The sequence below is a fragment of the Corvus cornix genome, chromosome 10 (assembly GCF_000738735.6).
Source record: "Corvus cornix cornix isolate S_Up_H32 chromosome 10, ASM73873v5, whole genome shotgun sequence".
In the NCBI taxonomy this organism is placed as follows: domain Eukaryota; kingdom Metazoa; phylum Chordata; class Aves; order Passeriformes; family Corvidae; genus Corvus; species Corvus cornix.
In genome coordinates, this window is record NC_046340.1 from 12,392,281 (window position 1) to 12,528,302 (window position 136,022).

The 136,022-nt window shown below is 48.3% G+C and overlaps 5 protein-coding genes and 2 long non-coding RNA genes across 8 annotated transcripts; 3 read left to right on the forward strand and 4 right to left on the reverse strand.

Annotated features, from left to right (window-relative positions):
• Positions 1–4,560: 4,560 nt before the first annotated feature.
• CIAO2A (cytosolic iron-sulfur assembly component 2A) lies at positions 4,561–7,951 on the reverse strand. The gene is made up of 5 exons (XM_039557992.1): positions 7,771–7,951; positions 7,269–7,433; positions 6,109–6,158; positions 5,725–5,770; positions 4,561–5,003 (listed from the first exon to the last, which is right to left on the reverse strand). Exons 1-5 carry the CDS (start codon positions 7,892–7,894, stop codon positions 4,906–4,908), a joined length of 483 nt encoding a protein of 160 aa, XP_039413926.1. The 5' UTR covers positions 7,895–7,951; the 3' UTR covers positions 4,561–4,905.
• A 535-nt stretch (positions 7,952–8,486) lies between these two features.
• SPG11 (SPG11 vesicle trafficking associated, spatacsin) lies at positions 8,487–36,687 on the forward strand. Its single transcript, XM_039557512.1, has 40 exons — positions 8,487–8,832; positions 9,847–10,031; positions 10,800–11,027; positions 11,591–11,777; positions 12,336–12,473; positions 13,047–13,513; positions 13,736–13,881; positions 14,561–14,693; positions 14,797–14,952; positions 15,418–15,596; positions 15,743–15,919; positions 16,346–16,417; positions 16,838–16,965; positions 17,598–17,776; positions 18,494–18,701; positions 19,196–19,399; positions 20,080–20,186; positions 20,929–21,074; positions 21,404–21,565; positions 21,921–21,987; positions 22,417–22,582; positions 23,612–23,817; positions 24,366–24,474; positions 24,784–24,943; positions 25,704–25,940; positions 26,141–26,341; positions 26,670–26,777; positions 27,344–27,506; positions 27,620–27,834; positions 28,243–28,981; positions 29,773–29,915; positions 30,585–30,783; positions 31,375–31,512; positions 32,058–32,191; positions 32,566–32,673; positions 33,211–33,379; positions 34,061–34,149; positions 34,623–34,778; positions 35,287–35,438; positions 36,024–36,687. Exons 1-40 carry the CDS (start codon positions 8,600–8,602, stop codon positions 36,202–36,204), a joined length of 7,275 nt encoding a protein of 2,424 aa, XP_039413446.1. The 5' UTR covers positions 8,487–8,599; the 3' UTR covers positions 36,205–36,687.
• A 161-nt stretch (positions 36,688–36,848) lies between these two features.
• On the reverse strand, positions 36,849–44,963 carry EIF3J (eukaryotic translation initiation factor 3 subunit J). Its single transcript, XM_039557513.1, has 8 exons — positions 44,898–44,963; positions 44,709–44,809; positions 41,094–41,151; positions 40,741–40,832; positions 40,225–40,339; positions 39,213–39,371; positions 38,169–38,242; positions 36,849–37,854 (listed from the first exon to the last, which is right to left on the reverse strand). Exons 1-8 carry the CDS (start codon positions 44,923–44,925, stop codon positions 37,726–37,728), a joined length of 756 nt encoding a protein of 251 aa, XP_039413447.1. The 5' UTR covers positions 44,926–44,963; the 3' UTR covers positions 36,849–37,725.
• A 477-nt stretch (positions 44,964–45,440) lies between these two features.
• On the forward strand, positions 45,441–47,855 carry LOC104683862. Its single transcript, XR_750860.4, has 2 exons — positions 45,441–46,188; positions 47,305–47,855. It is a non-coding gene; the product is annotated as an uncharacterized LOC104683862 (long non-coding RNA).
• CTDSPL2 (CTD small phosphatase like 2) lies at positions 47,749–79,319 on the reverse strand. Its single transcript, XM_039557440.1, has 13 exons — positions 79,279–79,319; positions 62,074–62,282; positions 58,646–58,784; positions 56,862–57,011; positions 56,198–56,410; positions 55,403–55,481; positions 55,030–55,141; positions 54,110–54,196; positions 52,895–52,957; positions 52,721–52,800; positions 50,570–50,696; positions 50,211–50,306; positions 47,749–49,759 (listed from the first exon to the last, which is right to left on the reverse strand). The coding sequence occupies exons 2-13, from the start codon at positions 62,263–62,265 to the stop codon at positions 49,694–49,696; spliced, it is 1,404 nt and encodes a 467-aa protein (XP_039413374.1). The 5' UTR covers positions 62,266–62,282; positions 79,279–79,319; the 3' UTR covers positions 47,749–49,693.
• Positions 79,320–79,356: 37 nt separating this feature from the next.
• LOC120410529 lies at positions 79,357–83,020 on the forward strand. Its single transcript, XR_005602736.1, has 2 exons — positions 79,357–79,707; positions 80,137–83,020. It is a non-coding gene; the product is annotated as an uncharacterized LOC120410529 (long non-coding RNA).
• Positions 83,021–84,207: 1,187 nt separating this feature from the next.
• On the reverse strand, positions 84,208–102,866 carry GOLM2 (golgi membrane protein 2). Of its 2 annotated transcripts, XM_039557441.1 has the most exons (10): positions 102,435–102,866; positions 96,627–96,681; positions 95,547–95,649; positions 94,417–94,507; positions 93,413–93,557; positions 93,107–93,187; positions 92,667–92,765; positions 91,879–92,052; positions 88,884–89,051; positions 84,208–85,430 (listed from the first exon to the last, which is right to left on the reverse strand). In XM_039557441.1, exons 1-10 carry the CDS (start codon positions 102,759–102,761, stop codon positions 85,357–85,359), a joined length of 1,317 nt encoding a protein of 438 aa, XP_039413375.1. In that variant the 5' UTR covers positions 102,762–102,866; the 3' UTR covers positions 84,208–85,356. The 2 variants fall into 2 exon arrangements, with proteins under 2 accessions (XP_039413375.1, XP_039413376.1); XM_039557442.1 differs by lacking the exon at positions 88,884–89,051 and having other exon boundaries at positions 102,435–102,865.
• Between the last annotated feature and the right edge of the window lie 33,156 nt (positions 102,867–136,022).

The window sequence follows — 136,022 nt, forward strand, 5'->3', positions numbered from 1 at the left end:
GAGTGTGGTGGCCCCAGCCCTGCTGTGACCTTCAGCTGTCACAACAGAGCCCTGGGTCGGGGTGTCCCTCTGGGAAGGGCTGAGCCAAGCCCATTCCCAAGCACCTGGGCTAGGAGCTGCAGGATTTACTGCAAACCCAAATCACAGCAGCCCCCGAGCCCAGCAGTGCCTGAGGGGTGTGTGGACACTGAGGCTGGAGAAGGTTGGATCACAGTGTGGGAATTTCTGTATGAAGGGCAATTCATCTGATTTTTAGCCACACAACAAGCCAGGCCTCCCACCAGCACAGAAACTGCATTATCAGTGACAGGAGCACACATCTGGCTAAAGTATCTGCAATATTTTCTTGCAGTGAGACACCTCCAGTGAGTGTCTCTGGAAGGAGGCTCTTCACAAGGGCCTGGAGAGGGGGAATGGTTTCCCACTGACAGAGGGCAGGGTTGGATGAGATATAGAAATGCCTTTTTTCTTCTTCTAAAGATGCTTTTATTGTCTCAACACAAGCAGGATGTTAGTCAGACAGAGCTGCTGCAGTGGGGCAAAAGGGAAGGAGGAAAGGGCTCATGGATCAAAAGATGTTTGAAATAGGATCATGGAATGGTTTGGGTGGGAAGGGAGCTTGAAGCCCACCCAGTTCCTCCCCATGGAAGGGGGTGGAACTGGATGGGCTTTAAGCTCCCTTCCCACCCAAACCATTCCGTGATTCCATGATCTCCTGGAAGACTCTCTGAGAGAGTCTTAGGCTTCAGATCGGAAATCAGACCTTTGTGACTCCCTTGGTCACCTCCAGACATTTCCATACTGGAGACAGGAAGGAAGAGGAGCTTGTTAACTGGGAAGCAGCAGCTGCTTTTGCAGGAGCTTGTTTGTGTCTCAGATCCACGGGAACACTCCAAGCACTTCCGCAGCCCCAGGAGCCGCCAGCTCTGCTGGCAGAGCACCTGTGGTTTGCAGCTCTCAGACCTCACCAAGGGCCTCTGTCCAGCCCAGATGATCTCAGCTGGAGCATTTTAATTCCCAAGGAGTCAGAGGGGTCATCAGTGCATCATCAGCTGCATGGACTGGGGAGGGGCACTGTCCCAACCCGGGCAGGAGAGGAGGCAGTGAATTCAGTGGAACCGGGAACAGCTCAACTCCCACCTGTCCTCTCCAGATAATAATAAAAGATTTATTTTCTCTTGTTCTTAAAACCTCCTTGAGCTACACAGAAAGGGTTCACAGGCACAGCACAGAGGGGCAGCAAAGCCAGGACAGCAAGGGAAGGATTTGAAAAATTCCACTGGTTTATCTTTTTGTTTGGATTTTAATTGGCAGCTGATCCCTGCCAACTGCTCCGGTGAGGAACAGCCTTCATCCACCCACCTCGGAGTGCTGCTCCAGCAGCTCATCCTGGGAGTGCCTGTTGCAGAGACAGGACATTCCCGGTGGGAAGTAAAGCACAGAAAACGGGAGGAGGGGAGGGGAGGGAGGGAAAGGAGCTGCCCTGCTCCTCAGCTGGTACCAAGGCACGGTGTGTTTGCTCACCCAGAGCAACCATTTGGTTGGGAAATTCACCAAAGCTGTTCCACATGTGCTGTGGGAGGGGAGGGAGGCTCCCCAGAGCCGGGGCAGGGCTGCCACAAAGCCACAGCCCCCGGCCCCCGAGCTGCACTGAGGGAAGGCTCAGCCGCGTGTAAACATTTAGAAACATCTACCTGCTAAAAATAGCTCTGTCTCTTCACGCAACTGCTCCGCTGCCATGTGTGGTGAGTAATAGTTACCTCCCGAGTAAAGTGTGTGCAAACACGAGCCCTTTACGCGGCCCTGGGGCCGGCGGGGCAGCAGAACAGCCCCCGTCCCTCTTCCTCCGCGCTTACTCCTCTTTGCAAGGACCCTCAGCCTGGGGGTCTGGCATGGAAACGGGATTTCAGACCTGGAAACGCCAGCTGGAAGTCCAGAGGCTGCTGTAAATCCCTTTGCATGTCAGGGGTCTGGCAAAGGGGCAGAAGGATGATGCTGGCTCTGTCTGGGGGGAGTGAAGGTGGGGAATGGTCTCTGTGCTCTGCTGAGGTTTGAGGCAAGCCAGGAGCTAAACCTGGGCTCGGGGTGCTCCCTCCTCCTTGGAGTGCAATTTGATGGGAAGGAAGGTACCCGCCAGCAGCTGCCCTGGCTGAATTCCCCGCAGCTCCGAGTGCTGGGGGTTTGCTGTGCTCTCTGCTCCTCTCCCGCCCCTGCAGGCACCTGCCGGGCTGCTCTGAGCCTCTGGAGAGGTGTAACCCCGGGAACGCACCCTCCTGCCGGGATACCTGGGGCCCCCGTGGCGGGGAGAGAGTCAAGCCTCTTCCAGCTCCAAGTATTCCGTGATTTACCACAGAAAACAGCACCGAAAGGACAGAACCGCCACAGCTCAGCTCAAACCCTGCACTGTCCGTTCCTCCACCTCCCAGCTTGTCCAGAGCTTCTCCAGCAAGCACACCTGGATGGCTCTGCAGCCGCAGGGGTGCTGCTGGTGACGGGCACCGGGGGAGCCCGCTCGGTTCCCGGGATGGCCCCGGAGCCAGGCGGGTGGGGATGCTCCTCCCGACACAGCAGAGCCGTGGGTTGCTGGTGCCCTCTGCAGTTGTCTTTCCCTGCTGTAAATGCAAAGGATTCCTAATCCGAAGGAACAATTTTAGTACTTGGAGATCCAGGTGAGGGCGGTGACCCGTGTGTGTCTTCCCGGCTTTGGAGAAACATCCCGTGTTCTTCCAGGAACATCCCGTGTTCCTCCAGCACCTCAAATGTTGCCCGATGGGATCCCCCTGGAGCTGTTCTCCCCGGTGTCTCCTGCTCCCTGGCTATTCCTCTGTCACCCCCACGGTGTCCCCAAAGCCCGATGGCAGCAAAGCCTCTACTCAGCCCTGTCTGTGGGGCAGCAGCGACGGGGATGGACAAAGAGCTCAAGCCCAGTTAAAATGGAAATGCTGGAAACTGCAGCAGTTCCTGGGGAGTGCACCCAGCACCTCCCAGTGCCCCAGCAATCATCCACTCCCTGAGGAGCTGGGAATATTCCTGGTTTCAGAGGCCTGGTTTTGGAATCTGACCCATTTCCCCAAATGTTTGCTCTGGAGAACTTTTAACCTCTGTGCCTCAGCACAAACCCCTCAGGGCTAAGGATCCCAGGGCACTGCAGAAGCAAGGAGAGTCATGGTCACCAGAGCATCCTATTCCCTGTCCTCCAAGCTTTTGTAAGAGCTGGGAATGCCATTCTGGTGGTGCCACCGAGCTGTGCAAGGGCAGTGGGGACAGAGAGCCCCCAGGAGCTCATCCAAGGAGAGGAGCCGCTATCTTGTGGCTACAGGATCGACAGAACCTCCTTGCTGGCAGAGATATCTGCATTCTGAAAAGAAAATATCAACCCCCCTGCTGGAGAGAGAAAAAAAAAATGCAAATTCCAGGAAAGAAGCCAACAGATAATGGCAGCTCAGACTCCCTGGAGCGTTTGATCCATCCCTGCAGGAGTTACCTGCCTGGATCCTTCCCAGCAGTGGGCTGGAATGCAGGACATGTGTCCCCCCGTGCTGGCACATTTGTCCATGGGGGCGCAAAGGAGCTTGAAATTTAATTAAAATTTAATTGAAGCTGAGTAACTGAAGTTAAGAGAAGTATTTCTTCTTATGTGCAGGAACTGTTCTCTCCCCCACCTTTCTACAAGTCCCCCCCCCCCCCCAAATTAATTTTTTCAGCTAACTTGGCACTTGAGGAGAGGGGCCTTGCTGTGCCATGGAGCAGTTCACTGGTTTACCAAGGAGAACGTTCCCCCTGTTCGTAACACTGGAGTCCATTCCATCGTTCCATGCCCTCAGGAAAGCTTTATGGGGATTATTAAAATGGCTACAAATCCCTGAAATCACAACAGATGTTTGCACTGCGCTCCAAGGATCTCTCACCATGGAACCAGCCACAAGCCACTGGAGTACTCCAGGGAGGAGCAGCACCTTAAATCCCTCAGGAGCCACTAGAGCAGATCCTGAACACCACTGCACTGGGAGGAGGAGCTGGGAGGGAACTGCCTAATTCTCAGGCAAAGGTAAATCCATGCTCAGATCCACAGCTGCAATGGAACCCTGGGGAATGTCTCCAGTGAGAAACGCGGGGCAGCTGGAAATGTTCTGGATGCTCCAGGTAAGCTTAGTCAGGGAGCAGTGACAGGGAACAGGGGAGTGGGAGCCAGCAGAAGGAGGGGCTGTGGGATGCTCTCACCTCCAACTCTGCAGGAAAGTCGGAAGGAAAAGCAGGATCAAACTGGCAAGATCTTGTCCATATGGAACCATCACCCTCAGGGTGGCTATAAAGCAAAGCTTCCAGAATCAGAAATGTGTAACATCAACAGGGAAAAGAGCACAAATATTTAGCAGGAATTGTGTCCCAGTAAAAATCTCCTTGTTCTAGTCCAGTCCCTCAGCTCCAAATTCTTTTGTGAATTAATTTCAGCTTTAATGTTTATCAACACCAAAGAAGCTGAATGAAATTAATTTCTCTAATAGAAATCTAAACTTAATCCTTAAGAAAAAAACCAGATTCATGACCCAGAAAGCAGCATTTCAGTACAAGAATCTGTTTTATTTTTACACTGCAGTGATTGAAACAATGTAGAAATTTAACTTGCAAAACTGAATTTATATCACAATGTCTCTCAGAAGGCAATGCAGATGTGTTGCTTTGAATCACAAAATATTCCTCTGGACACCAAAAATTACAAACTCTTAGCACTATACACTGGACTTTCTTTAGAGACTGATTCCTCATAATTTAAATCTATCTTATAAACAATTTGTCTTTAAAAAACATGTGGGAAAGTAAAAAGAACTCAAGTATTAAACTCAAGGCCTTGATTATTATAATTTTCCTCAGTCTGCAGCAGGGCTGTCCCCAGGAGCAGTGTCCCTAGTCGGGTTCAGTCACGCACTGCTCCACGATCTCCCGCAGGTTCGGGTTCTCCATCGCCGCTGCCACCCTCTCCTTGTCATTGATCTGCTTGTTGACTGCAAAACACCCGGGAGAGGGGGGATCAGGGGCTTCCAGGGACAGCCGAGGGCGTGGGGATGCTCAGGGGAAAAGGACATTACAAGGAGGATTACTGGGAAATGAAAGCTCAGTCACAACAAAACAACCACTGGACATCAGTAATTCTTGTCACTTTTCTAGTTTAGGAAAAGCATGTAAGGTGATCCAATGACATGTCCCAAAATCAAGAGTGAAATTAATGATAAATTAGTAGCCCAGGTTCTCCAGGTTCAGTTTCTAGCTATTTAACCAAAACAACCTATTTTTGCCAGACACTGAATGCTCAAGCCCAGGGCACTGCCTGGACTCCACGGCTGCTTAAGGCAGTGCCTGACTCTGGCTGTGCAGAACATCCATGTCCTGCAAGCTTTACATCAAAAACTGACTGAGAAACATCAATTTTTGTTGTGCAGGTTTTAGGACAGCGAGATCAATGGGTGAGGCACCTCTTCATGTTAATTATTCAGCAGCACCTCCTTTTGTTCCAAACACAACGCCTGCAAGAACGGAGGGAGTTTTGTTATAAAACCAAACCAGCAACAAGCAGGTGGTCACAGAGTCACCACAGCTTTGGAAACACCTCGATGCTGTTTGGTTTTCAAGCTTTCACAGGGTATTAATTTCTGGGAAGGCAGGGGAGGAGAGCACCCCACAGAGCACAAAGAGGCTGAAGCAGCAGCATGCACAGGCTCTACTCACTGTCCTCCTCAGTGGAATGTGTGCCCTCAGAAATGTAGATTTCCAGCTAGAGAGAGATCAGCAGTGTTAGGAGCACCACAACAGTGGAATATATTCCTTCCTGAAGGTAAAACACTGTCCCCCCCAAACATAGTGCCTGTCCCCTCTGCTGCTACAGGAGGGGACTGGTGGATAGAGCTCCCTTTACACTCTTCAGCTGGGAGGAGGGAGCTCTAAAAACAAAACAACCACCCAAAAATCAACAGCAGAAATCCTCAGGTAGTTAATTTATTCTTCAAATTGTTTTGGTCAAGTCTCTAAAGGTCTGTAAATCGCTGTGTTTAATTTAGGGAGGTTGCCATTCATTCATGCAGTTTAAAATAGGCTTCAAACCAGGCACTTTACCTTATGTCTAAAAGGCAAACATCTCTGAAGTTTTATTCTTAAACAAAGGCCTGTTAAAACAGAACACAAAAGAGATTTTCCTGTAAAATTCGAGGTTTGAGGTGCATATTCAGAGAATCCATATTTAACAATCAGTGTAACTGACAATGTCCTTTTGTATTCGGAGCAGCACAAGCCACAGAGCGACTAAATAATTCTTAGTTTGACCCTTTGGGTGCAGCTTCTCAGGTAAGTTCTGACCTGCCTTACAAGGTTGGGAGGTCTCTGCTCTCTAAACACCTCCTACAAACACCAAATAGAGACAAATTCCTGTATTCTCAGCTTTCTTTGGTATTTTTCATACAGCCTCCCAACCATCCTGTGGCTGCGTCGGTACTCAGGGGAGTGCCTGGGTTGTTCTTTAATATTTATTAAAAAACCCAACATAAATTATTTGGGCATAAGTACAGTAATTTCCTCACTGAATTAAATACTTGATCTCTAATCTTAAAACACACTGAGAAATCTTAGTATTGATATTTTGAGTTTCTAACATTGGCACATTTAAACAAATCATGTCAGAGCTCTCAGATGTGACATTTTCAGATGAAATCTCACCACAAATCATAAAAAAAAAAATAAAAAGGAAAAATAAGCCAGTGTAAATTCTCATTCAACTTAATTCCTTTCCAACTCCTGATGGATCAAGACTTTTTGGGGATTCTTGGATAGCATGTGGGGATTTTTGGGCATGTGTGAGAATGAAGAACAGCCCACAGGGGAGGGAAAGGGGACAAGCAGAAAGTTGCAGGGTTTTTTTTGTTTTTTCTTTTTTTTGAACTAAGAGCTGAGAAATTGTCAATTAATAACATTAATGAAGTAACTTGGAGAATACAAAGGACTTTTGTACCACTTTCCAGCAGAGTTTTGAGAGGTTCTCTTTGAAGAGATTCCCTAACATGACACAAACAGATGGATGTCCTCATTTCTCTGGATTTGGGGTTTTTTTGCTTGGTTTGGTTTTTGGTTTGGTTACACTGATAATTGGAGTCTCAAGATGCAGTTCCTGGTCAGACCAACAGAGCCAGGCAACACTGAATCTGAACTGGGACTGATGGTATCCAGACAACCTCCAATTAAGCTTGTGCTCTTTGTTTCTCATTTAATTAAACAAATCTCACCGATGAGAGTGGCCAAGGAACAATGAGGTACTGTTGGTGTAAACCTGATGATGACCAGATATTCATCCTCCCCTATCTCCTGCACTTCCACACAGTTTTCTGTCACCACTTCCAGTTCTTCCAAAGTGTTCGGCTTCTCCGGGTCCCGGATAGTCCGGATTATATCTGAGGCACGAGACAAGTGAGCAACAATAAGGTATCTTCCCTGGATTTAATAAAAGGTATTTTTATGAGCACCCACCTTCCCGGCACTGTTGATGTTGCTCCTCTTTGGAAGCCACAACAAACGAGCCAAATAAGCCAAACACGGCCCCTTCTCCCTGCCCCACATGGAGCACCTCCAGCCCCTCGGGGCCCCCTCACCGCTCTGAGCCCCTCAGGACCGGCGTGGTTCCCCCACCTCAGCCGCCCAATGGCAAATCTGGAACAGCCCCAGGGCTTCCCCCCGGCCCCTCACAGCCCCCGCCCCACGGCCCTCGCGCCCTCCAGCCCCAGCAGTCACCGTAGACCTCGATGGCCCTGTCGTGCTCCATGGCGCGGCTCGGGGGGGCATGGCGGGCCCTACTCGCGGGGCTCCGCCACACCCGGCTCAGCGCCTGCGAGAGCAGCGCCAGCACCAGCGACATGACCCCGCTCCGCCATGGGCCCGCGGGCCGCGGCACTTCCGCGTGGGGCGGGGCGGGGCCGGGCAATGGCGGGCGGGGCGGGGCCTGGGGAAGGAGCAATGGGCGCGGAGGTCCTGCGGCGGAGCCCCGCCCAGGGGCGGGCCCGGGGCGGGGCCGTTCCCCGTCCTCGCTGTCGCCGCGCGGAGCCGCGGCCTGGGGGGCGGCCGCGGGCGGGTCACGGGCCGCAGGGAGCCACGGACGCGGCGTTGCCGTGTTTTAGGAACGCTCTAAGCACGGACAGAGTCAGGCTGAGAAAGGAGACGTTCTTTATTCTGCGCACGGTGCATGGGGGAGGTGTTTCACAAATCACGCACGGCAGGGAGTAAAAATCGGGAGAATTTATACACTGAAGTTTACATGAACCCGCCTATCTGCCTGAGAACATCTATTTGCGTTTAAAAGAGGGGCTGAAGGTGAAAATGGTGCCATGGGGGTCCATCTGCAAGAGAGATCAGAGGAAGGGACAGGGGCAGAGAAAAGATACAGAGACTTCAGCTTAAAGAACATTTTGCTTAAAGACGCGAGCGGCAGTCGCGGTGCCTGCTGGGAGTTGTAGTCGCGGCTCGGCGCCGTCCAGCTGACCGGAACGAGGGGCGGCCCCGCCAAGATGGCGGCGGCCCGGGGCAGGGGTGTCGGGCGGCTCTGAGAAGGAGGAGGAGGAGGAGGATGGCGGCAGCGGCGGAGGCCGGGGTCCCGGTCCGGCGGGAGCTGCGTGTGCTCCTGGTGCCCCGCTCGGGGGAGCCGCGGGGATGCCCGCGGGACGCGGCGCGGGTGCGGCTGAGCAGAGCCCAGGACGCTCTGGGCACCCTCCTGGTCCCCGGCGGGATCTACCTGGAGTCGCTGTCGCCGGGCGGGGCCGGCCGGGCCCGGGGCAGCGTCCTGCCGGGAGCCTGGGCTGAGTAAGTGCGGGGCGAGCAGGGCGAGGGGCGGCCCCTGTGCTCGGGGCTGCGGGGCTGCAGACCCCGCCTCGGAACAGGGAGCTCTCCCTAAAGCTGCGGGGCTGCTGTGTCATATCTGCCTGTTTAGCTGGGCGTGTTCACGGCAGTCGATCCAAAAGGCAAAGCAAACAAAAAGGGATTGTCTGCCAGACTGTTGGCTTCACACCCCTGTGCCCTGTGTCCCCGCGGGTTGCGCCTCCCCCGCTGCCAGCCCGGGTGACACTCGGCAATCACATGATGGCTTTAACATCTGCTGCAGCAACTTTCGTGCTGAGTCAAAACCACGGTCACGTTTTAGATCTGGGCATCTGCAGTGTCCAGCAACACCAACACTGTTCAGAGACTCACAGAATCCCAGACTGGTTCGGGCTGGGAGGGACCTTAAAGCCCGTCCCGTTCCACCTTTGCCATGGGCAGGGACACCTTCCACTATCCCAGCTTGCTCCAAGCCCCGTCCAGCCTGGCCTGGGACATTCCGGGGATGGGGAGTGTTTCAGGGCTGTTACAGGGCTCTGCTCTCTGGTTTGCTCTGCCCCATCCTGAGCTGCTTCCTCTCTGCCGCCTCCCCGTCACCACGGAGCAGGTGTGACACACCTGGAGAGTTTCAGCCCAAACAACAGGGAAAAATCTGAAAATGGACGATGTGTTCTGCTCTCCCTTGCTGGCAGAGCTGGTGTTCCCCCTCCTGGAAATCCTGAAGCAGAGCATCCCTCATGTCCTGGGTGACTAAAGGGAAAAACACACGAGGATGGAAACCCCTTTATCTTAGAGAGGAGGAGGAGCTGGGATTCCTCAGGCTCTGTCCTGCCGAGGATGAAACAGTTCCGGTGCTGGGAGGGACGGGGTGGCAGCAGAGTCTTCACAGCTGAAGTGAAAGCGGTGCTGTCCATCAGCAGTGCATGTCCAGAACTGTTCGGTGTGGGAAATGGGGAAAGGAAATAAAGCTAATAACCCTCCTGAATGTTGTGTCTTCAGCTTCATGTGGGACAGCACAGAAGATGATGGTTTGCAATCAAACAAGACAAAACTCCTGGCTCTTGGTCAAGGTCATGAACTGTTTGTCTATGAATTCAGTGTAGAAGATGGAAAACACAACCCAAATTCCCTGCACAGTTGTAAGGAAGAGACGCTTAAAAAGCTTCTTGAAGCTAAAAACATGAGTGAGTAACTTTCAGCGTGTTCCATGTGTGAAATTATTGCAGGTCTGGTTCTGCTGCTCCTGGTGGGATGAATCAGGCAGTGGGACTGAGCACTAGGGAAGTGTCAGGTGCCTCCACACTGATGCAATGCGATCGGCAGGATTCATGGGCTTGAAAAATAATGGGGACTTTTCCGTATTCCAAGGTGACACTGTTAGAGATAATTAAACTCTTGTAGGGTCACATTTCAGTGATATAAAGTTAAAAATAAATTTTAATAAAATATATACAACCCTGCTCTCTCAAATTTTAACTTTAATATTGGAACTGATGGAAAGAGAACAGAGACAGGGCACCTCAATAACCCTGCAAAGACTAATTAAACATTTAACCTTGTATTTTATGATTAGCAAACATAGTGTGCAGTTAGAATGAGCCTTTGGTGTTTTACATGTTCTTAAACAGTCTGACTTCCTAAAGTATTTTATTTCCAAAGTCTGTAGCTTTTCTTCTCAGTGCTGACTTACTATTTTGTGCTGATTTTTTATGTTCTTCATAGTATTGTCCACAGAAAAAGCCACATAAAAGTTTTAGGAAATTGTTCTAGAATTAGTGCCCCTGGCACAGAAAGTGAGATTTAAAACCAACCACCCCAACTCACAATCCCAACTTCTGTTAGGATGGTAACTGGGGCAATGAATTTGAGCTGTTGTTTTCTTGGGATTCTTTCTACAAATCAGAAGTCCCAGCTGGCTGTAATCCGACATTTAAATATCTTTAAATTTTCAGACCTGCCTTCAGTTTTCTCTGTGAAGATTTTGTCTTTTGGAAACAAGAAGTGCAAACTTCTGCTCAACCAGTTTATCCTTGTGCACCTGACCTTTCCTGGGAAAGACTCATCCCCAGAGACCTGTGACTGCTTCACCCTGGCTCTGCCTCCAGAAGCTGTGGGGAGAATAACAGATTCCCAGTTCTGCAGGGGCATCCTGTTCCTGTTGGACAGTGCTGGCTGGATTTGTATCCTTTGCAGGAGAGATGAGCTCTCAGGGAAAATCATCTGGAAGAACAAAGTTGCTTCTCTTTGCTGCCAGGGCTGAGCAGAAATTTCTTCAGAGACATTTAAGTGAGATGCCTGCAAAGACGGTTGTGTAGCCAAATCCTGGTTTTTGTGGTGGAAGTGCTGTAGTTGTGTATCAGGTGTTTCCCAGTACTCCACTGGAGATCTGTTTCCCACTGGATTAATGGGTCATTAATGGGTTTGATTCATGGGTCTGTGTATAACAGGCTGACATCTACTGTCACCTAATTTCTTAAGTGAAATAGAAATGATCTGCAGGTACACAGGGAATCAGAGTTCGGGAGGCAGATTTGTGTGTTGGGATGAGCAGGGGCTCAGACCTGTCAGTTCCACCAGGTGCTGGATTTAACCTCTTCCTGGTCATCTTCTCTGACACATTAAAGTACGACAAGGTCAGGTACCTTTCCCTTCTCTTACTGCCAAAATTCACCACCTTTCCCTCCTGTGTAACTTCTCTGTTGGGCACTCCAGGGCCTGGGTTTTTCCTTGATGCTATTTACAGACATATTCGACTGCTCTGATGGTGCCATCTTAGGGAAGGTCAGTGTAGCCCTGGGAGCTGGGCAGGGGGAGGGCTCAGCCCCCGTGTCCCCCCTGGCTGCCCTGGCAGTGTCCCCTGACCTCAGCATGGCCGTGGTGACCAACACCTCCCACGGTGCTCTCGCTGTGCAGCTCAACACCTACTTCAGGTACAGGGGAAGGCTTTGGGCTGAACTGACCTTCACAGGTCCCTAATCTTGGGCCTGTACTCATCGGGGTGCTGGCAGCTTTTCATTCTGAGTTCTGTGCTAGACCAGAAATTACTTCTTTGTTGAAAGATTGTCCTTTCATTATTTGCTCCTATTTACACTCTGTCACTCTAACAGAGGAAAATGTATCTATAACATCTCTTTATTTTAATCTATCTGTTAACAAATAGATAAACTTTGTCTTGCACTTTGTATTTTTTCCAGGAAGATTAGGTCCTCTCAGTGCCAGGGGTGGGTGGTAGCACCTTTTAGAAATGCCGTGGGGTATGGAATTATCCAACTCTACTGGTACAGCTGTGCTGATTTAGCTTGCTAAATTAGGGCCAGGTGGTAATTAAGAAGTGGTGTGCACCTCAAAGGAAAGAGCATCAGGTTTTGATGGTTTAGCTGTTACCCTGAGAGAACACTGCTTCACTGAGAGCTCTTGGAGGAGTTAAATATGAAAAAACATCTTAAATCATCTGAGCAAGGTGAAATTTCATATTTATTTCTTTATAGACAGTTCCCTGAACATTTGCTCTGTAAGAGAGATCCTGAAAATCTTCCAGTGAAGCCTCCTGAGGGACTGGATGAGGATGACCTGGCCAGTTCTGACCACAGCATGGAGCTCTTGTCGTCGCCTTTCCGCACAGACAGGTACAGAAGGGAAAAACCTCCTGGCACAGGCTGGGCCTCGCCTCCTTTGGAACATTGATAATAAACTGCTGATTTGTTCCTTTCAATTGTAGTTGTGACAGGTAAAATCAGCCCATTCTGCTGTAAATCTTTTGAATTTAGGATGGGCCGAGACAACTTCATGTACAGCACTGAACAACTTCCAAAGAGTAATTGCTGCTTAGGGGTTACCTTTAGGTCTTAGAGTATTGATATTAATAAAACATGTGAATTGTAACTTGATGTAAGAAAGACTCAGTTCTGGAATTAATTCAGTTCTACTATTTTTTAATTGATGGGCCACTTTCTGTGAGGAACAGGAAACTTTTTACTAAAAATGCTAAACATGGACCTTGTCAGCTAATGCAGCTGTGATCAGTCAGCTTGGCTGCAGAGAGTATTTAAATGCAAATAAAGAGGCCATGGTAAGGTTAAAATGCAGGATGCTGTATGGATTTTATAAGCTTAAGTGCATTTTATTTAACTGAGGGAGCTTTATCTGCCTTGTTCTTGGAGCAATACCTGGTGTTACAGGTGACTCTGTCCCCTCCCCAGGTCCTGGAAGGCACACTTATCCTCACTGTGGGACAGAGTAAGGAGAAGAAGGACACCAGGTTCTCCAGATTTGGTGAACGACTTGAATTTGCCTTGGTATCAGTTTTTTACCCATCTTGAAGGTCACGATCCTGAGCTTTGTGAGGATCCAGAGAAGATGGTGGCCTTTGTTCCCCGGGCTGCTACGTGGGCGGCTTCCCGAGTGCTCCAAAGCCAGGGTGCAGCCTGTGGGGCTGCAGGACAGCAGTGGACACAAATCCCCGTGGGAGCACCTCAGCAAGTGGTGAAACTGGAGTGTAAGCTGGTGACTGGAGCTAAAGCTGTGTTCGTGGTGCTGGCACAGGACACGGGGCTGTCGCTGGTGCTCTGGGATTTTGAGTCCCAGGATGTGACGTGTTCCCAGTTCGGCAGAAGCAGTGCTTATGTGGAGTGCAGTGCAGAGGTGCCGCTGTGTCTGCTGCTGACAGGTGAGGGGTCCTAAACTGCCTTGAGACAGCTGCTGCAGCAGTTTTTAGGGTTCTACCTGCTTGCCTGGCTGCTGTGGGGTAACTTCCATTGCATTCCTGCTCGGGTGAAATCCAAACAGAGCTGCTGCAGCTTTGCTCTTTCGGAAGCAGCAGTGGATAGAAGTGCTGCTGCCTAGCACGTGGCTGCTCTATCTTTAATTATGGCTTGGTTCTGTCATTCAGAGCGTGGTCTGTCCCTGGTCCTGTTTGGTTTAACTCAAGAGGAGTTTCTGACCAGGCTGATGATGTTCGGCAGCGCCGGAGTTGTGGATTCCGTGTGTCACCTCAATGGGTGGGAGAGGTGCTCCATTCCCATCCATGCCCTCGAGGTAAGGAGAGCTGGTTCATGTCTTGCAAATAACAAACTGCCGCTTTCAAGTATTGAATGCAGTTTAGCAATGTTAGTGTGGGTTTAGACACAATTAAAAGTATGCCTCAAACCTAGGGGCAAAAGGAAGTGGTTTAATTATTAAATAAACAATAAAACCCCAAACAGATGAGTAACCCAAAGAAAGAAATACAGCAACAAAGTGAATGCACATTAATAAAATAAAACAGAATAAAGCAGTGCTCAAAATTCCCTCTTAATTGAACCCAAAAGCAATTTTGCCAATTTCTGCAGCAGTTTTTGTCCCCTTGCAAAATGTTAAATATCAAAAGAAATCCTTGGAACTAGGTTTTTGGATTTATTATGCCATTCTTATAAAATTGCTGTACGCTTATTCAGAGTCCTGATTCTCATAGTATTTAGTTTATATTGCTGCAATAACTTTTTGTGTGTGAAGATACAGGGCAGGGTTTGAGCAGAGCCTGTCAAAGGAGCCTGGCAGGGACTGAGCAGGTCACCTTGTTATTTCAGGCTGCAGGTGTTGCACACAGAGTTTAAATTCCTTCTGTTTTTCTGCATGTGTAGTTTGTCACTAAGTATGGGGTGAGAATCCCAGCAGTAAGTGCACAAGGTATGGTTTTAGAATCCATGCTTAATTGCTCTGTTTCATGTTTGTCTAGGCAGGTTTGGAAAATCGCCAGCTGGACACAGTGGACTTGTTTTTAAAAAGCAAAGAAAGTGTTTTCAGTCTCCCTGCACCCTGCCCTGGGCCTGAGCACTCTGGGGATGGTGCCTCCCAGTCTTACCTGAGAAGTGAGTGAAGTACCTGCAGCTGCACAGGGGTTTATTTAATTACCTTTCTCCCTATGGCTGTGTGTAGAATGCAGATTTTGAACTGTTTCTGGAACCATTGCAGATTTGGAGGAGCTCAGGCCAGCTTTAAACTTGCTCTGCTCAGCAATCCAAGACAATGATATGGAGCCTCACAGCAAACACTTCTCTGAGCAGCTCCTGACCCTCACACTGACTTTCCTTACCAAGCAGCTGGAGGAAATCTTTGTGCACACAGAGGGTAATGTCACTCCTGCTGGGTCATATCTAGTAATGTGTCATCATTTAAATAAGTAAGAACAGCTACTTATTTTAATTAAAAGCTCAAATTTGCCTAGAATTAACATAAAATACTAGAGTTAAGTGAATGAAAGATGTTCATCCCTGCGTTTTAGATTGGATTTACATGACTGATAATTGATTGGATTAACACAAAATTTTAGTTCTCATTTGCTGGTCCCTAGGAAGGAAAACCCCTCAGTGAGGGCAGGGAGCTCTGGTGGGGTTGTGGCTGTGTCCTGTATCCTGACAGGGTGCTGGGAGTGCTGAGCTGTGGCACTGCCTGTGCAGGGGAAAGAGCTGATGTGCTCTTCCCTCTGAGGGGTTTCTGTTTATTAATCAGGACATTTATTAATTCAACATTGCTAGACGTTATAATCCTGTCCGTTCATTCCCATTTAACTGGTGCCTTGGATGTTCTTGGCAGAACCTGATGAATTCCTGCAGAAGGCTGCAGATATTTTAACTGACTACATTATTAAACTGAGAAAATTCCTGAGGAAATATCCTCGACCACCAGTAACTCCAGGGCACGTGGGAGCTGACATGGACGAAGACCTGCCTGAGATAGAAGAGAGCCACGAGTGGGAAAAACTGACACCAGAGGTGAAAATGAGTAACCCAGGTTTTACTACTGTTATGAAGTTGATTTAAGGAGATCATTAATGTAGAAATACCTTAAAGTACTGGGGAAGAAAATCAACGTAGGGATTACAAAGGTAGATCAGTTTGTTCCGTGTTTTTCCCTTCAGGAAGTCATTGCTGAGGCCATCCTAAGCAATAAAATACCAGAGGCCCAGATCTTCTTCCGAAGGCACCAACATCCTGCTGAGAGTCTCCAGGAATTCATCCAGATAGGTTTGAACCTGGTCTATGACTGTCTGCTGAAGGGCAACACCAGGCAGGCCTCCGAGCTGCTGAGAAATATGGTGAGAGGTGTTCAGTGGATCTTCACACTGGTTTGTTACTAAGGAAATGCAGGAGCTTGGGGAGCCTTTTGGGGCCTTATGGATATACTGATTCCACCAGGAACAGGTAGAATTGCAGTGAAAATTCACTTGTTTGAAGAGCTGCTGAGGGAGCCTGTGTGTGGCTGTGTGTTGGCTGAAGTGCTGATCAGCAGAGTGAGGGTGGCTCTGGCTGGGGAGGTGTCACGGGGGGCAGGGTTTGTACCCAGGTGCTGGGGACATCAGGCACATCCCTGTAGGAGCTGGTGCAGGGACTGTCACAAGCCTGTTTGTAAGGGTTGTGTGCTTTGGAAGGAAAGCAGGTGTGTATTCTTTATTTGATCGTTTTAGTGTCTTCTGTGGGCACATTTTACAGTTTGCATGCAGCGAGTGTGTTCTTTGTGGCAGGGCTTCAATGTGAAGGAGGAACTGCACAAGATCTGCTTTCACACAGAGGACAAACACGTACGGGATCTCTTGGTGAGTGCAGCAAAGGCTGTTTCAGTCCAGCTCTCAAGCCTGAAGCCTTGTGTGTGTTTGTGCTGAGGGAAACCCCTGTATTGAACTGACTTTCAGAGCAGACAGCCAGGGCTTGTCCCTGCATCCTTCCAGTGTAGTTCCTGGAACATCCCTGTTCCTTTGTCTTTGCAGTTAAAGTACAGAGGTGTTAAAATGTCATTTCTTTGTCCTGCCTCTGATCTAGTTCTCTCACACGGTCTGGAGTCCTCTTGTCACTTTAGTGTGTGGCCCTCTGCTTCCAGCATTTTTTTCCTACAGTTGGTTAATTGTTGCACTTGCAGGATCATTTACAACTTGAATATATTAAAGATAGATGAAAATTGGAGGTAATTGGAGGTAATACTTGAACAACTGGAGCTAATACTTTAATTTGAATTAAAGGTGAAAGTGTTACGAGAAGAAAATTATTTTTCTGAAAAAGAGAAGAAAATGATAGATTTTGTGCATCAGGTTGAAAGCTTTTACTCGGAATCCTTCCAGGAAAATAAAGAGACTGAGTCTCTTTCCAGGTAATGTGGGTTATTAATTTTAATTATTAATTATTAACATTAATAGGACTTAAAATGTGCTGGGTTCTACATTCTGTGTGATTTACTGCACTAACAAGTACAGTCTTTAATTTCATTAATTTCACACTGGTCTTCGTTTGCAGAAATCAGAGTCAGTGTGGGGACTGAGTCATTTTCTCGTTAATGTAACGGTTGCTGTCATGTTCTCTCATGACAAACTATTGTGTGAGTCATGACAAACTATTGTGAGGGTGGCAGCTCTTCTGCTTGAAACGAAGCATTTTTAATAATAATATTAGAATTACTACTCAATTATTCGTGTTCAGATGTTTGCTCTATTTTTGATCTATGATGTCTGTCATACAGCAAACTAAATAACCTAGAAAAATCATTTTACAGTTAAATAATTGTAAAACTGTTATGATACTCACAATTTGTTATGTCAGCTTTGGAAAAATGAAGTAATTCTTTAGTTCTCAAACCTGGAGCTCAAGTCCATCCCTCTGGCACTTCCAGAGCTCTTCAAAATGGACTGGGAACTTTGCTGAGCCTTCCTCAGCTCCTGTTTGTTAGACTGGGGACTGTTCATCACAGGAGCAGTAAAGCCCACGCTGATCCCACCCCCATTGCAGTTTCAGCAGCTGGAGAAGGGAGCAGGACCTTTCCCGACACCAGGCAGTGCTGGGCTTGGAGCTGGGCCGGGCCGGGCCCGGGGCTCACAGCGGGAGGCTCAGGGTGATGTTTAACTGGGCTCACTGGTGGGATGAGCTGGTGCAGGAGATGATTGTGCTGCCCAGGAAACCACGCCAAGGCAAGTATTGTGGGACTGAGGGCTTAAACTGGGAATGAAAATCTCTTTGGCACAGCAGGCAGGCACTGTGTGGGAGTGGCACAGACACAGTTAAAAGCCTGTGCTACCACCGAGGTCCCTTACGTTTGTCAGTGGAAGTGGGTAATGATGGGTTTCATCCTGTTGCATCCTGGATCTCGGCTGTTCCTGTAGAGAGGAGTTTGGAAGTAGCTGGGGGGGACTTGCCTAAGGCACGGCCACGTGTAAATGCCACCCTCTGCCGCCTTCTGTCCCACTCCCTGCACTGGGGAATCACTTCCAGCTCTGCCAACATGAAGCTCCAAAAGCTGGCACAATATCCTTGATCTCAGCATCATATTTGCAGCTGTTCATTAGAAATAGGTACCTGGAAGGACAGGACAAGGGGAAGGGCTTCCCGCTGCCAGAGGGCAGGGTTAAATGGAATATTGGGAAGGAATTGTTCCCTGTGAGGGTGATGTGGCCCTGGCACAGGGTGCCCAGAGAAGCTGTGGCTGCCCCTGGATCCCTGGAAGTGCCCAAGGTTGGATGGAGCTTGGAGCAGGCTGGGATAGTGGAAGGTGTCCCTGCCCAAGGAACTGGATGGTCTTTAAGGTCCCAGCCCAAACCATTCCACGATTCTGTGTAAGAAACTACCAGTATTTCCCCCAGAAGTGTTTGTGTGTGCTGGTTTCATCCATTTGCCTTTTTGAAATGCAGAACTCAAGACCTGCAGTCCTGAGGTTCTTTGGATGCACTTGACGGCCGAGCATGATTGGTTTAGTATTTGTTCCTGGATTGAGGAGTCAGAGCCCAGCCAGGCTCCCTGCAGCCAAGCTGCCTGGCCCCCCCTGAGCCCTGACATCGTTGACAGGAACACACTGTGCAGCACCTACATGAGACAGGACATCCTGAACAAGCTGGCCAGGTAGGGCCCCCAAAGCTTTACACTCTCTCTCCTTCTTACGTGAAGCCAAAATCAGAGCAATAAAATCTTTGATACATGATAATTTTTATATTGCTCTTTTTGGAAACAGCATGAGCCCATTGGTAAATGTAATTTTAGTCTTGTACTTCCAGTTGTCTAAAAGCATAAGAACCATGTGAGAAGAGCAGTCCTCCCTCAGCCCTTGGATGTTTCCCAGTGGTTATGTTCCTGATGCTGACTTTAATGCAGGGGAGAAAATTCTGGGCACACTCTGAACATTTCACTGCTCACACCTCGTTCTCTGCAGTGACCTGGAGTAACCACAGTGTTGTTTGTGCACAGGCACATGGATTTTGGCATGTTGTGTTTGCTTCAGTAGGGAATTAATCCCTGAGAGGGAAAGGTCTGCTCTAAATTTGAGTTGAAAACACCCATCAGAACTTGTCAAAGAGAGCTGTGTGATCAGTGTCTGTGCTTTTTCTCTTTTCTGACAGAAAGGGAATTTTTGTTCGTTCTGAGCTGGAGGATTTCGAGCTCCTGCTCCAGAGGGTGTTGTGCCTCGGGGGAGTCCTGCAGAATCCTCACCCTGTTCCAAAATACAGCACTGCCAGTGGCCTGGACTTCCATGCTCAGTTTGTCCTCCACTGCCTAGAGCACAGCCTGCAGTACCTGCTGTACACTTACCTGGACTATTACAGGTAGGAATGCTTTCCATCCCTCAAATCCCGTGAGGGATCCCGGTTTTAAAGAAGGAAACACAATTTCAACAGTTGGTGGGGAGAGTTTTCCTCAGCCCTAGCAGTGTCATTTAACAGAAACTCTGGGGCAGCATGTGAGATTTTAAGATGTATTTTGAAGCTTTATTCAGCTTGTGTTAATATTAATTTGTATGTCAGTTATGAAAGGAAACAATTACAATTGTAATGAGTGTAATGCTATAAACAGTACAATCCTAAATGAGCCAAGCCAAGTTGCTCTTCAGAAACTCAGAATTTACAGAATTCAAAAACTCCATTGAGCACAAGTGCAAGTTGACCCTTGATATGTTCACAAATAAGGAAATTGCTGGTTTCCACCTAAAGTAGGATTAGTTGGGATTTGAAGGTGGTACCAATATTAGGTATTGGAGCTGTATGAATAATTTCCACTTAATGGATACTTGGCAATTAAAATTTCTGAGCTATAACTCCAGTCTAACACTGGAATTATCAAGAAGGTAGAAATGGACCAGAAAAAAAGCCAGTACATCATTTTCTAATTGTTTGTCTAAGCATTTGTAGTTGGCATTACACCCATGAGATGCCCCAAATCTTTAATGCTGTGTTACATCAGTGGTTACAAGTCCTGTATTTTCACTGTGCTGTTCATTTATTTCCAGTTTAACCCCTTCAAACTGCCCTATTCTGAATAACAAGGTGTTGCACGAAGCACATCCCTGGTTTGAGTTCCTTGTGCAGTGTCGAGGGGTTGCCAGCAATCCCCGAGGTAGGAATCTCACTCCAGAGGGGGGGCTGATGTTTCTGCTCTAGCAGAATTAAACCTCTGCTCTGCTGCCATGGCCTATCACTTTCCTGTCCCTCACTTCCTCATCTCTTAAGTCTGGATTGTAATCCCTACTTGAACTGTACTTACAGATCTGGAGACTGCACGTAAGTGGGAATCATTTTGTGTAGGATCATCGTTACCTCCAGTTCAGTTACATTCCCAACAGGTTGGATGAAAGGAGAATTCATAAGAAAATACACATCCCATTAAAATTAAACCTTCCTCTAGTCCCTGTGGTGCATTTTGATTTCTCTGCCCTTGGATTACGTGTTTGCTTCACTGCAAACCAGTAGAACTTGTGCCCTTAACTCACTTGCACTTTTTAAGGTTTTCATTTTCTGCAGAGTCACACATTAACAAAAGATAAAAATAATCCCAAGTTAAGCGTTTTTTTAGAAAGTGTGATCAGTGTAGGATAAAGAATTGAACCACTACAGTGCTAAACTGTGGGGCTCAACCCCAGTCAATCTGTGTAGACAAAGCTGTAGTTTGAAACTGGGGAAGGCTTGGTAAACCTTAGCTCATCTTATCTGTGTTTATAGGTAAATTGAGAAAAACCAATATTGACAACAAAAAGTAGAAAATTCAGCATTTTTCACAGTCAGAGGACAGTTGTAATGTGTGATTGATGATTTAATACTGATTTTGCATGGAATTAAATGTCACTTCTTTTTCTTTTAAGATCCCAAGATGATTTTCCAGGCGAGTCTGGCCAATGCTCAGATCCTGATTCCCAGCAGCCAGGGGGGTGTGAGCAGCATCCTGCTGGAGGGCAGGACCCTGCTGGCCCTGGCCACCACGGTGTATGGCCCTGGGGGCATCGACCAGGTACTGCCTGGGCACCTGATCCCGCCCTCTCCTCCTGCTCCCCTGCCCTGCCCTCGTGGCTTTGTTAGGAAAATGTTCTCATCCCCTCTGTTCCAACACGTGGCTCAGGGGGCAGAGTGTCTTGATCCTCAGCACAGTCACCTGGAACATCAGGTGCTGGGGAAGACCTGTCTGATACAACTTAAAAGCATTTTACAGGAAAAAAATTACACTTTCTGTGTTGTCACTTCATGTCAAATTCCCATGAGGTAGATTGGCACATCCCAAAATTGTTTTATTGCTATTTAATGCAGTTTCCTCCTAATTAATTTTGCTTCCTTGCAATGTAGGTCCTTCAGAATGAAGATACAGAAAAACCTCTAAAGAAAGTTGATCCACAGCTCTTAAAAATGGCCTTGACCCCTTACCCCAAGCTCAAGGCTGCTCTCTTTCCCTCCTGCACTGCTCATGGAATTTTGCCTCCTGACATCTCTCTCTACCATCTTCTTCAGGTACACAAAGTGCTTTTGACAGGACACAGGGAAAGGGAAGCTTGTCTGCAGCTAAAGCCTGGGTGTGGGGGCCATGGGTTGTTTCTTTGAGATCCTTAATGTGGAGCTGGAGTTCACAGCTTCATCCTGAACTGCTTTTTCAAATGGTCTTTACACCCTGTGAGTTTGCAGTGCTGGAATATCAGAGAGGGATATTCTTGCAGTGTTTAGTGGGCAAGGTGTTTGATATTGCAGAAATTACAATAGTCAAATTTTAAAATGTTTGTAATGGTAAGAGAATTAGAAATTGAGAGTTACAGGACAGTGACGTGAAGTTGTTAAGCTGCCTCAATATATTTTGTTTCTAATCTTTCAGTCATTAATGCCCTTTGATCCCACGAAATTATTTGGCTGGCAGTCAACAAACACTCTTGCTGTGTCAGGTATGTCGCTTGCCAAGGTTTACATGCTTTCCTAGCCTGAGCACCTAAAATGAAATACATTCCAGGGGAATTATTTGGCAGATAAATTTACTCAAAAGGCCATTTCTTTCACAAGAAAAATAATCTAATTTACTAAAATTGTGTTTTTAACCAGAATTCTAGATTTTTGTGTTAAAAAAATCCTCGCAGACAGAATTTCTAAATACAAGATAGAAAAGCAATGTTTTCTTTTAAAAGCAAGCTGAGGTGATGCAGAGCTCTTATTTTCCAGTGAGAGGTGGAATTTCAGTGGGGTTTGGATACGCCAAGATCTGAATTAGCACCAGAGGAGCCATATTTGATTGTCACGTCACATTTTGTAGCTCAAGGCCGCTTCTGATGCTGAATTCAGCTGTTCCTCAGCTGACAGTGCTGATCTGTTGTTCCCAGATGCCTGGAGTGAGCTCCCTCACTTCTCGTGGCCCGAGCTGGTGAGCAGGCACGCCGTGGTGGAGAGGCTGGATTTCCTGTACTACCTGCTGCACGGCCGCCCCGCCTTCGCCTTCGGGACCTTCCTGGTCCAGCAGCTGGTGAAGAGCAAAACCCCCAGGCAGCTGTGAGTGTCCTCAGCAGGGCCAGGCAGAGTTCTGCAGGAGGCAGAACTGAGCACAGGGAGGGAATTAATCCTCCCCACAAGTGCTGAGCATCGGAACTGTGGGTGTCCTAAAGGTTAGAAGTCAAATATCACCTGAGAAGAGGTGAGCTTTATTTGGAACTACCTAAATAAAATCTGCACAAGGGGAGCAAGGAAAATATTCCAGTCATATCAAGCATGTGTGGGCTCTTCTTTTAGGAACCTGAGCCTCTAGATCACTTTGTAGGAGAATGATGCCCCTTTTCTTTGACATTTCCTAATGGTGACACTTCTTTAGTTAAATTAGTAAGGCAAAAAATGTACTGGAGGTTGATGGAATTAAATGTTCTGGCTGAAGCTTCAAAATCAGATGTTCAAAAGGGTGCAGTCAAATGACACATCTTGCTTGAATACATGAAATTCACTACTTAGTGTAGGAATTAGAACAAATCACTTTGTTTCCAGAATGTCTGGTTTGCGTGTTAGTCACTGTTTGTTTCTGTCCATCGTTTCTACACAGATCAGTTTCTCTTGTGTAAACAGGTAAAACTGGGGCAAAAAGGAGAACATCTGTTAATGTAGAGTGAAATCATGGTTTAACAGACAGTCAGGGATACAGGGTTTTTTCAGTGACTTCTGTGGAGAAACCCTTTGGGTACATTTTTCTCTTAGCACCATCTGCAGGTCAGAGTCAGGTTCCTGGTGCTGCAGTGGATTGTGAACTCTGCGAAGGCACTTTCTGTGCTCAGCTGCTGAGGGGGTGTTTCATTAATTATAAAACCAATTCCACTACCTTTCGTTTTTGATAAGTGTATTAAATTGCGAACTCTGCTTATCATGTGTGAGCCTTTATTCTCATGCCCACATTTTTTATAAATACGAAACTTTTGGCTCATAATTATCTTTGATGCTGATGAATCGGAGAGTTCAGTAAACCTTGTAGGTGCTTGTTTGCCTGGGGAATACTCGTGTTGGAAATGGGTTAAAAACTGTGTGTGTTCCCTGTTGCAGGATCCAGCAGGCAGGACAGGAGGCCCAGGTTTTAGCTCTGTCCTCCTTCAGTGTCCCCTCAGTGGCAGCAGCCTGTGTGTGTTTCCTGGAGCTGCTGGGCCTCGACAGCCTCCGGCTCCGCGTGGATGTGAGAGTCGCAAAGATGATTTTCAGTCACAGGACGAGGAATGAGGCCTCTCATCACAACCAGATCAGAGACGCTTTGGGTAACGTTGTCTTTGTCTGCTTTGGAATAGGTGCTGTGGATTTCTGGGAAGAGAAGCAGAGGGATGCAAAGATGCTGCCTGGTGGCTCAGCAATGCAGTAAAAGCACCTAAGAACTTTGTTATTCTTTTATTCCTGTTTTTTTTTACTAATTTTGAAGGTGCATTTTGATCCTGTCATGTCAACTAAGGCAGGAAGACTGATATAACCTGTATCAGGATCTAACAGGCACTGTTCAGCAGCTGCCCAAGACTGATATTAGTGAGGTTCAGCCTAATGTTGTAATAATACTACAGAGAGTTAAACAAAGTCCATTGCCAAATCTCCTCTCTCCTTCCTATTTGAAAACTGTCTTCCAGCTGCAGGGAGATCAGGTGTTCAAAGCTGTAGGGAAATTAAATTTATCCTAGAAATAACTTCAGAAAGTTGAATTTCTAACTCTAGGACCACAGGTGTCTGCTTTCCCAACTAGGAAGCTACTGGTACTTTTGGAAGTGCTGTCCTGACTCAGATCCCAAGTAGCATCTCAGGAATGTGTTCTTTTAAACAGTTGAGAAGTTAACAAAGTTGGCTGACGGTGAGAAGGCAGCAGCAGCAGCAATTCTTACCTCCTTGGAAGAAGCCTTCTGGGATGCAATTGAGCACCAAGGAATAAAGAGGTGAGAACAGCCTGGTTTGAGGGATTGTCTGGGAAATGCAGACTGGGCACTGACTTTTGTTATTTGTGTATCAGATAATACTAAAGAGGTCAGGATAGGACAGTGTGCCTGCCTAGGTAGGTGGGAGCATCCAGAGGGTGCAGTGTGGAAGCTCCCAAGGGGATGTGACCTCATTGTGGTGAAGCCCCTGCCAGCGCTGTGTTGCTGTTTACAGACAGTGGATCTGGGGTCACAGGGTCACTTCATACCTGAACATCTGGTGTAAATATTGCAGTTCATTACAGCTGAAGCTCTCTAAATTCCGTGCAGGACGTCCAGTGACTCCAGAAGGCAGTGGTCCTTGGTCATGCAGTTCTGCAAACTCCATAACCTCGAGCTGAGCACATCCTTCCTGAGGGAATGTGCCAAATCCAATGAGTGGCTGCAGTTCCTCATCCAGACCCAGCTCTACAGCCACCAGCCAGCCCAGGTGAGCTGTCTGTGCATTAAATAGAGTCTTGTAGCAAGAGAATATCCCAGCGTGGAGACAACAGGAGCCTCACCAGTTCCTGGCTTTTGGTTGCCTCGAGATGTCAATACCCTTGGACTGTGGTAGCCCTTCCCTTGCAGCCACACTTGTAAAGTTAATTTAAACTCATGTAGTTACTGCTTTTTTTATTGGAGAGTTGCTAGATTGTTCAGTGCAAGTTTTGATAAAGCCACCCATCTTTCCTTTCAAAACTCCAATTGATTTTTTGCTAAAGATACTTAAACTTTAGAGAATCCAAATCTTCCACCTTTGGTTTTGGATGTGATTTAGAAATTAATAAAATACTGCCAATACATAAAAGCTGTTGGGAAAAGTCATGTGAGGAAGCTAACTGGATAATTCCAGGTAAGATGATGCTTAGCAGGCCTAGGATTTTAACTTGGGTCTCCTTGTTGTTTTGAAGAATCTGTAATCCCACAAAAGCACCTGAGTAGACCCCTCTCATGCTCTGTTGCTGCACTACAAGAGAGAACAGAACTGAGGCTCTCTAGGAGGCATTTGAGCATCATGGAAAAGGATGAGCTTCAATCTTTCATTAGAATAATTCACACCTACAGAACCCTTTTTCCTCTCTAGGTCTCCAAAGTTTTTCTAAAAACCGACTTTGAAGAGCGTTTTATTTGTCTTTGTGTGTTCAGTGCTTCCATCCTCCTGCCCTCTCCTCTCTGGACCTCACAAGGTGTTGGTGCTGTTTCCCCAGGTCATTCCCCTCCTGCAGGATTTCCCTCCTGTGGTACAGGATCACCTCGTGCTGGCACTGGGGAAGTTCCTGTGTCCTGAGCGCGGTGCTGCCGGCAGGGCCTGGGGCGGCCGTGCGGGGAGTCTGTTCCAGATCCTGCTGCAGTGCCAGGAGAATCCCAGCCCCTCCTGCTTCCTCCTGGCTGAAGGACTCAGGGAACACGCCCCCATCCTCAGTGTGCTGGCAGCCTGCTGCCCTGTGAGTCTGGGAGTTGTTTTCTTTTGGGGAAATAAGTAACGACATCTGATGGTTGTGCCTAGTTCTGTTAAATGGTTGATCTGGAGTTGTGTTAAAAGCTGGTTTGGTCAGTTCCTGTGGTAGTTGTGCACAGTGTGACCTGTTTCACCAAGAGCTATACAACGGGGTGATGTATAAACCCATCCTTTTGGCGTTTCCAGGATGCAAACCTCATTTCCTGCCTCTGTGTTTGGATCATTACCTCTGTGGATGATGCCACCAGGGCTGAGGCAACCACCCACACCCAGAGCTGGGCAGAGAGCCCCCAGTGGGACCTGCAGGACCTCGCCGTTATCTGGAAAGTCTTCTTGAGGAAGCAAAAAAGTAAAACACTTCTAAATGGCTTCCAGCTGTTTTTAAAGGTGAGGGAATGTGGTTTCAGTGGTATATTTGAGTGTGTCTCAAACGTTCTGGGCCTGTAAATCCTCCTCTCTCTTGCTTTGTGCCAAGGATAACCTGGCTGTCCACTGAAATTCCCTGTCAAATTGGAAGTTCTTCCAATTGTCCCAGATTGGTAGATTCTACATCAACCTTGCATGCAATTTTAATAAATTAGAACTTCATTGTTCTACTGCTGAGGAAGACAAATTCAACTTTTATTGAATGAAATAATGTATGATTTTTTAAAGTATGATTTATTTATTGAGGTACTTTTGGGAATTTATTATAACCTGGTTTTGCATCTTAAAGGGTTCCCCTTTGCTGCACATCCTGGAGATGTATGAACTGTGTATGAACTGTAAAAAGTACAACGAGGCTAGAACGAAACTGGATGAATTTCAGGAAAGCCTTGCAAAAGTAAGGAAATTCATTTTCTCTGGATGTCGTTGTGGGGATTTAGCAGTTGGGCTAAGAGGACCAGAGTGTCTTCACACACTGCTCCTTGTCTCTGAATGCAGATGTTTTAACAGTTCTTTCCTTTCCACCCCAGTTTTCTGGTTCCCTGGGTATGCTGCTAACTAGCATTCCCTGCCTTTAGTGGTTTTCCTTCCTAGACTTCAGGCTCAGGCAGCTCAGTTTCCTTTCCCTTCATGAGGAGATGTGCTTGGGAAGGATCCAGCAGTGTCAGGGACTGTTTGTCTAACAATTAATTCTATCTGGCCATTACTGAACCTACTCATATCTCTTACCTCCTCCTTGGTTATCAGCAGTAGCTGGTGGTCACCCTGCTGTAAAATGTTCCACTTTCAGGTCCGACACACACCAGTGATGGCTCAGTGCTCCCTTGGGAGTGGCAGGTCATTGATCCCTGGAGAGGGACAGATCTGGTGCTCCTTCCACTCCTGGTGCCATTCCCACCCAAATGCACAACATCTCTGCAAGAAAAGAGAAGCCCTAACCCTTAACCCCCTTCATTGCCACAGCTGAGAGCTGCAGGAGGAGCAGCAGCCACCGAGCTGCCGGTGCCGTGGTTGGAATCGCAGGCGTTGTTCATCCTGGAGCTGATGCTGCAGCAGTGCCGGACAGAATATGAGCTGGGAAAGCTCCTGCAGCTCTTTGCTGCAGCAGAGAACCTCCTGCTGGATGGTAAGGACAGGATGAATCCCAGGCCCTCTGGCAGGGCTGAATCCTGAGGGAAGTTCAGACTTCCCTGGGGTTCAGACCCCGCTTTCATGAGCTGTTTGTCTTCTTTAACCCAGGCCCTTATGTGAAGAAACTCTGTGCCCTCAGTGAGGCCCTGAAGGACTCCTCCATACCAATCAATCGCTCCATCCTGACCTCCTACAGCCTGGAGGCCTTCCAGGGGGAGTGCAGGTCCATTCTGGAGCAGCTGCAGGAGAAGGGAATGTTCAGCCTGGCTCGGGAGGTGGCGGCACTGGCTGAGCTGCCTGTGGACAGTGTTGTCACACACGAGGTACAGTGCAGTTAGTGACAGTCACCTCTTCTTCTGTTGCTGCCAGGATTGAGGATGCACATTCAGCCTTCCTGAAACATTAATTTGTCTTTAAATGATTTTTTATTTTAAATGCATGTGCACCAGGCACACTGGCTGCGTGGAGCTGCAGAGGATGGGACAACTCTCCTTATTCTCTTACTGTTTTTACTTGTATGCAGCTTTATTTGGGGAGAAGACCAGATGGATTTGTCCCTCAGGGGGTGGAACAAGATGATCTTTAATGTCCCTTCCAACCCAAACCAATTCTGTGACTTGTTGCATCTTGGGGCACTTACCTAAACCCGGTGTTTCAGTGCTGGCCACCCTGTGTGAGTTGGAGTTTTCTTTCTTGGAAAGATAATTGTGATAAACCTCTGAATTTTGCAGGTTCTGAGAGATCTACATCATTTAAGAGACACTGGACAGTGGCATCAAACCCAGACAAGAGCTGAGTTCTGGAAAAAGTGCAATGACACCTTCACTAAACATTCCATCTGCAGCCGAGCTGCAGCAGGGTTCTTCCTCGATCAGGCCAACCATGTTTGGGAATCCTCAGGGCAGGAGAAGACAACCAGCATTATGGAGAGACAGCTGCTGCTCACCCTGGCTGGGCACTGGCTGGCCAAGGACACCGAGGTGGCCGTGCAGGAGCTGGAGGAGGTGGAGAAGCAGATCTGGCTGTGCCGCATCGCTCAGCGAGTGCTGGCAGCCGAGGCCTGGGGGCAGTGCCCGTGTCCCGGCCCCACCGGGCTGGGCAGGGACCTGTCCTTTGCCAGCCTGGCCCAGCAGTTCTCCTTTGCCAAGCTGCCAGCCCTGAACACGGCCAGGCACTGCAGGCTGGAGGCTCTGGCTCCCGGGGAGCCCCGGCAGGCGCTGGGGGACGCAGAGCAGGCGGCGCTGGGGACGCTGGTGGGGGCCCTGCTGGACGAGGGCAGCGTGCACGAGGCCACCCGGGTGTGCCACTACTTCCACCTGTGCCACAGGGACGTGTCCCTGGTGCTGCACTGCAGAGCCCTGGCCTCCGGGGAGGCTGGGCTGGAGCAGCTGCAGCCCGAGGTGCGGGCCCTGCTGGCAGCCGGAGCGGGGACGCCTGAGGGCAGCGCGGCCTCGAGCAGAGCCCCTGGCAGTGAGTAACTCATGGATTCACCTGACACCTGCACTGGCTTTCCTCCCTCATTGCATTGCCCCAAAACCTCTGCAGAAATGAACCTCTTTCTGACACTCTCCTTGGTTCATAAATGCTCTTGTGAAAGGAGTTTGAAGCCTTGCAAGGCACATTGCCCCTGTGTGCTCCAGGCAGGGTGTGCTGTGTACCATTTCCATAGATCCTGAACCTTTCGTTTTTTATAGCTCTCAATTCTGGCCCAGTAAAGCAGCACTGGGCCTCTTCCTGCTTTTAGAAAACACACTCTAAATTTTTTTTTTCTGTAGCAGAAGGAAAGAAATGCTTTAATTTATTTTTCTGACATCTTTGTGCATTATAAAGGGTTTAGTGTTTCTTGTTTAATAGCAAGGCTAGGGCTGAGAATGTTCATCAGTAGCGTTCTCTGCATGTCTGTGAAGTCTGAGTGACTAAGTTTCAGCTGGAACATCCCTTTCTAATACTGATGTGTAAAGCTGAATAGACACAGAAGAGCATAAATGAATCCTAAGCCATCAGCAAAGCTGCTCAATCCTTACTCAACTTTATGCTTAGAGATTTTGTATCTGAGATATTATTGAGGATATTTATGTTCTGTTACATTGTTTGTACCCTGAAAGAAATGTAAAATTTAAAAAAATCACAGGGTGTCAAGAGCTCAGTTTTTAAAGACTGAGAAAGTATTATGGAATTGCTGCAGATTTTGGGAGCCTTGCCCAGGTGTAAGGGTGTTGTCTGCCTTTATGAGATAGGAATTGATGGTTTTTTGTTTCCAGCATCCAGCCTGGAGGACTGGACCCCTCTGGGGGCTCTGTGTGAGGATGATCCGGTGGTGGCGGCGCTGAAGGCTCTGGCAGAGGAATGTGTCCATGGCAGGGGCTACTGCAGGCAGGTCCTGTGCCTCTACGAGCTCTCCAAGGTAACCCCAGGGACCAGGGCTTTGGGTCAGTTCTTGAATGTAGCATTAGTTTTTTTTTCCCTGAACAAAACAGGAAAAATGTTGGTATCATCTTTATCACAGAGGTCTTTAGATTTTCCTAAGAATTTTTTGTGCTTCAAGTATTTGTACTTTAGGTCTGAGCTACTAAGAGTTAGTCATAGGGCTGCCTTGTCCCTCTTACCCCATCCATATCCTTCTGAACTGAACCTGGATGTCCATACTTTTGAATTAAGAGTCAATCAAATGTGGCTTTCAGGTACATTCTTTGATTAATTTGTAATTTTATAAAGTTGTGATATGTCACAGCAGAGTATTTTCAAAGCCTCACCAGCTCCCCTTCCAAACATGAAAACTAATTTACCTTTTCCCCTGAGAGTTTGTGGTGTGTGGAGAAGAGGAAAAGGAGCCTTGTAAGTCAAACTTGTGCAGTAAAACACAATTCTTTGTTCAGGAGGAACTGCTCCTATATTTCTGTAGGTATTTGGAATGTTGGGGTTTATCTTTGGCTCAGGAAATCATCTCTGAGCAGCTCTGGGATGTGAGGCTGCAAATCCAGAGCCCCTCCCTGCCTGGAGCCCGGGGCTACGGGAACGTGCTGTGGGTCAGTGATGCAGTGAGCGGGATTTTGAGTGCTCGTGTGTCCCGCAGGAACTGAGCTGCTCCTTCGGGGAGGTGTCGGCCCGGGACCCGCGGGAGGTGCTCGGGGCCATCCTGAGCCGCCGGGGGCCGGAGCGGGGCCACAGGGCCCAGGCCTTCATCGCCTGCCAGGGGCTGCCACCCGCCGCCGTGGCCCAGCTGCTGGCCCAGCAGATCACGCAGGAGCTGCTGGCCTCTGCTCAGGGAAAAGGTGGGGAACAGGCCTGGTTTGTGCTTGGTGGGTTTGGTCTCTGAGGGGGGGATTGGTGTGTCTGAAAGCAGCCCCTGCACTCGGGTGCCTGAGGGCTCATTACAGCCAAGAGTGTCTGAGCAGCTCTGCTCTGTGAGCATTGTGTGCCTCATGTAAAATTCTATACAAATGCTCATTTGTAATTATTTCTGTGTCCAGCGTGGTGTTGCAGTAGTTAAGGTTGTATTTTTATGGATATAAATTTAATATTTTTAAAAAGAAAGGATTTTTAACTGTGCTCTTTGCTGCCCCACATCATCTGACTTGGGAAAACTCATGTAGATTTCCCTGTGTACAGCATAACAAAGGTTTTCCCCTTTCTTTTTTCCTTTGTGAAATGAGGGACAGCAGTATGGTTGTCTAGTAGGATTTTGTTGGACTGAACTGGCAAAAAAAGTACTTTCTGTTTGTTAAATTTAAGCAATAACACCCAAAGTGTCTTTAGCATTGTAGTCCCAAGTCCTCAGTCAGTCTGAATGGCATCAGATTGCTTTGTTAATTAACGATAAAAAATAATTAGCAGTGGTGATATAATTCTTTCTCTGGCCACAGGACAGAAGCAGGTTTGGAACCCTGCAGTGGAGAGCCAGGCATTTCTGCAGCTTGCCAAGCTGTGCCAGGATCACACCTTGGTTGGGATGAAGCTACTGGATAAAATCTCCTCTGTCCCCTGTGGGGAGCTGTCATGCAGTGAGTAAATGGCAAATCCTGCCTGGTGTAACCTGTGTGTAACCAATGTGACATTGTGTGGTTTAAACTCACAGCTCAAAGAAGAGAAGCAGTGCTGAGGGAGGGCTCTGCTGCTGATGTCAAATTTGGTCTTCAGTTAGTAGGGCTGAGGATATGCACAGTAGATAAGGGTGTTGCTTAAGGGTTTATTTTCCAAACAAAATTCAGATTTTTTTATGCTAAGCAAGAGGTGGGAAATGCAGTCAGGGAGTGACCTGAGCTGTCATGGTGGTTTGTTACAGAAGGGGTATTGTGACTTTGTTCATATTCATCACAGTTAGAAACTGAATTTTTCAAACCCAAATGCAAAACTTGTGCCCTTCCTTTTCCAAATGCAGCACTGTCAGGCAGTGGAGTGATGATGTGTTACACATTTGTCACCTTTTGGTGGAGGAGGTTGGAAGTTCTGTGCTTTGTGTGTGTTTTGTGTTTTTTCTTCTGGAGAGAGGCAATAATTCACTTCCTCAGCCCTTTAACTGAAATACCCAAGTTTTTCTGCTGTTCAGTTACAGAGCTGCTGATCCTGGCCCACAACTGCTTCAGCCTGACGTGCCACATGGAAGGGATCACACGAGTGCTCCAGGCAGCTCGGCTGCTCACCGAGGAGCACCTGGCTCCCAAGGAAGAGTATGGGCTGGTGGTGAGTGTCTGGGGGCAGGAGGGCTGTCCAGGGCTGGCTGTGTCTGCCCAGGTGGTGATTCAGCTGCTGGTGAAATGTGGTGGTCTGTGTCACTGCGCTGTTGGGCATCTTCAATTTGTGCCTTGAAGGAACTCCTGGAGTCTGGGACATGCCCAGTGGAATGGTGTCAGTGCTAAAAGCTTCACTGCCTATTTTTATGTGATAAAACGATGCCCTTTCACCTCACTGCAAAAAAGATGCAGTTTTGGTTGGTTTAGGAATACCCCCCATGGCTCCAAGGGAACATGTGCAGCCTGGTGTGACTCGTGTGCCTGACCCTGGGAGGAGATTGTTCCAGTTCCCTGGAGCTCCTCACGTGCCCTGGGTGTCCACAGGTGCGCCTGCTCACGGGCATTGGCAGGTACAATGAGATGACCTACATCTTTGAGCTGCTGCACCAGAAGCACTACTTCGAGGTGCTCATGAGGAAGAAACTGGACCCGGTACGTGAGGGACAAACGTGCAGGCAACTGTGTGGCTACATCAGAAACTGGTGTTTATACAGGGTGGAATTATCTGGGCATTTTACTTCCTGAGTGCAGGAACTGAGAGTCAAGTTTCATAGAAGTAAATTAATTCTGGGGTTTATTCTCATTTTAGTTGAACCATTTTTTTCTAATTAGTTCAGGGCTACAACAGGATCAGTATTGAAACTTGGCATTTTTAGAATTTTCACATCCTGCTTTGCTTTTATTTGCAGTTAAAGTTCCATGGGGGTTTTAAAAACCATACATATTCATAGCTTTGTTTAAAATAAGTGATAAAGAAATGTCACATTTTGACATTTGTATGTAAAGAAATGCACAGGTGCTGGATTTTCATACCCAGCTGAGCACAGGTGTGAGGCTGCTGTTGGGTTTTAGGGTGTAATAATGATCACTTTTTGGAACATTATGGTTAGGGTTAGGTTTAGGGTTAGCGTGGCTTGTGGGTGCGGGGTGTGGCCAAAGGCAGGCCCTCAGTGTGCCCTTTGTGCCCAGAGCGGGACGCTGAAGGCGGCGCTGCTGGACTACACCAAGCGCTGCCGGCCCGGGGACAGCGAGAAGCACAACATGATCGCGCTGTGCTTCAGCATGTGCCGGGAGATCGGCCAGAACCACGAGGCTGCTGCCTCCACCCAGCTCAAACTCATCGAGTGCCGGCCCTGGGGTGAGTGGGGGCACAGGGGAAGGATAGGGATGGGGGAGGTCCTTTGCCTGTGTCCTGAAACACCCCTGGAGCTGCCACTGCCTGGGGGTAGGCTGCTGCCTGCCCTCAGCAGTTCCCCGGGTGTTTCCAAAGGGGTGAGATTTACAGCTCTTTCCGTGATGTGACATTCCTGTGGTACCTCCCATGGAGCGGGTACAGGCACAGCCAGGTTTTCCTCAGCCCATAGGATGTGCCACGGTGGGTTTGCAGGGGTTTCTGTGAAATGCTGGGGTTTGTGTCTGTGTGTGGCACCCATGGGGTGAGCTCTGCACACGGGAAGCTGTGGGGGCACAGGGAGCTCTGCAGCGTGGGCAGCCAGTGCTGTAAGAGCAGCTGCACCAGGAGCTGTGCCAAGGGATTTCTGAGTGGATCTGGCAATGGTCAGGGCTGGGGTCTGCCACAAATACGTGGTTGGGGTTTCTTCCCAGTCTTCAATCACTCGACTAGGTTCCAGCAATAGCTTTGGTCCATTAACTGAACAGGCAGTGTGTTTCTTCCTGCTTTTTTAGTACATAAATTTTGGTTTAGTCTGTTGGTGCTTTCTAAGACAACAGCAGGGACAGACTTGGCACTGGGAAGTTTTGTAACTTACTTTTTCACCTTTATAAATAATTGGTTATTCCTTCTTTTCTCCTGTTTCAGAGGAGTCTCTTCAGGATGTTGCAAATTTAAAGAAGTTGCTGCTGAAAGCTCTGACTCTCTTCATCGATGCAGCAGAAAGTTACTCCAAGGTAGAGTGCGATGGAGTGGAATGACTTGTGTGCAGCATTGGGAGCACAGGAGGGATGGGCTGGGTTGGGAGAACACAGGAGCTGCCCCGGGGAAGGCTGAGCAGGGTCCTGGCCCAGTGCAGAAGGAATCTGTGTTGCTGCAGCCCAATAGCACCAGTAGCATGGCTGTAGCTGAGTGTGCTGTGCTGGCCTCTGCTCAGGCTTTAACCCCTGGAGTTACAGGTGGGTTCCCCACTTTCAGAGCAGGGACCATGAGCTTAATTAGCAAGGATAGAACAAATTAAGTATTTAAACCCAAGCGTAATTGTGATGGAAGCATTTGTGGGAATGAAGCTTTGTTTAACACTCATGGAATACGATGAATGTGCAGCTGCAGTGCTCTCAATCACTGCACAGCTCCGAGCTCCTCAGGGCTGCTCTCGGGGATGTTTCCAAATTCCCCTGGAAGCTCTCAGGCTGCTCTCTGTTCCCAGGACTCGTGTGTGCGGCAGGCGCTGCGCTGCCGCCGCCTGATGCGGCTCATCACGCTCCAGCTGCACTTCCTGGGCTCAGGGCAGAGCACGAGGATCATCAACCTGGGCAGGCAAGACCTGCCAGGTGCCATCCTGGCCTTGCCCAGGTTCTACCAGGTGAGCTGGGATCCCTCGGGGTCCTTCTGTCGGGAAACGACGTGGTCACAGCAGTGCCCGAGCACTCGGCTCCTTCCCCTGGCCTCCAGGTCCTGTGACTCTTATCCTGACTTTATCCCATGGTATACAAGGGATGGAGGGACAGGATCAGGGGGAATGGCCTCCCATTGCCAGAGGGCAGGGATAGATGGGTTACTGGGAAGGAGCTGTTTTCTGTGAGGGTGGGAAGGCCCTGGCACAGGGTGCCCAGAGAAGCTGTGGCTGCCCCTGGATCCCTGGAAGTGTCCAAGGCCAGGCTGGACACTGGGGCTTGGAGTACCCTGGGACAGTGGAAGGTGTCCCTGTTTAGGGGCTGAGGAAGGTTATTCACAGTGCTTCGTTGACCTGTATTTCACAGCTGCTCTCAAGAACAGCGGCAAGGGATGGGTCTTGAGAAGAATCCAGTACTGAGTTCTCTGTATGGAACATGCTGTGCAATCCCCCTTCCCTGTTCCTGCTCTCCCTGCAGGCAGCCATCGTGGCAGAGGCCTACGAGTTCCTGCCGGACTGGGCTGAAGTTCTGTTCCAGCAGGTGATCACCAGGGGGGACTTTGTGTACCTGGAGGAGTTCAAGCAGCAGCGGCCACTGTGGCCCGGCCTGTTCGAGGAGGTGGCCAAGAAGTGAGTGAGGGGTTCTGGGGGCAAACTGCAGCTTTATCTACACCGGGCCCTTGAGGGGCAGGAGCAAAGTGTTAAACTGTTCAAACCTTACAGGGTAAGGTCTCATACACAGGGACTTGAGATAGAATTCCCAAATCCCAGAAGGGTTTGGGTGGGAAGGGACCTTAAAGCCCATCTCGTTCCTTCCCTTGCCATGGGCAGGGATGCCTTCCACTGTCCCAGGCTGCCCCAAGCCCCAATGTCCAACCTGGCCTTGGACACTGCCAGGGATCCAGGGGCAGCCACAGCTTCTCTGGGCACCCTGTGCCAGGGCCTCACCACTCCTCACGGCAGAATTTGTTGGTAGGTCTTGGTTCCTGAGTACAGCGTGGAAGTAGCTCTGATCCAGGCTTGTTCTTGAGCTGGACAGGAAGGGAGCTCAGGGCTGGGCAGAGCAATCTTTAAAATGAATCAGAGCAAATAAACAACCACGAGATTCAAATGTAGGTGTTGAGCACAACCTCTTGTTGAAAATGTGGTTTCTGCAGGCCCAGAGCAAGAGTCTCACAGTCTTCTGTGTCTCAGTTCCATGTGCAATTGTTCCAGGGTCAAACAACACCCCCCTGCTGATGCTGCCCTGAGGAACCTGAAGCGGTTCCTCACTCACTGTGAGGATATCTACACCCACTACAAGCTGGCCTATGACCACAAGTTCTATGATGTGGTGAACTCCCTGCTGAAGGACCCTCAGACTGGCTGCTGCCTCAACGACCTCTTATCCAACTGAATTCCAGCTGAATTGCAGCCCAGAGCAGACTGCAGGGTCAGTGCTGATTAACATAGATTTTATCAATGACCTGCTCACAGGGCTCTGCTGCTCTGTAAAAGTTACTCCAGAAAACCAGACAGGGTTGTAAGTATTTAAAATGCTGAGACTGTGTTAACCTAAAATTGTGTTTTGTACAATAAATCTTATTGTTTATAAACAATTTGAGTCACCAGCAAATACGGAGTGGCCCAGGTGGGGGGTGAAGCAGAGATCCAGCAGCCCTTTAAATTAGGGGCATGGGGGAGGAAGCACCCCAGGGACTGTAGCCGAAGAGGCTGAAACAGGTGTACAGAATATCCAGGCCAAGGGGGTGGAACAAGCAGAATCAGTGAAGGTTCCAGGTACACAGTAGGATAATGTGTTCTTTAAGTCCAGTCTGATTTTTAAAGTCTTGTACAGCTCTAAACAGCACATTCCTAATTCTGCTGTCTTGGAGTAAAAGAAATAATCAAGTGCAAATGTATTTTTACAGTTATTAAGTACAAATTCTTTTCCAGGCCCAAGCCATGGGCACACCCCCAGCACAGCTCAGCTCTGCAACTCTTCCTCTTCAGGTATTTTTCCTGTCAGGTCCCAAAAGAACTGCTCCAAGGCCAGCCTGGTGAAGTCCTCAATAGTGATTTTTATTAAATTAGTTGCTTTATAAAACATTGCAGATGTCGTAATTGTTAACATAACAATTTGCCCAACTGTAGGAACTGCTGCAGTTTGCTAAGCAAGTTTGGTTTTTAATGAAAGAAAATGGCCGAGTTGTGAGAGACCCACCACAACCCAGGAGAGCCCCAAGGAAGTCTTGTGGTTTGGTTTGGTTTTTTTTTTTTTACACTTAACCCCTTAATTAACTGTTAAAGAACACCCAACCCCAACAGCTGCATTAGTAGAAATTTAAATGAATGGAACTAAACTTCATCCTTGAGACACAAGTGGGTTTTGCCTTGCTCTGCCCCACCAGGTGCTGTTCAGGTGTCAGGCTGTGGAGCAGTGGCGGTCCCAGGGGACACACTCCCAGGTACAGTATTCCACACTGAAGTTAGCAGTTCCCTTCCCAAAATACTGAAATCCTCAAGCTCTAACTCAAGACAAAGCGACTGGAACTCTACGTGCACACCCTGCCCTTGCTGCAAACTGCTCGTGCTCAGCCCTGGCCCTGGAGCAGGGACAGTTAAGGCCATGTCATGGAGCTGTGCTGGTTATAATCCTTCACCTTGTTCCAACTCCTTCCCAATTTAGTGGCTGTTGCTATAAAGTTAAATAGCAACAGTGCCCATTATCAGAATTTTGGGTTTTTAACTGCAAGTCACAGACCTGTTCCTTTCTACTCCTGCCCGGAGCATCCGCCCGGACCTGGCACCTCCAGCCCCCAGCACACAGATACTGCAATTCTGATTGTAGCATTTGGCAGAATTTAAAGGAAGAAAAGTTGTGCTACATGTTTAAGGGATTATGGGCAACAGAAAGACAACAGAAGGGAGATAAATGTCACATGAAGTCTTCAAAGTCTTGTACGTACTCGCCGTCGTAGCCGCCATAATCGGCCAGGTCATCTTTCATCGTTGCCTTCAGCCCCCCGCCAGGCACAACACCTTTTTTCTTCTTTTTGGCTTTATTCTGTGACAAGAGGATGAGGATGGTTATTTGGGCAGGCCCCGTGCTCTGTCATTACCCCAGCCAGGGTCAGCCCAGTGGCCAACGCAGCCACACCCCACTGCATTGAACATGGCCTTGCTGATGGTTTCCACCCCACACATTTTCTCTTCCTAGGAAAGCTGTGACAGTTTCAGGTGTCCCCAGCTGCCTGCACCATAGCCCTGCCCACCTTTTGCCTTTCATTCTATTTCCCGTGGACTCTCAACAAGTAACTAATAAATGCAGGGGAATCCCAAGCAGGGGCTCTGATCCCTCAGGAACAGCCCCAGTCTTACCTTCTCTTGTTTTTGTTTTTCACTGCATAATACTGTCAGAGTGTTTGTGATCTTTTTCAAATCATCCACCTCCACTGCATGAGGGAAAAAAAAAAAAAGGAAAAAAGAGTTTCCTTATCAATGTTGTTCTTATAAGGCAGCTAAATAACATCAACCATCTCCACAATTAGAAATAAGCATTAGTGTAACTATGGGCAATTACTTGATTTAAATCAGCAAAACACAGAGTGGGTGGTTCTGGTCCTTAAAATCCCAACAAGGATTCCAGCTGGTCCCTTGGAAGCCTGAGTGTTGTAAAAGGTAAAACTTGCAAACAAAGTTACTGAACACAAGAGTCTTACTGAGGCATTTGAACAGTAGAATATGGAGATGGTAAAATGTATCAAAAGGAGCACTGGATTAACAATAAATTATTATGTTTATCAATAAATGGTGCAAGAGGCTGGGAGTCCCTCCCATTAGGAGCTCTGGAATCCCTCCTGAGATGAAGTTCCCAGCTGCCAGCGGGGATGATGGATTTACCCAGCTCCACCCGGGATCGAGTTACCCCTCTCTGAAGGACAACTGGGTACAGGACAGGGAACGATCCCAGTCAGTTCTCCAGCCACCAGGGCAGTGGGAAAAGGAGTTTAAATTACTTCATCTCTGTATAGTTACATGCTGAATTCCAGAACAGTTAATCTGCAGTTACAGAATTACATGAAGTCAATTTTGTAATAGTTTCCCTCCAAATGAAGTACTCAAATTAAAAGGATCTACTCTTACTATTATTATTTTAGAAAAGGCTTCAAGAAAAACATGCAGGATTTAGATCAGTATAAAAATTCACACTTTTAAAACAACATTCTTTAACCAACGTGCAGAAAGAGCAACTCTTGCACGAGGAGAGGATCCTTATTGGAGCTTGTGGGAATGGAATCAGGTCAGTGCTTCATTTAGTACAAACTACACAGAGCAATCCCCTCTGAACACTGACTATCAGCATGTTTTCCACTTCAGCTCCACCACAGCTCTGCCAGCAGTGTTGGACCTGTCTGGACTTACAGGAAATACAGACGTCCCGAAGTAACGCTTCCAAAAACCCGGCGTAATGTAACGACTTCTCATACTGTGTGATTTTCTCCTTGAGGAGTTTCCCAAATTCTGTGAAGTCATCTTTTGAAGAGGGATTCATGGCATCTATTCCACAAGTGTTATTTACACCTGGCAGGGATAGGCAGGGGTGTTACAGAGAACACAAGCTGTGAGCCCTAAAAGGGGACCTGGCTCCCACCTCCCTGAGCTCTGTTCCTCCCACAGCCAGGGCCCATCCCTGGCCTTACAGAAAGGAAGGAAGTTTGCTGCAAAACTCAGTAATTTCATAGAATCCCTGAATGGTCTGGGTTGGAAGGGACCTTAAAGCTCACCCAGTGCCATCCCCTGCCATGGGCAGGGACACCTTCCACTATCCCAGGCTGCTCCAAGCCCCATCCAACCTGGCCTTGGACACTTCAGGAATCCAGGGGCAGCCACAGCTGCTCTGGGCACCCTGTGCCAGGGCCTCCCCACCCTCATGAGGAACAATTCCTTCCCAATATCCCATCTATCCCTGCCCTTTGTCAGTGGAAAGCCATTCCCACTTGTTCCATCATTCCATGCCCTTGTCCAAAGTCTCTTTCCAACAATTTTTGAAGCTGAGTCAAACTCAGTAATTCGATGCAGCTATTCCTGTTCTCTGGACAACCTGCACCAGGAAAACCCTTTTCCCTCAAATAAACAATTCCTGTGTCCTGAGTGCAGAACTCAGCTGGTTCTTTGCAGCTGTACCCAGTGTACCCCCCTAAGCACTGTGCTCTGTGACAATTCACTGAGCATAACCTCCCCTGAGCAATGAGCTGAATCATTCACCATCATCAAGGAAACGCTTCAATGTTTGAGGAATGCTGCTGTGCATCAGCACCTTTGCTACTTCTTTGTTCTCAGTGCCCCAAGCTCTGTGTGCTGAGAGCCAAACCCTGCTCAGGCTTTGCAGGGTCCCACAGGTCCCAGGGGTTTATTTCCTGTTGCTTTAACTCACCAAAGGTTTCCTTTGCCAGCTCCAGGTCCGACTCCTCTTGTAACTTCTTTAGCCGTAGTTTGTCTGCCAACTGTTCTTCTGGTGTGAGCTCCTTCTGTTCCTCGGGTGCCTCTAACTGGAGGGAAAACACACGTGGAGAAGGTGGCACGTTAAAGACATGGTGCCTTCTCCAGAGACACTGAATCACCTCGAGTCAGGGCACATGGAAAACTTGGACCCTATTCCCTGGAGTCCAAATAAATTGTTCATTTAACAAGGAATGGGAAGAAACACCAAACTCCCACTCCTGCCTGTTCCATCACGTGCTGCACACAAAGGAACTGGGATAACACTGTTCCAATAACTGGTTAAATTATACAGGAATTAAAGCGCCCAGCTCCAGATGGGATCACGAACAAGACCTAAGTTTGGTTTATCAGACGAATAAAGACCTGTTCAGGTCCTGCCCAACCTCCAAAAAACCAAATCAAACCCACCCTCTGAATTTTATGTGACCCAGCAGAAATCAGGAGTTACCCTTTTTTTAAGCTCCTCTTGCTTTTTCTTCTGTAGCTTTTCTTTTTCTTTGATTTTTTCTGCTATTTTCTTTTTTTCTGAAACTTTCGGTTCTGTAAAAGGTGAAACAACAAACACAGCTCTCAGAGGTCTGATGATTTTTTTTTTCCCCACCCACAACCATAGAAACACTGGAAGCCACTGAGCTCAGCTACTGGGACTGAACACAGAGTTAAAGACATTTCTTGTAAACCCAGGTTGCAAACCCAGGCCCGGCCCCAGCCCTGCTCAGGTTTGATCCTCACACACCCCCAGACACAACCAGTGTCTGTTCCGATGCTGATACAGAGCCAGGGATTACCTTAAAGTCTCACCTTGTTTTACCTCTGTCTCCTTCACCTCCTCCTCTTCCTCCTCATCATCCCAGTTATCCTGCAAAACAGTTAAGATTGTTTTACAGATGCCTGTAACCTCTTCCAATGCACACAAACTCATTGATCTGGTGCCAGAGTGAGGAAGCCATGGGAGGAGCTGTACCTCAAGGGTTTTTGGGGCTGTCCACAGTGGTTGGGGCCAGTTCTTACCATGAAAAAGGTAGATTTTGGTCAAACAATCAGCTTGTGTCAATAGTTACAACAGTCAGGTCATGAACAGTCAAACAAACCCCACATAAACAGGACTTTATTCTCATTTCTGGTATTATGAGACACTGAACATCACTGGGGGGTGGGCCCAGCACAGCCCCGCTGGAAACCCCAAACCCTGCAGAAACCATGTTAAACCAGCACAGGCTGTTCTGTTCCACACCACCGCAGGGACCTGCTCCTTCCCAGGGACCCTCTCCTGCGCTGGGAAAAGCATTCCTGTGGCTGCAGGGATTTTCTGGGAGGCTACACCAGAGGCAGTGGTGCAAAACCCCACGTTCCACTGGGATGTGCTGATCCAAGCAAGGAGACACCCGAGTCCATCCACCAGCTCACCCTGGTTAATTGGCACTTGCAGGGGACTCGGCTTCCCTTCCACATTCCACAGAGCTGACTTGAATTTGGAGCAGCATTATTTTAGCTCACATCTAATTAAGTTTGTTACACCCACTGCTTAAATAGCTCCACTCAGCACCAAGGAGCTGCCTCAGCCCCGGCCCAGCCACGCTGGGAATCAAGATGCAAACTGCAGAGGAAGGGCAGCCTGGCCATGAGGGATTCATCCATGGCACTGGGGTATCTGGGAGACTTCACAGAGGGCACGTGGGCAAGGACTCCACATCATGAGACATGCTCTGATCCCTTCCTGCCAGCCAGGCCTGGTTTATAAACCCAGGGAATTCCAAGTCCTGCCAGCCCTGCCTGGTTTATAAGCTCAGGGAATTCCAAGTCCTGCCAGCCCTGCCTGGTTTATAAACTCCAGGGAGCTCTCTTGGAGGAAGAGCCAACTGCCTCAGCGCTGTGTCTTTGCAGTGATACAGTAATTCCAAGAGAACATCTTTATTCCACAATATTTCAACACTGTTTCTGCGTCCTTAACTACAATAGGGCTCCTAAAACATCTTCCCTGCAGTCGAGGCTGGGAAGTGACAGGGACTGGGGACTGGCTCCCAGCTACAGCAGAGCACTGGGATGGGAGCAGCCACTGCCCTGCTCTGGCTCTGCCAGCACTGAGTCAATAGATGAAAATTCCTTGGCAGAAGGCCCGACTTCTGGGAAACGTGTGCTGGGGAACACTGAGAGGAGTTTTGTTACCAAAGGTGCTAATTTTAAACCCGGGAAGTTGATGTTTCCCAAATTAACAGTTACTGCAAGTTCATTACTAAAAAACCTTCCAAAATACAGATCTGCAGATACAAAGCACATTCCAAAATGTGAAATACCTAAAGAAAACCATGGTCAGAAAACACTTCGTGCTGCTTCTTTAGACCACGTCATTTCCCTCACTTGGGGATTTCCCCACTGTGGGCCCTCGCACTGAGGGATCCAGAGCCTGAGCAGGGGCCTTTGGGAATTCAGCAGGAAGAGCAAATCAAAGGAAAATAAATCGAAATAAAACACCTTTCTTTGGTGGATCTTCTTTAGATGCAGCTCCAGCACTAAATCCATAATCCCTTGGAAATAGTTAAGCAGCTGCATCCTTACTACGTGTAAGATGTAAAATGTCCTCCCACTGCCAGAGGGCAGGGATAGATGGGATAGTGGGAAGAACTGTTCCCTGGGAAGGTGGGGAGGCCCTGGCACAGGGTGCCCAGAGAAGCTGTGGCTGCCTCTGGATCGCTGGAAGTGTCCAAGGCCAGGCTGGATGGGACTTGGAGCACCCTGGGACAGTGGAAGGTGTCCCTGCCCGTGGCAGGGGTGGCACTGAATGGGCTTTAAGGTCTCTTCCAACTCACACCATTCCAGGATTCAGTGATTCCATGTGGGGAATATTTGTGCCTTTATTAAACAGAGAACCCTCAGGTGTCTCCAAGAGTCACTCTAGTCCAGCTGTTCTGGACACATTCTATCCAGCAGGAAAGCTTCTTACCTTCTAAGGAAGGAGGAAAAGCAAATGTCACAGATAGCCTGAGCTACAAGTGTCTGTACACACCTGTCAATCACACAGGTGTCAATCACAAACACCTGTGTCAATCACAGAGGTGCCAACCGCACACACCTGTGTCACTCCCACCCTGTGCAGTTCCACACTCACTCCCAGTGCCTGGAGCTGCTGTTCACACACCTGTCCTTGTCCTGCTGCTCTAATGTGACACCTGGGACACTCTGGGCTGTGGCTATTACTGAATTTAAGAAGGAAAATTGCCAGCTTGTAACTCACAGAAATTTGGTAACTTTGGGGTTTTTTTAAGAGGTGATGAACTACTTTTTCCGTACTGTTTATGAGAAGAACTCCACCTGAGCCCCAAGAATAACTGCTGGTGTTTCTCAGAGATTCTGGTAACAGCGTCCTCAAAACCAACTCTGAGTCCTCCGCCAGTGTTACAATGCCCCAGGGCTGGATTTGACACAAAAAAGGTCTTTTTTAGTTGATTATTCTGCTTAGAGAATCCCGGGATCGTTTGGGTCAGAAGGGACCTTATACACCACCCAGTTCCATCCTCTGCCAGGGGCAGGGACACCTTCCACTAGACCAGGTTGCCCCAAGCCCCATCCAGCCTGGCCTTGAAACCCATCTGGCTTGTTCCTTGTGCATCCCTAGCATCCCTCTGCATTATCCATATGAACATGGAGCAAATGGAGATTTCTGTGGCACCACCACCTCGCCAAGGGCAGCTGGAGCCGAGCAGGAGCAAACACCCTTTAAGGGAGCTCTGCCTTCAGAAGCACCAGAAATTATCATCCACACGTTTTAATCCCACTCCCGTGCAGACACCACGCTGAAACACGGCAAAATCCCGCCTCGTGGTGTCTGAAGAAGCAGGAAGATCAGGTGGAAAAGACGTGCTGGTAGAGCACAGAAGTTTCTGGTCAGCAGCAGAAGCACCATCACAGCACGGCCATCACCCGTCCTGACGCCTCACCCAGCGCACCCCACTCACCGCTACGGGCCCGCAAGACTGTAAACAGCGAGGGGAAAGCGCCCTAAAGCCTGGGAAGCAGCAGGTGGATCCCCCAGAGAGCAGGAGGTGCCACTTCAAGAGTGTCTGTCTGACCCTTCCTCCGCGGCAAGTCCCAAGGCAGCGACACCGGCTCCGGGCAAGGACCGGCTCGGGTTCTCTTGGCATTTGGACTTGTCACCGTGACCGACCCGGAGTCGCTGCCGCGCGGGCGGAGACACCGGGACTTGCCGGGGCCAGGAGCCCCCAGCGGGTCCGGCCCCGCCGCCTCAATCCGCCCGGCCCGGTGGGGCCCCCTCGCCCCCGCCCCAGCGCCGGCCCTGTCTGGGCCCGCGGCCCCGCACTCGGGCGCCATATGGCAGCGGCCCGCCCGCCCCCGCCGCCCCCACACCGGGCCCCGGAGCCGCCGCGTCGCGAGGCCCCGGCGGGGCCCGGCCGGCCGCACCTTCACGTCGTCCTCCTCATCCTCGCCGGCCCAGCGGTCCCCGGCCACCCCTGGCACCAGCCGCTTCGCCACCGGCTCCACCACCTCGAAGCTGTCGGCGTCTGTGGGGAGAGGAGCGCGGGTGAGGGGCGGGGAGCGGCGCGAGGGGGCCCCCGCTCGCCCCGGGCCCCGCGGCCCCGCCGCACCCACCCCACGAGTCCGCCGCCTCCGCCGCCATCTTGCCCCGACCGCGGCCGCCGGGCAGCGCCGCGCGGGGCACGCCGGGACGGCGGCGGACGGAGCCCGGCCCCGGACACGCCCACGGCGGGGCGGGGCCCGAGGGCCGCGGCGGGAACGGGAGGGGAGCGGCGGAGAGAGGGCGGGGCGGGAAGGGATCGGCACCGGCACCGGCACCGGCACCGGCACCGGCACCGGCACCGGCACCGGCACCGGCACCGGGACCGGGACCGACATCCCGCTGCCCCGCAGGTCGGTGGCCCCCGCCCGCAGCCTCGGCTCTCCCGCCCTGCCCCGCCCCGCCCGGCGCTATCGCGGGGCCGCAGCCGCGGGAGCCGCCCCGGCGCTGCCCCGGCCCCGCCGCACGCACAGCCCGGGAGGGGAGGGGATCGGGGGAAGGGGGGCACGGCCCGGTTCGGCACTCGCGGGCTCAGGCCGGGCCCGCAGCTGCCACGCGCGGCGGTTCGGCGGCAGCCGGGACAGCCGACCCGCTCTGCTCCCGCCCCACACCGGGAACCGGCTGTGCCCGGGCAGGATCCTGGCGGGGGCACCACCAGTGCCCTGTGCTCCCGCCTCACAGCACCGCGCCTGGTCACGGCTTGGCCACGCCACGCTCAGGTTTATCCACATCAGGGTGCGAGGTTCTCCTTCCCTCTCTGTCCTATAACATCGAATAGAGAAAAGCTGGAAGTGTTCACTTCATCCACTTCACTGCCAGCTCCCAATTTCTGTGAGAATCTGAGTAAGTGGAAAAGGAGGATAGATTTTGTCTGAAGATAATTTAGAATGTGTCTTTCATATAACAAATGAATGACCTCTGTACACACCTGTATAAATCACACACGTGTCTAGGAAAAACACACAGAAAAAATAGACTTCTAAATTTATCATCCTTTTCCTGTTCTTCTCCATTTACCAGACAATAGAAATAATAACAGAGCTATACCTACGGATCAAACAATGTCACAAGTTATATCCTCGCCAAATCTACAGTTTCACAGGCTCAGGGTGCTGTGGGGATAATCACAAAATTGACAGGAATTGTGCAGTAATTTGGAATACATTACTATTGGAATATGTAATATGGAATTCTAACAATTTACATAGAACATTTAAATTTTTCCTTGACAGTAAAACACAGACACGATCTCTTTCCTTCCACTTCAAGGCTGAAAACTGACAGGAGCAATGTCTTCACTTACAGAAAACTGAGTCTCAATGAAGAATGATATCAGCTAAAAATCATAAAAACAGAATCCAGAGCGTAAGTATTTAATTAAAATCTTTGTGCTTCTGTAGACTAGAAATGATTGCAGAAGAAACAGAAATCCATAGCACAGGACTTCTCTTCCCATTATATTTTACAACATTTGGCCCCAGCAGTACAATGACATTTTTGTAAATACCAAGAACAAAAACCCCTCCTCCTCCTCCTGGTCCCTCTTGCCCGGGGGCTCGATGCTTTCCAGCTGCACCAATCCAGCCATCCACACGAGTGCCCTGGAACTCCAGTGTGCGACAGAGCAGCGCTGGGGAGGCAGACGTTGCGCTGTGAAGAGCTTTTGTCACCCACAGCACCCCCGTGAAGTTTGATTCCACATTTCAGGGCTTTTCCCAAACCTGATCCATCTGTTTGCCGTGAGACCTTTGGCTGACACCACTCGTGGTTTGGGAGATCCCTAATCCAGTCTTGAGACAGTCAGGCTTCCTGCTACACTCAAAAGCAATGAAAAATGTCAGGTGGAATGAATCCAAGGTGGGGGGAAGCAGTAGCACCAAGGTGAGGGCCATTCCAGCTACAGAGTGACTCCAGGAAAAACAAAGGACTCAACAGGTACTGCCACCAAAGGTCTGCGAGATGTTGCTGTGCTGCCAGAACCAAGGTGCTCCAACCTAGAACAGAATCGACAGGGACATGGAAAACAGGCACACACAACCCAGCAAAGACCACTTCAGAACTTTGGAAATAGGATGTTGTGCTTTCCAAAAGGACAGAAAACGGGAATCAGTGACCCAGCTGCACCATGCCCTGCTCGGGGGCCACAAACCACACTCAAGGCTCAGTAACACACCTGGCTGAGGCTCCCCCAGGCCTGGGGGTGGTTTTGGGGACACAATCTGACCCAGACCTTGGCACAGGAACAGGGAACTCCCCCTTGAGACAAACACAACAGAAATAAAACCTGTGAAAAACTCTGCTTCACACCAGAAGGGTTTGCAGGAGGCAGAACCACTCTGCAGAGTTCAGAGTGATAAACACCAGGCTTGCAGCACAGGAAAATATGAATATTTAATATGTTTACTAAGCAATCTCTGTCACTCCTGTTGTGCATCGATATAGAACTAAATCCCCTCGTTTACATTCGGGTTTCCCTCACAGATCTGATCAGCACAACACAGACACAGCTGGAAAGTGCAACATGCCTTTGGTTTCCTCAGCTCCGGAAGCACTTTTGGAATGGCTGGAGCCACAGAGGACCTGGGGATAAGGATGTTATTTGAACAGGTGAACATCCCATTACAGCTGGAAAAGGCCATGAACTAAAGCTGGGCTCATTCTGGCAGATCCATGAATTTTACAGCCATTCTGTGATGTCAAGAAATTGGGAGGAATCCCCCATTAGGCAAAGCTTCAGTGAACTCCTGAAGCCCCTCAGATTCAGATTTACATCATAAGGAACAACTGAGAAAGAGCTGGCAAACCAAGGGGCAGCTCCAACACAAGCTGCCCCCTTCCAGAGTCCATCCATCCATCTCTCCATCAGCACCACCACAGCCCCGGAGGCCGGGGCTGCCCAGGGGACACGGCTGCACCAAGCAGATGTAAAGGTAATGTTCTGTACATTTTATTTCAATAAAGACATAAGACAAACAGCGTAAAGATGCCCAGATGCCCTAAAGATAAATACATTTAAAAGATTCTCATTAAAATGAATCTGTAGTATTTCTTTCCTGCAAGCAAAATACCTTTCTTTAAATACAAAAAAAATCAGTATTCTGAATTGCAAATGTTTTCACTTTTTTGCAGAAAATCTGCCATGATGATTTTGTTTTTAATGAATAAGGATTTTCCACAAAACAGGCTTGCTCTACATGCTAAGTTTTAACAGTTCAGTGACACCATGTGCTAGCTACATACACAACAGATAATATAGTAAGAAAACACTCAACCTGATGAAAAGTTAAAATCTTCATTAATACACTGGAAAAAGTTGACATAACTCATGCCTTTTAAAATCAAAAATACAAAAATTAAATGTTTTGCTAAAAAGATTTTCCTTATTTTAAGGACTCATTTGAAAATGAAGCTGCATGTAATTTGTACAATAAAATTGTACAAGTAAACAGGTAATATACATAAAAAATTAATTGACATACTTCTCAATTATCAGCTGTCCACCTTTAATTTCCAATACTGTACTTTCTTATCAAGCATACAAAATAGCAAACTTCTCTTTAGAAAAAGTGCCGTTCTGTGACATCTTTTACACAAAACCAGTCCGAGCCTGTGGCATGGTAATGCAGTCGAGAGGCAAAGCTTCCTAACTTGTACAAATTCTACCTTCCATAAAAAGCCTCCGGAAAAGAAGATTCCCACCGCTATAAAAATATCACCTCCGGGGCGCTGCATTAGGAGCCACGGCCGGGCCTGTTCCCTCGGGAAACCAGTGGGATGGCAGGGGAGCCCTGCCCCAGAGAGGCTGATTGGAACCAGGAGTGTCACAGCGAGCCCAGCCCGGGCGGCGCCCCGAGCACGGAGCCCTGCCCAGAGGTGCAGTCCTGGAGCAAACGGGCAGCAGGAGCGGCCTCGCCGGACCTGCCAGGTGACCACGGCTCGTTCTGCTCCCAGGCCCGTGCACAGCAGAGTGTGAGGTATTCCTTGTCCATCGTGGTGCCACTGCCAGGTGTGCTCTGTCCGGAGTACGTGCCATCGCAATGGTTTAGAATATTCCGAATATTAGTAATTCTTATCTTCGTCTTATCTAGCCAGTCTCTTGATTTTTGAAAAGATTTCGACTACAGTAGAATATTACAGAAAGAAAATATAAATGCAGGGGGGTTTTTTTTTCTTTCTAAATGAAACTTACGTGGGCTAAAACTAGAGAATATTTTTAAACAAATATACAGGATGCAGGCAGACAAAGCAGGGAAACGGCCAGCCAACTGTTTAATAAAAAACTAACAAAATTTGGCTATTTCCAGAAAAACTATGAAGCGCCTCAACTAAAAGGAATGCATAATGAAATTCTAATCTAATACAGGTCAAAAATGTAAAAAGGTTATAAACCTTAACAGGAAAAATAAAACAACTTTTACTGGCCATTCCTGTTGAAATGAGAATCTTAAAAGTAACAGAAAAGTGGCTACAAACCCACTTAGAGCACCAAACAGAGAGAAAATCCGAGTCCATTTTCAATCTCTGTTGTATCATAAAATCCTGTGTTTCTACAGGTCAAACTGCTGGTGGCAGAAACAGAATTTTCTTTATAAACTGCAGATGTCCTGTACATAAAAAATTTCCTTGGAGTTGCACTAGTTCTAAAGACTTTTCTGTTCTAGCCTCCCTACTGCGGGTACTGGATTGTACTGATGGCGGCAACCTCAGGTGTAGAAAGTCTCTTTCTGTAACCCTTGATCATTGTTGGGCACCAAAGATAAGAAAAGCAAGACGGGGTACAAAAATGCAAAATTTCAACAGTAATGGCAATGTTTTGTATTAGTCCAACAGGGTCCTGCATTTCCTCCCCTCGGCAGTGAGAGCAAAGGCTTTAATCGGGGGGTAGCAAATCATGCAAGCGAAATCTGTCTCTGATGTGAGGTCGGACGTCTTCGTTCTGTGGGGGAAAGGGCAGGTTTAGGAGAATAAACACAGCCAGAAACCACACTGCAGCAGGGCTCCTTATCTAACACCCCTATTTTAATGTAACGAATATAAACCATGAATTATGTCATTCCAGAGACTTAGAGAAGTAACTCCATAGCATCCACAGCAGTTCAGGAGTAATTTATTTGCCTTTTAGGAATAAAGACACACAGCACAGCCAGCAACAGGCACTATGTTATCAAACTGCTCAGAGATTCCCAATTTCCTTAAGACTGATGTCGCAATCCCACAGCCCTGCATTTACAGCACAGTCAGCAACAAGTCCCCTTTTTGCTGTGTGAACACGTCCCTGAATCTTCATCAGCCTCTATCTCAGTGACTCAGAAAAGCTTACAATAGGTGAAAATATTAAAGGAGCTCACTGACAGTTTTGAGGAAGGCCACAGAAAGCAAACTCTTACCAGCTCTACGAGTTTCTCCAGAAATGGAATCAACTTTAGGAGTTCATTATCATTTTTATCCATGAACCAGCTTTCTATAGGAATTCCATTGGAAAGCTAAAGTTAAAATAGGAAAAAAAAACCATCAACACACGACTTATACTTAATTTGTCTACAAATATGACTTGTGAAATAGCATTTGGGGGGAAAATGTTTCAAGTTACAGATTTATGAGTATTGTTCCCACAGCTTGGTTTGCAAACTTCAATACAAATGTAAGCCCCAAACTTACATAAGAAGTGAAATCCAAGTGTGAGGTTTCCCTGTCTCCCCTCAGGAAGTTTGCTCCCTCTGAGGTGTCTCCCACCCCAGCCCCTCACCTGGTAAGCAAAGGCTTGCGGTGAATTGTCGATGATGATGGTTTTGGAGAGGTCTCTGCCCAGGATGTTTAAATCCTTGATGTAATTCCCTTGTACACACACACAATGCTCGCGGAAGAGTCGATGCCTGTCATTAAAGGGAAATACTCATTAATTAGACCAAGGACAACATCCACACTGCACCAGGAGCTTTGCCAAACGTTATCCAGTTTTTTCTCTTCTGATCTCCTGTTAGAGAATTGCACCCTTTTTCTGCTCTCTTTAGAGATTTTTACTGGTAAAATGTGCAGTTCAGGTGATTCTGCGCTAACCCAGTTCTGGGGGTGGGGGTTTGTATTTATTCAGGCTCTTCTTTCTGACCCCTTTCACAGACAGGCCGACAAAGGGACCCAGAACACCCCAAGGATCTGCTAAGCCCCAGGTGCTGCAGAGAGCCAGTTTACTGGGGTTTATCATCCCTTTATTCTGTCTCAGCCCTCACAGAACGGGGCCTCCCTGTGCCACCTCATGCCAGAACACAAAGTGTCACGAGGAATGTTTCCTTTTCTGTTACACCACTGCTGGCAATTAACCTATTTCAGTTATTTCATTTCAAAAACAAAGCCTTGGGGCCAAAACATCCCATCAACTCCTTCCCTTCCCACTAGTCTGCTCCCATGTAATTTATGAAAGAAGAAATGGACGGATTGACTAAAAGGACTCCGGTTAAAAAACCAGCAGGAATAAAACTCCAATTTCATGGCATATCCACAGAATTATAAATTGTAGGCAGATTTGGGGTTGCCCAGCTCTGTTGCAGAGCAGCTCCTTCCACGCTGCCTGTATTTTTAAATGGAGTGTTCAGAAGCTGTACATAGTGTGCCTAATTCCATGCAGGAGCTGAGTTCCCAACGTTGCCATGGAGGGAAATGAGCTGCTGCATTTATATATAGAGTGTGAGTCACACGTGTGGGGCCTGACAGGCACCTGGGGCTGGTGGCAGAGCTGGGACCAAGTCAGCTCAGCCACACCAACCCCAGACAAAGCCAGGGAGCACAGGAACATCTCTGCAGGCTTCTAGACCCGGTCTGGCTGCTTGTGCCATTGGCTCTTCCCAGTCCCAACACAGGAACAATCACAGTCCTGAACATTCACATCAGGTGTCTGGAGAAAGGTTTGCCACCCCACTCGTGTTCTGGAGTGCCAGTGCCTACCTGGGCACCATCCTCCGGGCTGGCACAGCCAGGTTCAGCATTCCAAGCACTGAGAGTACTCCCAGGTCTAACACAGTGGAAAGGAGGCACATTCTGTGCCTGGATTCTGTGTGTCACATAGCACAAGCAGTAAGACTGGCTCTGGGTAAAACTAGTGACAGTTTATCCTTCTGCACTTCAGGAAAAGGACTTGGGATGTGCCCACAGCACTGAGTGTAACGCTGGATAAACCCACTGCTTTTTCTTTGCGTGCAGCAAATGCAGTTTCATTGCAAAATGTACAACACACAATGCAGAGGTGGCTGTGCAGTGATGTCACACAGCTCTGGCATCACCAGGGAGGGGTTCCCTGGCCTGGGACACCCCACACAGGGGAAATCCCTGAGCAGAAATCAATTTGGGTCCAACACTGCAAGGTACAGTCCCCCTGCCAGATGAGAGTGACAGAATCTCACCCCTGGAATTTCCTTCTGCCTTAAGGAACTGGAAAAGCCAAACAATTCCCAACAAAGCTCACTACTGAGAAATGGAAAACCAAACCAGCTCTAATACAAAGCCAACAGACAAATGATTTTGTGATTGAATGAGAATTGAAAGCATGCTGATTGTAAAAGCTACACAAGTCACAATTTATAATAAATAACTGAAGTTTGAATAGTTTAAAAGTAATCAGATAGTCATTTCATTTCCTTTATTTGCAGTGTGTATTCCAAAGCACATTTTTGATCCCCAAGAGGTCATTTCCCATGAGCCAACCAAACAGAGAATGAATTGGTACAGGTTTTGGCCTGGGGTTATTTTATCACAAGGCACCAATTCCAGCACTTCAGTCCATTTTTCTCCCTCTCTTAGGAATCAGTCAGGGAGACATTGCAGTAAGGAACACGTCCCATCCCACTGGTCAGGCACAGGACTCAGTTTGCTCACAACAGGTTCGTGCACACTGTTCTGGTTTTACCTGACCAGCTGCTTTTTGGGGTCCAGGATGTTCAATAACTTGTCTGCATACACCTTCTTAGAAGCAGTAAACAGAATGATCTGGGGATTGGAGGGGAAAAAGTCACCACTGGAGGTACAAGTAAGTGGATACAATTTAAAAATGAAATTCAAAGGTGGTGTCTAATAGTTTTACCTCATAAATCTGAGACATACGTTCCAGGAACTCTCGGAAGAACGGCCTTAGCCGGACATACACCTGGAGCAGAGAGGGGCTTTAGCAAACATTCACAGTCCGCCAGCTATCAACCTCCCCACTAAATTACACTCTGTGCAGTGGAGGTGAAAATGAGCGTCAGAAATAAACAGCAAATACCAACTTCTTGTATAATAGCACCCCAGTGACAGCAATATTCCAGTAGCTCCCAGCCTGAGCAGCTCAGAGTGAAGGCGTAACACACTAACATCAGCCTTAACACAACTACTGGAAATTTGATGGAATTAGAAAAAAAAATTTAAAAATATAGAAGTTGGACAATCTCTAAGTTAAAAATGAAAACTGGTTGCTTTGACTAAACACCCTGACTCAGCTCTCACCAGCAGGGCAGCACCAGTTCAAGCCCTGGACACAAGAACTACATCCTCTTCTTAATAACCACTAACAATTACCTGAGCCTGGGGGTGTCAGAAGTGATCATAAAAAAAAGGCTTCAGTTGTTTCTAAATTTCCATAAACTCAACCTCCACCAGCACAGAACTGCGCACACAGAGAAATCATTCCCTGTAAGGAATTGTAGAGTCACAAGAGGACCCAGTCAGGAGGGTTCTGCCTCCCTCTGATTCCACTACAGAATTTGGGCTTGTGGGGAGGAGGTGCAGGGAGCTGCAGCTCCAGGCCTGGCCCAGGTTGTGTCTGGTTGTGCTGGGCAGCCCTGGCTGTGGCAGTGACAGCACATGGGGTGAGCAGAGCAGCCCCTGCTCTCTCCCAGGCTCAGAGAGCACCCACACGGAACTGCAGCTCTGAGGAGCTCCAGGAATATCAGGAGAGAAGGGAGGATATGGAGCTGCCTCTCATTTCACAGGGATTTCAGCTTTATCAATGGTTTAACAGCCACTGAGGAACAGGCTTGAGTTTTCCTTCAAATCACAGTACATCTCCACAAGGATTTGTAGTACATGAACTGACTTAGATCAAATTTATTGTGGACACAACCCAGTGACCAGGGGGGAAGAAAAGGGGAACAATTTAAGTGAATACAAAATTTCTTGCCAGATCTGACACCTGCAGTTTATCACCAGGCAGGTGTAAAATGCCAGGCCGCTGCTTCTCTCTTCAAACAAGCTGTGAACAACTACATCCAGCAAGGATTCCCACAAAGCAAAATAAAAAAGTTTGTGTTTTTCTATTTACCTGGTAAATGACATCTTGAAAAAGAACTGGAAAAGTGAGTGCAGCATCTTCTAATTCATTTAGACTACAGTGCACTAATGTTTCATCCTAGGAAAAAAATTATATAAAGGAAAAAAGAGTGTGAAAAAACAATGTTGAAAAGAAAAGTCGTTTTCTGCATTTTATGTTCATTTTAAGGCAGGTTTATTTAGAATGGAAAATGTACTTTTGTGCAAGTGCTGTCAAGACTGAAGAAAATTCTTAGGATGAATTTAACAGTTCATTATTGTAATTTTTTAAAATTTTCACTAAAATTGTGTGCTGGGGGTGTAATTATAAGGAGGTATTTTAATTTTGTAGGCTCTCCTCTCATTCAGTTCCAGCCTGTATCTTTCACTGTGAATAATCCACCCATTCCTACGATCACACAAAGACGGCCCAACTGATGCTGCTCATAAAATCACATCATCATTAACAGGGTCTGAAACAACTTTTGAAACAGAGACACTGAAACAAATCATCATAAAGACAAATATATTTTGTAAGAGTATTTCAAAAAGTGGATTTGTGCCCTTTAAGAATAAGAATGTTCTAAAAAGTAAAAATCTAATTTTTCATCAATCTTGATGCAAAACACTCGCAACTGAATTCTCCTCTTTATTCCATCTCATTTTTCCAAACTGGATTTAGGGAAGCTTTATGGGGACAGACAACTCTCTGTTTGAAACGTTAAAACTGTAATGCTTTTTTTTTAAAGCAGGATGTAAGTATTTGACAAATACAACACACATTCTATTCCTACCACAGTAAATTCTTTTTCAACTATTTTAAACTAAAATTACACAACATTCAACAGTCTTTTTGTTCAAAGCAAACATAACTGATTTCCACAAATAAGGGAACACCCCCCTGCTTTGGTTTGTGTTTATAAAGATATTTACCAAGTCTAGAACTAATGAGAACTCTGGTGTGCTTCTGGTTTTCAGTGGGAGAGCTGGTTTCCTGTTCAGCTGCTCTTCTGTTAGTGGGGGGACATGTTTGATGAAATAGTATCTGAAAATACAGATTTTGCTGTAAAAATGTACATTATTGAACTGCAATGTTGTAGCCCAACTAAATATTTGAAATATTTAAGGCTGCACAAAAAGTATTTTAAATTGAAATAAACCCCACATAAGCATACACTTTTTTTAAGATAAGAGCTTTTGGAGTTCATTATCATAGCATGAAAATGATACAATTTAAATAGAAGTATCTTAATTCAATACTCCAAATGATTAATTTACTATTTCTAGTACAAATACTGGCACTTACGGATCAAAAACTTCCCAGTCCTCTTCATAGGTGGCTTCTGCATGAGCTGATGAGTAGCCATTGTCTGGAGATACTGGTGCTGAAATTCAACGAAAATGACCAAAACAAAAAATAAAACAAAAAACCACAAGAGCTGGTCTTATTAGTGCAGTTCTTTTAAGTGACAATTTGCACTTGAGACACAAGGGGGAAACAAGCGATGAACTCTCCCTCCAGCCCCACCTCCCCTGCCAGGGGCTCTCCTGGGTTGGACCCAGAGCAGCCCCTCTGCTCAGAGGTCACATTTACCCCCTACTAAAAAGCTGCACATCTACCAGAGCTTGGAGGGTCCGGGGAGGGTTAAGGATTTGATGTTGCCCATGCACACAGAAACTCCATTTTATGGCTACAGTTTTTGTCAAAAAAATATGCTGTCTTCTGAAGAAAATACGGAAAATGAATGTAGGATCTGTGTGCTTCTCATTTCCCATGTGGTTCTACAAGATATCAAAATGTAGCCAATTTCTCTTTGGAGATCAGCAAGCCCAGAATGTGCAAGTTCAATGTTAACAATAATGCCTTTCCTCTGGAATCTCTGCTTCCACGGGAAGAAGTGTTACGAGGCCACCTGAGTTACACCAGGAATAGGTAAGTCTTGCCAAAACTGTGTCATTGGTGCATAAACCAGATTTGTCGATCAGCCATAAAAATCAGTATTAATGCTGTTTGTACGGCCCAAGGGAAGGGGGAATGGGAGTCCCTGCCAAGCGCAGGTGCTGACTCCCTGAAGCACCCTCTCTGTCCCCTGTCCCTTACCCGTGAGCGGGGGCAGGTCGCGGTCCCCCGGCTCCTCAGTGTCCCCCAGGCCGTTGTTGACAGCCCTGACCTGCACGGCCTGGCCGGGGAAGGCGGCGCCGTTGGTGGATGTGGCCGTGCTCGTTGTGATCTCGTCCACCTGCTCCATGTCCAGCTGCTTCACGATTTCCTCAGCTTCCACAGCCTGGCCCGGAGAGTCGGAGCCTGATGTTCCTGAGGGACATTTCCAAACACTCCTTACCTTTAGGCTGAGTTCCCTATCACAATGCTCAGACTCATTGTTAACCACACACACACAAAGTCTCAGAATAATTAAAGGTAATTGCACTGATTCATGCCACAAAAATAAGAACCAAACTGAAGACCATGACAAATGACTTTAAAACATGTTTGGGACATGGAACATAATCCCTTTTTTTTTCCTTCTCCTTATTTTCTTTTTACTGAAAGGTGCACCACTAATACACCTATGAAAGAAATGTTCTAATGCTTGTAAGCTTATGGCTTCTTTCATTAACGATCAACCCATCTAGGAAATAAGGAGCCTTTTACCTGGCAGCAGTGACTTGGTTTGTAAACCAGAATGAAAAGTGTACTGCCACTCAAACCACTCAAATCTGTCACACTCAGCTTTAAAACTATTGGCTTCTTTAATAATACTCACCATTTTTATTTGCTGGTGAAAAAAAATTGAAAACAGGAGAAAATATGGTTCCCAGTAATGTTGTTCGTGGGGGACTGCCTGTGGTAGGGTTATCTTCCAATTTTCCATTTTGCTTTACGTGTTGGTTCGTCATTTCATAACTTCCAGCTTCTGGAAAAGAAAAGATATGAGTTTTAACACCACCCAGCTGGGTTTCAGTTGCATCTGTTCCCTTATGGTCAAGCATTTGCACTCCAGGAGTGAACTCTTGTTCATGGCTCAGCTGGGTCCATGAGAGTCAGCGACTTTCTACCAGCATAAACCCAAAAATATCCATTCTCAACACCATCTGAAGCTTCTCTCCAGATGAGGCAGCACTCCTTGTTCAGATAAATAGCAGAGGTGTAAATCCTCTCAGTGATTCGGTGGGAGGCAGCCCCGGAGCCGCCGTGCCCTGGCAGAGCTCGGCGTTTTCAGTGCCAGGACTCCACTAGAGGGAGGCACGAGAAAGGGTCAGAACTGCCTGGCTGAGCCTCCCTCCCTCCCAGCTGCTCCAGGGTCCATCGTTTGTTACTCTCCACACACTCACACAGAGGCACAAACACTACTCGGAAGGGAAAGAACTGTCAGTTGTTATCACAGATAACAAAGGACAGAATTAAATAAACATCCATGTTACAGATCTGGCATGTAACAAGGGTTACCTCTAAATCTTAGGTATGGGTATGTACATCCCAAAACTCAAATCCCCATCTCATGGCTGAGGGCCAAGGCAGTTCTGAGACTGAGATGAAGGAGAATTATTTCCTTCACAGCACTCAGGCTCTGAGATGTCTGTCCATATGGGAGAGAGTGAATGGATTTTGTGCACATGAGCTGAGACCCCCCCTGTCAGCTGAGCCTGATGGAGCTGCTTGAGGACTTCACACAGCTCTGGTTTGTGAGGTGTGCCAGCTGCAGCTCCAAGCCCTCCCTAACAGGGAATATTTAATGAAGAACTTTTATCCCTGTAACAGTGACAGGAGCTCAGGGTGCTCTGTGTGCACCCAGGATACCACAGTCACAAGATGGCTTGGGTTGGGTGGGAAGGGACCTTAAAGCCCATCCAGTGCCACCCCCTGTCAGGGTAGGGACACCTTCCTTGCCCTGTGCTCCAAGCCCGGTCCAACCTGGCCTTGGACACTTCCAGGGATCCAGGGGCAGCCACAGCTTCTCTGGGAACCTTTGCCAAGGCCTTGCCACCCTCATAGTTTCCTTAGAGAGGAAGCTTAAAACCCAGGTTTTTATGTCAGACTTGGAACCACAGGTGATGTTTTAAGTATCAATGACAATTTTATCATGTCATGAATAAAGATATTCAAGAGGAGAATTTTCACAGGGAAAGGGGAATCTCCATCCTTAGAGAGATACAAAACTTGCCTGGAGAAGGACACCTGGTAACTTCCGCAAAGGTCAAGAGTTGGGAGGTCACGTTTCACATGTTATTTGTGAGAAAATGGGAGAAGAGCTAAATCAAATTATTATGGGACTTTGAGAATAATAATTTAAAAAAAAAAAAAAGCTAAATTAGGTCCAAAGTAGCTGTTCTCACAGAGATACACTGCATGTGTCTGGGGTGTGATGGAAGTGTTGCTCACACCCCTGGAAATCCTGTTTTGCTATGATTAGCTCAACCCTGCTCTCACTGAAGTCAGTCAGAACCCCCAACAACCTCCCCCACTGCAGAACTGCCCTGGATCAGTGCACAGCTGGGAGATTAGAGAATTCCCACTGCACTGCAATGCACAATGTGAGGATTTACCGACCTCCATTCATCTGACTTTTCCGCCGCACTCGCGAGAGCTGTTTGTTGGGCTTCTCTCCTGTCTGAGGTGTGGATGTGATCAAGTTGTTATCAATATCCCGGTCAATCCGACTCCTTTTGGTAGGATTTTCTCTTTCTTCCTTAAAATAGAAAAGAGGGAAAAAAGAAACATACTGAACAGTGCCTCTTTTTCCATGGAACAGACCAGAGAATGTTATCTCCTGGAGAAAGTTCACCAAAGGTCCCTTTACTGCTCCACTTCCAGATGAAAAACATGCAACATACATCTGGCCAGCTGGGATTTTACATTGACTTTGAACTAAATCAAAGTATGGGGAATGAAAACTGTACATGGAGCTGCTGTAGTTGAAAAATTGTCTTTACAGACAATCTATAAATATTTCAGTGCTGCAGAGGCTGGGAAATGCAGAGACAAAGCAACTAAAATTACTTGAGATTTGATTTCTTTGCCTGTTAAATAAACAGGAGGTGAACTGCCCAACAATATCCAATGTGACAATCCATATCAGTACAGAGCAAAACCCAGCTGTGAGAAATCCAAGGATTCTCCTTACCTGGAAGTAAGTGACTGCTCTTCCCTGCAGCACTCATGGCAATGAGACAGAACCAAACAATTCCGCACATTTTCTGTGCACAGCTCTATGTGCAGGCACACGTTTCTGACAGGTTTCTGCCCCTTTTCCCCCAAAACACCTACTACAACTCAATAAAATGTAAATCTGAAATCTAAAGCATGATCATCAAGAGTACCCTGAACTGTGTGAGACAAGGCAAAAGTAACCCAATTGAATAACAAATAACAAGGCCACAGACAATATCAAAGTTAATTAAAATTTTAATTTTAGAATTACAATATTACCTTGCTGGAGCAGCAGTTTCACATCTTTAAAAAGAAAAAACAGTTTGCGTGCTCCAAAAAACAGTAAATAGAAAATTCAGAAAAATTAATCTAAAGCCCCTGCTGTAACAGCAGCTAAAGGAAATACCAACATGGGGAGGTACTGAGAGTCACAGCAGAAGACAGGAGAACACCACTGATCCCACAAACCTTCTGCTTGACCAACAACCTTGGTGAAAACAACCTAATTACTAACACCTAGAATTAGTAATATTGTATATACCATAATCCATATATTGAGAGGAAACAGATAAAACTGATCAAAAGTAAGGAAAAACATTTCCAGGTTATTCTGGAGAAAACAACCAAAGAACTTCATTAACTTGGAAAAGCTATCCCTTGGCCTTCATAAATGAGGTGAGCTCTCATCCTGCCCTATGGAGAACAAGTGTAGAGAAGTTACAAAAATTCCAGTGAAATCAGGAAAACTTGTCGATGGGATCAGAGGCAGGAAGACCCCACTCCCTCTGGAGATCCCTCTGATCCTGCAGAAGAGGATCCAGCTCAGCAGGAAGCTCACACTGCTGTGCTCACAGTGTCCCGGGGAAGGGAATTCAGGTGAAGTGGGATGAAATGTTACTGGGCTGCTTGGTTTATCCATGGAAAATGTTGCTGCAGAGATGTAGAACTGAATATACCCACTGTATGTATTTACAGAGCCATCTGCTGGAATTCTGTCACTCCCCTGTCACCTGTGACATCACACCTGTGCCATAAGGGACATGGCAATGCCACAGGGACATGAACATTTATCTGCTTTTGGGTGTTTCCAGAGGCCAGGAATGTGCTAAGGACTGGCCTGAATTGAGACTGGGAATAACAACAGACATTTGAAGTCATGGTCAGATAAATGACCTGTGACTATGATGGAAATTGCCCAGACACACATTATGGGGACATTGACTGCCATAAATCCACAGAACCCCAGAGGTGTCTGAGACTTTCCCTCCCCACGGCCAAACTCTGGGGTATCCAGAGAGCGGTGCCGTTCCCATGGCAGCCCCAGGACGAGCTGGGGAAGTCAGCAGGCTCTGGAAGCCGGCCTGGCAGAGTCACTGGCGGGCCATGCTCAGGCACTGGAACCATGCCAAGGCCTGCTACAGGCACGGGAGAGGACGGGGGAGGGAACAGCACAAAAATGGGGGCATTTCATGACAACAAACCTGACAAGAAAAAACAGAATGGAAAGTAATCTCTGGATTTGGGAGAGGAAGAGAAGATGGGAAGGAAGGAAGTTCACAAAACCTTAAAGAGACATGGAAAAGGAAAACCAGACATATTTCCCTTATCTAAAAATTCCAATGTAAACTTTTTGCTTAGATTTGAGTGCAGAGGTTTTGCAACCAAAATGTTGCACTCCTGAGATCCAACAGAGATACTGATTGTAAAATAGATCAATTATCACAGTTTAATAAAAAAAACCTGGAAGCAGATTTAACCATTAATTTTTGCTGAGATATTTCTTCTTTAGTATTTCACTGTTTCTAGGACAGGTTGTTTTGGTTTAACATGTCATGAAATACTCAATTTCGCTATAATTTTAACAATTCAAGAATATAGTGTTACATTATTAGGATTATTTGAACTTCAACTTGTTACAAGTTATTGTTTCAACACTTAGTTCAAACCCGAGAAAATACTTCTGAATTTATACCAGATTTTTATTTATCATGTAGCTGATCTGGGATACATTGTAAATTAGTTACAACTTCTTGGCTAATCTTTCAAATCTGCAGTTACATAATGCCAGCATCTAAACTGCTGGGACAGAATGATGAGGGGTTTTTAACTGGCCTCCATCTAGAGAAAAAATGCCAGTTTTTGAAGCAATTGCAAGATTACATTCAGCCTATCAAAGTTTTATATATGTGTGTGTGTGTGTATTTTTTGCCCTCAAATGTCCATGCAGCACATGCAACAGGTGTTCACATGGGCAGATCAGTAAAGCTCAGCCTTCTGGCTGGACCAAGACATGAGATTTTGTGGTTTTCCCCAACAAGATCTGGATGTGATGCTCCAAGCAGGGCAGTGCTCGCTGCAGGAATCACTGAGCAGCTGCATCTAATCCATGGCACTTGGATTTGTGAGGTTTGACCTTCATTGATTAAATGACACCTAAACAGTTTTGAATAAAATTGCCAGAAATAGTCAACAAATTTATGCCTACAGACTGGCTTTTCTAAGTTGTCAGTACTGGTAATTCCTTGAATCTGGATTTGAGGAATCCTTAAAATAGAAATTAAAAAGAATGTACTGAATTTATTTGACATTTTTACAAAGAAACACCAGATAATAAATCTTGTGATTTATTGGACTGTTAACTACGCCTACAATTGACTCCTGAAGGTTTCAAAGTCTGCTTTACCTGACATAACTCACAGGCACTTGTTGCCTTCAATTCTTTTATGTTTTGCTTCCACCCCATGATTAATTCTTAACAGAACTGGTTTTCAATCAAATTTGAAGTGATTATGACTTAAAAGTAAAGCAGGAGCCCACAGCTGGCGTACCTTGGGTGTGCTTCCTTTAATGAATTTTTTGATTGAAGACAAGAGGCCCGTCTCATTTTTGGGTGGTTTTCCCCCGCCGCCAGGTAAGGGCTCCTCCACCTCCGAGTGTTTCCGCTTGGCCCGCAGTGCCCGCTGCGTGTGGAGCTGGTTGGACTGCTGGGAAGCTTTCCGTGTCCTCAGCCTCATCTTCATGGGTACCACATGGAAAGCTATAAAAGGAAAAACCAGGAATACTTACTCATTGAGGAAACATATTAAGCTGCAGCTCCTGAAACCAAGGAATTACATAACGCTGGTGGTGCTGTGCCGAGCGCTCCCCTCCCGCCGCACGGCTTCACTTACAGCACAGGGGAGCTATTTCAGTGAGAGCACCACACTGCTAGAGGAACAAATGGATATAATCTGGCCATGGATACAGCACCCAGCACATCAGTGAGTCTGGCATAACCCTCCAATCCGAGTGGCGGGGAGGAAAAACCTACCTGCTCAGAATGACAGAACTATCTAGGGTGGAAAGGACCTCTTGGATCATCGAGTCCAACCTGCGAACAATCACACCTTGTCAACCAGGAGGGCGTCAACTACCTTGATGAAAGGATTGATTGTAGGGTGCCTGTTGTCTCCAGCCCCAAATGACTGGACTCTGTGACCCAGAAGTCCTTCCCTCTCTGTGTTCCTCAAAATACTTCATTGCAAGTCTCCACATTAAATTTGAGATGAGGCATAAATCTAAATTCCTGTCAAGTGCTCACAGAAGGAATCATGAGTCTGTGCACTCAGTGTGGGTGAGGACAGAGCAGCTCTGAAAAGGAACCCAAACTGAGCTTTAATAGAGCTGAGTTTGGGATTCACATCAGACCTTGGGAACACTCATGCAAGGGCAGTATTTATTAAAGCAGAGTAAAAGGCCATTCCAGGGAATACATCCCATTTATCTCCAGCCTCCAAGTGTGCTGCTGGTATTGTGACACCCAAGCCTCAATGTCACTGTTCTCCGGGCTGGGGACGTGCCTTCTGCAGCTGCCCAGAGCTGGGCTGGTTGGAAGGGGACTCCTCGCACTTAAAATCATTCTTATGATGAATCAGGAGCAGAAAAATGAAGTAGCAAGAAATCCATCTGTGGTGTAATGCACAGAAATACTGGAAAGAAAGTAATTTGCCTTTCCTAGCTGAAATCATGACAAAAAGCAGGTTTTTAAAGAAAATCGTATGCTTATCCCGACAGGAATCAGTGCCTGCCTTTCTGGAGTCCATTTAGGGTAGATCTGATTGCTGCATAGACAGAATAAATACAGCATTTAACATATAAGTTGCCTTTCTGGAGTCCATTTAGTGTGGATCTGATTGCTGCAGAGACAGAATAAACAATCTGCAACATTTAACATATAAGTAATGTCACAACAGGCATGTTGTTTAGGAAAAGGCAACGGCGGCAGTGGGATGAGTCACAGACTGGGAAATACTGTAGTACTTTTGAAAACCAGTCCAAAACCTGTTACACAGCTGTGTTTGTTCCCAGGTAAATCTCAATCTCACACAAAGGTGTTGCAGCTAACGAGGAATGACCCAAGTACTGACACTGCTCTCAGACTTAGCAGGTAAAGTACTCCGTGGGTATTGCCAAGGGTGAAACATGATGTTACACAGAATTACTACATGGAATATTCACTGTAACTGCCAGCAAACATGGGGGGTCATTTTCCACAGGTCCATACTCAGCATTTTCCATCAGTGGTCAATACAGCAACATACATACAGGCAGTTCAGTCCAACCATCCCCACCACTCACCCATGTCCCCAGGTGCCACATCCACACAGCTGTTAGATCTCTCCAGCAACAGGGTCTCCAACACTGCCCTGGGCAGCTGTGCCAGGGCTGGACAGCCCTTTCCATGAAGAAATTTTCCTTGATATCCAACCTAAACCTCCCCTGGCACAGCCTGAGGCCATTTCTTGTCCTGTCCCTGTTCCCTGGAGCAGAGCCTGACCCCACCCTAGCCGTCCCCTCCTGTCAGGAACTTGTGCAGAGCCAGAAGGTCCCCACTGAGCCTCCTTCTCTCCAGGCTGAGCTCCCCCAGCTCTCCAGCTGCTCCTCACAGGATTTGTGTTTCAGATCCTTCCCCAGTTCTGTTGCCCTTGTCTGGACACACTCCAACACCTCAATGTCCTTGCTCCTGCTCCCTCCTCATTTCTTTCCCACATTCACTTCAGATCTTGTCTCCTCATCAGAGACCTGACCAGCTCACTGAGCTAACAGGGGCAATTCCTTAATTTTTACACCATTAAATTAGTTTATAAGGGGAACCAGTGGGCATCCGAGCAATGCAACAGAGCGTCAGCAAGGGACGCAGCTGGACATCACACAGCCCATGGAGATGGTGGATTCTGGACAGCTGGACAGGACAGAGTCCAAGGATAGCAGGAAGGCAGCTGGGAGTCCCAGGAGGCTCCGTTCCCAGAGCACTCACCGTGGTGGAGCAGTGGGCTCAGGGCGAGCCCGATGCCCTGCAGAGGTGGGCAGCGTGTGTGTGTGTGTGGGGCAAGGCTCCAGCCATGGCACATGGAACAGGCACATCCAGCTGACTTCTGGGATCTGCCAGTGATGTCACGGAACCACTGAGCTTGGACAAGACCATTCAGACCACTGAGTCCAACCATCCCCCGGCACTGCAAGGCCACCATAGCCCATGTCCCCAGGTGCCACATTCACAGGGCTGTTAAATCCCTCCAGGGATGGGGACTCCACCACCAGCCTGGGCAGCTGTGTCAGGGCTGGGGAACTCCTCAGTGAAGAAATCTTCCTTAATATCCAACCTGACCCTCCCCTGGTACAACTTGAGGCCGTTTCCCCTCATCCTGTCCTTGATCACTGTGAGCAGAGCCCGACCCCCCCTGGCTGCCCACTCCTGTCAGGGAGTTGTGCAGACCCACAAGGTCCCCCCTGAGCCTCCTTTTCTCCAGGCTGAGCCCCCCCTGCTCCCTCAGCTGCTCCTGGGGCTCCAGCTCCTCTAGGTCTCTCTTGCTGGGAGGGGCCCCCAGCTGCCCCCAGCACTGGAGGTGTCCCAGCAGTGACACCTCAGGGGACGGGCCCTGCCCGGGGCCTGTGCCCACACTGCTGCATTGGCCACACTAAACAAATGCAAAAATGAATTAAAGAAAACTGTAAAATGGGGAGACTGACACTAACAAAATTCCAGTGTGGTAATGAAAATATTACTTCAGATTTGCTCTAGTTTAAGTTGCCTGATTTTTCTAGAACTGAAAAAAATACCAGTTAGACAAAAGATGAACCAATTTAATATTTATCAATGGTGAGTATATATTTATCCAGCAGGGAAACGTTCAGCTCCTCTGTACAGCCCTGCCAGGGACTCCTTTGGCTCACTGCACATCCTGGGTATCAAGCCTGGGGTTATAAATATCTCTAATGGACTTAGCAACAGGTACCTACAATCCTCTCAGAGACAGGAGTTTGTTTTCCTAGTACTGGATCCAATTGGCGGGGGAGTTTTTATTGAATTATAGTCGTGGTTCTTTCCTGAACCAGGCTACAAAACTTAACACAGTCAAAATAATCAAGTCTAAACACGTAGGAGAATTTCCTTCCTCAAACCTGTGGGATTTGGATTTCCCCAGCACGTGCCATCCCTGACAGGCCCCACGGCACAGCCAGGTGACCAAGGACCTGAGCCCAGGCTGGCACTGCCTCTTCCACTGTGCCAGGGAGTTTTGCTAAGGGAAATCAACTCCCCAAAACCCTTCTGTCTTCAATTACTTCTACACTTATAATAAACCCAGAAAGAGTGTGGGGAAAAAAAAGGAAAAACCTTGTTCTTCAAGAGAGAATTACATGGCAAAGAAGGACTAAAAGGAATATCCAATCAATAATTTGTGGGACAGGAAAATAAAATGTAGGAGCTCTTAAAAAGCAGCAGCTGAAGGAGCTATGGCTGCAATAAATTCCATTTTCCTGAGTCCACACACACCAAGTGTCAGGCTCCCTACCTTGTGAATACTGTTGTTATTCCACGCACAGGTACACTGTACTTACAGGAAAGAAATTCCTGTGAATGACTCATATTTCCAACTGAGAGCACACCTCCATGGAATCTGCAGTTAGGGATGGTTTATTTCCCACATATGACACTGCTGTTTTCTCTACTTTTCCCCAAACTATTAAAAGGAAAATTAGGCAAGGCACATCTAATTACAGGGTTTAGGGCTTTCTGATACAGGAAAAAGTTGAAGATGGTAAAGGAACAATGGTGAAGAACAATAGGAAGAGATAAGTGACAAGAAATTTTAAAATTATAGTGTTGAACAATTTCTCCATTCAGTTTGGCACTCAGGAATAACACTGCACTGCCACCACAGAAATCAATCTATCCCAAGCCTCCACACCACAAGAGCTCCAGAGGATTCAGACACCGTGAACATGTCCGGAGTGTGACTTTGGTGACAGCAACACAAAGAGGTGAAAAAGTTCTATTTATTTATGTGGGCTTTTTCTTGGAACATTTTTTACACAAAGCCAAGAAAGTAAATAGTTTTTTAACATTTTTTAAATTTTGAGCAAGAGCATCAATGCACAGTGTAAACAGAGATGGAGACGTGACCAACTGCACAAAGCTGTGACCTGTCCCCAGATTTAACAGCTGTGACAACTGAGGGGTTTGAAATTGAGAGAGTGGCAGGTTCAGTGTCCCACTCCCAACCAGCCCAGCTGACACACACCTCCCTGCTGAGATGATGTGTGTTTCCTTCAGTCATTGCTGGATCACTGGGCAGATCCACAGACAGAGGAACCAAGACCAGATATTTTGTTCGGTTTCCTTTCAAACAAGTAATACCAGAGGTGTTTCGTTAACACAGTTCATGGCTGCAATGTGACCCAGATTTCAGGGTGAGGAAACATCCCAAGGAGGAGATATGCTCCCAGAGCTGGCTGGGATCCATTCACACGGTGCTCAGGATGCTTTCAGGAAACACAGATCCCTTGCTGGTGTCCAGACACCCCTGAGCCACCACAGGGAAGGGCCACGTTGGCAGGGCTGTGGGGACAGAGAAGCGTGGGCCAAACAGCAACCGTGGTGTATCCACCAAAGCCAAGGGGAAGGACTGGCAGGTAAAGCCCCTCACCCAGGTAGGCCCCAAAGCACTTCACACACCTCAAGGAAATACTTTTTGTTAGTTCAAGATGTTGAGACTCTTCCCCCTCAACAACTCTTGGCCTTTTTTAACCAACTTATCCTCCTTCCCTAGAAAATTACAGCCATTTCATGTCACTCCAGCGGATGTATTTTCCAATGTACTGCACTATTTGCCACTCTTCTCCAATGTTTAGGTGTGTTTTTCTGCCACTGCAGAACTGAGAGAGCAATAAACCAGGAAACCCTGACTCAAAGGAGTCTGGAAGTGATGCTAGTCTGGGGTAGGTAAAAACAAAATAAAAAGATGCTGATTTATTAAAATAGCAAATCACCCAACATGTCCTATTCAAATGTTGATGCTGGGTTATGAAATCTGGATAAATGTATAAAGCTCCATCAAAAGTTCCATCAAAACAAAGTGAGGAATTACAACTACCAAAGGTGCCTCTAAATTCTCCCTGTTTAACTGAAAGCCTCTTTTCTGCTCCTCCCCACCTCCCAGGGCACTAAATCATTTCCACCTGAAACAGAATCCTGCTTGAAATCCTTGGTCTTCAGTCACCTTGTTCAAACCCTGATCCCTCAGGACATCTACCTTGTGTTCACTTCTACTCTCCCAAAGTTTGAGTATCTTCCCTAAAACAAACATGTCCTTAGAAGGATTTTGCCAAAGGAGGATGGCAACTTTTTATAATTGGCCTCAACAGAAAATAGATCTTTTGTTCCTTTATTTTTCTGCTCTACCCATCATATTTCTGTTTTGCCATTGCTTTGCTAGTGAGGCTTTGTTTTGATTATACCAAACGCATTTGGAACTGAAAGTTTATTCCCTCCCAGCCAAGATATTTTTCTCTTTGCACTGAGGGTGCATGCTGGTAATTAATTCAGGCTTTCCAGTTTGTGTCACACTAAGCAAGGAGGAAACATGGAGAGCTGGGGTAACCATGGAACAGCAAACCTCAGAGCAGAACCCCAAAACCTACTGCAGAAAGAAGACCTTATTTATAATCTCTGGTGTTGCCCAAGATGACAATTTCACATGAGTCACCTTCAGATCTTGTGGGGCTCCCAAGAGCTGAGAGGTTGGCAAAGGAAAGTTTGCAGTGCTCGAGTTTTAGACAAGCAGTAACAGATTCCACAGAACCAGCACTGTTCCTGTTGGGATTCTGGGAGGGACCAGCTGTCCTCAGGCTCTCTGGACATTTAATCCATACTGCCAGGCACACAGGGAGCCTATTTATGGAAGTCAAGTCCCTCTTGTTACAACCCGTGGCATAGACAGGTTGCAAACACTTCCTGAACAGACCTTCCGGGATGTTGTCTGACTACAAAACAATCCTAAGGAGTTACTTGTTCTAATTGTTCAGTTCACCCATATTAGTTATCTTTTTAACCAAAAAGAAAAAACTAAACCCAGAAACAAGCAGATTAACAAGCCCAAGTAAGTCTGTGTTGGACTATGGAAGCCATGGAGTAACTCCTGTGTTTGTGAGGAGAATCTAGGCATTTCTGCAAGGTCTACACAGCAACAGAGCTCCCTTTTGCTTAACTTCACCAGAAAACCTAATCCTGCTCCACTGCACCTGAATCCTCCCAGGGGACCACAGACACAATCATGTATCCCACAGGACCATGTCAGGTTGCTATCTTTTAAAGGGATAGATAAGGGTTCTGGCTGCTCCTTTGGCCTTAAAAATAGCAGACTATTTTTACTGCAGGATAAAGACTCTTTAAATGATAATATGATTATTGCCCTGGAAAACACTTTCCTTAGTACACTGTATTCTTTTAGAACTTTTCACAAGAGGTTAAACTCTGCTCTCCCCTTTGCACGGGGCTGCTTTCATGCTCTTCTCACACCTGGCTTCCCTGACTTAAAATAAAGAATCAACCGTGCTGTTAAGAATGGGGAAAATACCAGCACAGTCAGGATTTGTATTACTCAGTGTCCAGACAAAGTTTAAACCAATAATTTTCCCTTATGAATACATGCTGAATTAATCCTGACTCTTTCATGGCCCATCCTGGCTTCTTTCCTTCATGGAAACTTCATTCTCACAAAACGGCAAATCTGAGATTAAATTGTGCATATACCTCAGTTAAAACTGACATGAAAATAAGTTTTAAAGATTTAACAGCTGTACTCATTTGTGAGTGACATTATGTTTGTACATATAACCTTAAAACATAATATTGAGACATGATGAACTTGAAATTTACCAGTCTCAAAAACTTGCCTGAAATGAGTTTCAGGGACCTGTCTGATTCCATCACAATGAAGCTATTTTATACATTTTATTTTCATTCTCTTTTTTCCCCCGTTTTATTTTGGGTGAAAAATCCACAAGAAAAAAAAAAAAAAACAACAAACCTTGTTGCCTACTCAGTGGGAAGTTATAGGAAGTTTCTGGTCAATATTCCAATAATACCAAGTACAATAAGCACAAGCTACCGATGACAACAGAAATTTTGTAGGGTAAAACTGCCCTGCATCCACACTGTAATGTTTCCAGTCGATTTCACTCTGAATTTCACTTCTTTCCTTCACAAGATCATCACCTCCAGGTTGATCTAATGTATCTCTGTCACTTTGAAACGTGCAACATGTAACGAAATAACAACTTTCTGGCTGTGAAGTGGCAGATGTGGCTCTGCAAACAGCCAGGGGATTGCCCAGCTGAGTGAGGAGATGGTGTTTGGCTCGCGCCTTACTTTGGGAAGTTTCGGTCTCAGGGACTTTTTGAGTTGGGGAAAAGGGAGGTTGTGCACCTGTATCACGGATTCATGTGCTGCAGCAGGAAATCTGCACGGGTGAGTGCCCTGATCTCCACACACAACCTGAAAATCCATATTGAGGGATCCTCAACCAGAGAAATCAGCAAGAACAAGAAGTACTGGTATCACCTGGGAGCTTACACGGTTGTTGGATTTGTTTCTAGTCATTCCCCAATATCAGGAGTGAGCTTGGCCTCTCCATCAGAAATGCTTACGATGAAGAAAGCACCAAGCCGCATTCCAAAGTAACACAAGTCTTGACAGTGGTTAATTTATCACATTACAAAGCAGCTACTTTAGAATTCGAGAAAATTTTACAGATACTGAGGAGGCCTGAGTTAACTTAAATAACAAATTTAATGCAAGTTACCTTAAATACCAAAGAAATACCTGAAAGAAGTTAGCTGTCACCTTTGTGCCATGTGCTATATGACAGAGCACCCATCACTTCTCACTAGCAGTGCTGAAGAAACAACTTAGCAAAATTGTGGGAGAGTAGAAATGTTTTAATGGAAGTGAAAGGAATGCTTTCTATTTCCCATTCCTCCTTTCCCTACATCCCTTTTAGCCCCCATAGCCCTGCAGCTCCTGAGACAGCTCTGGTGCTCTACTGACCCTCCAGCGAGACATGTCCTCAGGCTGGAGTATTTCCACATGGGAACAAGGGGTGGAATAAAAACACGTTACTCCTGGTAGGGGAAAGAACAGTTACAGCAGGGAACCACATGGCCCAGGGTTAGAGCTCTGTGCCACGACCATCCATGGGTAATTCCATAAGCCAGGCCCCCAGCTGTTGGCTCACTGGCACAGCCACAGTGGGATCAGCAGCACAGCGTTCTCTGGGATGGTGCTCAGGAATGGCTCCAAGCAATCCATGGGAGAGGGCTGCTCCCTATAGGCAGCACCGAGGGGGTCACCCCACTTCCAAGGAACCCAGCCCAGCCCGGAGGGTGCATCCTGTGTCACGCTGCTGGCTCTCGGCCAAGGTACACATCCCAGCCCATTCCCTGGACAGAGGCACTGTAGCAGCCAGGAGACTGTTCCATGCTGCTGTGGAGCCACAGCTCCAGCTCCAGCACAACCACGAGCCTGGAAGTTGTGTGTTCATGTGATCAGGTCCCACATTTGCCTTTTATTTTCTGGCAAATTATTTTAATTAAGAAATCTGGTCACAAATTTTTAAAGCAACGGTATTTTCTGTCATGGGTTTCATTTGCTCACTGCACTCCTTGATGGGCTCTGTCCTTCAGCACAGAAGCATCGATCAGCTTTTCCTAGAGAAAATAAGGCTTATCCAACTGCCACACAACTGTGTGTGTGTGTCAGTCCCCCCTGGGAAATGCAGAACCCATGGACCAGCATCAACCCAATGTCACAGAGGAACAGAAATTTCAAACGTACTCACTTCCTGCAAGGTTTCTGAAAATTCAGACCTATGTAGGTAAGACGGACCCTTCAAGCATCGCAAGCAAAAGATAGCCACAGCGCAGCCCTTACCCCTTATCCAGTCTGGCTACACAGAGGCACATTCCACCTTGCCTCCTTGCCTAGCCCATCTCTGGAATATTTAAAAACTGGCACGTTAAAGTAGGAAAAAAATTCCTTGCTTCATCCTTTTGGTATCATGTATGCTATAAAAGAGAAATTCGGTTTTTTTAATTCTCTTTGAACACAGAGGATAAGCAAAGCCCACCCACCTGAATTTAAACAATCATCTATTGCCAAGCTCAGTGCAGGAGCCAGGGGGAAGTGTCCATGCAGCCACAGGGAAGGAGGAGAGCTGAGCAACACATGGAAAACCCTCATTCTGACATGTAGAAAACTGCACAGATTCTCAGTGCTTTGCCTCCATCCTGTGGATGCTGACTGGGGGCTTTGAACCCTCTCTTACAGCCTTTTCGCTCCGGTTTGTCCGTTCTATCGCTGCCGTGGCTCCTCCCTCCTTTACCAAGGGGTTTAACACACACTTCACAAGCGGTGTGGCATCCTCTGCCTCCTCCTGCGGCCAGGGGGCTTAGACAGAGACCTGCCCCCGCTGTGAAGGGTGGGTCTGGTGTGGAAAATCCTCCTCTGCCCCACTCCCAGTGCTCTGCTTTAAGTGGGGCCCACTGCAGGATGGGGTCAGCCCGAGGTAAAACCCAGAAACACAAAGAACATCCCGAGGGTGTCACCCACCACCAGACTCATCTCAAGCTCTGGCCCTCACACCATGTACCGACAATGCCCCGAGGGAGCCACAGAACAGCAGGGATTTATCGGCACAGATACTTCAGTGCAAAACCAAAACCAAACTAGCAAACCAACAAACAAGTCTTTACCCCTGTAATTCTGACAAATATGAGCCATCTGCAGGCACCGAGCCTCCCGAATTCTCAGCAAATAGCACAGGAGCAGCTCCACATACTCCTCCAACCTCAGAGCCCCCAGCTACCAGGGACCAAAAAATCCATCGAGTGGAGAAAGAGCAGAGCAATCCTCTTGAAATGACGTTTTCGTTTTGAAAGCACATACCACCAATGACAAATGTTTATTTTCTAATTTTAAACTATTTTATGGTTTGGATCCCTATATTGTTAATTGACTTAGAACATTTTTATATTAACTATGAATCTTTGAGATGGAATATTATCAAACCTTTTCAGGTATATAATAAACCAATCTACTATCAAAAGAGAATTATCTTCAAATAAGTCCAACAGGGTAATTACACCTAACAATTAAGTCTGACACCTCTTCACCTGAACCTGGATCTCTGCAGCCCATTTTTTCAACTGAGCTCTCAAAGACCTTTCTCTGAAAAGTACCAGCGAGCTTCCTAGTCCCTAAGCAACACAAAAGTAAAGGACTCTAAACACAGTAATTACAGTTGTTTAGGAATATTATTTTAGCCAAAATGAAGTCCTCAAAAGTTTCTTCCAAATCTGTAATTTTAAGAACATAAAAGCATCAAGATTACACTAACTTTATTTTCTTCCGTAATCTTTATAAGTTCTGGCCTGATAAGCAAAATAAACAAGCTTTTCCAATTGTATTTAAATTGATTTAACTACAACTGCTTGGTCTTGACATGAGCTCAAGGTGTCAGACAAACTGAGGTAGGTAATTCAATCAAATATACTGCAGTTAAATCCCACATTCACAATGCCTGCAAGTACCTTCAACATTCTTGTAGATATTCCTGCTATTTGTTAAATACTTCCTTTACTTTTTGTGTACTGTTTTTCCCCTCTGAAAACAAACCTTAAAACTTTAGTTCACACTCTGCTTTGCTTTGGCAAGCACCAACACAGAACTGTTGCCCATAGAGCTAATAAGGAGTTTTCTCCTGTTCCCTGTTTTTCTTTCTGAACTCCTGACCATTGTCCGTCATTTCCCAGCTGATCCCACAGACTCAGGGCTGGGGCACATCCCACCAGCCCACACTGCCAGGACGAGGAACTCAGCCCTCACCTGTAGGGTTTCCCTCCCAGGTGATGGATTGGAATTGGGTGACCAGGCATCACCCACCTGCCCAGAGCACTGTTCCATATAAAAGGAAGCCTCCTGCACTTAAATGAGCACACCCAGGATAGTAAAATGAGAGAAGCTTCCAGGAAAGGGAGGAAAGAGAAGCATCTCAGGTGATGTTACATCCTCTGGAAGGGGTACTGGAGAACGAAGCAAGGACAATGGACAGGTCCAAGCTGCCATCTGGAGCCAGCCCCCTCCTTCCTGGAATAGTGCACAGCTGCCTACCAGAGAAGGGCAAACGTGGAGGGAACTACAACGAGTGAAGCAAAATCCCGGCACAGGGTAAGGAACACACACACTTGTGTTGGGCTCTGCTCCAGCACTGCAGTCCCTCTGTGCTGAGCAGAGGACACACAGTACCCCTAAAGCTCTGCCTAGACTAAGGAAACCTGTGCTGGGCTGGGTCTAAACCAGCAGCTTTCCCAAGGCAATACTATCTGTTGGAAAAGGGAAGGGAAGGGGGAACGCTGTCAGCCAGCCAGACTGCGAGGCTCCCAGAGGGCACGTGCAGCCAAGGAACCCCTGCGTGGGGTTCCCCACTAACCAAGCTGGTGCTGTGGGGCCAGGGAAGCCCTTGTGGTACAGCCTCAGCCTTAGATTGAATTACCTCCCTTCCTCTAATTAGCACCTCCTAAAGTACAGGGTGAATCAAAGCAATCACGGGTTAGAATGGCCTAGGATAAACTGAGTTATGATTTAGACTGAATTGGTGCAGCACAGGCCAAACTGCTCAGAACAACTGCTCTGATTTGATCAGAGTTCCTGTTACTTTTTAAACTTAAATTAGCTATTCCCAAACACAGCCTAAATAAGGACAGGATCCTTCTCTTCCCTCTGAGGCTTTGAGGATGCTAACACACCCTGCAGCATCATCTTCCTGGCCCTATTCTGCTGCTAACAACACTCTTCTTTATACATATAAGGTAATTAATTTACAGGTAAGTTCTAATCCAAATGCTTTAGAGTCCTAGATTCTTTTTTCCTACTTACACTTGGAATATTGGCAATGACTAGTAAGATGTATTTTCTGTAATTGTGCTCCTTTAAGTAAGTATCCATAGCTTATTTTCCAGATGCTCCGGAGTTAACAGCTCCTTTTAGTTAAACTTATTTTCATGACAGTATTATACTTAAAATTATACTGCTACACTAAATACTGTGAACACAGAACTAGAGGTGTTTCATGCATCCTAACTAGACTCCTCACCCACCAAAAAGGAATTCTGAATTCAGACTGGTTAGGACTGCTAGGGATAACTTCTATTTCCATCATCTCTTTTCTATGGAACTCCAGCAGAAGCATCACTTGGTGGGCAGTGGATCCTTGCTGGATCTAATGCAGCAGACAAGTACTTCCTAAATTTTGGCTTTAGGGTTATTTTTAGCAGGATGCACAGAAATCTGGCTGATGGGGCTGGACTCTCAGAAAACTTCCCCTGTGGGGAGCTGTATTTTGAATGTCCCAATACCGCAGAGATCAATGTGCTGCTGAGTTAATCCTGTCCACCAGCAGCTGCACACTTCCTTCCTCTGGGCTTGGCCACAGATTCCGGGATTACCATAAACACTGACCCATCAGACGGGGAAACTGAGGCAACAAAGGCTGTATCTCCTCAGATCCCACATGGAACAGTGCTGGCAGAGGTGTAAGTGCACTGAAGGCTGATGCTCAACTCCCTTGTTTTCTTATAGCAGATTGTCCTGACAAGGGTTTTCCTTGGATCACAGGATATGATGAGAGAACTTATAATTTAAGAGGTTAAGAGGACCTTAATCAAAGTAATTACTGAAACTGATCTGACTGGGAAGTAATCTATTTAGAAAAAGTTAGGACTGCCAACTGGGAAGCTCCGACCCAACCCCTGAGCTGATTGCTTTAGATGTAGATGATTTCCCACTTAATTTTTCAAGTGCTATTGAAAATGTCTTCATCTGAGAATGTCAAATATTTATTTTTCTAAAACACTAAATAATGGCCATCTAGGCATCTCAACATGTAAACAACATGTTAGATAGGCTTTCAAGCACCTGGATGTATGTGAGTTTCTCTCAAGCAATCGGAAGTGCTGCACCTCACTGCAGCTACCGTGGCACTCCAGGGAATTCCCCTGGGACAGAGCTCTCGGTAGGGCTGGCACTGTCACATCCTGCCTGGGAGAGCTCCTCTTAAACCAGCTGCTGAGAGCTTGTTCTTCCCTCCCAGGATCTCAGCAATGACAGTTCCATTTGAACTGTCTGCCCCCTGAAAATCACAACCCATCATGAATTTGATTAATCAACTCTGCACTTGTGGTGCATATTTGCATTTTCTGCAGGTTTCGTTGGGATGTACAAACATCAAATCACAGATTGTAGAATGGTTTGGGTTGGGAGGGACCTTAAAGCTGATCCTGTTCCAGCCCCTGTCAGGGCAGGGACACCTTCCACTATCCCAGCCTGCTCCAAGCCCCATCCAGCCTGGCCTTGGACACTTCCAGGGATCCAGGGGCAGCCACAGCTTCTCTGGGAACCTGTGCCAGGGCCTGCCCATCCTCACAGGGAGGAATTCCTTCCCAATATCCCATCTATCCCTGCCCTCTGGCACTGGGAAGCCACTCCCCCTTGTCCTGTCACCCTTGTAAAGGGTCTCTTTCCATCTTTCTTGTTGGCTCCTTCAGGTCCTGGAAGGGCACAGTTACATCACCCTGAAGCTTCTCTTCTGCAGGCCGAACAATCCCAATTCTCCCAGGCTTCTCCCACAACAGAGCTTGTCCATCACTCTGATCCTTGGTGGTCTCCTCTGGACTCACTTTAACAGGTCCATGTCCCTCCTGTGCTGGGGTACTGCAGGAATTTTTCATATATAACAGACAAAAAACAATCTCCTATTTAAAATGTACAAGAGATGGTGCCAGTGATTTAGGTGCCAGCAAATGAAGGGATTTCATTCAGACTTGGTCCTTTACTTTCTGGGCTAAGGGGAGTAAGAATTATCACACCCGATCTACTCTCAGTGATGAATGAGAAAGGCACTTGTGGAGAGGAATACTCCTGAGGAAGTATGGAATAAGGATGCAGTCACAGAGGGAGCGAGTGTGGGAAGGGGCAGCCTTTAAATCTGGGATAATCTTAGTAGTCCTACACTGACATTACCGAAGTCCAAAACCTATCATACATTGGAACTGGCTTCCCTGAGGAGACCAGGCTGGAAACACATGGATGGGGCAGAACTTGTGCAGGGCTTGGACAGGGAACAGCTGCACACCCATAACCCAGAAAAGGCAGTTTTAGGGTTCTACAATTACATATTCAGCTGTGATCCTGAAATGATCAGGATGATGCTCTGGAACCCCAAGTTACTGTCCCAAAAGGGCAAGAAGCCTAAAGCTCCTCTCAGAGCACACATATGTCTACAAACACATAGGAATTTTCATTTTCTGTCAGATTCCAGTCTTACTTCATGCATCCTGCTTTTACAGCTTCCAGAATGGTTGAGGTAGGAAGGGAACTCTGGAGTTTCTCTTGTCCAACCCCCTTGCTCAAGCATTTCTTGCAAGTTCTTGCCAAAACAGTTCAGCCTGACTTTCAGAATGGTTTTTACAAAAATGTGCAAGTGCTCCAAGTTATTCTTCCACTTACACCTGTGGAAAAGATTCTTCCACAGGAATGAAATATGTGCATAGAAATCTGTCAAAAGAGCATATGTGATTCCTAAAGTCTCCTGCAAACACGATTTCTGTTGGTGTCAATCTCGCAGCACTACAAGAGATCAAAGAAAAGCCAATGCAGTATGGAAAAACTTGGGAAGGTGAAGACTCGGTTTCCTTTTGAATTCAGACAACTTTTTCTGTTTTTTTAACTGCTTAATGCTACTGAGCCTCTGACAGTGTCACATCCTTGTGCTGGGGAATCACCACCCTGGAAGGGAGTTACCAACACTTGCAGTGCAAGGCTGGGGATGGAAAGTCACCTTTCAATTATGAAATGCACGTACAGCTCCAGCATACGTGGAATGTTTACATCCTTAGAAAAATGATCCAACTGTCCTATTCAATCTCCAGGGCAGACTGACAGGGGAATTTTTCTTTAATAAAGAACTTTGATGAAACAGGAATGTCAGCTTTAGTGCATGCTGCAGTGACTGGAACAGGATCAAGTCTTAACTAAGTTCCACACGATGTTTTCAGGGGAAAAGAGGAGAATGTTTCATGGAATTTAAGTTGGGATTTGGCTTGCATCCTAGAACATATATCTTGTTATGAAAACTGCTGAAACACTTTTAAGTGGGCAAGTCATAAGTGTCCTTGGAGCTATCCTGTCAACTGGAAGTCACACAGGCAGAACCTCCTAAAGTAGAAAAGCCTGAAATTGGGAGGGGGGGTGAGGGAGGGGCAAGTAATCTTGGAATCCTATCTGTTATCCGGAACGGCTCGCTTGTGCCTACAGCATGAAGTAGTTACAACTTGTTTTCTGCTATTGTCACAGATCCAGGATGTTACTCTGGCTAAATCATAATCTCTTCCTGCCTCAGTTCATCCATGTGCAAACCTGGCTCGCTAACTCTTACCTTAATGTGTCATGGGGCTTAATTAATAACACTTAGGTCTTTTAAGTCCTCTACAAACATTAACTACTTCTTGTAACAACTCTCCAAGGTATTATTATCCCCATTTTACTCATGGAGAAACGGCAAAAGAGGTTGTCACTTGCCCAAGGCAACAGAGTAATAGTTACACTTGGAGATCCTCTTCACGGACTACTCTAACAGTGGAAACATATCAAGAAAGGCAAAGACAATAATGACAAACTCGAAATTACTTTTGAAAGTGCATCATAAGCACCTGGAAGACGATGGAAAATCCTTCCCAGAAACAATAGGCTTGGGACCAGAAAAAGCATCACAACTGTCACCACAGAAGACGAAGTACCCTGGACAGACCTAGGCTAGAGCTCACCCAAACAGCCACAAAGAAACAGCCAGACCTGTCCTCTCGAGCGCTCTTAAGTACCATAAAATTGAGCAACAGGCTTGTACAGTGCTCTCCAGTAACACCGAGCGAGCAGATAATCAATGTGGTATGCAGCATGCTAATTCCTTCCGCCGCGTTCCCAGCAGGGACCGGGAATGCCAATAACGGCCCTAGACGGCGGGGGTCCTGCACGGTGCCGGCGGGTGGAGCGCGGCCACCGCCCCCGCCGGTGACAGCGACAAAGTTGGTGTCCCCCGCGCCCCGCTGCGCTGACATCCCTCGAGCCGCCGCCGGGAACCCTGCCCAGGCACCGCGGACCCCGACACCCGCCGGGACGGCCGACCCCGCCGTCCCCGTCCCGCTTCCCCCCGGGGCCGGTGACAGCCGCGTCCAGCGCTGCCGCCCCGGCGGCGACAACAACACCAGCAACAGGCGCGTCCTGCGCGGGACCCGCGCGGGCACGGCCCGCGATGCGCCCGCAGCGCTGCGGCTCCGGCCCGGCCCCGGGGCGCGGGACGGGCCGGGCGGGCGGGACCCGCCGCAGGCCTCGGCCTGGAGGGGCGGGCGGGGGGTGTCAGGCGGGGTGACACCGCTCCGCCGCTCCCCGCGGCAGGGCCGGCCCGGCAGGGCTGCGGCCGGGGCTCGCCCGGGGCTCCGCGGCGGCCGCGGGGGGCGAGCGGGGGGGAGGCGGTGTGTCCGCGGGCAGCGGGCCCACCGCGGGCAGGCCCCGAGGGGACATCCCGCCGGTCACTCGGAGCGGCCACCCCGCGCCCCCACCTGATCCCGGGCTGGGACCCGCGCGGGTCCGCCGCGTCACTCACCTGCGGGAGCGGGGGCCGGGGAGCGGCGCCGCGGGGCCGCGCTGCGGGCGGGCGGGCGGGCGGACGGGCGGAGGGTGCTGGCGGTGGCGGCGGGTCCGCGCTCCGGGCGCTCGGCGCTCAGCGCTCAGTCGCCATTTCCCGCCTACCGACCCGCTGCACCGCACCGAGGGACCCGGATGGCAGCGGGGCCGCCGCGCAGGCGCGCCCGGCCGGGGGAGGGGGCCGGGCCGGGGCAGGCCGGGAAGGAGGGAACGGGGCCTGGCGCGGGAGCGGCGCCCGGAGTCGGCGGGATCGGGACTGGCACCGGGACCGGGACCGGCAGCGGTGCCCAGGGCCCCGCGGCCGAGCTGCGTCACCGGAGGAGGCACGGCCGCTCCGGTATCCTGGCGTCGGGCCGGGCTGGGCCGGGCTGAGCCGCCGCGCCCGGAGGTGAGGGGAGAAGGGGAGCTCTGAGGGGACCGCGCGGGCGGGGGCGCGGGCGGGGCGGGGGGGAGAGGGGGTGAGGGGGGAGCGGGAGCGAGTCCCGGCCCTTCCCGGCGGGTCCCGGCTCTTCCGGCGCTTCCCGGGAGCAGCGGCGCGGCGGCAGCGCCGGGCAGGACTCGCCGCAGACGGAGGACGGACCGGCAGCGGAGTCCCGGGCCGGTCGCGGCTCCGGCCGCCCCCTCTCCGCGCTCCCGTGGGCACCGCCGGACGCTCCCGTGGCCTCTCCTCGGCTGCGCCGGCCCGGCCCTGCTGGCTCGCTCTCCGTCCCATTCCCAAAGCGTAGGGCAGTGCTGGCTTGTGGTTTCGGTTGCTGTTTTAAGTCGCCTGTGGACTCTGGTGTGAAGTTTTATTTCCGCTTTTTTTTTTTTTTCCTAGGCAGCCTCTTTGTGTGTGAAATGCTGAGGATGCTGCATGCTTTACTATTTGAAGGGCTTAATGAAGCAGCTTGGCCATCTCTTGCAGTATAGGAGGATGTAGGGAGGCTTACATTTCTCTTTTCAATGCTACTGAACTTGGCTATCTTAATTTTTCTCTTGATGATCACTTTTACCCACCACTCTTTTAAACAGAAATCTTCAGTTCGCAGGTTCACCTGTGTTATGACAGGATAACATCTCAAGGTATTGCCCAGAATGGAAGGGTTTTACAGGAGTATCTGGCATCCTCTAATTTAGCAGTAAAGAAGCCTACACGGGTGTTGTGTTTCCTGGTACCTGTTGACTCCCTGCTTAGCTTTTGAACATGGATCAGATTATAGAAGTCCCAGCTCTCTAGTCACTTAAAATATTTATTGGCTTGTTAAAGAGAAGCACATCTGCTGCTGTGAAGCCAGGATTTGGTTTAGAATTCTGTCACGGGACTCTACTAGTCTGTCTTTAGCAGAAGACACTATAAAGCTAATTTTACCATAGAAAAGAGGTCATAGGAAGGCAGTGGAAACAGTGCAGTCCTCATTCAGAACAGGTAACCATATTCCTTTAGAGCATTCAGGTATTTCTTGTGAATTATCAGCTGTGAAAAAAGGTTAGTTTGGGCATGTTAAAGCCTCATTAAGATGGTTTGGCAGTCCCTTAGGAGGAACTTGTATGGCAGGATAACTGTGTGATGTCTCACACTGTGAGCCCAAAAGGACATTGATACTTAGAAAGTGGGAGTTTTGGGAAATGGTGGGTGGAAATACTCTCTCAAGCCATGTAATTAAAATGAAACGAGCTGCCACAGGAGATGATCCAGCAAGATTCAAAGCAAGCGGATATTTGTGTGAACATCAGCACGGCAAAAACACTCTTGAGAAGAGATTAAACGTGTGACTCAGGGTTCAAACTGATCTTTACAGCAATGAGAACTGGCCTTTTCTGTGTTACAGGATACCAAAATTTGTGTTTCACACTGCCTTGTGCTCTCCTCAAGTTCACTGGTGCTGAATTAGGGAGAGGGGGCTGGACTGGCAGGAAAGGGAATATGGAAAATCATCTTGCTGATGGTGTTGCTGTGCAGGGAGAAGTTCCAAAGTCCCCTGCTGTACCCTGCTCCCCACGGAGCACGTCCCTCTACCCGAGCACAGCTTCAGCTCCGTGTGTGAAGTGTAAAAACCCTGTGCCGGCACATGGCGCCTTCGGAGCTCGGAATGTGTGTTTGGGCCAAAGAAAAGGCTCAGTTGGCAGCAGTGGGCTTCCCCCTGCCAGAGGATTTGGGCTCCAGTCACACTGAGACATTCGAGGAGCATGTTTGCTTCACAGAGAAACTGAAGGGGAAATGTGTAGTTGTCAGACCTCTGCCCATTCCCACAGTGGGATCCTGACTGCTCCTTGAAGGCCATTCCTCATGCTTTAGGATTTCCTCTCAACTCTTTTTCCTTGAGCCTTGCAGAGCCCTTAGCTCTGTGTTTATACATCATGTAAACCAAAGTGCTCCAGAGTGAGTTCCCTGCTTGTGCAGAGCTGATGTGGGCCGGGTTCACAGTGTCTTGGGCAGCTGTTTGCAGGATCTGCAGCTCTGGGCTGGGTGGGCTTTATTCCAGTTTCAGATTAATTTCAGCATCTGGCACTTCTCAGTAATCACAGGAGTCTTCTTTGGGTTTATATCTTACTATTGCCCATTTTCAGTGTTTGCTGTTTCTTTTGCCTTTCTGAAGGGAATCAATTTTGTTGGATAGGTGACCAGAGTTAAAAGAGAAGCAGCTCCCAGGCTGTGCTGCTCCTCCATCCCCAGCGTCTGGGAGCCAATCTGGCTGTCCAGGAGCACTCCAGACTTGCTGTTCTCACTGCAGACACTCCAGCTGACAGCAACAGGGATTCATCTGCTCCCAATCCCCACAGAAACACATGGGAATGAACCTTGTGTTTGATCTGGCACAGTGCAGCACTGGAGAGTGGCATGAGACATTCCTCCAGGGATGGAAATGCACAGCCACAAGTAGTCAAACCCAGTTTTGGGAAGTTGAACTGTAGATTATCCATACCAGTAATCCCAGTGTGGCTACATCGGGTTTCATATAGATTGAGGAATTGGAGTATTATGGTTTCTATATTGGCATAAAGAAATTCAGGCATAAATACCATTACTCTTTTTCTGGCTGGCTTGAAAATTCCACTGCACTCTCACAAATAGGGAGGGATGGCCCCGGTTGGTTTTGTGGGTTTGTTTTCCTGTTTTATTTAAACTACAGAAATCTGGTCTCCTCAGTCCTGGAGCCAGCTGGAACAGCAGGACACTGCTCCTCCTTATAAAGTGCCAATCTCACATTTTCTAGTTTGTCACAGCAAGACTTTTGATCCTATCAAATATTTTGGTCAGTATCCTCAAGGAAGGGTCCCAGGTTACTTCAACTGGAAGTTCCATACTTGGGTCACAGGGTACTGAAAGCTCCGTGTATCTCCTGGAGCAGGGATTGCAGCTGACAGATTTATGGCACGTGGAAATTCTTCTTAATAGGGATAAAGGAGAAAGTTTTCAGATAGAGAATTTCTTCAGAGATATGTGTGCACACGGAAATGGGTCCTGCTGAGAGCTCGGGACCTCCAAAACCACCACATGAACCAGCATTGTTCAATCCAGCTTTCTCTGGTCTGCAAACTGTAAACAGGGGCAGTAAATAGATTTATAGAGAAGAAAACCTTTTGTACTTTCTGTATGTTCTACTGCAGAACCCTCACTCACAAGCTCTTCTGTCCTGCAGGCTTTGGATTTCCCACTGTTGCTGTGTTTGCATATATGAAAATGTAAAATGGTAACATTTAATAAAATCCACAAACCATTATCTCGTGTCTGTTTCTTGTCACTTCAAAGTATCAAAAGCTCTTCATGGCTGTTAAAATGCTGAAAAATGTGGGGGTTTGTTTCATCCAGAACTGGGTTTCACCTTTTGGCAAGATCCTGCCCATCAGTTTGGTTTTCCTCATTTTGAAATTAAAATGGGTTCATCAGTGATTCTTTGTTTTTCTGGGATCCATGTGACTTTGGGAAAGCTTTGGCAGAGCCTGTTTGCTGAAAACCTCCAAAATTGGGCAGCTAGGACTGGCTGGAATAACTGGAGTTGTTTCTTTGGCTGTTGGGTGGAGGTGCATGCATTTCTCACACTGCCTGAACTCATCCCTCAGCCTTGGCAGCCGAATCTCAGCTCCCTGCTCCTTGTTTTAAATGCATTGCCACGTGGATACAATGGGATTTATAACTAGAACCTCAGACGCAGGACTGGGTGTGCTGCTGGAGCTACCTGGGCATGTTGGTTAAAATCTGGGCTGGGCCATGGTGGGAAGAGGCTTTGTTGGATTTCTCCTGTGGACCCCAGAATGTGAGAGCCAGTTTGATTCCCAGTGTCGCTGGATGCTGAGGGAAGCAGCTGCTCGAGATCTGTCAGCGTTGTCTGTGCTGCCATTGCCATGGAAACGGGAATCGGCTGCACACAAACGGCACACGGATGTTGGAACAGCATTTTCAAAACAAACCCGAGCTGGTTTGTCATTCTCGGTGCTCAGAGCCCAAGTGCTGCCACACAGCCTGGCTGCAGGGACAGCTGCGGGCCCACGAATCTGCAGCTCCTGATTAGAGAGATGCTCCAGACCCCTCATCATCTTTGTGGCCTCCTCGACCCTCACCAGTAGCCCCCTGTCTTTCCTAAGCTGTGGAGCCCAGAATTGAACACAATACTCCAGCTGTGGCCTCACTAGGGCGAAGCAGAGTAATCACTCTGACAGAAAGAGGAAAAAAAGAGAATACATAGAATGCAAAGAAAAAGAAAAGGCAGAGAAGCTCTTTAATTTAGGGGTCTCCCCAAGCTGTGCTGTGTGATGCTGCACTACTTTGGAGAACATGGGGTTCAGCTGGAACCGGGACACAGCGCTGAGCTGGAGTTCCACTTTTTAAATGCAGAAACTGGGAGGAATTTTTTTTTTTTTTGCCATTGACACTTGAAGTAGTAATAAATTGTCTTAAAACCCCATAACATAATTGTACAAGCACTGAACTTTATTTAAGAGCTTCACTGAGCTGGCAAGGAGCAAACCTGACCCACTATTTCAGCCCAGCACCTGAGCACAGGGATGAGTTCAATCACCCTCATCAGGGCTTACAGCCTGTGTCCACAGGAGCCCTTGGGGGAGCAGGGGGGACAATCTCCTTCGTTCCCACCACTGCAGAAAAGTGGAATCATCTCCATCAATTCTGGAAGTGCTTGAACACAGAATACAGAAAAGGGTCTGACTTACAGATCTGATGGAGAAAACCAAACCATGGAATGTGGTGGGTGTTCAGGTCAAGGGATCAAACTGGAAATTAACTAGAGTGGCTGGACCTGGGATGGACACTCTGGGACAGCACACCAGCACCTACAGCATGTTTAGCTGGGTATGGGCTGGTCCTTCCATCGAGGGACACAGCTGCTGGAGATGTGCCTCTTACTGACACACTTACTCTCTTTAACACGAAGATTTCCTACAAGCTGCGAATTATTTGTATCACCTTTTAAATCAAGCTATTAGTTGCACAACTTTTTTGGGATGTATCAAATTACTCAAGTCCTACTATAGATTTCCAGCTCTAGCTACAAGATGTGGTCACTGTACAGGAGTTCAATGGGATGTGGTGCTGGGTTGCAGGAGGAAGGAGCAGTTATTGAACCATTCAGTTCCCAGTCCCTCTGACGTTCCATTCTCACCTGCTGTACAAACCCCAGCACTTGGGAGCAGCAGTTCTGCCACACAGGTGGGACTGTAGAAAAGGAGTCCTTGGCTGTACATGGCTTCCACAGCAGCTTTGTTACATCAGGTACAAACTGTACAAGTTCTCCAGGTTCCAAGTGTTCTAAATGGCAGAAACAGTTCAGCCTGTGTTTAGAGACTGGGTTTAAGGGTGGAGATTATTTCAGGTAAGGACCAGGCTGAGTAACCAGCTCCATATAACAGCAAAGATGTGGGTTTAATACAACCTACAATAGTACAAATATGTACATATGTACAGAGCGGGTCCTCTTCACCTGCTGCTGAGCACACTCGGCACTTGATCCTCAGCTTCCTTGGAAGCAGGAAACACTGGAGTAAAACAGGTTCAGTTTTGCAGCACCTCAAGTTGCTGGGTTGAGCTGTCTGTGACCGGGGCCTACAGGACCCCGTCACTGAGGCGGGACTTGCTGTAGTCCCCCAGGTCGTTCTGCAGGTCTCGCTCCTCATCATCTGCAATAACAGATTGTAATTAAGATTACAATCAAAATTCTCAGATCTGATCTGATGTGGTATCACTGAAAAAATATCAAAGTACAGTTTCCCAGGACATGCTGCTAAAGGGCACAGCACCAAGCTGGCTGGGGCTGGTGATGGGACAGAGTCAGCAGGCACAGGATGTGTGGCTGTGCTTCCAGCCCAGCGGTCAGTGCTCCAGGTGGGGATCTCTGGCTGCAGGGCAGCCCCACTTCACAGACTGCCTGACTTCAGACACTGCAACACAGTCACACCAGCTGCTGGGCTTTGAGACTGCCTATCAAGCTTTCAAACTCCCCCACTAAAACCCAACTCCTGCAGACAGTCCCATTCCCAGAGTTGACACTGTGAGGCTTCACAGAGGCTGGGAACCTCAGGGACTAGCACTGGGACCCCTTCCAGATCAAGGGCCTCCTTCCCTCAAAAAGTGAAAAAACCCTAAAACTTCCATTTGTTCCAACGAATAAGCTTCTCCTGCACCTCAGTGCTAATCCTTTATATTAGGAAAGACTCTTGTTCACAGCAAAGGAAATCCAAGTTGAGTTAATTCATCTTCCGCCGGCTGCCGAGCTGCCTGCAGCTCTCCACACCTTCACCCCAGCACCCCAGGAGCCAGGCAGGGACCTGAGGGCTGCTCCAGCAGCAAAAGGCTGGAGTTCACCTGCATGACACAGGTTTGTTCCATAAGAAAACACCACCACAGCACCAGGACATCCTGGAGTTTATTAACAGACATTTTATAAGCTGCCACCTTCAAACATCCCCTTGCCCTTCTGCAGGTGCCTGAGCAAAAGAACCAGGCTGGGTGCTGCCCTGCCCCAAGAAACATCCCCCATATTGGGTATTTTCCCTGAACAATTTCAACCTAAGCCTGCACATTCCTAGAGGCAACAGAAACCATGTGGACTCCAGTGGCTTTGTGGCACATGCCACAGGCTCTGTTCAGCCTGATGCAGACCTGGGTGATGTTTTCCTGACGGCTTTTAGGCAGAAATTCTCTCTTGTTTTTTTTCCCCTCCCTAAACAATTACAACCACCCTCCCTCCAACCCCCCAGTTCTGCCCTCTCCTGCCCTGCAGACAAATGAATATGAAGCCTGAAACAGCCACTTTTTCTGGAATACTGACCCTGGAAGCACCACTGGCCACACTTAAATCACAGCTCAAGCCAACACAATAAGCTATTAAGGAAAACCAGAACAAAGCTTGGGAAATGTGGTCTGAGGTAGTAACACACTCTGCTCAGACCATCCCTCAGGAAGAAGCTTCCAGAAGTCACCCTTTAACCTTTACCACCAGCTCTTAATCCAGTCTGTCTATACAGACACAGAGGGGTTCATCAGGAAAAGGATCTTCCCCAAGTCCAAATTCCGAGCCACCAGAGCAGGGACCTTGCAGGGACCCCACCTGGATGGGAAATGGTTTTATGGGGTCACTGTCAATCAGAGCTCTGTTTTTTCAACCACCACTCACAGTACAAGTTACACAAGCCCAATCTCTGTGGTTTAACATTTTTTCCACCACTTATAGCTGTATCACGCCCACCCTTTCCCAAGTGGCATTGGGGAATGCTGCCCATGTCACTGTAACTTCATGGCACAGCTGCTGCCCGAGCCATCAGCTCCCCTGTGAAGGCCCCCACAGCCAGGTACTCATGCTGACGAAGCAGCACAGAGCTCCAAGGGGCAACAAGAGCTGTGTGGGATGGGGACAGAGTCAGGGTGCTTCATCCCTGCACCGTGTGGCAGCCACCTACAGCCACCTGACAGGGGCAGCCAGGTGGGGGTCTGGCTCTGCTCCCAGGGAACAAGGGACAGGACAAGAGGAAACGGCCTCAAGCTGTGCCAGGGGAGGGTCACATTGGATACTGGGAACATATCTTCACAGAAAAGGTAGTCCAGAGCACCCAGGCTAACCCAGGCAGATGGCACCAGTTAGCACAGACTCAACCCCAGTTACAACCTCCAGAGCTGCATCCTGAATTACGGAATTCTGGTACGGAACTACTGCAGCGAGGAGCTGGGCAGGACCCACTGCTGACTGAGGAGAATGGAACTGAACTATGAAACCCCCACCCACAGGACTGCCAGGGCTTGCAGGGCTCAGGGACACACAGGACACCCTGCACTCTCTGTCCACAACAGCCCAGCACCATTAGGAGCATGGCTCCCATGGCCCCAGCACGGACAGAAACGCTGTCAATCACAGAATCCCAGGATGGTTTGGGTGGGAAGGGACCTTAAAGCCTATCTCATTCCACTCCCTGCCATGGGCAGGGACACTTGCTACTGGACCAGGCTGCTCTGCATCCCCCTGTGCCTTTGTGCAGCTGCCAGCCTGGATGAGCAGCTGCCAGCCCAGGGACCACCTGCCAGAAGGCCAGGTGTGACACACAAACCCCCTCTGAGTTCTGAGCACGAGGGGCACAGAACAGGCTGCAGCTGGAACAGCAGGCACTGCAGTTCGTTAGTAAGTTAATTAATTGCTACAGGTTCTGGTCCATCCTATTCTTTCACTTGTGCATGAGTTTCAAACTCCCAGCCCAGCCCAGCCTGCTGACACTGCACTTAGCTGCGTGTTCACACAATCAGCTGCTTTTTACTGGCTTTGCCGATTCATTTCGCTTAGATGCCAGTTAAATACGGTGCCTGAAAAACCTCCAGCTAAAAGCTTATTAACTTATATAACTCAGTATGAGGGTCAAAATCAGGGAGCCTGTAGGATTTTTGTCCCATTTCCTATTTTTTTTTTCCCCTCTTTATTTTACGCTTTCATTTAACTGGAAATATTCTCTATGTTTACACAACATTCTCGCCCTACAGACATGCAGGCCTGTCACAAATATCCCCAAAAGCTGGATGGAGAAGGCAGACAAGGCAGGCAGAGGCAAGCGAGGGAGCTACATGCAGGACAGGGAATGGCCATGCACACACAGGTGTTAGGCAGCACTGGATCAGGAGCTCCGAGGTGGGTTAGCAGGAACACCACAAGCCTGTTGAATCTGTGTATAATGCACAAAAGTTACACCTGGAATCACCACCTGAGGCCTCACTGCACACCAGCTCCAGGCAGGTGTGACAAGAGCAGGAGTCAAACCACTATATTCCTCTATTTGACAATTTAGGAATGTCAAGGCCCAAAGCCCTCCCAGCAAGGGGCCAGAGCTGGGGGTTTGGGTAAAACCATGTTTAGAATTTAGAGTCTTGCTTTTCCTAGCAGGAACCATACACAACTGCAGTGAGGTGCCAAAACCCTCTCACTCAAGGCTGTTGCATTGTTGCTGTCCCACAGAGAGTGAGACCAAATTTCAAGCTTGTTTGTGCTGTCTGAGCAATTTGTCATCAGCTAAACCAGCAAGGCTTTACACAAATTCAACAAGTAACTCAGCATGGATTTATCACAATGGGATGGAGGTAAGGCCCAAGCTCACCTTGGACGTCTTCTTCTCCACCATCACCATCCTCTTCCTCATTGTAAGCCAGCTCGGCCTGTTTGTCTGCCTCATACTCACCCACGTTCCCATCATCCCCATTATAATCTGCCAGTTTAGAACCCTGCTGCGGGTCCACAGGGGATTCATTCTCATCAAAGAACCGGCCTGTGGAGTAGGAAAGGAGTGAGTCAGCAGCAGAGAGGAAAGAAACAGGAAGATCCTACATGAGAGCAGATCGCAGGTGGAGGCAGTCGGGGTCTGTGGTAGTTCCAGCTGGAGAGAAAGGGGGGAGAAGGGAGAGGGCTTGGGCAGGGGTTGAAGGAGGCTTGTGGAGCACCTCCATGCAGGAATGATGTGCTCTGTCACCCAGCACTTGACCTCGTGACGCCTGACTGTCCCACACTCCTCTCTCCACCGGCAAGGGCTGGAGTGAGCACCCAAACAGCTCCACCTTGGATTGCCCACAGGCACCAACACAAGATTTCTCTAAAAGCACAAGAGCACTCACTCAGTGGAAGGGTTAGTATCCACTTTTCCTGAGGCCTGGCATTTTGCACACCCTGGCACACCCTGGAGTAATCCAACGCTGTCCTGGTGCCTGGCACTGCCTGCAGAGGGTGCCCTGCTGGCACAGGAGGGAGCCCAGCACAGGCCTGCCCTTGCCTCTCAGCTTGGAAACTCATCCAGCTGGCTTTACACTCTGCTTTCCTATTAAGTTTTAACAGTTTTCAAAATGTCCCAAATCCAGTATTTTCATCTCCCAACAAAAAATTAAGAATGGTTTCATATCCTGAAACAATGCACAAGAAAACAGGAATTAGCTGGATATATGGAATGAGCAGACAATCACCCAGGCACACAGTGAGAGATTACTGGTGTGATGTCAGCTCAGAGCTGGTGTTTAATGGGATACAGGGAGACCTCTTCCAGCCCAGTCCTTGAGGGAAGCAGCTCTGAGTCTGCAGAGGTCACTGGCCTGGAAGGTTGTGTATAAATGAAAAAACTGGGATTAAAGTGTGATACAATCCTTACACACTGGGCACCAAGGCTGCTGGGGCAGGTGGTGATTCCCAGTGCAAGCAACTAATGGAGAAGTAAACCTGGAGAATGATTTCAACATCAGGATTAAAAATGGACAGATGTAAAAGTGAAATTATTTCCTAAAACAATGCATGTATAAAAACCAGGACAGAAGCAGTACCATGGTGCTTCTCTGTATGGGGGGGAAAGCACCAGAATCACACCTAGTGCAGCTCAAATGTACAGAACACCAGTTTCAGGTATTTTCTTAAAACAAGCATGAAAAAACCCCACGATCAGTTTAGAACTCCAAAGTCCCATACATTATTCATTGCCTGTTCATGTCTTATTGAGTGATCCTGGCTACTACTGTTGGTATTTTTGACACTGCATTATATACAAAACCCAGATAGGACAGTGGGATTTGCACATGTTAAACCCAAAGTGAGCCATGGAAGACAACGGCGTGTACCCAACTTCCAGCAAAAACAGCCTGTGGCTAGCCAGAGATACTGTGACAAACAAGCACTGAATGAATTGAAGTTGACAGAAGGAAAGGGTAAAGTATGATGAAGAGATCTGAGGAAATGCAGCAGGCCCACACAGGCTACAGACTGAGCTCAGGGACCACAGACAGTCTGGCGAGCCCATCCTGTCCCAGCCCCAGCCAGGGCAGGGACACCTTCCACTGTCCCAGCCTGCCCCAAGCCCCGTCCAGCCTGGCCTTGGACACTTCCAGGGATCCAGGGGCAGCCACAGCTGCTCTGGGCACCCTGTGCCAGGGCCTCCCCACCCTCACAGGGAACAATTCCTTCCCCATATCCCATCTATCCCTGCCCTCTGGCAGTGGGAAGCCATTCCCCCTTGTCCTATCACTCCAGGACCTTGTCCCAAGTCCCTCTCCAGCTCTCTTGGAGTTCCTTTAGGGACTCTAAGGTCTCCCCAGACTCGTCTCTCCTCCAGGCTGAACAGTTCCACTCTGCACCCTCTGCTTCAAAGCCCTCAGTTGCCAACACCCAGCCAGGCACTTGCCCATGGTGGGAGCTGCAGAGCTGGGCCAGAGCTGGGCTCTTCCATACCAGGGGTGAGTTTGTCACCAACGGACCTTTCTGAACATCTGTCCTGACCATCAGGACAGAAACCTTACACAAACCTGGATTAGCTATTCCTTTCGTGATAAAGTCTCTCCCTCATTGCACAATTAAAACATACAATAGGAGTTATTCCAAATATGAAGAAGCAAAGAGAACAGAATAATTGGGGCCAATTCCTGACTCTCAGGTACCCCCTCACAGCCTACAATGGAGACATTTCCTTCCCAGCTCCTGCCTACACAACTATGCCCCCATCATTTAATCCGTGACCAGGGAAGAGAGACAATGCATTAACAAACCCAACAACTGAACCATTAAAAAAACTAACAACTGAAATGAGAAGCCTTCTCACTCCAGAAGTTTCTTCCAGAAGCTCCTTTGATAAAATAATGAGCCTTGCACACCTCAGGGTACACAGAGTGGAAGCCAGGCCTGCCCAGTTTCCGTGACAATTTGTAATATGCTTGTCCCTGCTCCATCACAAAGTTCCACGAGTGATATTAAAACAACCAAAGTTTTCTCAGTTTTGGCTGAATTCTTACAATATTGTCCAAAAAGTGTATTGAAGTCAAGCAATAAAGTAACTCAGCATCCTGCATGTATCAAAGTTCTGGCTTAACCAATTTAACTGTGCAGTAATTTCCAAAAGCATCTTAAATTCTGACAAGGAAATAATTTTTTAAAATAACTGAATATACATGTGGAAAATAACACATTAAAGCATATCTTTTACCCAGGAACACATTATATTCATTCTCAGGCTCCCTCTCCAAAGCCACCAGCTGCAATGGTCTCTATTTTCCAGACAGGCACTTACACAGATAAAAAATGAATGGATTTTTTTAATATATTGAAGTGTGTGACATTGGCCAACTTACTTTGCTTAATCTTCTGCAAGTCACTAACTCGGCTCTTTGGGATTTTTATCTGGTCTGGCTCAATTTTGTGGTCTTTCTGGGTTTCCACATTTTCTTCAAAATTCAAGTGCTGGAGAGGATTTGGAGGGATCTGCTTGGCAATGTCGGCATTTCCATCACTGTCACTGGGCAAACCTACAACATTAAAATGTGAAGTTATACTCAGAATTTTAGCAGGACAGGATTGGAACAAGCCACCTGCAGTGCAGGTATAACATGATATTTCTCTGACATTAAAGTGACTTGATCTGCAAGCATTGAGTTTATTTTCTTTGGGTTTGTCTCTTTTCTAACTGCAATTCTTCCAAACCCTTTCACTGCAGGACTTTTAAGTTCTCACATCCTAAACCTTTCCCACGTCACCCTCAAGTAAGCTGTTCCCAGGGACAGGAGGACACCGAGCAGGCAACAGGAACATCTGACTGTGGCTACCAAGAGATCAACAACCAACTCCTGAGGGGGTGGTGCAGCCCTAATTAGTACTCTAAGGAGCAACACTCATTTCAGTTACTCTGTCCACTGGAGGCATCCTGAAGCACTTATCCTTGAAATTTCTAACTCAAATTTAGCTGTGATTGGTCAAAAGGCTCAGAAATTATTGGTGTGGAGGGTACAAGAAGAGATCATACAACAGCAGCCCAAGTGTCTCAGCCAGGTAAGAACACAACCTTGGATCCTGCAGAAATTTATCCTTGGTTTTCTTCTTGTAACCAAAATATTGCCTCGTCACCTGCTAACAGGAATTTTACCTGGTGCCAGGTTTGGAGCATGGGGCTGCTCAGTTGGAAGATTCATAACAGACTGATGACCTTCACTTTTAGGAGCTGAAATAAGCGGCTTCTTTAAAGCTAAAAAAAAAAGTCACAGGGACAAAAGCATTAACATAAAACAAACACACTATTTACCTGGTCTTGCTCTAACAGTCCTGTAAATTTCTGGTTTTTTATAGTTTCCTTAATGAAAATATAAAAGACAAGATTTCAGGAGGGGCATTATCCAAACCATTCCATTTTGGGAATTCAAACCTCTAAAGCACAGTAGAAATGGTCTGATTTTACACCCCACTTGAATTTTATTACCACGGAGAGATTTTAAAAGTCTGCAGTCACTATGAACCACATGGTGTTCACACACAACATCTACATCACCAAGACCCAAATGTGAAAGAATGAAGAGTATTTCTCCTAACCAGTGGGAGTATCTTCAGCTTTAGCAGGGTCATTATCTTCTATTTCAGGCATGCCTGCGTCTCCTCCGGGTTTGATTTTCTCTGCAAGACAAGAAAAGGATATTCTGCCTTACTAACCCTTCAGCCTGAACAGTGAATTTCCCTCTTGTGGAAGGCTCAAACTTAGAACAATCACTGCAGCTAATCAAGTTATCCGAGCCAAACAATTCCTTCTTCTACTTCAGAGAAATGCACAGTCTGGAGGCTGGCAAAGGATGCAACACAGCTGGCCCATTCTCTACCAGAAAAGCCCAAAAAAGGAAATACCTTTTCCATTTGCAACATGTTCTGAAGGGTCCTCATTCTTCACTGTGTCTTTATCTTCCACCTCTGCAGCAGTCTCAGGTATTGCCTGGTCACCATTGCTGGGACTGACTGCAGTGTCTTTACTGGACTGAAGTTTTTGTGTGGCCTGTTAGAACAAATAACAAGACAACATTAAACACTTCCCTGGAAATTACAAAACAAACGCCCTCAAATTCAAGATTACTTTGGGTAAGCAAAATTGCATTTATGAATTCAATGATCACCAAAGCAAAGAGCAGAGCCCTCTATGTACAAAGCTGGACCCTGGGGCTCTGGAAACACAACTGGACAGAAAATGTTCAATACAGCACAGCTGCAGGACATTTCTACTGCCATACAGAGGTGTTAAGTACAACACAAACAGGTTAAGGTAACATCAACCTTAAGCCTCAGGTCAGAGCCTTGAAACAATTCTAGACTGTAAGAGAAGATGTGACAAACTTGCTCTCAGTCTGCCCTATTATTTGAGATGTTTATAGATGAAGTCAAGAAACAAAATTTTAAGCATCTGTTTGCAGCAAAGAGGCCCAAATTCTACTGGAAGCCTGTTTCATGCAATCACACTCTTGATACCGTTCCAATACCATCACAATTTGCATCACATTAGCACCTCGAGGCCTCGGCAGAGCTCAGGCTCCCTCTGCAATAACCTGTGTAAGGCTCTGACAACACAGATCCCACCCTGGAGAGCTGAACAGCAATGTCCATGTTACAGACAAGAACTGAAATCCTCAGCAATGACATCATGGAGGAAGGCTGGAGCAGAACAAAGAATTTGGCCTCAGCTTGGAGCTCGGTCCACCGGGTGAGACAATAGGCAGATTTCTTACCTTAACACCCACTTAGGTGTATCAGGGGGATACCGAACACAAAGTTAGGGAAGAAATGTCCCAGCCCTCCACATCTCTGAAGCAAACAGCAAGCTTTGGGCTCTTCTCATTCAACACACACTTTCTTGGCATTACCTTTTGTTCCCGTGCAATTTGGTCCATTAATTTCTTGATGCTCTCTTCATGCTGCAGTCTCATTTCCTTGATCTGCTGCCCACACTGCAGGCTTGAGGAGAAACACACCATTAGTTACACTTCATTTGTTGGATCTGCTCTCCCACAAATAAAGTAAGGGAAAAAATATGAAGTGGCACAAAAAGCCAAACCTGAGATATAACTAGAGTAGTCTGCCCAAAAAGCCTGGTCCTGGCATGTATGTGGAGTGGGAATGGACTGAATACAGAAGGAAAGCAGAACCGGAAAAAATAGGCACAGAGCAGAAAAAACAGTAAAATAAAGAGAACAGCCTTGAATATACTTCCTCCAGAAGCTGGAATGCAACCAAAAGGTCAATGTCCAGAGTTAATCTGTCTGCAAATATTAATTCCACTGGGAAGGCAACGTGTCTCCCCTGGCTGTCAACGGAGAAGGTGCACAACTGCCGCTATCAGTTACTGCTCCCAACTCAAATAACATGATCTGAATACACAGCCAGGTGTTCCAACTTCCTCAACATGCCATGACATCAGCCCAATCACCAAAAGTCCCATGTCCCACAAATGCTCAACATAGCACAGAAACACTTCGTGTGTGTAAAAGTTTCAAACACTTTATCAAGTGTTAAGTCCTCCTCACTCCTCAAAGCTCCAGGAGTATTTGTTCTCCCTGTTTCTCTATCATCAACTTAAAAGGCTGAAGTCAACTTAAAATTTCGATCTACACAAGGTGCTTTCAGCTTCAGTAGAAACAAATGAAATTACACTACTAGAAAGGCAGCAATTAACAACGCTGGTGACACAGGATTGTGTCCTTTAAACTTTCACGTGTCAGTGAACTAAATCTCCATGTTATAAAAAATACATTGACTTAAAAATGCAGAACAATTCCACTAAGTCAAGATTTTCCTTAGCTCCTATCTCATGTTGGGAGAAGGACTACAACACCACAAAGAACTTGAAAGTCAAACAGTCAGCTCAGGTGCATTGCCAAGTGAGCACACTCGTGTTTGAGGATTAGCAGACATGAGATTAATTAGCACTGTTTAGTAAATACAGGTCCCCATCACACGCACCAACCTGCAGTTACCAACACTCCTGAGGACATACCTGTCATATTCCAGCCTCCTTGTCAGGTACGTGTTGTTCTTCTTGTACTCATGCAGCTGATCCTCCTGGCGGATGAATTCCTGCCGTAACTCTGCCAGTTGTTCTAGGCCAAAAAAGCAAAAATCAACATGAATACAGAAAGAAAACAAAAAATGCCCCATGGGAGATACAATTTCCAATATTGCTAAAGAAGTATCAAATTGCTCAAGTTTCATGTCCAGGCATACTTTAAAGATTCTTAAAACAATTTGAAGAAGATGCCACTTTACTCATGTATGCCAGATGGCAGCATGAATTAGAGACAAATTCTTCTGATGCTATGCCAATCCCCCTAAATGTTTCTGTACCTTTGCATTCAGAAGCCTTGCACAATGCTTTTTCACGTATCTGTTGGAAATCTCCATAATTTCCTGAAAGATTCTGTCACTCTGAGTAACATGGAAGCGCTGCCAGGTTACTCCAGGCAGGATGCTCAAACACTGTTTGTCTGCAGTAAGTGTACAAAAGGAGGCACCTTCCTGCTATCCATAAAGCCAACACGGATTTTCCGTCTTCACAGCTGCTCTAGTTCTCCCTGTTCTTCAGCCTACAAATAATGAAGCTCCCTACTACTTTAAGCCGCAGCTACATGGATACAGGCAGAAACCGTGTGTGTTGTATGCAGGCATGTTCACATCCGAGCACGTTCCGGCTCACTCTGAAGTACCCTGAATACAGCAACACCACAGGCATTATAATCATGTCTGTGCAGAACTTCAGAGATGTTTCCTGGACCTTTTCTAACCCAGCATAACCATCACAGTGTTTCTGACCGGACTCTACTAAACTGTGTATTTGCCCATGAAAATGATTCTACTGTCTTGTAACTCAGCAGTGCCAGAATACACGTTCTTTCTGCAGCAAAGTAAGTGAGAGCCAACTCTGCACTTACCCACACCAGGTAACAAATACAATGAGATTTCACATTGTGAGATGTTCCAGCATCACCAGATCCTTCATTTAAACTGCATTCTGCAGCACCTGGGCAGTTAAAATGCACAACTTCAGCCTGCCAAATAAGTTTGGCCATGAATCCCTTACCCTTTAGCCGATGTATGTCTGCCATCTGATAGGAGATGTTGTTTTGCAGCTTCATCTGGAAGGAAGAAAAAGTTGGATAAATACAGGTGACCAGCAGGCTGGGGAGGGATGGTTTGGGCTGTGAAGACTCAGGTGTGTCTGTTTGCTTTGTAAAGCCAACTTATGGACAGGATTATCAGAGTGATGTGCACAAAGTTCCTGTAAATCTAAGAAATGTGTATTTAGTGATCTGTAAATGACATCACCAAACTAAACACTGTATTCAGGCTTTGCTAGCAGTGGCTTCAATTTTAATTCCAGAACATAGTTAGATCAAAAAAATAGATTGCCTGGACTAAAATAAACATGCTGCATCAGGATACTGCAAGAGGGACTGTAAACAGGCAATGTTAAAGCACAGGTGGATAAAAATAAACACAGCATCCACAGCAAAACCAACTGTTACCTAAGGTATATGATATAATAGAATAGTTATATTTAAATAAATCTTTTATGTGTTGCTATCTAACATCCTAACACACATTTTATTTTGAGAGGGAATCTCACATCAGTAAACTTCTACAACAGCTTTTGGCATTTTTAGTAAGGAAAGAAATAGTTACAATAAGTAAGACGTGCATGTACACAAAGTCCTGAAGTAAAGATGCTTTGTTCTGTAATTACATAAAGACAAAAACCAGCAGGAACAAAGAGAAGATTCACGTGTGGAATATTCTAAGAAACGGGGTAAAAATCTTCACCCTGCCCCCAGGCACCTCAGGTGCTGTTTTTTCTTGCAGTTTCATGGTAGTACAAAGGGCACCTGCAGGAAGGTGCTGAGCAGGGCTGTCACGTGTAGATGACAAGGTCAGCATCACCTCTGGGAACAGCACACTGCAGTGCCAGCACAGCCACTTGGCCAGGACGTGCTGGGACACACACGGGGACACGCCTGGACACAGGGGCTGTTTCAGTTCCCCCCCAAGTCCCTGAAGTGTCTACATCAGTCACCTCCATTTCCTGTCAAAAAAACCCAAAACACATCTGCCCTGCCTCTAGGACTTCCTCCTCCTACCCGTGCCTTCCCTTCTATCAAATTATTCATTCTTTAAATATATTTCCCATTGTGTTTTTGTTGTTACAAGAGGCACTCTGACCGGGCTGATCCATTTGTCCCATATGGATACGATCAGGCATTCCTGACTACAGACTCCAGCCATGCAGGAACTGCAGGGATGGTGCTTTTCTGCAGCACACAGTGTACACAGGGCACGCATCCGACAGCTCCTGGCACACAACAGAGGTTCCTTGGGCAGCAGAGTTTTTGTGCCAGCCAGCAGGATCCTGGCTATCCCTGGCACCAGAGCACTGCAGGATCCTGGTTGATCCCTGGAGCAGGGCATGCAGGAGTGCAGGCAAATCCTGACCCATGCCCAGAACAGAAGTCAAGAGGGTTCTAGGGCCTGGAGAGGCACCACTATGGCCCCCACTATGGCAGGACACAGCACTACTTCACAAGGCTTTTCCCAAAAAAAAGAAAGCAAGCAGAACTGAAAAATTAGGGACAGAGCAAAAAAAACCCAGTAAAATAAACAAAACGGCCTTGAGCATATTTCCTCCAAATCCTGGAACATAACTGAAAAGTCCAGCTCCACAGTTAATCTGTCAGCATTTATTAATTCCACCAGGAATGTGATCTTTAGGTAACCTGAGCCCTCTGACCACAGTGCTCAGAAACAGGGACAAAATTACTCCCCACAGGGACACTCAAGGAGCCTCCTGGCATGTCAAAGCCACGTTTGCCTCATGCTCTGCCCACCGAGGCATTCAAGGCCCCCTTACAGGATGCACAAAGCAACATCCCATCAGTGACAGCCCGGGTAGGACTTGCAGAGCTTCACTTCAAAAGCACAACTGGCCCTGCAGTGGGGACACACAAGGAAGCAGAAAACACAAATCACCACCAAGCCTCTCCATCCACTGGGCACTCACCATGCCAGCTCCTCCTCCAACGACCTGGGACAGGAGAGCAGGTACACACATTAATTTGTTGTGTTAATGAACAAGTATCTCCCCCTATTTTGCAAAACCACAGGCAATAACCACATTTTCCTGTCTTCCATTCTAATGCAGTTGTTTCCCAGAACCCAATAAACCTACAAACAAAGGAGATCCTGGGAAGTATCAGGGTCTGTTTTCAGACCCTCCTCTATGAGAATTCCTCACACACAAACCCTTCCCACTGGCTCCTGCTCATCCCATAACCATGTGCCTGGCTGGAGGAGGGCTGCTGTCTGTGAGCAGGAGCTGCATAGGAACATGCAGCACTTTTATCACACAAGCTTTCCTTTTGATGATTTTGAGTTTCAGAGAAGTGACAGAATTTATATCCAAACCAGCTCAGCTGACAGCAAATGTCCCTCATCTGAAGGATAGAAAGGGAAGAAGCTTTTTTATGATTCATGGGATCTGTTCCACCTACACATGCAAAACCCACACTTCACGAGCCATGGCGCAGGTCCAGTTCTTCCTAGGCCACGTCCTCCTCTGGTCTAGACCTGTTTGCATTGCTGAGCTCTCAGGGGCTCCTCAGGGCCTTTCCAAGCACTTGGGATGGAGAAAATAAACCCTCTGTAGCCCAATGAGCCCTGCACAGGAAAAACCACCAGAAATCCTGTGCATGGACATGTGGCAACCCTCCAGTGCTATCTGAGTTGTGAGTCTTGCCATGTAACAACTCCACATTGCTGCTGTCAAGCTACAGCTTTGCAAACTGGGGAGTTACCAAGTTTTGGCAACAAAGAACAGACCTAGCTGCTCCTGGGGATGTTTGACTTAACAGCTTCATCCCAAGCATTTCTGGGCAGGGCTGTGTTCCACACCCAGCATGGCCAGCAGCAGGTATGGAATGAGAGGTGCTCCCTGCACACTGGGCGCCTGCCACCTGGAAGCTCTCCACCACAGATTCCTGCCAGTCACACATTTTATTGCGCTTATTGCAAATGGATATGCAAAGCAATGGAAAAACCCCAAAACCTAATGGCATGCTGCAAAAACCCCGTGGAATACTGAGGAAGCTGATGCTACCTGTGCATGCAGCACCTGCCCAAATTCCAGGGTAGGCATTACCCCTGTTCGCCTCTCACAGGGAGCTCCAAAAGAGACCTCCTTGTTTGTTCCAAGGTCCAACAGACCCTCAGGAGCTCACCACAAGAGAGAAGAATTCCCAAGAATTCATGCTTTTGCTGTTTCTTTTTAAACACAAGACACTGGGTCACACTCCCATATTTGCTCTCAAGAGCAAACACCACCGTGGTGCAGTGTGACAGGCTCGTTCCACGAGCAGGGGACAGAGGGGAGAGCCAAGGGTTTGGCCTTGACTCCAGAGATCCCTGAGCCAAGAGGAAACTGCTGCAGAGACTGGAGCTGCCTCAGCACTGGGAAAGGCACTTGATTTATGCAACCACAAGGCAAAGGACCTCAGCTGAGGACAAAGGAGCACAAAGCAGAACTGACACTGAGAAGCACCAGAGCAGAATCTTCAAATGAGTTTTCCTTAAAACAAGCCTGAATTTGTTGTGATCACTTGATACCAATGTTGGGGTTTTATTTCAGCTCCTGCATTTCACAAATGGACTAAGATCACAGGTTACGAGCAGTTTGGTCAGACAGACTTGCCAAATTCTATTTTGAGAGGAAAAAAATGATCACTCAAGCCTTTTTTGGTCAGACACTTTATATTTACTACTGTTTCCTTATGACAGACTTTCATTCTCTAAAACAAAGTTTTATTCTCTACTCTCAGAGAAGTAATAGTCACTTAAGTAAAGTCACTTAAAAGGTTTTAGAAAAAAAATAAACACTGTTGCCACTGAGAAAAGACAGTGGCTCACATGGGAGGAAAAATGGCCAGCTACTGTTTTTTGATAAAATCCTGCTATTCTGGACTCTTCGGGCACTCTGAACATTTTGAAAGAGGATGTTAAAAAGCTACAAGCTCTCACGGCCTTAACTGGCAGCTTCTGGAACAAAGAAGGAAGACACACAGCACACACTGCAGGCAATTAACACTAAATTTAATTTGGGATGTTTACTAGGCACGTTTCTCTCGCTGCCCTTCTGCTCTGCCCTGTGCAGTGTCACACTCAGAGCATCCAAACCCCAGGCAGATCTCTGGGAACACGACAGTGGCGGGCAGGCAGGGGCAGCCAGCAGCACCTGTTTGTACCCCATGCATCCGAGTGGGCCCTGGCTCCAGTAACCCAGTGCTGCACCCCCCAGCTTAGACCTACATCTTCTCCCCCAGTGTCCTACAAGAACACATCACAGATTTCCAAAAAAATACAAATTTATTGCATTAAAAGCACACCTTGCCATGCAGCCCAGTAATGGATCACAGAATCCCTGAGGCTGGAAAAGCCTCCCCTGAACACTGAGTCCTACTTGTGCCCCATCCCCACCTTGTCCCCAGCCCAGAGCACTGAGTGCCGTGTCCCGGCCTTCCGTGGACACCTCCAGGAGTGGGGACTCCACCAGCTCCCTGGGCAGTTCCAATGCCTGACCACCCCTTCCAGGAAGAAACCCTTCATGAATTGTGCCTGATAGCTTACCTGAATCCTGCCAGTAGAGTTTTACACCCATAGGCAGTTACACTAACACACCAGACAAGCTGACTGCCCTTTTGCAGACAGAAGGGGAAGTGTCTTGGCTAAACCCCAACTGCTTTAGAATCACTGAATCATTGAGGCTGGGAAACACCTTTAAGATCATGAAGTCCACGTCATATCCAACTGGACTTTTTACTGCAATCTAAGGAAAAATAAAAATTAAAAATATGTTTGCTGAACACACAAAGGGCTTAATTGTAATGGTTCAGTAGGAAACTTTAATACAAACTTAATCAGTTTGAGGGAGTCTAATTCTGGAATGGGACATGTACATATTCAGCCTTTTCTGTGACAACTAAATGCATTTTCTGAGGCTGCTCATCCAATGTGTGATAAGAAAGGACCAGAAAAACAAACCTAGCCAGCAATTACCCTGGAGAGTGTGACATTTCCATAAATCCCACTGTGAGAACAGTGTTCAACGAGCAGAGTGATGACCTGCATGCAAATATACCCCACACGCCCCCTGAGCAGGACTTGTGTGCTGAGCCCCGTGAACTTCCCAGTTCAGGACGGTTATGAAAGCACAACAGTGAAAGCTGAGGCGTTCACTCATCTTCCACAACAAAAGAAATCCCCAGGCCACCCCCACTGAAAGGGCTAGCTGAATTTTCTATTAGCTTGGCTTCTCCAAGCCAAGGAAAATGACACGTTAGTCAGCAGCAGGGTTCTTTGTTTTTTTTTTTTTCCCCAAGTACACGCTGGCAGCATAAAAATCAGTGTGCTGTACCAGGCATTCCAAGAGGCAAGCTCAGGGTGCTACTGAACACCACACTGGTTTCATTTCCCTCGAAACTGTAGTTTTACGATTGTGTCTGGTTTCTTGAATGATCACAAAAGATCAGATATTCTCAGCAGAGACAGAAAGCTAAAAAACAGTAAGTAAATTTGAAACAGCCGCCTGGAAACGAGCGATCTCTCGGGATTTCATTGTTCACTCACACACACACACACTGGACATCTTCAGCTCTTTCTGGGGACGTTTTCAGAAATCAGAGTTCGCTGCAGCTGTCCCAGCAGCACCAAACCTGCGCCTCGGGGCCTTGATTCACTCCGGGGCTGCAGAGGCTGCGGGGACACCTTGGGCAGGCGAGGACTAACAGTGACCCGGACTGAGCCTCCCCGCAGGGTACCGGGACCCCCCGCCGCCCCCTCCCCTTACCTTGCCATCCTCGCACCTCTTCACCTGGCCGTCCCTGGCCTGCAGTTGGCTGCTCAGGTGGCTGTAGTCCGCCTCCTTCTGCTCCAGTTGCTTCCTGTGCGAGTCCACCTTGCCCAGGAGGTCCGAGTTCCGCCGCTCCAGGCGGCCCCGCGCCACCTCGGTGCGCTGGGCCTGGCTCTGCAGCTCGGCCAGCTCCTCCCGCAGCAGGGCCTGGCGGGACGCCGCGTTCCAGCAATGGAAGGCGAGCACGGCGATCACCGCCAGCAGCGCCACGAGCACCAGCGAGGGCAGGCGGCCGCCCCGGCGGTTCGCCCCGAATCCCACCATGGGGGAGGCCGAGGGCGGGGGCTTCAGGGGCAGCGGGGAAGGCGCTCAGGGGAGCCCTGAGGGTGCGGGGGGATGTAAGGGGAAGGGGTATCCTGAGGGGGGAAGAGGAAATGAGCCGGGGGGGACTGAGGGGTCGGGGGGGGGGGGGAAGGTGGGGGGCTGCGGGAAGGGAAGAGGCCCTGTGAACGGCGGGCTAGGAGGGCTGGGAGAGAACGGCGGGAGGAAAGACCCCGAGGGGAGCAGGCGGTGCCCAGCAGGGCTACGACGGTCCCAGCCGAGCAGCCGCCGCCGGGCCGTGAGGGACCGGCCGAGCCGCCACCGCGGCGCCCCGCCCGCTGCCCGCCCCTTGCGCCTTTCGCGAGAGCAGTGCACGGAGCTCTCGCGAGAGCCGCGTCCCGCCTGCCCTGAGGCGACTTGTGGCGAGCGGGAGGGTGGGCGGACGGCACGGGCGGGAGGGGAGCGTGACTGTGACGCTAAAGGACATTAAAACTTCCCAGTGTAACCGCCTGCCATGCGCAAGGAAACTTTTCACATTCACAGCCCCGTCCCACCTGGCCTTGGACACTTCCAGGGATCCAGGGGCAGCCACAGATGCTCTGGGAAACCTGTGCCAGGGCCTCCCCACCCTGGTGGGAGAATTCCTTCCCAATATCCCATCTCACCCTGCTCTCTAGAAGTGGGAAGCCATTCCCCCTTGTCCTGTCACTCCAGGCCCTTGTCCCAAGTCTTTCTCCAGCTCTCTTGGAGCCTCTTCAGGCACTGGAAGGGGCTCTGAGGTCTCTCTGGAGCCTTCTCAAGGTGAACACCCCCAGCTCTCCCAGCCTGGCTCCAGAGCAGAGCACACTGTGGTGGGAAGGTCATGGGCTTCTCAGCCCCACACCTGAGAGGTGTTTCCTGAGGGAACAAAGCGTGTCCTCGGAGTGAAGTGAGGGGGTGAATCATTCATTTTATAAGAAACACTCAGATAACGCGTTTATTCCTGGGCAGATTCCTTCACACCGCGTTAATGTCACTGTGCCGCTGGTTCTCACAAGAGGAAATGGGACACAGAGCTGGGCTGAAACATGGAACCAGCTCCAGCCGTGGCTGCAGCCGCTCCCTCGGTATGAGGGGAGAGAGATCCCAGCAGTCAGGGTTTGGTGTGAAGGGAGAGAGATCCCAGCAGTCAGGGTTGGGTGTGAGGGGAGAGAGATCCCAGCAGTCAGGGTTTGGTGTGAAGGGAGAGAGATCCCAGCAGTCAGGGTTTGGTGTGAAGGGAGAGAGATCCCAGCAGTCAGGGTTTGGTGTGAAGGGAGAGAGATCCCAGCAGTCAGGGTTGAGTGTGAGGGGAGAGAGATCACAGCAAAGTCGGGCGTGCGGGTGTTCACCCACACAGAGAGTTTGGGCTTGGTTTTACTCCCTGTGATGTGATTTAGTAACAGTTCTGCTGCACTGCTGTGGCCAAGCGCCTCGGGCAGCAGAGGTTCACGGTGAGCTCCTGGGCACAACCCCAGTACCTCCAGCTACAAATGGTGTGGGGAGGAGTTGGGAGAAACGGAAGGGGATCCGTTTTCCTCCTAAAAGAAGCAAAGAGGACAATGTTTAAGAAATAAAGTATAAAATACCTTCCTGAGACACAGCATACATTGTGCAGAATGTCAGCTGTGACAATGATGTCACAGCTTTCTCCTTCCCACCACATTCCATGCTTTGCATACCAGTATTTGCACTTCGGCTATTTAATTGCTGCTACACTGATGGCCCATTAATTTGCCAACCTGCTCTCTGCAGATGGCAGTGCAGATTCACATTCCAAATCCAGCGTTGCAAATCTTTCCTCCTTGTGAACCTGGATGGTTCTAGGGTTTAAGTCTGCCCTGTTCAGCTTGTTCCTTCTGGCTGCACTTACTCTGTGCCAGCCTGACCACTGTGAGGCAGGAAATGTTTGTCTAAATAATGGAAATACAATATAAATGTGACAGATTTGAGGTCAGAACTATACCTGGGTTTACTTTATTTAATTTATATCTGGGTTTCACACACTTTGGTTTTGTACTAACCTGTAAGAGTTGGCTCAAAAATCTCTCCATGTAGATCTCAGTGGTGTTTCCCCCCTCCTGTTTCAGCTGTTCCTGTTGGAATTTGTTTGATTTCCCAGCTCCTCAGAGTTCAAGGTCAGAACTGGCCCCTGCACATTTTTTTGTGGTTTCCTTTGCATATCTGGGAACTGAGGCAATACCAGGGAGTTTTCTTTTTCCAATTAATTTGCCATTTAATTTCATCTGTTCCACGCCCTGTGATCCTGTCCTAGTCTGGTCTTTTCCTGGTTGGAAAGGTATTCTTCCTCCCTCTCCCTGGCTGTAATCTTACATTGTGTGTTGGAATAAGGTATCCCATGGCATGTTCAGCTCAGCCTCTGACAAGATCTTGGCTGATCCTTGGCTTGTCTGCCCACAGTCTGGTGTGAATGGGGAGATCACTCCCTGGAGCACTCGTGTTGTTTCATCCTGAAACACAGAGCAAGCACAAGAACTAAGCCTTAATCCCTATACCTATCATGGAGAAAATGAAGCATCCAAAGAAGAAAATGTATTTGGTGTTGTATCAAAACCTTCCAGATCTTTCTGTGCATCTTTTCCATTTGTCTGCCACAAACCAGATTAATATACACAGAGGTTATTTAACAAAAGAATAGTAATAAAACAACAAACTCTTATATCCACTAATATGATCAAGAAGAAGTAACACAGCTGGCGTTTATGGACTTTTTTCTATGTCACAGAGAAGAAAAACTGAGGTAATTGAATGACTTTTCTGTTAGCATTACCAGGATGTCATAAAAATGTGCAGAGGTTTGATAATATAAAATTCAGTGGTTCTGGAAGGTGTTAGCATTTTCCAAGGAAGAATGGCCAGGACTGTTGGTGCTGCAGAGGCGTGTAAGCAGCAGCATGAGAGCCCTTATCAGGGGAGAAAACATGCAAAGGAACCTCAAAAACTGCTGGTTCAGCCCTTGTACTGTTACAGGGCATCCTCCTGGCTTGGTTTTGCTGATGAAATCCATCATATACATTTGATTTTCTTCTTCCCTTCAGACATTCCATTTTGCAAAGGAATTGCTGATTATTTGCTTCCTTTTTTTTTTTCCTGCTGTGAAGTTGGAAAGTTTAGGAGCCCCACGAGTTATTTTTAGAACCAGCGTTGTATTGTTACTGCCATGGCACTTTTATCAGTTAAAGCAATAAAAAATCTGAGTTGTTGTTCCAGCCAAGTATTTTGATCCCTTCAGAATCCAGAGCAGGTTTTTAAATGAAAGATAAATTTAGCCATATTTATTTTTTGTGCATAATTTAACCCAAAGATAAGAAGACAGTCTGATTTAATAATCTATTCAGCTTTTCAGAAAATTGGTAATTTTAAAAGCCTCTGATTAAAGATTCTAGGATCTTGTTTCCTTCCACTGTAGCAGAATAAACCTTTTTTTAATGTATTACAAGTTTGTGGTTTTTTACAAACATTCTGAATGCAGAACTCAAATAATCCCAGACTTTTAGCATATCCTTAAAAACTGATTAACATACTCCATCTGTTGGTATGCCAAGCAACTGTCCAAATGAGCAGCATTTCCATGGAGATTTGTAAAACTAGAGTTAAAGTAAGAAAACAGCAGTAGCAGGGGGATGGCATTGGAGGGCTGTTTTATTGGAATGTGATTGTTGCAGCTGGTGGGTGAGGTTGATGCTTAAAGCACTGTTGTCCTGCAAAGTGTCCGGGACCTCCTCACCTCAGAGCTGTGTCTGTGAACACTTTGGGTGCTCATTTGCAGGAAGAACAGTAAAAATAGTTTGTTTCCATTTCAGCACATTCCATGAGTACCCATGAGTGGCCCTCAGTGCTCTGAGGGCATCTCTTTGCCATCTCTCATAAAGTGTAACTTGGGCTGCAGAAGCCAGTTAAGGCCCGTTGACTTCTAAGAAAAATGTTTGCTGTATCTCTGAAGGCTGAAGATGGCACTTGAGCAGCTGGAGAAGGAGTTGAATGGAATCAGAACTGGGGTTTAGAGCTGAAATGAGGTTGTGTTTATTTATGGGCACCTGAGATTTGGAAATCTTTCTGAGAATAAGTGCTTTGGAGTGAGGTATCAGAATCAATCTCTTAGAACATGTTGCTTTATGAAAACAAACCCAGGAACATCTGGGATTGGCTCACAAAATGCCAGCCCAAAGAGCAGACCTGTATCCAGGGAATTGTGACTGGCTTGAAGCTGCATCCCAGGCCAGGAGCAGGGAGCACATCTGTTCCTGGGATGCAGCTGGAGAGTCTCAGTGCACTCTGGTATTTTGGAAAAAGGTGTTTTCTCTCAATAGTATTCTGCGGAAGAAGGTTTGTTTTCATTTTTGGTAGCAGCTCCGAGGGGCTGGTGGAATTCCTGTAAGAGCAAATGACATTTCCAGCAAGGATAAAGCCACAGCTGCTGGCAGGAGCTCCCATAGGTTATTGTGGATAATCACTGAAAAGGCAAAGCATTGATTTTGGAGTGATTTTTGCAGGAAAGCATCTGTGAGGGAATGAAGAGTGAATGCTGTGGTGGGAATGGTTTTGTGCTGAGCTTCAGAGAGGAGCTGACAGGGCTCAGGGAGCTCCTGGGGATGCAAACCAGGCTGGGTACGCCCAGAGCAGCTGCGGGGGAATCAAAATGCCCCTTTTCCCTTGAGCAGGAGTGGTTGCAGGAAGGGGAAAGCATTGCTGTGGATTTCCCTGGGAAGAGATGAATTTCAGAGGAGTAGTGCTGCAACCAGGTCCTTGGAGCAGCTGTTGAAGAAGGTTGCCTGGGGAACAAGAAGTGGGGCAAAAGGAAAAATATCCTTGGAGATGAGATAATCATGGCTTCAGAGTGGGTACAAGAAGCTTGTGGTTATTCCCAGCTCCTAGAAGGAAAGGTTACGTGTGCTGGGAAGGAGCTCAGCCGGAGTACAGACAAGTATTTTAACACAGGGAGTTGTGGTTCTGTTGTCTCATGTTGTGGTTTCACAAAACATCCACCTCAATTACTGTTTCTTTGTTGCTGGGGAGCACAAGCAGAGGAGGAAAATAATAATTTAAATTTAACTATGCTAAATATACATGAGATTTCCTGGGACAAAGAAAAGACTTCTGTAGCTTGAGGGGGTGTTTCTGTGCCAGATTTCAGAGGCTCTACTACAGCCAATAACATTCTTGGAACAGCTTAGTTGGAAGCATTTTTATAACATTTTTTTAGGCAACACAAATACAGCCTTTGCCTCCAGGAGTGTATGGGATTGCTCTGGAAGTCACACCAAGTATATCCGTGTGGTGCTGATTGTTACTGTGTTTATGTTGGGGAATTAGAGGGAGTCCAGGATGATACAATTTGCAGATCATGCCCTTGAAATGTAAAGAAAATGTTTAAAAATGTATGTCTGGCCTCACTTTCCCTGGATGATTATGGTCATGGGATACACATTCAGATATTCCAAGGGCAGGTGCTCTGTGTTTTCACTCTCCCCAGGACAGTGAAGCCCTTCCTCAACTCTTGTTGCTGGAACTGCCTTGTAATAAAGACTCCAGCTGCTGCCACATGATGCCAGTTACAGTAGACCTAAGTTAACTACATTTCATGGGTCAAAAAGGTAGTAGACAATTCTCCAATAAACATGTCTTATTAAAAAAGTCTTCTGTCTGGTGCATGGTATTATACTGAGGCACTTTCTGGTAAATGGGAATTGGTTACACGAAACATCTTTTTAAAAACCTTAATTTGATAATGTGGGTGCTGCTAAAATAATTGATTTCTGAACTGGTAGGAATGGTGGTGGTTTTATGTTTGTTGCTGCCTATTCTAAATTTGATAACAGCTTGAGGCCAAGATTTTAAGGCGTTTAAGCATCTCAAGCTCCATCAGGGAATTTTCTGCTTCATGCACCAAAAACCCTGACAGTTTTGCCATAATGTATAAAGGTTCATGTAAAGTGTCACAGGACAAAATGTCACCTTGTCCTGGTTGTGCTCTGGATTCACAGCTGGGAACGGATGTTTTTGTTTTAATAATTGAATATCCCCAAACTCACATTAAAGTAACAAGTCAAAGCTCTTCATGCTGAGGGACTCTGCTCCTCCAGGTGAAACGTTTCCACAAGGAGGGGGTGGATATTTTGGGGGGTCAGAGCTCAGGCCAGTGGGACTGGCTAGGAAATGCATTTCATCCAGTCAGCCTTTCCTCTTAGGAGAGGTGCTCCATTGCTGAGTCCTCAGGAAGCCTGCAGGAGTCGAGAATATTCTGTATTTTACAGCCTAAACCTCTTGTTGTCAAGTTCGAGCGAGGTTTGCCTGGCCCCCTCCCCACATTCTTGTCTCCAGGGGCTCTGGGCTGTACCCAGGGCAGTTTGACCAGGAGTTTTGAGAGGATTTTTCAATCTGGTTGCTGAGCACTGCTCTGACCTGCACCTGCTGTTTCCCGCAGAGATGATTTAGGAGTTGGATTCAATGATCCTTGGGGTTCCTTTCACCTTCCACTTCAGGATATCCTGAGGTTCCATGATCTGAGGCCAGGGTACCCCGTGCTGTGCCCCAGCCAGGCATCCCAGCACTAGATGGTGCCAGGCACCACCGTGCCACGCGTGAGGAATGGCAGATCCAATTGCACAGGCACTGGAGCAAGGCAGAGCCATAAAACTCCGCTGCAAACAATGTTCATCAATTATGGCATAAGTACTGGGCTACGATAAAATCAGCAATTAAGGCCAAATGCTTATTAAGGATTGAGAGATTCAATGAGAGTTCACTGGGCCGTGAGCAGCAGTGCTGGAGCCCAGCTGATTCTTCAGCTTTTCCCAGCTTACACACAAATGGCTGCTGCTGTTTACCACTCGCTCCAGGAGACAATTGGGAATGGCAATTCTGAGGGAAGAGCTCTAAAAGGCCAAGTAATTTGTTGCAAGCAGGTGATGATGATTTCTGTATGTGAGTGCAGGAATCCACTGTCTCAATACCCCAGTTTCTTGTGCTGTTTTTACCCCCTGGTTGGGTCACAGTTATGATTCCTGGCCTAGGAGTTTTTGTGGGTTTTTTTTCTTGTAGACTAAGAAAGCCACAAATTGAGCATCAGAGGTTGTTGGTGTGTGTGTCAAACCCTGACATGAGCTAGGAACATGCTTTTGTATTCCCAAGTATATTTTAAGAGCTCCTTCCTTTGTCCTGAAGAAAAAAAAAAAAAACCAAAACAAATTATTATTGCAACACCTGGATTGAAAAGCTCTTTTTGTCATACATGGGAATCTCCTGTGTTTGTTTCTGCCTTCAGAGTCGGGCCCAAGGATTTGATTGATAAACTCCTGGTCACAATTTGGGCAGATTTCCTGTATTGCTCTAGAGGAATTGGCATTTCAGTGTAGGAAAAGCAGCAGATCAAGCTGAGGACTAGGAGAGCTCTCTGTGTGCATTGTGCATTAGCATAGTTTCAATTATATATAAAGTGCGCATTTCTAATTTAATTGAGGTGTCAGTGAAACAGCAGCCATTGAACAGTGGATATTTACGGGCTCTCCAGCACGGAGCTGAACCCAACCCCACTCCCATTATGCTCATCACATAAACAGGAATCATCTTCCCTGGGACTTCTCTGGGAACCTTCCAGAGAATGCTGAGAGCTCAGACAGCCTGTGCAGGGCACAGGAGGGACAAAAGGAGACATCCTGGGCAGTCTCCCAGTTCAGTGCTGGGTGTGGGTCAGGGGACACAGTTTACAGAAGCCGAAACACCTGAATATATGTGGTCCTCCCTTAGCAGGACAGTGTACCAGCTGTGTACTTTAGTGTGGACTAGGTGAATTCCCAAGTCCCCTCCAGGTCTGTAAGCCATGAGCCACTGCAGTGAAATCCTGGGCTCCAATCTGAAAGGAAATGGAAGCAGACGTTGTGTAGATGCTCCCGCAAAGGCAAAAGGAATATCGAGCCAGGTTAAGGAAAAGCTGACATAGGGCAGAAATGGGATACGTTTTCAAGAGCAAATGGTTCCATTAAGTCCAGGGAAGCACTTGTGTCCTCGGAAGTCAGAGCTGGCCTGAAGGACTGTGTCCATCCAGGGCACTCAAAAACTGAACAGCCCTTGATGTGCTAAATTAGGTTACAAATCATTTAAATAATGCTTCCAGAGAAAATTCGGGTTTCTTTGTCCCTCTGACTGTGGTTCTTCCCTTTCTTGCCTTTGCTTTTTGTCCCTTGCCACACACCCGCTACAGAATTTTTTGTTGTTCTCTAAGTGCCAAATTGCTTCCCTCCCATCACCCATTTTTTTAAATGTTCAGTCTAATTAAGGCCTCGGAGCCAAGATATGCAGAACAAGGGGGTCAATTGTGCTCCCACTTCCATGGTGCGAGCCTGGAGTAACTCTGCGGAATGCTGCAGTAAATTTCCATGAGCCTCAGCGGAGCTGCTTCAGCTGGGCAGCTCAGGGGGAGCTGACTCAAACCTCCCAGAGCATCAGGAGGGCACCAAAGACAATCCATTACCACAGGGAGCTGTTACACTGCATGGCAATGAGAAAGGAAATACCTGGGAGGCAGCCAGGCTGCCTCATCCTGGGGTGTCCTTGGGAGTGCTGCTATCATGTGGGGCTCTGGGAGAGGGAAAAGGAGGATGGGTGGGCTTAGGGAACATCCTCAGTGGCCATTGCTGTTTTCCCTCTTGGGAGATCACAGTGGCACGGAATCCCAGGATCACTGAGATTGGAAAAGACCTCCAAGACCATTGAGTCCAACCTGTGACCAACCCCAACCTTGTCAACCAGACCACAGTGATGGAGCTTTTCAAAACAATTGGTTTCCTTTTCTGCCTTCTAAATGCTTTTTCCTTGGAATAGTGATTGGCATCAAGAGCATTCCTGTGGGAGCAGAGAGATCAGGAAGGGGAGTCATTGTCAGGGCTGCTTCAGTGATGGGCCTAATTTAATGAGATGGCTGTGACCCAGGCAGGAGGTTGAGTAGGGAAGTGATGCAAGCCGGAGAAGAGAAGAGAGGTCACGTAAATAACATCATCCAGCGTGTTTGCTGTGAGCAAGCAGAATGTGAGTCGGGCAGAAATCTGTCTCTGTCAGGGACTCCTGCCGATCCATTTCTCCATGGATCAGCTGCACGTAAAGTTAATCTGCTTATGCAGCAGCTGAGAGACTGAGATGCCCTCAATGCCCTCATCTCATCCCTGCATCCAGACAGAGTCTCCAAATCCCAGGGGAGAAAAAATTCCATCTGCATTTGGTGTGACTATCCCTCATGCCTCTCCTTTCCTCTCCCCCTCTGCAAGGCATTGGGCGGGACAGGACTGAGCAGGAGTGAAGTCACCTCTGAGGACACATCTCATGGAAGGTGTCTCTATCCATGGCAGGAGGTGGAATGAGATGAGCTTTAAGGTCCCTTCCCACCCAAACCATTCCATGATTCCATAATTCTGTGGGCTGGGGTGGAAGCTTGTGGGCTTAGAGCCTCAGTGCCACTTCAGATTGTCTGTATCTCTGTCATAAGTGTGCAAGGGAATTGCATGTATGTGTGTCCTCCAAAACCTCAGGCTGGCCTCCACTGATGGCTCGTTGTCCTCACCAGCAGGGACTGTGTCAGCCAGCCTGCTCCAGGCAGTCTGGTCTGACCAGTGTCATTGTGCAGCCACAGGAGCTCAAATGCCACGACAAGGAAAAGAAGAAAACCTTTATTTTGTCGTAATTTAAAATCAGCTGAAGTGTGTAGGTTGGAAGATTCAGTTCATGTTTGTAAACATAAGTGGCAAACGTGTAACTTAATCTGCATCTTATTTAGAGTATCATTCATAATACCTCATCCTTTATTTTACAGTAACATTCATAGTCACATTGCAAGGGCCAACCAGAATTAATCTGTGATGCTTCCCTCTGATTCATTTCTAGATAGAAACCCTGGGAGATAATTTACATTCAATACAGGTGTTCTTTACTGCCCTTGGACCTGTGTTCCTTATCACCTGGCCCGATGGGTCAGCACAATCCTGTCCCTTCTGCATGTAGTGCTGCCTCCAGGCCCACCTACTCCACGATTCAGGGGCTGGTGGATTCCAGGGAGCTCATCCATGTCTGTACTCCTGTAATTTCCTGTAACAAACAATGCAAGGTCAGTGCTATGGGGATGGTTCACACCGGGCTCCTGGGCATGCTATTCCCTGCTCCTGCAGAGCTCTGCAGCATTGAGCTGCACGCTGGGCACGTTCCAGTTCCAGTTTGGAACACCCATGTGGGCAACACAGCCCATGGTCAGGACACTCCTTTTGTGCTGCATCACTGCAGAACAGGGAAACCACTGAGGAAATGCTGTATTTCCATGGGGTAGAGTTTGGGATGGGGAAGGGCTGGGCCTCCCTGAACACCTGTATGTGCATCCTTGGCTTCCCTGGTTTAGCTGGACTTCTGAGGTCCCAGTCACATGCACCCCTTTATTTAGCTTTATTTAGTTTTGCTCTCTGGAGGAGACCACAGCCAGTGCACTCTGAAAGTGCTTCTTCCTGATTGCTTTCCCTTTCCAGCTGCATTTTAGCAGAACAGCAAGTCGGCCAGCGAGACCTCTTGGACTTTGAACTGTGTCCTAAGAGCATCATTTTTCCAAGCCCCCTCATCCTCACAGTGATTTGTCTCCCTGCTTAGCACCACACACAGCAACAATCCCATTCTCATCACCTGAGCACCTTCAACAGATTCTCAGTCTCAACAAGTTAATTAGATTAAAGTGTTTAAAAAAATCACTTTCACAGTGAGACATGAGCAGAAAGCAAGATGCTTCTCCTCATCTAAGAGAGCAAGAGCCCTGTATTGTATCAGTTAATTGGTTCAACTGAAACTTGGATAATTCAGTTACTCCAGAGTGAGTGATTTAATAACAAACCCTTCAGTTCACAGCAGCCCAGCGCTCACGGTATGTGAAGACGTGCAGCAGCGATGTGTGCAGGCAGGGCTGTGCGGGGTCCTGTGAGGAGCTCCAGGTGTCTTCAGCCAAAACAGCCACCAAGGGCATGATCCTGCCTGGATAAAGGGAGGAGCAAACAGCAGGCACCCAGAGAGAAGTAATTATTCCTGGGGACCTCTTCTCAAAGGTCATCCTCAGATGGTTTTAGTGCAGCCTCTTAAGCCTGTGCCTCAAGACTGTTTCTGTTACAGTGATCTACATTTTTAGCCCAGTTTTCCCCAGGATGAAGAGTTGCAGTCACACCATCTGGCTGCCTGCACGGCTCCCTCCCAGAGCCTTTGTGCCTCCTGTGTGCCTGTGGCAGAGCGTACGGGGCTGGAAAACCTGGATCTGAAACCCCAGAAAGGGGTGACAGTTGTCAAACAGGCACAGGGTAATCGTCCCCCCGAGCTGGATGGTGAGGGAGCACTGGGGACCCGTCAGGAGGTGTGTGTAGGGACAGGATGCAGCTGCTTTGGAATCAGGTGTCTTTGGTTCTGCTGTTCACAGAATTGCTGTTCTGTCTCTGCAGAGACACTCTTAGCTGTTGACTTGGAGATGCTTTTGCATGTAGGTAGGACTGTCCCTGTCCCTGTAAGGTACCTGTCCTCCAGGCCTTTCTGAGCTTGGATCCAGCCTCCCAGTTTCTCTACAACCCCCTGTCCTGGGACCTGCTGTGCTCTGAGCCCAGGTCAGACCATGGGCACTTCCCATTCTGGAGAACCACAGCTCGGTCTTGGCTGTGCCCTGCACCCCCCAGTCACTCCAGTCACCCCATGATCACCCCGGTCACCCCACAGTCACCCCATGGCCCCCATGTGCCCTCTCAGTTGGACCTTATCCCGCCAGGTGAAGGGCAGGTGAATCCCTTTCTCCTGACAAGTACCTTTTGAAATTAATTTCTTTCCAAGGCTGGATTGAGTTGCAGGGAGCCCTTGGGCACAGGTTCTGGTGGCTCTGACCTTGCCATGTTTGCTGACAATGAGCTCCCGGGGTGTCTCAGCACCCCAGGCTCAAGAGGAGCCGGGTTCTCTGCGGGTGAGTCACTGCTGACACAGATGTACTTTCCTCACCCCTGCAAGGTTTCTGTTCTGCCCACTGCACTGTGTTAACTTTCAGTGTCTTTGTGTCAAGTTTGATCTTGAGGCCTCTCTTTAATTTGGGACAGATAATCAAATAATTGGTAGAAATTCTGAGGTTCAGTGACCAATCTTACAATCTAATTTATATTTGTGCATGGTTTCAAAGCAAAGGATAGTTGTTCCACAGTGTTTGGGAAGACTGTTTATTCAGATGTACAAAAAGATTCATTTTTAGCATTAGGCAATCAACTTCTTGTTTATTAGTTTTCTATGGAGAAAAAATAAGACAATTACACACACACACACACAGAGGCACACACATCACCTTGCATCAACCCAAAATCCAGCATCTGCAAGACTGGAAAATGCTTTGACATGTACTATTACGTGGGTTTTACCAAATTGCTTTTGCTATAATTTAATATTTTTCAAAAATTAACACTACTAAACTTTGCTTTCAAAAATATTTACCCCAAAGACAGTGGGGAACATACGAGATTATGCAGGAAATTGTGATTTCTCAATGGGGAATTTTACATCCATTTGGTTGCAGTCACAGTGCCGTTGTGTTCATCCCACAAGTGAATCCTCACCTTCAGTACCTACCCACGGGACAGCTAAAGCTTAATAATTAATACAAACATTAGTGAGGATTGAAATTAGATGATCTTTAAGGTCCCTTCCGACCCAAACCATTCCAGGTTCATTCTACACCTGACCATGACCTGCAGGGATTGACGGAATTAGGGTTTTTTTGACTTCTTGGCTGTTTTGTCCTGGTTCAGAGTAAGGGAAGGGGGCCCTTGGAGAGGGCTCTTGTTGGGGAAGATGAAACAGGAAAGCCTTATAAATATGATTGCCTGACAAAAGATTTTGGGAATATGAAAACTACAGGCGACATCGAAATGAAAGCCACTTTTGAAATACCAAGTCTTAGTTACTGAACAACTGGAAAACAATGGTATGGCCGACTGAAGGTAATCCCCTCTTGATTGAGCAATACCCTCTGCTTGCAGGCAGGTCCAAGGGTCAGAGCAGACCCTACTAGCTCAGCAGACGGGGTCCAAAGAGTAGTTTTTAGAAGTTAAGATGTAACACTCTATGGTAATATAAGAACTCTTATAGGCTGTATGTAAATGCTATAGGATTTGTATCTTGTATTAGATTGGTTAGTGACAATTAGAATATTCAGTACAGAAGATGATTTATTGTATTGTAACCGAGACTTCACCATTCCATTCCTCTCTTACTCTTCGCACACTCTTACACTCTCTCTCTCTCTCTCTCTCTCCTTACTTACTCGCTTACTCTCTTGCTCTCTTGGGCCTGCTCAGAGCTGCCAGCTGCAGCTCTAAGCAGTGCCCCTATACCCACGCCCTTTGCAATAAACCGCATGTCCCAAGATCTGCTTATAGAGATCTCCGTCCGTCCCGACCGTCCGTCCGAACCACCACAAAGCTCTTACAGGCTCTGTCCCTGCACCCCGTTGCCCCTGGAGAGGGTCAGCGTGCAGAGAAGCTGAACATATTCTTTGGCTGGGGCTCGGCTGTGTGCCTGGATTGCCGGGCAGCAGGAGCATCAGTGCTGTCTGAGCCGTGGCTCCGAGCCACAGCCCTGTTTCCTTCCAGCAGTATTGAAGTGCTCCCCTCTGTCTAGACTGTTTCATGTCCTTTTCAGTGCCTTTTTTATGCCCAGAGTTTTATGGTAGCAGCCTGGGAGCATAATTCCCTTGCCCTGGAGAAACAGCCGTCAAGAAAAGAGACGTGTTGGGGCTGTTTGTGCTCTCATGCAGTGTTGTGCCCACACAGAGCAACTCCTGCCTTTCTCATGGCATCTGGTCTCAGGCACAGTTGATGTAAATATCTTTAAAGCTAGTGAAAATATATTTATATCCAGCTGCTAATGAATCTACTGGAAGTACATCCACTCATTTTCCTCCTGCAGCTCATGGAACACAGAGTCAGAAGTGTTTAGTTCTTTGGTAGAGGACATGCTAGAAACTGCTGGTTCAAAAATATTAGGCACAGTAATTAAAGTATATTTGCTATTAATAGTTGTCTTCCTAATCAGACTTATCTCTCTATTGCTCCTTACCTCAGAGGATTTTTCCTTCTTCGTGTTTTTCTGGGAATGTGTTGTTATGGACGAAACAAGGCAAACCATGGCCACAAACCTGTGGGTAAACGTGTGTAATTCAGTGAGCCCAGCACACACTGGTGGGTTCCCAGTGGAGTGGATCTGTCCTCAGATGGGGTGGATCTGTTTTCCTCACCTGCCTCCCTGTGCAGCCGCTCCCTGTACTCTTTCATTCACTTCCAACCCACTTTTAGACAGTGCAGTGAGCTGGGTGCCTCTCACCTCGGGGCTGTGTGGTGTCCCTGAGCTGGCAGGAGGTGGCTGCTCTGACCAGAGCATTCCCATGGCAGGACCCAGAGCAAGGGCTGGTTGTACCCGACAGCACTTGTTTCTTCTACAAGCAGGGTCCTGGGGAGGACAGCTGGGAATCTGCACACTCCAGCCCTTGATACAGCCTTTGTGGAGACTTCAGAGTCCAGCTCAACCCAGTCTCATGCCAGCTGTGTTCCTCTGAAGGTCCGTGTTGGCGCAGGGGCAGGGCTGGGAGTGCTCCATCAGTCCTGAGTCACTTTGTGCAAAGACAACACGTTTTCCTCCTGTCTTGGTTTTATCTTTCCTGCACAGTCTCTATCGCACTCCTCTGTGCTTTCTCACTTTCTGCCATTCCCATTTCTACTTGCTTCTTCCTCTCCCTTTTTTCTTTTCCAGTATTCATATTGCCCCTGTGTGCAGCCGTGCAGCTACAGGAGAAATCCCCAAACAATCTGCCAGCCCTTTGAAGAAGGGTTGTGTTCTTCTATGTCAGCTTAATTACCGTTCCCACTGAGGATGCCAAGGCCTTCTGGGAGGGGAGAGCAGAGGCAGCTCTGGGTGCTGGATTTAGGCTGGGACTGTGCCCGGGGCAGTGCAGGGCTCCTGTGGGACGCTGCCTGTCATCTGCCCTCCTGTCACCCTGTCTGTGCCTCCAGCATCTTATTGTGTTGTGTTTATCACGGGTTAGTTCTTACAGACCTGTCCCTCAAGTGCTGAGCTCCTCACCTGTGATCTGGAAAAGTGCTGAGCAGAGTGCTCAGAAATAAGCACCTCATTTAGTCACTGAGCTGGGTCAGAACTGGCCGTGCCTGGTGGGAACAGGCCTGCACTGTGCCACACAGAGGGTAAATCGAATTACAGAGTCCCTGGGGACAAATCCTGCTGACTGCCCTGCTGGCTTCTCTCCCTGAACCTGTAGATTCTGCTTTTCCCACACCCCAGGTCCTGCTTCTGCCTCTCTTACCTGGTCACCGCCAATATTGACAAACTGAACCACTCAGAGCATGAGCTTTGTGACAAAATCCATATTTTTCATGGCTGAACACCTTTCCTGTCTAAACACTGTGATTTCCTGGAAACAGCATAAAGCTGTTGTTAATGGGCCTGATCCTGTGAGCAGCTGAGCTCATTTCATTCCCACTGACTTCCTTGGCAAGTGAATATATTCATTTCTATTCATATAAAATATAGCAAATATAAAATAACATACAACATTTATTATACAAATTGAATATATACATTTATATGAATTATTATACGTATAATATATGAATAAATGTTCATACATTCATCTGACTTTCACAGTCTGGCAGCACACATCTGCCCTTCTTATGAGGACTTGCATAAGCGATGGAGAGAGGCAATGGAAGGGATATACAGGACTTGGGCCAGGCTTATCTTATTCCCCATCCCAGTCAGGCTAAGCCAGAGCCTCACCTGCCCCCTCTGGAACCAGAGCCCTTCTGGTGCCTCAGGAGGAAACCTGCAGCTCTGGTGACACTGAGCTGGAATCTCAGTTGTTTTTTAAGGACGGTGTTTTGGGGTGGCCTGTGGATGCTGTGTGCATCAACCCAGCATGCTTGTGGAGCAGACAGGGTCACATCAGTGCTGTGCTTTTTTCAGAAATAGCTCCCAGATGTAACCATTGTGTCACAGCACATTTATGAAATTTGGCAGAATTGCAGGATGTGTAGGGTTTGTGTGCGTGAGGGTAAATCTGTGCTCCAACCTCCTCTCTGACCTGCAGATGAGGTTTGTCCCAGCCTCTTGGGCTGTGTGTCCTTGCCTAGCTTGAGACCGCAATAAACCCCTGGGTGGTGACAAGACAATGCCAGGGCTTGAACTCCAGACTGGAGTTTTCCTCTGCTGGCTGAGATGGGCATGGAAGCAGAGTCAAGGCATTTGAAGGCCCCCAACATATGAAGAGGAGGGTTTAGCAACCAGCATCTCCTCATGCAGCCAGTTAAAATTCCACAGAAACAGAGAATTCCTGGTGGGCTTCAGCAAGGTCCATCCAAGAACAGGAGGAGCAGCACCACCTCCAGAGCTGAGTGTGCCACAAGAGCTGCCCTGTGCTGCACCATCCAACGCCCAGGGAGGTTCAGCTCTGCCCAGCCCAACTTCTGTCACCCCAGAGATCCCCTGTGAGATCTGGGGCCCTGGCAGGGGTCACGCATCACCTGGAAAGTCACCTATCCGTACACAGCACTACTGTAAAAGCACATGAGTTTGGTTTACTGTTACCCGGGTTTTCCAATCTCCAGTGAAAAATGAGAACAGAATTACTTCCCTTCTTGCATCTATTTGACATTTTTTCATGGCTTTTTAATGCTCTTAAATGGCATAAGGAAAATCCAAGCATGAGTGAAAGCAGGACTGGTAAATGTTTTCACTCCTTCAGCTGATGGACACCAAACATCTCCCATTGCCTGTTTCTGTAATACTGTAATTAATGGTTTGATGCATCTGTAAAAGTGGGGAAAAATAATCCTAACCCTTGGCAAAGAGCTTTCTTTGAAAAACAAAAGGCCACACAAGAAGCAGGGCATCTCAGGTTTGTTCCTGGTCATGCGCGTTTCCAGCCATCGAATCATATGGCGAGTGATGAGGAGCGACACATCGGAGTTCAGTTCCATCCCGTGTCAGAGGAAGCAGCCTGTGAGGGGGTTTTAGTCACAAAACTGGAGTAAGAAAGGTTTTGCTCCTTGTGGGAGTAAATAAACCATCTCGCAGAGTCTTGGGAAGCAGTTTCCAGTGGGGATCCCTGGAGCCCTCTCACGGGTCACCAGATGGGTTTCCACTCCACCAGCTCTCACCCCAGCATGCACGGCTCCGGCAAAGGCCAGAGCTGATGGGGACAACATACCAGGAGCTGTGCCACCAGCCATACCTGGCAGGGCACGGCCGGAGCAGAACAGCTCACGTGGCTCCGAGGCTCTGGCTGCTCACATTCTGCCTCACAGGTTGTGTTAGACAGCAAAGATGAGGCTGTGCCACTCCAAACCCCAGGAGATGCTGGTCTCCGTATCTTGCCTTGCTTTGGAAGGAACAGATGTAACCTATTTGTTGGATGTCTGAAGGGCATTAGGAAAAGGTCAGTGGTTAGAATATGGATGATGTGCTTCAAAAGTGCATTAAAATAGCACAGTTCATTAAACTCTGAGGAGCAGAATGTTTGGAGTTAAGGGGGGAATTGCCTTTATAATCCCCTCTGTGGCAAGTTTTGTGTGGAGGAATTTAAAATAGTTTGATATAGTTTTGCATAGGGTTTTTTTTGGCCTTGTTATAAAATATTCACACTGCAGTTAAGAGAACCGAATGAGGACTTGCAGTCTGCTCCTGTGACTGACATGTATCCCCATGCCTTGCCTATATTCCTGTTTTTTCCAATACACAGGCAATGGTGGAGCAAACACCATCAGTGACAAGCATGTTCCCTGTCGTTGGGAAGCCATCCTCAGTAAGAACAGATTGCCTTCAACAATTTGTCTTCAACAATTTATCTTCAACAGATTGTCCTCAGCCTCCTGAAGGAGGAGTGGATTTGCTTCTCCAACTCCAGATTGGAAACTCTGCCCCTGAGCCATGAAAGCAATGGCAGAAAACAGCTCCCTGTGTTCTTCTAGAAATAGAAGAGGGTTATAGACTAAGCCAATCAAACAAACGAGACAGTGGTTCAATGAGAGTGGCCCAAGGAAGCAGCCAAGGGACTGTCCCTCAGCAATGCTCTCTGCGGGGCACCCATCCCCTGCTGCCAGAGTGGGCAGGAGCCCCTGCTCAGCTGGTGTGGGCATCCAAAGGATGAGGACAAAAGAACTCATCCAGTCTCCTCCAGCACAATCAACATAGACAACAAATTCATGGCAAACCATTTCCTTTGGCCGTGCTGGAGATCTGGTACTCCAGGCACCTGCCTGCCCCGAAGGGAACCCTGAACAGCACCATGGCAGGCACTGCAGGGGGTTTCATTCTCCTGTCCCTGAAACACACAGGCGTGGGATGGAAACTCCCTCACCTGGCAGTGTCTGGATGTCAGGACTGCCACTAATTCTTCCTGGAGGCTGCCACAAATTGGTTTGCTGCGGGAGGGGCTGGCCAGTGGTCACGGTGAGGGTCTGAGGAGGCAGGAGGCTGCTCGGTGCCTCTGCCTGTACCAACAGGTGGTTCTGCTTGGAGCCTCCTGGCTGAGTGAATGTTATCCCAAAATGGACAGGGCAGTTCTGGAGCTCCTTGCTCTGAGTTCCATCGGAGCGCCACCAGCAATGGACTTGAAATGGGCATGAAGGGCTTTACCCTCACTCTTTATGCTGCTGTACCCCCTGAAATACTGGAAGTGCAGAATTCCTGCTCTGTTTGCTCCCTTCCTCAGGGAGAGCCAGGTCAGCTCTGCCCGTGGCCAGGAGTGCGTGGTGCACTGGGATGAGTCAGTGTCTCCCAGGGAGGGAAGCTGCCCAGTCCGTGACTCACCGCGCCCATCACGCAAACGCTGCGGAGAACCAGGTGTCCGGCTGGCCGTTCCTGCGGGAGAGGCTGCCCCTCTGCAGGTGCCTTTTCGGTGCTCCCGTGGATCTGGGTCTGTGGGTGGGTCTGCAGAGCCCCTCGGGCCTTGCCCCTCCTGCCTGGGGCACGTGAGAGGCAGGGGATGCTCCCGCCCTTCTCCGATGCTTTTTTTAGGAGTAGCTTTGCACGGCATCAATAAACCTGCGGCTGTCATTCAGCAGTCACGAAGTCAGAGCAAGCCGAGAAGGCAGGCGCGGGTGGGAGCCAGGCATGAGCTGATTTAGCAAACAGCTCTGCAGCAGCCGGAGCAGCGCCAGGCTCTCCTGAGCTCAGGAATGCTCAGGTATCCAAGGGGCCCTGCTCCAAGCAGAGGCGCACTCACCTGTGGGACAGCAGCAGTCTCAGATGCCACCCACAGGCTGCTGAGTCTTTCCCACAGCACAGTGGATGAGTAATTTGCCCCTCCAACATTTCCCTGGCAGCTGGAGACGGTCCCGGCTGCCCAGCCTGTGCCCAGAGCCCCACCACGAGGAGGATGAGGAGGGAAGGCCCTGCTCTCACCTGGATACTGTTGCTTGGGAAACCACTCCCTCCTCTTCCGCTTCTTCCATAGATTGGTTCTGCCTTCCAGAAGGCAGTATCACGATAGAGCAGCCTCAGACCCAGCACAGGTACAAAAGAAAGCACAGGGAAGGGGTGGAAACATTCCTGAATATTTTGTGAGAACAAGTACCTAAAAATATTTGTGTTTTCACGTGCAACATGCAGAGAAACAGACTTGTAATTGTGTGGGGGTGTGCTCCAGGCTGCAGTCTGCTCCAGGCCAGAGTCTGCTGGGCTCTGAAGATGAAATTCTGACCCCACAGGTCTCAGGGTCTGAGCTTTAACTGTGCTGTGAGTCCTCAAGGGAAAAATCAGACACTTCAGTCAACTTTTCTTTGCTTTTTCCTGGGACATCCCCCTCTGGTCACCAGGGCATTAGGTGTGTTTTTTTCCAATGTTCAGATTTTCAAATGAGGTAAGTGGTAGTTCACTGTGGGAGTTTTTGGGTCCTTCAGGTCACTCTTCCAGCTGGCAGCACAGTCTTCCCTTTGAAATTGCTCTCTGATCACAAGAACTGGCACTTTTTGATATTCCTAAACGATGACATTAATCATTTGCTATTTTTGTTCACTCTGTCAGAAACATTTGGTAAAGCCTTTTTGTTTCTCTTCCCTTCCTCAGGCTGCTTTCCAGGCACTCACAACCCCCTCTCTTGGACTAGAAGCCTCCTCTTTGCCCTCCCAGGCTGCGTGCTGTGGGATGGATTGGAGTGAGCAGAGTGAACAACCAACATCTTCATGAGCTTCTCTTCTTCATTCTGCAAAAAACAGGTTTGAAATGGCAAAGCTGTGCCACAGAGAAGAGCTGGGATGGCAGCACCTCTCCCAGCTTGTCAGGGACCGGCTGCATCCGGGGCAGCACTGGAGAAATGGGTGTCCAACACCAGCATCCCAATCCACTGCTAACGTCACTTTGATCTGACAGAGAGTGAAACATCTCTCTCAGCTAAAGATCTTCCCACCTGAATCTCCAGAACAATTAATTACCATGCAGCCAGTACATTTCATGGTGCCATTACAAATAATTTAGCTACAACAATATGGCAGTTTAATTTGCCTTATTTATCTCAATCATTTTGCATGAGGGAGATAACTGCCTCAGCAGGATTTCACGTGGACGCTCCGTCTCCTTTAATGTGGTTTCAGGTAAAGGCTTCACGATACATCCCTGCACAAAAACTAATCTTGCAGGCAATTGGCCTGAACTAAAACACCCAGAGCAGGCAAATAGAACTTTGCCTCGTGGCTCTGAGCCGAGCCAGGGCTCTGTCATGAGCTGGTTGAGAAATATCTTACCTTGGAGCCCAGGAGAGGGGAAAGGCAACACAGATCCCCCCACAGCCGTGTCCACGGCGTCCCGCTGAGCACGTACTTTGCTGCTTCTTTCTTTTTTTAGTTTGGAAATGTCAGCACTTTCCGTTCCCATGGGAACCCTGCCTTTTCCCTTGGCACGTTGTTGCACTGAAAGCTGCTGGGACTGGCGGGGCTGTGGTCGTTCTGGAAGTGTGTGCCAGCCATTCCTGGCTCCTGGCCAGCAGAGAGGGATGGACCCCAGCCCTTCCCTGGGGCTCCTGCCCCTCTGACCCCCTGAGTGGGGCCAAACCCAGCAGATCTGGACTTCCAGGGACAGCCTCAGCCACAGCATAACTGCAACAAGGGGTCAGAAGCTGATGATGAAAACTCTTATGGTCCTGATTGTAGTCTCTTATTACAATTATTGTAATTATTCTAATTCTCTATAGCCACGTGGGGTCAGGCTCTTCTCCCAGGGAACAAGGGACAGCAGGAGAGGGAACGGCCTCAAGCTGTGCCAGGGGAGGGTCAGGTTGGACATCAGGAGGAATTTCTTCACAGAAAGGGTGGTCAGGCCTTGGAAGGGGCTGCCCAGGGATGTCTGGAGTCCCCATCCCTGGAGGTGTCCAAGGAAGGTCTGGGCGTGGCACTCAGTGCTCTGGGCTGAGTGACAAGGTGGGATAAGGCACAGGCTGGACTCGATGGTCTGGGAGGCCTTCTCCAACCTCAGTGAATCTGAGATTCTGTGATTTTACGAAGCACCCAGTGACCTCATGGGAGAGTATGGGAGCGTGGCAGATGCATAAGCACTGTGGTGATGGTGAAACTCACATTCTTGGAGTAAAAACCTGATTTTGCTGCTGTTGCAAATCTCCAAGTTAGAGGGGATCCATTTGCTTGTGAAATAATTTGTGATGTGATAAAACAGCAGCAGCAGGTGCGGTTCAGTGGTCGGCACTTCTGAGGGAACACTCTGGAATATATTGAGTTAATACAATTCCCCAAACACGCCGAGTTCACTGGGTTTAGGGGTGCCACAACTGTTATCTTTATTGCTCAGTTTTCAAATGCTGCTGCTTAAAAAAGCTCCTTTCAGAGCAGTGGGACGTGTGAAACAATGCAGAGCTGCTGACAGGTGCCATGGCAATGGCTGTGCCAGGAGCTGCACGGCTCTGCCGAGCTGCTCTGCTATTGCCTGAGCTAATTTCCACTCCATATTTATGAGTATTCCCACTCCTGAAGGATGCTGACAGCTCTTCCCTGGATTGCTGATGTCTCGGGCAGGGGGCTGTGCCCCGTTTGTGCTGGGCAGGGGAAATGTGGCCACAGCTCCATCTGTGCCTGGCAGGCAGGTCAGGGGTGGTGGGAGCTGAGCACCAGCCTGAGAAGTGACCCTGAGATCGGGATCCCACCCGGAATGTTCTGAGGCTGCACTCCCACCCTGCTGTTCCCAGCTGCCTTCGCGTCCCATCCAGTCCCAGAGCCCCTGCCTGGAAGGGCTGTGCCACACATGGTGCCCCTCCAGCCCCATCCCGGCAGGGCTGTGCCACACATGGTGCCCCACCAGCCCCATCCTGGCAGGGCTGTGCCGCAGCAGGGGCTGCTCCCCTTCTGGTGCGATGTTCCAAGATCTGGGAAGGCAGGATTTCAGAGCAGGAAGGTTAATTGCTATTTGCTTTCTAAGCCTTTATCTAGTTTTTAACTCCTCTTGCTTTCATCTTCCCTCTCTGCTTTTTGAAGAACCACTTTTAGAGATCTGTTTCCAGGCTCCAAACCAGCTGCAGGTTCAGGGCCAGGGAGAATTAGCAGAGGAAGCTCATCTCTGGGTTGTGGTGGTCCATGGGCAGGATCCTGTGCTCCTGAGAGACACATTGTGTAGGGACAGGACTTAAGGGTGTGGGGAGTCACCAGTCCCAGCTCCTAAGGGTGGCCTGGCCCTGTGAGCCCCGAGTGCTTCCTCTCTCAGCTTCTCTACTTTGACTCCTGGCTGTCGGCACCATCTCTGCCTTTCTCTGTGAAATAAAAGCACCTTTAACCAGCAGGTGCTTTCCTTCCCATAAAGATATTTACACACTTCAATAAAGGCAGCTCTCAGCATTCCATGTAAGTTAAGCAGATGGAGCTCACAGGGTGTTTTTGCAGCCTCTCAGGGATTTTACTCATTCTCTCTGCACTTGCTGCACATCTCTGTTAAGCACTCAAACACCAAACCTGAATGCAGATCTCCAGAGTCAGTCTAAACACTGGGTAATTGAATTTTCCATGGGCAAATTCACTGCCCTGCTCTTCTGGCTGGTGGCTTTGTTTGCCAGGGAGCACCCTGGATGCTCCCAGTGCATTGTTTTTCCCTCCATGCTCTCCCAGGGCTTTCTAGGAGCAATCTCCAGCATCCTCATCATGGCCCAGTGCCTGGGCATGGCCAAGGTCTTGCACTCACATCTCCAGTTTTATTCCCAGACTTATTAAAACCTCTCTGTTTGGATGAGTGGAGTGTTTGGGAGCACTGTGTGCCTCAGCTGCTCTTCCTTGTTAGTGACTCTCCTGCCAGGCTCTTAATCATCCATATGTTTTATCAGCAGTGATCTTGCATTTGCTAACAATCTGCAGATTAGAAAAAAATTATCCCCAGTCCCTGGCGAGCCCTCCACAGGCCGGGCTGTGCCAATGGTGCTGTGCCGAGGGTGCTGTGCTGATGGTGCTGTGCCACGGGCACAGCACAGCACTGCCAGTGCCACCTCACCTCAGCCTTGGGCTGATCTCATCCTGACAACCCCATGTTGGGGCATATCTGCACCACAAACTGCCAGAGGGCAAGGTGAGATGGGATATTGGGATGAGATTCCTCCCTGTGAGGGTGGTGAGGCCCTGGCAGGTGTTACCTGGAAAAGCTGTGGCTGCACCTGGATCCCTGGAAGTGTCCACGCCCAGGCTGGACAGGGCTTGGAGCAGCCTGGGATAGTGGAAGGTGTCCCTGCCCATGGCAGGGGGTGGAATGGGATGGGCTTTAAGGTCCCTTCCAGCCCTAACTATTCTGGGTTTCCATGATTCTATGATTCCATGAATTTCACTGACCTGTGATCTTATCAAGGAGTGGAAGCACATTTATTTGACAGAATCTACTGTCTATAAAACGGTATTAGCAACAACTATATTTTTGTCCCTTAACTCTGTCTCAGTTTTTCAATTACTTTTCCTGTCTGGAAATCTGCCACTCTGCTTGATTTTCACTACAGCATCAGCACTTTCTAATTTTCCCTGGCATTCAAAGGTGTATTCAAAATTGACAGCACTGGGTCAGCCCCCTCTTTTTAGACTCTGGTGTTCCTGATTGAGGCTGTTTCACATCTTCCTGGTTGCCAATGGATTGGGAATGTGTGTGTCACTGCCCTGTGGCCCAGGTTCTGCCCTCTGCTCCTGGCCAGGAGGCAACGCTCCCTCCACTCAAACCAGCCATTCCCCTCTTCTCCCTTTGCTCCCAACAGACACAGCTCTAGCTGGTCCTGAGCCCTCCCATCCAATGCCTTTTTGCTCTACATCAGTTCTCTTCTCTCTCTGTTTTCTCCTCAATCTCTTTGTTCCTAATTCAGCTCATTAAAAACATGAAGTGTATAAAAATCTGACCTCGGTTAACGAGCCTGCCCATTTAATACCTGTGTTTGGTGGTGTATTTAAAGGGGCTGCTTTCCTCCCAGTTAATATAGATGCCAATTGCTTTCCTAAATATGGTTCCACTAGGGTGGTTTTAGTTACTGGAACTCTCACAGTTCTTATGTACATCCCTATTTTTTAATTTCTTGTCTGCATCTTGGCACAGGCTCTGGCTCCCAGACAGCACGCAGGAATCCACAGGGATGAGAGGATTTCATATTGACTCTAAATAAAGGGTAGTGTTACACAGAGGAAAAACCATATCCAAACAAAGCAGAAGCCCAAACCCCAGGGTTTCCTACTATGAAGGGAAGGTTTAATTTGTTACCCCACACCTGAGGTCAGCCATGCTGCAGCACCACAGCTTTCATTCCTCCTCCTCTCCCATGAGGAGAACCCTTTGGAATGCATCTTTTTCCTTATAATTCATTATCCTGTAAAAAACATCTGTTTGGAGGAGAAAAGGCCATTTCCTGGGTAACAAGTGAACATCACCTCTGTGTTGGCTTTCCAGGATCTTATCCATAGAAGCAGTCTGAGGTGACTGGGGCAGCCTGGGAGCTGTGGGCTAGTGCCTGCATGGCCTCCTTAGGCTCTGAGAAAGGTCGGCTCCATGGCCCATGTGTTCCCAAAGGGCAGAGGGGTGAGAAGCCGGGTGCGGGCAGAGATGGGCAGGCTCATCACCTCCACCCCCAGCCTGTGCCCCCGATGTGCCTGTCCCCGACTTCACTGTCCCAGCCTGGAAACTCTCAAATGTGTGTGTCACCCGAAGGGTCACATCCAGGGGCACGAGTGTCCCAGTGCACCCCTGCCCTGCCAGGGGTCCCTGCACAGCCCTCACACATCGCTTACCTCCTTCCACCCAAAACGTGCAGTGAATGCTCATCCCTCCGAAATGCCAGGGATTATCCACTCCCTGCTGGCAGCCCCATGACGTGTCTGCAAATGCCCAAATTATTGTCTTTGCTGTTCTCTCGTGGCTATGATTGCCCAAAAGTCTGGATACAGAATGAATATAATAGAGCAGTAAATATCCAACCCAGGCACTGGAAGTTGTAGCTGTAGCAGCACCCTGGGAGTCCATTTGCTTCAGACAACAAGGTTCTACAAGAAATATTTTGAAGAAAGTAATTTTAAACATATTTAAGAGAAAAATAAAAGCAAGTTAAGGAAAGTAATGCCCATTGCCTGGAACACTTCCCAGGCAAATGCATTTTCTGTGGTGCCCGAGCACTGGGGTTTGAGTGTGATGGGCCTCCCCCCATGTTCCCTTGGCAAACACTGTTTTAACATCCCTCAGATCTGAACAACGAGGCTTTCCTGCGGTGAAACGAGTGTCTGATGCTCCGGCAGGTCGGTGGGGCGGTGCTGTCCCCGGCAGAGCCTGTCACTGTGCTGTCACACACTGCGCTGTTTCCGTGCTGTCCTCGGCACCACGCAGAGCCACCGCGGCTCGGCCGGAGTGGGGACGGCAGGATGGGATCCATGGGCTGGGAGCACTTGTCATTCCCTGTTCATCAGCGAAGCCGTCGCCTCCAGCGGCACACGGGGCTGCGGGAACAGGCGGCCGCTCCCCACCGCGCCATCAGGGGGTTCGCAAATGCAGAGGAAGAATTTCCAGCCCTGCTTCGTGCCAGAGCCACAGAAATACTGCTAAGCCAAGGAGTTTGGCGACATCAGCCCTCCCGACTGTCCCTGGCTCTGTCCTGCCCTGCCCAGGGCCAGCTCTGTGTGCCGGGGGACTTGGGGGGTCGTTCACCCCCACGGGGAGGCTGAACGGGAGCGACAGCCCCTCCAACCACCACAGGAGGCATCAGGCAGAGTCCAAAGCAGGGATGCCAGGAGCAGTTTAGATTAAATCCAAATTAAATCCAAGGCTTGTCAAACCTGCTGCTGCTACGGGGAGCAGTGGGAGCCGGGTGCTGGGCTCTGCTGTGAGCAGGGTCAGGCTGTGCTGAGCAGGCTCAGGCACCTCGGGGCCGAGACCTGCCTGCCTTCCTCAAGGACAGAGGTGTTCCAGGAGGGTTCCCAAGGGCTCGGACCTTGCTGTCCCCTCACAGAGGCTGGGGAGCAAGCTCGAATTAACACCAGAGGATGAGCCATGGTTTTTCTGGGGGAAATCTGCCAGCTCGGCTGCACTCCATGTGCAGCTTGGGACCAGGGTCAGCTCAGATTGTGACCAGCAGCCCGTGGGCAGCTGGGCCTGGCAGTGGCTGCTCTTCTGCCATTGGGAAAAACACAGAATCCAGGTTGTTTTTTTTCACGAGGGCTCATCGAGTCTCACCATGGGATAGCCTCTCTGGTTAAGGCAAGAATCACAGAATCCCAGAGTCACTGAGGCTGGAAAAGACCTCCAAGACCTTCAAGTCCAACCTGTGACCGAGTCCCACTTTGTCACTCAGCCCAGAGCACTGAGTGCCACATCCAGGTCTTCCTTGGACACCTCCAGGGATGGGGACTCCAGACATCCCTGGGCAGCCCCTTCCAAGGCCTGACCACCCTTTATGTGAAGAAATTCCTCCTGATGTCCAACCTTAACCTCCTGTGGCACAGCTTGAAGCTGTTTCTGCTTGTGCTGTTGCTAGAGAGGTCACACCTGATGCCTTCCCTCTCTGCCCCAACTCCTGGTGCTGTTCTTGCTTGCTGACATCCCCCTGTCACATCATGAGCAGCAGGATCTGGAATATGTGCTTGTCTTCTCGCACTCACGTGGGCTCCAGACCCAGACCAGCAGCTCCTAAAGCCAGCGCTGCACGGTCCCCAGTGCCCATCCCTGGTAGCTGCTGTTACTTGTGGATCCTTCCCCTGCAGTGAAATGCCACCCTGATTCCTGTGGTGCCTGGGGCCTCCCATCACCCTCCCACTTGTTTTGGCCTGTTTGGATGCTGGCTTTAGCTGGCAGGGCTTTTCTGCTGCCTTCTGGTGTCCACTGATGCCCAGGGAGCCAAGCCCCAGGAGGTGGCAGGAGGGGAGCCCCACACACATGAGGGTTCCCACAGGCATTTAAAGGTTGGGGCTTCAGCAGATGTGAACAGACTTGGGGGCCCAGATCTTGTGGGATTATGTGCCCAAGTCCTTCAAGCATCCTTCAAGCATCAATGTAAATTAAATATTTACTTACAGTTAGATTCTTGCATGCACATCAGGGACAGCATTAGCAAACCCAAGCCCTCATGCCTGAAAATCAGGAGCCAGGGGTGCAAAGCCTGGGATGGAGAGTGAAAACCCCAGGGCTGCTTCTCCTGCTGTCTTATCTGTGACCCCCACCGAGCACCCTCTGGGCCATCTGCCTCTCACATTTTCCAGCCTTCTTTGACAATCAGCAGAGCGATTTTTTTTTTTTTTTTACTGAGTCTGTGATGACTTTTCATGAAGAGCAGGGAGTGGGACTTTCAGGAAAATTCCACTAAATATCATGAGAATCATAAAGGAAACACAAGTGCTGGCTGTGGTGCCCAGTCATGGGTCACAGCAGAGCTTCCCTGGGTGTGCTGGGGGGACACATGACCCTGGTAATGTGGTTTTATGACCTCCCAGTACACAATAGAGTCCCCAGAGGCAGAGTTACACAGAGATACCCTCCTCTCTGCCTGTTACAACATTTACAGAAACAGTCTGTAAATAGAATTATAGGAATGTTTTAAATGGATTTCTGAGCTGGATTCAGAGCTATTCCCTAGTTGCATTCCCTAAATATAAACCAGAGCTTATCTTGCTGGCACAAAACTGCCGAGAGTGTCTTTCAGCGTTACCTCTGTGAGCACCCGAGGAGGCTGGAAGTTGTATTTGCACTTTTAAGGGACTGCTGAGGTACTACAGCTCAGGGAGGGACTCAGGGGGAGGAGGAGACCCTGTGCCCCATCCAGCCAGGCGCAGGCACGGAGCCTCCAAAGGGGACACTCTGCCGTGAGCACGTGGAGCAAAGCTTGCCCTGACACACCTGATCAGCTCTGCGAGCAGGGAGAGGGCTCGGGGCGAAGATTTGCTGGGAATTGCTGACTTGAACAGTCACAGAGTCAGGTCTAAGTGTTTCTGCTGTATTTCAAAGTGAAAACAGACAATTACGAGCCTTAATCTGGAATTATTTGGTGCAATAATGGAATCAGAATCCTGGAATGGTTTGAGCTGGAAGGGACCTTAAGGCTTATCCTGTCCCACCCCTGCCATGGGCAGGGACACCTTCCACTATTCCAGCCTGCTCCATGTTCCATCCAGCCTGGTCTTGGACACTTCCAGGGATCCAGGGGCAGCCACAGCTGCTCTGGGCACCCTGTGCCAGGGCCTCCCCACCCTCCCAGGGAACAATTTCTTCCCAATATCCCATCCATCCCTGCTCTCTGGCAGTGGGAAGCCATTCCCGCTTGTCTTGTCACTCCTGGCCCTGAGCTTTGCCCGTGCTCCTTCCTGGGCTCTTCCCAGCCCCTTCCCCATCCCGAGAGCCTCTCTCATCCCTGCAGCTCCAGGGGGAGTGACGAGGTGGATGTGGTCGGCTCCTCTGACCTGCCCAGCAGCACAGGCTCTGTAATTACTCCCGGGAATATCTGCCTCAAGCCAGAAGTTGTGTGCTAGAACTGAAGGAGCCTCTGTCTAATGAGCCTGTCCCTGGATGTCAGCAGTAATTAATGTGCATTGCCCTGCAGGTTCCCACCTCCTCTTAATATGCTGAAATTTTATCCTCTGGTTACAATTGCAAATTACGGTTAAAATTTTACATGCCTGGGAGTTGGGAAGCTGGATGCTCCAGCTTATTCCCCTGTGGGTACACGTGGGGAGGTTGCTGAGATGGTTCCAGTCCCTCCTTTCACTCCTGGCCCTCTTACACTTGACTTCCATCCTCATCACCCTCTTCTCCTCCCTCGTCCCCTTCTCTTCTCTTTCTCTCTCACTTTGTCTCCTCCTTTCCTCACCTTTCTTTGTCCCTGTGTCTGAGGGACAGCATCTGAGCCTAAGTAACCACAATTTATTGACCTAATTTGGCTGGAGGAGACAACTCAGGTGCTGGTCCACATATTCCCCATGGCCCTCAGTGCCCGGCTGAGGGTGAAAGATGCACAAACAATTGCTAAAGGGCTTCCACAGTCGCCAAACACGACCTGATGGCAGAGCTCCCGCTGCTGCACCCCCTGGAAAGATCTTCTATCTAGAACCAGCCTGCAGTGCTAAAACTGGCCAGGAGCCAGTGGTGAGTCCCTTGACCGTTGCCATAGTGTTATAATTATTCATTATCGTAGGAAAATATTGCATAAAGAGGTGACAGACATTTATTCCCGATCCAGGGCAGGTGGATGAGAAGGAGCTCCATGGCTGGTTGCAATAGCCAGGTGAGCCTCTTTCGAGAAGAGGTTCAGTCTCCTTTTCCAAACCTTTTAATCAAAAAAAAGTAATTAAGGAATAAGAAATAATTTGGGCTTTGTTCCTATCAATTCTCAGTGCATAGGAAGCTGAAAGCAATCGTGAGGTGGTGAATGATGGGTCAGGCAGCTTGGAGAGCTGCCCGGGGACGAATCCAGCTGCTTTGGAAGGCTGATGGTAATGCTGACAGCACTGTTGACCACTTGAATTACAGGCAAGCCCTGAGAGCTGGGCCCCACTTTGACATCTCATCCGGCAGTGCTGGCTCGTGTTGGAGCTCAGATGCTGAGAACAGTGGGTTTATATAATTTCAGATGCAGGTACCTGCTGAAAGGCAAAGCAGAGCTGACAGCCCTGCTTCCAGCTCCAGGAAATGCCAAAGGTGTCCAAACAGAGCAGGCTGCACCCAAACAAGAAGTACCCCTGAGAGCAGAGGGCTGTGTTTTGGTCATTTCAGCACAAGAAGTAGTTATTGCTTACAACATCTGGATAATTCAAAGATGAGCAGCCATCCTTTACCCCTGTGGCTGCTGGCTGCAGTCCCCAGCCAGGCCCCCAAGCCAAGCACTCGGCATCCCTGGGCTCTGCTCCAGCCTTACCTGGGCAACACCCACGTGTTGTTCTCCACACCTCACGTACACCTGTTCTGCTCTCAGAGCTGCAGCTGCCTGTGGGTGACAAATTGTAATCGATGGTAAATACATGGATTATGTACAGAATTTTCTATTGAAAGCATAGAATCACAGAATCCTGGAATAGTTTGGGTTGGAAGGGACCTTAAATCTCATCTTATCCCGCCCCTGCCATGGGCAGGAACACCTTCCACTATCCCAGGTTGCTCCAAGCCCTGTCCAGGAGCTGGAACATTTCAAGGGATCCGGCAGCCACAACTTCTCTGGGCAGCCTGTGCAACTCTCTGAATTAAATTTAACCTGCTGGAAAACAAACACAGCTAAGAATTCACTTTACATTTGGAAAGCTGCATTTTGAATTTTTTAGCTCAAAACTGCAAGTGACAGAGAATCCAAATCGGGAGAATTTGTCGGATTTACAGTATAAATTATTAAAATGGAAAGAAAAAGACATTACTCATGAAAAGTGCATTCTTGTCGATCAAAGCTGCAAACAGAGAGTACTTTTATAAAGGCATCTGCCAGCCTTTGATACGCTATGTGGAAAACTTGTCAGGTATTTTGAGAGCGGAACGTGGAGCTGTCGGGCTCCAGTGATGTTCCCTGTTTTGAGGACAACAGAGGCAGCAGAGGGGGGTGAACTCAGCCAAGGGGTTCCCGTGCTGCCTCAGCGAGGGGCTTGAGGAAAAAATGCAGAAAACTGGAACCTCAACAAAACTGTTCCCTGGGTGGAGAAACAAAGTTGCAGTGGCGCCGTGGCCCAGGCAGAGGCTCGGCACAGCCGGGCTGCCATGAATGTGCTGCTCATTAAACTGCTCAGCTGGCTCAGCCCCGGCTGCTCGCACTGAAAGCAGCACCTGCCAGCGCCGAGGATCCCATTCTTCAGCAACAGCTCAGCTGGTTCAGAAGGGGAGCTCGGAGGCAGATGAACAATTTATGCAGAGTGGGATCCATGACAAAGTAGCAGCTACTTTGGTGAATACAAGCATCTTTGTACAAGTGCCCAGATGGTTCAGGAGCGGGGCCGTGGCTGTGAAAAGCGCCGTTGTTGTTCCAGGCTCGGCATCACGCCCCTGACAACGTGCCGGGCACAGCCCATGGTCCTAGGAGCTGCAGGATCCAGCCTCCCGACAGACATCCCACACAGGCCAAGTCGCTGGCTCTGCTGACATTTTTTCTGCAGGATAATGTCCTTCCCAGGGTGTTCCCACTGTCTCACTGCTGCAGCACTACTGCCTGCAACGTTGTGTTCCCACTCTGTCCTTTACATTAACTGGACATTCGGATTAATGGCCTGTTGGACACTGAGATAATCAAGCGTAATCCTCAGTGGTCCCTCCATGGGCACAAGGCTCACGGAGGGTTGTCCGGCCTGACAGGCAGCCCTCGCACAGCCAGCCTGGCTGGGCATGGGGGACAGGCTGGGAGAGACTCATCTCTCATGGCCCATCATGAGACAGCCCTTGAACTGTAGGATCTTAAAGGATCCCAACCCTGCACACCGGAGTGTCAGCTCCCTACAGCAGAAACGGTGGGTCAGGGATAGGAGAGCCTGGAGAGCCACTGGCCTGAGAGCAGTTGTCCCTTCTATGGGGGCTGGAAAGAAGGGCACGGAGAGATGCTGCCCTGCAGCCAGGAGTGATCTGGAAGGGCTGGTGGGAATGGTTGGGAAAGGTGAGGAATATGGCTCTGTAAACCATCTTTCTGGCTGGGAAGGCAGAGAATGAGCAAAGCTGGAGCAGAGAGAGTATGCGGAAAAGCTGGACAGCTGTGGTCCATGGAGGCTGGTGCTCCTGAGGGGAGGATGGGAGCTGCACTGCAGCCTGGGAACGCAGCTGAGGGGACAGAGGTGAGCCTCCAGGCAAAGAAGAGCTGAGCCAGGAAGGTGCAGTAGGAACAGGGCCTGTGGTGCAGTAGAATAGACTGGGGACAGCTTAACAAGTGTCATCACTGTGGCCTGTTTGATTTGGGTATTTGTCAGTGTGGGGGGGACCAAGGTGTGTGGGGAACCCTGCTGAACCTCTCGGTGGGGCCTCAGGGGATGGCAGTGGGGAGTGTGACACCCAGGCAGGGGAATAGCCAGGGCTAGAGGCAGAAACCTGCAGCAGTGCTGGCTGGATTCCCATCCTCCCTGGTCACTGCTGATGCTGCCACCAGGTATTTCACTTCCCCAGAGCAGCACCAGCTACATCCCATCAACACTGATGGCTCTTGGAGCCCATTTTGTCCAAGAACCAGAGATTTAAAGATTTCCTTCCATAACAAATGAACGCTAATGGTCAAGCTCATATCCTGGGGGCCACGTTGGCACTTTGTTTGGCTCTGCTCAAAGGACCACAGCAGCTGCCGGCTCTCCATGGGAATACCAGCCTAGTAATGGAATTGGGCTCTGACAAGAGAGCTGGGCACAAGTTGGTGCTTTGGCAGGGACCTGCGGGCCTGCTGGGTCGTGCCCAGTCACCTGCTGTCTTTGGGGACACAGAGTCCCTGGGGCAGCCCCTGCCCCTCTGATCAGGGGGTCTGGGGTGCGGGTACCTCCTGCCACATGTCCGACCCTGCTCGACATCACTGGCAATGCTCAGTGCCACCGCGGTGCCCAAACTGGGGGCTGTCACTCTGCCCTGACCCGCTGTCCCCGGTGTGGGGGAGCCCCTCGCTGGGCGCCAGGCTGCGGGGAGCGGGCAGAGCTGCAGACACCTGAGGCGGAGCCCCGAAGCGCCGGGTGCCCGGCGCCCGCGGTGCCCCTCCGCTCCCCCGCCGCCCCTCCGCGCCCGCGGTTCCCCTCCCGCGCGGGGCTCCAGGCGGAGGCG

Excerpts from the sequence above, each read along its gene's own strand:
- CIAO2A (XM_039557992.1), bottom strand. The coding sequence starts at position 7,894 with ATGTCGCTGGTGCTGGCGCTGCTCTCGCAGGCGCTGAGCCGGGTGTGG. Across the intron at positions 7,434-7,770 it reads CAGGGCCATCGAGGTCTACG|ATATAATCCGGACTATCCGG; the intron begins GTGACTGCTGGG and ends CTCGTGCCTCAG. Across the intron at positions 5,004-5,724 it reads ACATTCCACTGAGGAGGACA|TCAACAAGCAGATCAATGAC; the intron begins GTGAGTAGAGCC and ends GGTGTTTTGCAG.
- SPG11 (XM_039557512.1), top strand. The coding sequence starts at position 8,600 with ATGGCGGCAGCGGCGGAGGCCGGGGTCCCGGTCCGGCGGGAGCTGCGT. Across the intron at positions 10,032-10,799 it reads TCTTGAAGCTAAAAACATGA|ACCTGCCTTCAGTTTTCTCT; the intron begins GTGAGTAACTTT and ends TTAAATTTTCAG. Across the intron at positions 15,920-16,345 it reads CCGAGCTGCTGAGAAATATG|GGCTTCAATGTGAAGGAGGA; the intron begins GTGAGAGGTGTT and ends TCTTTGTGGCAG.
- EIF3J (XM_039557513.1), bottom strand. The coding sequence starts at position 44,925 with ATGGCGGCGGAGGCGGCGGACTCGTGGG. Across the intron at positions 40,340-40,740 it reads AAGAGGAGCTTAAAAAAAGG|TTAGAGGCACCCGAGGAACA; the intron begins GTAACTCCTGAT and ends TTTTCCCTCCAG. Across the intron at positions 37,855-38,168 it reads AAAAACAAAAACAAGAGAAG|AATAAAGCCAAAAAGAAGAA; the intron begins GTAAGACTGGGG and ends CTCTTGTCACAG.
- CTDSPL2 (XM_039557440.1), bottom strand. The coding sequence starts at position 62,265 with ATGAAGATGAGGCTGAGGACACGGAAAGCTTCCCAGCAGTCCAACCAG. Across the intron at positions 52,958-54,109 it reads TTCAAGATGTCATTTACCAG|GTGTATGTCCGGCTAAGGCC; the intron begins GTAAATAGAAAA and ends TCTCTGCTCCAG. Across the intron at positions 50,697-52,720 it reads CCCAAAAAGCAGCTGGTCAG|GCATCGACTCTTCCGCGAGC; the intron begins GTAAAACCAGAA and ends CTTTAATGACAG.
- GOLM2 (XM_039557441.1), bottom strand. The coding sequence starts at position 102,761 with ATGGTGGGATTCGGGGCGAACCGCCGGGGCGGCCGCCTGCCCTCGCTG. Across the intron at positions 93,188-93,412 it reads ACATGTTGCAAATGGAAAAG|AGAAAATCAAACCCGGAGGA; the intron begins GTATTTCCTTTT and ends CTTGTCTTGCAG. Across the intron at positions 92,766-93,106 it reads AGCTGAAGATACTCCCACTG|CTTTAAAGAAGCCGCTTATT; the intron begins GTTAGGAGAAAT and ends TTTTTTTTTTAG.